This window comes from Gossypium hirsutum, chromosome A07 (genome assembly GCF_007990345.1).
Source record: "Gossypium hirsutum isolate 1008001.06 chromosome A07, Gossypium_hirsutum_v2.1, whole genome shotgun sequence".
Classification (NCBI taxonomy): Eukaryota; Viridiplantae; Streptophyta; class Magnoliopsida; order Malvales; family Malvaceae; genus Gossypium; species Gossypium hirsutum.
Genome location: NC_053430.1, coordinates 2,833,373 through 2,977,551, shown reverse-complemented (window position 1 = coordinate 2,977,551; position 144,179 = coordinate 2,833,373). Strand labels below are relative to the sequence as shown.

The 144,179-nt window shown below is 30.4% G+C and overlaps 8 protein-coding genes, 1 non-coding gene and 1 pseudogene across 14 annotated transcripts; 7 read left to right on the top strand and 3 right to left on the bottom strand.

Annotated features, from left to right (window-relative positions):
* The first annotated feature begins 5,435 nt into the window (after positions 1-5,435).
* LOC107900515 (protein EMBRYONIC FLOWER 1) lies at positions 5,436-13,113 on the top strand. 5 transcript variants are annotated; one of them, XM_016826132.2, is made up of 7 exons: positions 5,437-5,692; positions 6,843-7,014; positions 7,849-8,264; positions 8,342-8,449; positions 8,564-10,008; positions 10,642-12,386; positions 12,500-13,113. In XM_016826132.2, the coding sequence occupies exons 2-6, from the start codon at positions 6,854-6,856 to the stop codon at positions 12,361-12,363; spliced, it is 3,852 nt and encodes a 1,283-aa protein (XP_016681621.2). In that variant the 5' UTR covers positions 5,437-5,692; positions 6,843-6,853; the 3' UTR covers positions 12,364-12,386; positions 12,500-13,113. The 5 variants fall into 5 exon arrangements, with proteins under 5 accessions (XP_016681623.2, XP_016681624.2, XP_040973117.1 ...); XM_016826133.2 differs by having other exon boundaries at positions 5,437-5,710; XM_016826134.2 differs by lacking the exon at positions 6,843-7,014 and having other exon boundaries at positions 5,436-5,692.
* Positions 13,114-16,483: 3,370 nt separating this feature from the next.
* Positions 16,484-21,655, bottom strand: LOC107900518 (L-gulonolactone oxidase 3-like; annotated as a pseudogene).
* Positions 21,656-45,403: 23,748 nt separating this feature from the next.
* On the top strand, positions 45,404-46,194 carry LOC107900214 (16.9 kDa class I heat shock protein 2). Its single transcript, XM_016825906.2, has one exon. The coding sequence runs from the start codon at positions 45,505-45,507 to the stop codon at positions 45,979-45,981; it is 477 nt and encodes a 158-aa protein (XP_016681395.1). The 5' UTR covers positions 45,404-45,504; the 3' UTR covers positions 45,982-46,194.
* A 1,991-nt stretch (positions 46,195-48,185) lies between these two features.
* Positions 48,186-48,267, top strand: TRNAS-CGA (transfer RNA serine (anticodon CGA)). Its single transcript has one exon. It is a non-coding gene; the product is annotated as a tRNA-Ser (tRNA).
* A 3,806-nt stretch (positions 48,268-52,073) lies between these two features.
* Positions 52,074-57,290, top strand: LOC107900519 (tocopherol cyclase, chloroplastic). 2 transcript variants are annotated; one of them, XM_016826137.2, is made up of 10 exons: positions 52,074-52,604; positions 53,423-53,667; positions 54,097-54,176; positions 54,339-54,415; positions 54,763-54,932; positions 55,125-55,222; positions 55,373-55,480; positions 55,813-55,929; positions 56,148-56,297; positions 56,977-57,290. In XM_016826137.2, exons 1-10 carry the CDS (start codon positions 52,300-52,302, stop codon positions 57,151-57,153), a joined length of 1,527 nt encoding a protein of 508 aa, XP_016681626.2. In that variant the 5' UTR covers positions 52,074-52,299; the 3' UTR covers positions 57,154-57,290. The 2 variants fall into 2 exon arrangements, with proteins under 2 accessions (XP_016681626.2, XP_016681625.2); XM_016826136.2 differs by having other exon boundaries at positions 54,763-54,992.
* A 5,009-nt stretch (positions 57,291-62,299) lies between these two features.
* LOC107900520 (bark storage protein A) lies at positions 62,300-65,024 on the top strand. Its single transcript, XM_016826140.2, has 5 exons — positions 62,300-62,669; positions 63,220-63,287; positions 63,593-63,748; positions 64,249-64,500; positions 64,573-65,024. Exons 1-5 carry the CDS (start codon positions 62,438-62,440, stop codon positions 64,933-64,935), a joined length of 1,071 nt encoding a protein of 356 aa, XP_016681629.1. The 5' UTR covers positions 62,300-62,437; the 3' UTR covers positions 64,936-65,024.
* Positions 65,025-85,236: 20,212 nt separating this feature from the next.
* LOC107900521 (carotenoid cleavage dioxygenase 8 homolog B, chloroplastic) lies at positions 85,237-89,232 on the top strand. Its single transcript, XM_016826142.2, has 6 exons — positions 85,237-85,694; positions 86,575-87,318; positions 87,406-87,602; positions 88,218-88,407; positions 88,486-88,588; positions 88,700-89,232. The coding sequence occupies exons 1-6, from the start codon at positions 85,401-85,403 to the stop codon at positions 88,843-88,845; spliced, it is 1,674 nt and encodes a 557-aa protein (XP_016681631.1). The 5' UTR covers positions 85,237-85,400; the 3' UTR covers positions 88,846-89,232.
* On the bottom strand, positions 89,209-91,687 carry LOC107899831 (ultraviolet-B receptor UVR8). The gene is made up of 5 exons (XM_041117182.1): positions 91,474-91,687; positions 91,214-91,372; positions 91,084-91,119; positions 90,840-90,964; positions 89,209-90,759 (listed from the first exon to the last, which is right to left on the bottom strand). Exons 1-5 carry the CDS (start codon positions 91,568-91,570, stop codon positions 89,473-89,475), a joined length of 1,704 nt encoding a protein of 567 aa, XP_040973116.1. The 5' UTR covers positions 91,571-91,687; the 3' UTR covers positions 89,209-89,472.
* A 16,322-nt stretch (positions 91,688-108,009) lies between these two features.
* LOC107900522 (homeobox-leucine zipper protein ATHB-8) lies at positions 108,010-114,975 on the top strand. Its single transcript, XM_041117181.1, has 18 exons — positions 108,010-108,427; positions 108,531-108,753; positions 108,849-109,115; positions 109,222-109,312; positions 109,659-109,754; positions 110,742-110,855; positions 110,933-111,016; positions 111,119-111,274; positions 111,372-111,446; positions 111,538-111,644; positions 111,843-112,035; positions 112,141-112,326; positions 112,404-112,484; positions 112,573-112,707; positions 112,775-113,100; positions 113,193-113,292; positions 113,961-114,110; positions 114,542-114,975. The coding sequence occupies exons 2-18, from the start codon at positions 108,536-108,538 to the stop codon at positions 114,686-114,688; spliced, it is 2,526 nt and encodes an 841-aa protein (XP_040973115.1). The 5' UTR covers positions 108,010-108,427; positions 108,531-108,535; the 3' UTR covers positions 114,689-114,975.
* Positions 114,976-122,883: 7,908 nt separating this feature from the next.
* LOC107900523 (leucine-rich repeat receptor-like serine/threonine-protein kinase SKM1) lies at positions 122,884-126,599 on the bottom strand. Its single transcript, XM_016826145.2, has 3 exons — positions 126,375-126,599; positions 123,552-126,153; positions 122,884-123,467 (listed from the first exon to the last, which is right to left on the bottom strand). The coding sequence occupies exons 2-3, from the start codon at positions 126,109-126,111 to the stop codon at positions 123,100-123,102; spliced, it is 2,928 nt and encodes a 975-aa protein (XP_016681634.2). The 5' UTR covers positions 126,112-126,153; positions 126,375-126,599; the 3' UTR covers positions 122,884-123,099.
* Between the last annotated feature and the right edge of the window lie 17,580 nt (positions 126,600-144,179).

The window sequence follows — 144,179 nt, the reverse complement described above, 5'->3', positions numbered from 1 at the left end:
ATCACTAAAAATATTAATTTCCAATTGATTTAATTATTTTCAACCATTACTCAAATAATGTCCAGATAAAATATTATCTTTTAATTCGTATTACTAAATAAATTTTTAAACAAAATATTAATCCAAAGCTTATTTCAGATTAAAAAAGAAAAATACTAAAACAAAGTTTGGAGATTATTTGAGAATAAAATTCATCAACTTTTCATTTTCTCTTTACCAAACAGTGGTATGGATGAAATTATTCTTTATAATTAAATTTAAAACTGAATTAAATTAAACCTTTAACATTATTTTCTTCAGATTAAAATTTAATACCTTAATTAAAAGACATTAAACTTTTACCAATAAAACAGATATTCATTCAGTGCCATCATTCCTCTTTCACGTATAGCTTGCCGTCCCTTTCACAAACAAACTACAAAACTGGATGGCCCTAATTACATTTGTCTTTCCAAACAATTTAATGTCCACAAGGCATTAATTCATGGATAGGATTTAATGATAAAAATAAACTCATGCAATTTGGATTTGGTCCATAGTTATAAATATTTGGTTTCACGAATATGATTTCTAAAATTTTAAGTTTGCAAAAAAAAAAAATTAAATAAAAAAAAATCACAAAACCCACAATCATGCTATGTACCTAACCAACTCTCTCTAATAAAAATCTTACAATTAAAAATCCGACACTAACACTTAAATCAAATGTCCTATAATCTTTAATCATGACTACTGAATATTCTGAAGAATAAAGTCTTAGTTTGATTTTTATTTATTTATTAAAAACAAATATATATGCAGAAATATTTTCAAATACAATATTAAATAATCAAAGTTTTTACAAGAAATAAAAGACCTTGCAATATTATTATTAACAAAAGCAAAGATACGGACGCATGCATGCATCAAAGAAGACAAAATCACCGGAATTGGCAGAAAGCTATAAAACTGAGTTTTGTAGCTTAATCAAAACTATAATCAGAACTTAGCGCAGATGTATATGTATATATAAGAGATCTGGTAGGAAAATGAGTAGATATGTGTTTATATATATATATACACTACATAGTGACGTGTGTATATATACCATATACTTGTCTTTTCTCTTTTAATTCAGCTTTTAAACTGTTTTTTTTCTTTTTCTTAAAAAAAATGTTTATGTTATTTTAGAGAAAACAAACCTTTTTTAGCACAGAAAAAGTTCTGGGTTTTGTCCCAAAGCGTTTCAAAATAAAATCAATTTCCATTTTTCCAGCATAAAAGAAACTCATCATTGATAATATCTTTCCCTTTATATAATCAACTAACCTTTTTGCTGATGAGCTGACATCTTACCCAGATTATATATACAGGAAAATGAGTCCCTATATATATATTCCTTTAAATTGAGATAAATCGAGAACAAAGAGATATCCATGAAAATTATAACCAGGATAACATTTTTGCTGATGAGCTGACATCTTACCCAGATTATATATACAGGAAAATGAGTCCCTATATATATATATATTCCTTTAAATTGAGATAAATCGAGAACAAAGAGATATCCATGAAAATTATAACCAGGATTTTGTGAGATTTACAGCTTTTACGACAAGATTTTTGTTTTAAAGTTTATGCTTTCTTTCTTACCCAAAATCTGAGGTGAGATTTTCGAGTCATAATTAAGTACCCTAATCGTAATCCGGCTGATTAGGTGGCTTCTCATTGTCCAAGCGATTGGGCGACTGCCCCTCTTAAGGAGTTTTCGGATTTTCTTTCTTGTAATCTTGTGTCGCATGACACAAACTATCAGATCCACCAAATATAATACATCAGATAATTAACCCAAATATCTTTATACATATTCAAAGTCAAACTTAGTTTTTTGTATAAGAACTGCAAATAATGATGGAAGCCATTTCAGATATTTTCAGGAAGCGGTAGCTACGATTTTGGGAACTTAGGTCATCAAAAGAAATAATAATAATAATAAAGAAATTCCTTTTTACTATATAATTGTTTGTTGGTGTTGGGTCTATATGCCTATAATGGCAGAAACATTATAAAGGAGGGCCCTCTCCACAAGAAGAGTGATGTATCTTTCAGTCGTTAGACCCAACAAATCCTCAATATCTATGGCATATTTTTTTCCTTCTCAAATTCAACACAAATATCAATGGGTTCACTGACCCTGAGTTCAGACTGAGAAACTCCTCCACTATATATAAAGAGAGAGGATACTGTGTAATGTGTACTGGATCCATCTTAGCCACCCACTTTCAATCTAACACTATTTCTGTACTAAATATAAATAATAATAAAAATAAGAGAAGGGATTTTAGATTTTAAGATTCTGAATCTAAAACAATATACAGTTGTAAAACCCATTGGGAGAGAGCATTCATTTTCAATGGAAAACAACTGATGCCGGCCTTGTTTTTTTCTTTGACCTGAAAGTGAGTTTGTGTTTCTAAAATGATGTAGGAAGGAACATATGGTTGATATGATTTTGTCGATCCATATCATATGCATGGTTTCTTTTAAATAAGTGTTACACATTCTAGTTGGGAACATGTGCTAGCTAGCAGTGCCACCACGCCCTCGAAACCAACTAAACTAAGAACTCCAATGTCTTATTCATCTCACTGTTGTTTCAATATAAACTAACAAAAACATGAGATTGGAACTAGATGAAAATGGCCAATTCATGTGCATTCAATAAACCAATTAGTATCTGTAGCAAGTAGTTGAATATTTCTCAAGTAATATTTTAAATTTAAAACTTGTAGATAAAAAAGATAATATTAAAAAAATTTATTTCGAAATAAAATCTACTTACAATCGGTAAACATTGAGAAATCTAAAAAAAATTCAATTAGCTATGAACATATATGGGAAAAGATATTTACATACGTGTATATATATACTATATCATGCATGTTTTTGGACACTCTTTCCAAATGGATTCAATGATTTCTTTTAATTTGGAAAAAGATCAACAACCAAATTGAATTTAATATACTTAATCTATAAGTAAAGATCTCAACCTTTTTTTATTTTTCTCATTCAACACGTCATAATTAACAAAAGTGAGCACATATTTCACTTATTTTCGATAGGGGTGTTTTTTTCCCTCTCCTATTTACTACGTTAAACCCCAACCTACCCAATAGGGGATGAACTTCTCTCCCCTAATTTCTTTATATTTTTATGACTTTATTCAAGTTTTTCCCTATTCTTCAAGTAAAGAATCTATCACTTTGGTTTTGGAACATTATCAACTTATACATTTGGATAATGAAAGAATTTATGGTGAGGAGATTGTAAGTTTAAAGCATCAAAGTATGGTACAATTTAGGTGAAAGGTGGGGTGATTTCATGGGTGGAATAAAAGTAAAAGATGCTTTTTTTTACGAGAAATAATTTACAAATGACAAAAATCGTATATCATATATGATTATCATTCTCCGTTATTAAAAACTTCAAATTTTATAAATAAATCAACATAATTGTATATAATTTTCTATATATTTCACTATTAATGTATCAAAAGACGAACATATCATGAAGATTGAAATGTAAATGTCCCCAACCCAAATGTATGTGATCCACACCCTAAATGCCATACATTTAGTAACTAGTTTAGTAGGCCAGCCAAGGGTTCGGGGGTTAGGCATTTTTAACGTGAAAATGGGCTAGCTAGGGTTAAACACTTACCCATTACATTTACATCACGGAAATTAAAAAAAACGAAATTAATCCTTAGGGTTTTCATCTCAAACTAACTCCACGCTCTTTAATGGGTATTCCATTACACGCTCCAATGAAAGGGTGATTACGTGCGAAGGCATCTTTAAGACCGTAGAGACAACGAGTATTAAAAGGTTTTTAGGTCAATTTCTAAATAAAGTCCTTGTACTATGCATTTTTTTACGTATTTAGTTTTTCAACTATAATTTAATAATTTAGAGTAGATTTAAATATCTCAAAGGTCTTGTATTCTCCTAAAATTTAACATTTAGACTTTGAGTCCCTATACTTTTTTTAGTTAGAAATCTTGGTCTTGATGTGCCTGTTATAAAAAGGCAAAACAACTTTTTTATCCTTAACATTTACAATTTTTTGTCAAATTGGTCTTTACTCTTAAAATCACATAAACATTACAAAAATGTTTAAATTTTTTTTTCATATTTTCAATGGAAATATTTTTTTTTGAAATTAAAATCTCTTTGAAATTAATTTTTAAAAAAATAAATTTAAATATTTAATAAAATGAAAAATATAAAAAATTGTGTTATTTACTCCATAAATCGTAATAGAGTCTCTCCAAACTTTGAGCTATTTAGTCAGTCCATATTAAATCAAATTTGATCAAGATTATTTTTATTTTAAATCAAACTAATTATATATAAAAAATATTTGTATGTAAATTTAATTATGAAGTATATTAAATATTAGTATATAATAAATTTTAGGGTTAAATATAAAATTTACACATGAATTTTTGTCTAATGTGCAATTCGATACATGAATTTCGATTTGGTACAATTATACACATGAAATTTGAATTATGGTATATATGCATACTTGAAACTTTGATTTTCATTCAATTGTACACATTTAAAGAAATGAATACATATATTTATTTTCCTGTTCGATTAATATAATTATTTTTGTAAACAATATATCAACGTAAAATTGTACTAATTCAATAATGTTGTTAGTGATTGGGAAAATTGAACCAAATTAAAATTTCATGTAAAAAATTGCACAAGACCAAAGCTTATATATGACATTGCACATTGAATCAAAATTCATGTATAATTTTGATATTTATCTTAATTTTTAAATAATGATACAAATTCTAAATTGATTCAAGTTAAATTTAGAATAATTATATTAACAAAATTATATTATAATTATCTCAATATAATTATATTTAAAATTTATATTAAATTTAATATAAATTGATTTAGAGTTTGTATCATTACTTAAAATATATTTTATTTTAATAATTTGTATACTTTATAATTAAATTTACATAAAAATTATTCTTTATATATAATTAATTTGGTTAAAAAAACTTATTCATTTTGAAAAGGAGAGATATTAGAAATAATTAAATTATAATAGAGAGACTCAATCTAAAAAAAGTGCATAGTACAGGGACGTTATATGAAAATCTACTAATTTTTAATGCTCTGGGAACAGGAGCGTGTACCAACGCGTTCTAATAGTGCGCTTTTTTCATTATTCCAATCTAGGGCAACACCCATAATGGAATTGTGATAAGAACCGAACCTCACTTCCACGTGGGCCAAATCCATTGGTTCTTTTTCCTAGCATTGGTTTTCTCTCTTATACTTTCTAAATAAATAAAATAAAATAATATTTAATTATATAGAAATATTTTTTTTACAGATGATTTTTAATACAACAACAACAAAAGACCCTCCTTTCAAGGACAAAAGATAAAAACTCTTTTCTTGTCTACTCGTCTTTCTCTCTCTCTAAAAGAATCGAAAAACCTCTCCTTTGTTTAAGCTAGGGTTTCTCCAAACTTCGCACTCAAATTATACACGACGAGCTTCAGATCTCTTCAGAAGGACTCAATCTTCTACTTGGTCGATCAATGTTCTTCCTTTTGATACCATTTTCTCGACTGGCCGTGAAGAATCGAAGCTGGGTTGGTTTTAGATTGTCTTAAGAGGTACTAACTCAAATAAAGGTATTTTTTTTCTGATCTAATTACAATTTAAAGCTCTGGGTTTGTTTTGTTATTGATTTGTTTCCTTTTGATTAATACGAGTTTAAGCTGAGCTGGAGCTTTTTGTTTATTTCAGTTATCTTGGGTTAGTTTACTGTGTTTAGTACGTTAAGTTTAGACTTTTATTGACGTTTTGGCATCTGGGTTTTGCTTTATGAGTTAATATATTCACCTTTTTAATGGATATTTTATGTATTCTTTTATCGGTTTTGTGGTCGTAGAAATGATGTTCACTGTTCACTACCTTGTGAATTTTGATAGTTATAAAACCCTAGATAAAATTTTTCATTTTATGGATTATTGTAACATCAAACTCGAAGGCTTGGAGGTGAGTTTTAAAGCTTATTATTTTTGCTTTGATAACAAGACTATTATTCTCATCGAAAACTTTAGTTCGTATTATCTGATAAAACCCTAAATGTTTTTTTACCTTGTTGGTGTAATTTTATGATTTACTTTGTATTCTAAATGGATGGGTTTTGCTATATAATTTATTAGGATGTTATTGAAACATTAATGCTGTAACTGCAATCATATTTATGTTTGGTTTCATGGGAACTAGGGTTTCCAATTTTGTTCCCTTCGAATAGTATTCAGTCGTCTACTGATATAAGTTATTATTTTATGTAATAAATCACCATATATAGGGGCTTTCCAGCTTCTCATCTTTTCTATTGTATCCATCTTACTATATTGCTGTTATTTCATCTTGAATTCCTAGTAATCATTAAGTGCATGCTTAAGTTCTTGTGATATACTTAATATCTTAGAGCTTCTTGCATATTGGTTACATAGCTTATGGATATGGTCACACTGTTACCATGTATTGTTATCAATGCTCATGACAGCTTATGAATATAGTTACACTGTTACTATGTATTGTTATCAATGCTCATGGCAGCTTATGGATATAGTTACACTGTTACTATGTATTTTTATCAATGCTCATGGTAGCTTATGGATATAGTTACACTGTTACTATGTATTGTTATCAATGCTCATGGCAGCTTATGGATATAGTTACACTGTTACTATGTATTGTTATCAATGGTCATGGCATATCTAATTGTTGCACATTGGTGTTATCAATTAGTTACTCATAGCATGGAGACAACTACTGTGGTCAAGGAAACTCATCACAGTTGCAGTTCTAATCTTGTCGCCAAGTCCATGGAATCACCCATAAAGATTGACTCAATATCCATAGATCTTATCAATGCTAATGATGACATTGATACTAGGAAGTGTGAACATTTTTCTATTCGGTAAGCCATGATCCTTAATATTCAGTGCTCTTGTCTACTTGTTGAACTTCCTCAACCTCTCTATATACTACCATTGTTGTTGAAAATGGGTTTATGGTAGCTGAAGTTTGGGTGTGGGCTATATGCAGCGAGTGTACCTATGTGAGAGAGGTATCTTTCCTTAGTGGAATCAATTGATACGTGAGGGTATATCCTAAGAAATGCTTTTGAAATCATCTATCAAAATGAGAATTATTGAAAGAATTAATTAACTTATTTCTTTCCTTCAGTTGTTCATGCTTCCTCACTAACTTCATAGCTTTCTTGTTTGTGTGTGCACGATGACTTTTCTCCACATTTTAGGGAATGGATCAAAATATCTTGGATATTCTATTTATAAATTAGTGCATTAGCTAAGGTATTTTATTCTTTATCAACATATTGTTTGAGATAGAATGGAATGTTGAGATCATATCTCCAACAAATATGAAAGTATACTAAACATCTGATTTATGTAATGGCACCTAATAAAGGGATTACAGTTATAAATTGAGGTAAACTTATTGCAAGATTTGATATCTATAAATGGTTTCTGCTGATACATAGTTCTTTGAGCACTACTTTCAGACTTGCTAGTTGCTATATGCAGTGCATTAATGGTCATGTTGGAAGTCTAACTCATAAATTCCCTTTATAATTTGAGGGAAATTTATTTCAAGATTTGATATCTATAAATGGCTTCTGCAGATGTATAGTTCTTTGAGTACTCCCTTGAAACTTGCTAGTTGCTATTTGTGGTGCATTAATGGTCATGTTGGAAGTCTTCCTCATAAATTCCCTTTGATTTAAATGCAGTGGATATGCATCTGAGATGCGCAGGAAAGACTGGAAGAAAAGTTGGCCATTTGCATTAGATGGTGGCCAGAATATATTTAAAGAACAGAACTGTAAGCTTCCTCCTTTACTTGTTCCAAAGTTCAGATGGTGGTGTTGCCAGAACTGTCTGCGGGACGTTGGGGCTGAAGGCAGTATAAATGAAGAAAGAAACGTTACTACTGATAGTAGCAAATTGAAATCCTTTGGCTCTTGTCCCCTTGTGTCATCCCTTGGGGATTCTGTGGTGTCTTCATCAGGTTTGCTGCAGGCTGGAAAGAGTAATGTTGACACAAGAAAATGTGATGCTATTGCTTGTTTGAATGTTAATAGCAGTCATCCTTTCGTTAGTGGTAAAAGTGACAAGAGAGTGGAAAACACAGATGTACAGGTCATAGGTATATATCTATCCTAGCTCAGTCTTCATGTGGTTACCACTAAATTAGAACTTCAACTGTTTTGGTTGTTTTTCCAGGGCAAACAGATATCTTAGAAAATAACATTAATAAGGAGATTCCGAAATATGCTGGGATAGAAGTTATTGCTAGCCTTATGAAGCAAGCACTTTGTTTAGATGAAAAAGGTATGTTTGCCATGAGTAGAAGACCATATAAATAAACTTAAGCATTTTCCTGCATTGCAACTGAAACTGGAACAACAGTAGCTGCAATAACACTGTTTCTTATTTCTGCAACAGTGGCTTCTCTGCAACATCATAATCCCAATTTAGAAGATAATGAAGTTGCTGGTGTCAAGCTTCCTGAATCAAATGTGGAGCATGCAGTTAAGGATGCCACTGAAATAAGTCAGACAGGAAAATCTGCCTGTGATCAACAGATGGAGTTGGTAAAAGGTTGTGGATCCCATGGGATAGCAAGTACAGTTCATAGGGTTCCTGATGCTTTCAAGATTCATACAGATGGACATTCTTCTTTGGAATTAGATGATTGTGATTATGCATCATCTGATAGTGATGAGGTATTGCCTGGAACTGCATCTGGCAGCGTGCATCGAAGAAAAAACCGTAAGGTTCGTCTGCTGACCGAATTGTTGGGTAAAAACAAAGATGAAAAAACTAATCTCACGAGTACAGAGGATTCTCCTTCTAGTACCAATCCTGATGCGTCTGTACACATAGATTCAGTATCTGCTTCCCAAGGTCAGGTTACTTTCCATGGAAATGTTACGAGTAGTTTGGCTCGTAGAAGGAAAAGAAAGATGCCACAGGATGAAGAATGGATGTCTGGGGAATTGATGAGCTCTCCAAATAATGACCATAAAAACCTTAGGACCTTCAGCAGAGATGCAGAAACTGTTGATGGAATCACAAGTTCTGATTCAGAAGGTACAATTAACAGAAGCAGCTTACAGACTCCAGCAAAGAGCAATTTGGTTAACTTTAAAGTTGATAGAAGTCCTATTCTAGGAAAGAAGAAAAACAAAAAGACCCAGAGTATTGATCAATGTCCATCCTTGCGTCTGTCTCATGAAAATCTGCAGAAGGAAAGACAGAAAAAGCCTGGAGATGCCACTAAGAGTGATGCCACTGATATTGCTTTGTACAAATCAAATGATGTATCTGCAGGCAGTGGGTTCAATCCCTTAACTGTATCTGCCGCAAAGGCGGAAAAAAAGTCTAATTTGTTGAAGAAAAAGAGCAAGATGCATCTAGATCATGATCGGCAAGCTTCTCCAGTTCTTTGGAACAATGGCATTCTCAGAGAAGGTCTGACTTCAAGGGAAGATGTAGAAATAAGACAAATTGGGAATGTAGCTGTTCCTCTTGAAGTAACCCAGGATGCATCACCTGAAAAAGGAGTGCAATTTTCCCTTAGTAATTGCTTTCCTGCTAAAAGATATGATGAAAAATGTGGCACTCCAATAAGGGATGGGCTACAATCTTTATCATCTTGCCAAGGGTGTGTTCTCAGTGAATATGATACTAGGAGGAAAGATTTAAACATGAACCATGTTGGAGAGTCTACTTTTCCAACTAAATCTCAAGTTGATGCCTACCTTTGGAAGGGAATGCATGTTGATCTCAACAGTAATCAAATCACATACGGAATACCGTTCCTAAATGAGAAGCAGAAGCATAGATCTCCTGATGAAGTTGGGAGTTGTTCCACAATGCTGCAAATGGTATGAACTTTTCTTCTGTTGACCAAGTAGTGAACTGGCATTTATAATGAAAAAGAAAATAAATTCATAAGATATTTTTGCAGAATCATTTGTGTGATCTTTCCCCACATTTATTCTTCCTCTGTAACCAAGTTTGTTTTTACATTCAGTTTTGGCATACATGAATTATTCAAGTTATGATTAGCATTTAGAATAAAGTTTCTGGAATTTCCAGATCAACCATTTATATTTTTTTGAGCCAGAAACATTCCCTTTTCTTCAACCAGTTATAAAACTTCAAAGAGGTACATACATCTTTTTCTTTTGCTTTGAAACAACTTTTGCTTCCATCCTTGATCCTTACTCCAAAATACAGATCTCTTGGAATTTTTTAAAACACTAATGACCCTTCTGGTTCTGATATAAGCTCATATTATCTTACATATGAAAGCTTAGATACTAGCATTTTTGTTGATAACTTTGAAGATGGCATATATATGTAGCATTGAGTAACATAAGCAATCATGTGAACTTTATGGCAAACATTTCCAACGTAATGAGGAAAAGTTCTGCTAATTAATGCATCTGTTTTTCCATCATGTTGTTTCTGTGAAATTGAGAAGAGGTTTTCTTTCCATCTTATCTCTGTTGCAGGATTTCAGTGGTACAAGCAACAATGGGAGAACTGTGGAGTTTCCAGACCATGCAACAGTTGCTAGGGAGCACTATGATCAACGTGTTGAAATGGTTTCTGAGCAAGGAGCTGCAGATGACATAATGGAAATTGCTGAACTGATGGCAAAGAATCAGTATGAACGGTGTCTTCCTGATACTGAAATTGATAAACAGCTGCCAGAAACCAATAACACCAAAATTCATCAGCGGGTGGATCTTAATAAAGTATATGAAAATGAAGAGATGATCCTGTTTCAAGAGACCCCAGATAAACTGGAAGCTCAAGCTAAAAATGGAAGAATTGGCAAGTTTGTAAGAGGCGATAATGTGGGATCCAGCAAGCAAAAGTCAGTGGATTATTTCTCTCCTATAGACCGAAACCAGTACAAGATGAGCCAGTTGGAACAAAGTTACCCCCCTGCAGGCTTTAGACCTTTTCCTCTATGTGGAGAGAAGCCATTGAATGGAGTCCAATTTTCTGCCACCAATTCCATCAGGCAAAACAGTGCTCAAAATTGCCAGCAGGTAAGGAACATGACTGGGCAAAGGTCCTCTCATGCTAATGTGCAGGCATTGGGAGTTTGTAACGCATGCCAGAGTACTCCACAGCAGAATAAAGAAGTAGCTCACCCATGGTCATCCATGATACCGAGTAGCATGTCCTATGTGCACAGCATCCCTCAAAAGTGTGCAGATCAGGTTGCAAGGTTAGATGTGCTTTCACATTGCCCCAGCAGTCTACCTAAGGGAAATATGAGCCGAAATGATGACTGGAACTTCTTGAATCTGGCTTCAAACTATGAGAAGCATTGTAGGAAGTTTGATTCTGAAACGCTTAGAAGGACACATACAGATTACTCATTTTCTTGCAAGCATAATGGGACAGGGCCGTTAGATCTGTATTCGAATGAAACAATACCAGCCATGCATTTACTCAGTCTTATGGATGCAGGGTTACAGTCAGGGGCATCAGTTGATGTTGATGGAAACCAAAGATTTGTTAAGAAAACTTCTTTTGTTCCTGGTCATCGTCCTAAGGAGTTTTCAAGCATGCCATCAGGGGGATATAGAACCAATTCAATGAAACATCTATCATTTGATTGCTACAGTAAAAACCACCTACCTGAGAGTTTCTGTGAGTGTATGTCAGCCACTCCAGCAGTCAGTCCTTCTACTTCATTCCAGCATGGTAAAAGTTTCAAGAAAGCACCTGGTTTTGTGGGTCAAATTTCACTGAAGTCTCGAGAAAAAGAGAAAAACAAGTGCTCAGACTCGCAAAGGCAGAGTAAAAACCACAGATCACAAAAAACTTCATCTTCAAATAGTGGCTTAAACACAACTTGTGGATCTATTCCTGTTCATAGTCTGCCAAAATTGGCGCTTGGAACTACAGATTTTCCGATGTTCCCCATGACATTTCATCCAAAGGAGAGTGCAACAAAACAGAAGCATAAAGCTCATTCTATGAGCGGCACTCTCTTCCATCCAAAAAGTGGTTCAGAGACTGGTATCTGCCGCATTAATAGAAACCCTGCTGATTTTACTGTGCCTGAAGCTGGAAATAAGTACATGATTGGTGGTGAAGACCTTAAATTTGGAAGGGAAAAAGCTCCGTCATCTGGATTGGTAAAATTGGTTGGGCACAAGCGTGAGAGGAAGCATGCAGTTAGGAAAGAGCATTCACGAAATCGAGCTTCATGAGACTGTTACAATTATATTTACTGGTAGCATCTCAAATCCCCTTTCATCTTCATTCTGGTTTCAAACTGTTCCCTTCCGTTGCACTTCCTCTACCTGAATTCTTCAATTAGAAATTGACTTGTCTAATTTTCTGCAGGCAAAACCGAAGCACCCTCTTTGATGCCCAGGAACCCCCCCCCCCCCAAAAAAAAAAAAGCTTAAAAGCTTTATCAAATGTCTGACTTCAAACCGGTCATATTTACTACACAAGTTGAATTTTTTGGCCTTGAAAAAAGCTAGGTGCACGGTAAGGCCTGTAAATATTTGCATATGCCTCGACCCTGCACACCCGGCCTTACATTACATGTCAACTGAAATTATTCGATGTTGTATGCTGGCGTTGTCCTGAACAAGTGTTTGTAAAACCTAAATACTGCCCTTAATTTGTACTCAAAAGTGCTTGTTTGTCACTTAAATAAGTTGGTTTATGCTCCATTCTTGAGCCAGTTATTGGGAGTGGAAACAGAACAGGCAATTAGTCAATATAAGAGCCTTATAGGGATACTCTATACCTGTATTTTTAGTAATTATTCAGTTGTAATTTACAGTTCTTAAGGTTTGAGAAAAAGAGATAAACATGGATGGTATCCTATGAAGCCTGTAGGATATACATATATACCTTCCAAAGTCGTTTTGCTGTTTTATCGTGTATGTTGTGCTTTCCCTTTTTGATTACTAAACTAACTTTTATGGATAACATGATTTCTCTTATTATGAGAGTCCTGAGATGAAGATTATCCAAGTTCAAGTGAATTCTCCTTTTTAGCATGAGAAGCTATGTTATTCTGATTTGAAGTGAGTGTTGGAGTATCATGTGCAGAGGAATATATATTGCATATAAATATTAAAATTTTGTACCTATTGATACGGATTAATATGCATTGGTACAAGTTGGTATGGGTTGAAACGAGTTGAAACACATCGAAATCTTAATCATAACTGAACCTATATTATTTGGTATTGACTAAAGGGCAACTCAGCACATATTGACTAATACAGTATCAACTATCATGATCTCTATTGATTATATATAATTTATGTTTTTTTATAAATCGAATTTTAATGGTGCTAATAAATATAAAAATAAAGTGAATTATTACATCCAAAATTAAAATATTCATAAATTTAAAAAATTCAAAATTATTTGTATCTGTCATAATCGAGTTCCAAAAAATTCGAATAAAAAAGAGTTCAAATTCAAAAAAAAAATCGAACTGAGTTAAATATGAATTTATAAAAATTTGAATCCAGAATAAAAAAAAAATCTAAACACATTACCAAACCTGATAAAATTAGAATCTAAAATAAAACTCGATCCGAGCGTTCGAAGTTTCCACCTTCATACATATCTAACTTGACTATATTAAAGTAATAATTCATCTCCCTCATGGTCGTGTGACATAAGAGATGCCCACAGCCAGAGTTAGCCCTTCAATCTAGGGCTGAGAAAAACTTTTTAATTAATTTTTATGAAATAATCTACGTAAATGATGAATGGATTATTAATAAGTTTCTAATTAAATCATTCGTACAAAATTATAACTTAAATTATTAGTTTTATTTTTCTTTGATTCGGGTTTAAATATATATTAACTTGAAGAACATTCCTCAATTTTGTGTTTATATGCGGTGTTGGAATTGTGTTAATCGGAAAGTAATTCCGGAGACCAAGGGGCTAACACTCGAGGGCTACAGACATATCAATGTCTAAAATCTACAATAAAATTATAGTCAATTGAAAGTTGAAACTGATTTTAATAGATCTATTCGATTGACTTGGTGTAATTGAAAGTTGAAAGTTTCCATATAAAGCCCCGGCTTCTTTTTTTTCTCCAGCTTTGGCCCTCTTTACAATGCAAGTAACCTAAACTGGAGCTTTAGTTTTTTTAGGGTTTTAAGGCACCCAAAACGGTTAGTTTTGGGTTTTAATGATTTTATATTTTGTTTAACCTCTAAGTGATATGGATATTATGTAAAATGATTAAAATTTCTTGTCGTACGTGTGGAGCTGAAGTTTGGTGAGAGGTTTGATTTTCCCATCGAGTGGAGCTTGCCTCCCATTGAGCTTTGTAATTATAAGCCTCCATTAAAGGGTTACGATGGGGCTAAGGAGCAATTTAAGATGATGAATAGGAAGTATCTCCTCATAGTTCCCCGGGATATCACCCTTCATAAAATCTTCAAGTACTGCCTGTTTAATAAGGGCGCAAATGGTTATTTCGAGAGTAGTTTCCACATTGGTTTCATTAATGGCGGGAAATTTAAGCTATGGGACCAGTCGTGGCCTTTTGATTTAGAAGATATAGTGGCCTTAATCCTCCACAGGCTAATGGAGGAACCTTTGCAAGACATTGTAAATTACAAGAAATGTTTGGATAAAAAATGAAGGGTTCCAGATGGCATGCATCGTTCCTTACCCGTTATCCCCTCGAAGGGTGAGAAACCTCCTGTTGTTGTGGGGACCAACACAACCATTGTTGTTGGTGCAAGAACTAGCCAATCCATTGCTTCTTGTAGTCAAGCTCAAGCTCCAGGTGAGGAAACATCTTCCAAGCTCCAGGGGATGATGAAGAGGAGGAGGAGGAGGTCCCTTTAGATGTCCCTCTGGTGAACATGGTCATTAGCTTCGAGAGTTCGTTAAACAACGGATGGGGTGGCACAACAGGGTTGGAGGGTCGTCATGATGGGGCCTCCCATTTTCCGTCATACCTTTCCTTTAACCTTGTCAAATTTTTTCTAAGTGCTGATATTGTGGCTTATTTTTATTGATTTTGATAATGTTTTTCCTATGTGCAGTTACTTCAATTACCTAATTTCCTGCAACTAGACAGATAGATTCCAAATCTTGGATGTTGTCCTTGCTACTGCGATAGTCGCTCCTGCCAGGAAAAGACTAAGGAAGCAGTCTGAGAAGCCATCCAAGAGGTAAAAGAAAATAATCGTAGTTAAGGGACAGGGCTAACCAAAGCCTTGAGGGTTGACCATCTGGGAGCCTGCTGCTCCCTCAACAAGTGTTGTTTAAACTTCCACAATGATTAGTGGAAGGTAGTCCAGAGCCTCATCCGGTACCATTTCCCCAACATCAGCTCTAAGAGGGTCCCCTCGGGACTACGTCATAGGCCCCCCCTCTAGGTGTGATTTTTTTTCAATGTTGGCTCAACTTAGGTAAGCTATCTATTGCTCACTGAAATTCCTTCTTCAGGTGTGGTGTCTATGTTTTCTTCACGATTTTGTGAAGTCATTCATTTTTTTTTTATTGACGTCGGTTGTGCTTGTACTTCTAGGTCCTTCAAATACAACTACACCACCCACCCTTTTGGACCTTGTTACTAAAACTGAGTTCTCTGTCCTTGCTACACAGGACTCCATCCTTGTGACTGGTCGGCATATGCAAACAAATATAGACTATATACTTAATTATTATAAAGTCTTAAAAGCAAGTAGCACTGAAGTTTAATGATACATTGAAGAAGGTCAAAGATGAGTTGACCCAGTGATAGTGGGTGGTGGATGAGCTTCCGAAGGCCAAACTCGAGGCGTATACTTTAGCAGGCAGAGCAAAAGATAAGGCCAATCGCTTGCAAACTCAGGTGGGCTTCTTAGAAACTTCTAATGACACCCTGAAGAAGGAACAGGAGACATTGATTCTCTGTTGCGACCAACTTGTGGCTGAGCGTGATAGAGTTCGTGCCTAGGTTGTTGAGTTAGTGGAAGCCCTCCAAAGGAAAGAGGATATCAAGGAGGCCTTGGATGACCTAAAGAAGGATAAGGCCCAGATAGATGAATAAGGGTTGAAGGTCAAATTCAATTCGATTGAGGGTCAAATTTAGTTAAAATAAGAATAAGGATTAAATTGATAAAAAATATAAATGTTGAAGATTAAATTTAAAATTATGATTTTTTTAAATTAAATAGTTATAGGATTTGAAAGTTATTAGTAAAATATTTAAAATTTTATTTTAAATAACATTTATGCTGTTTAACTTTTTATGCTCTCGAAACTCAAAAGGAAAAAAAATGTATTTTCACTAATCAATTTTTGTATGGGAATTTGCAAATTGCACCATTAGAATCAAATATCTAAACCAACATTGTTCTTTTTCTTCTTTAAAAACAATGCTAATTATTATTGTCTCGCTTTGCAAATACTAAGTTGTTTCTTTGAATTTTTTTATTTATTTATTTTTTTAAGAAAAAGGAGAAAACCTGAAGACCAATCCGCTAAAAAATCAAAGATTGGAGGATGATGGTGAATGTCTGCAAACTCTAGCTTCACTGTAAACGAGCCCTGGTTTGCAAAAATACCCTTTACTTGGACTGCAATGTCTATCTTCTGAACATATGCAAAGCCCTTCTAAAGCACATCCATCACTTCCAACACCTTCTTTCCCAAATAATATCTCATCCGACCATTCACTCGACAACATATTTTCTGGGTCTAATTGCTTCTTCACTGCAATAAACTTATTAAAGTTTAGGTACTTACTTTGAACTTTCAAAAACGCCAAGTTCCTGTTTTTAGCCCAATGTGGGCGAGCCCCATACTTGAAAAACGCCATTTGCTCCACTTCTTCCATTACATCTTGGTTCAACCTCGGGGTGGAAGCTTCATCAGCTCGATAATAGTTGAAATCAACAACTATGGAGTCCTCGGATTGGCCTAGATATGCCTTTGAAGCCTTTATGTATCGAATCAAGAACCCATTATAGTGATCGATCCCACAAAAGTTTTCTGGTTTAAGGTCCCTCAATTTTTTAACATCTTTGATGAAGTCTCCAAACTTTGTAGCAGTAAATATTGCAGTTTATTCATAAAAGAATAGTCCTTTGATTCTTGGATCCCAAGCACAGGAGGCATCGATTCTTGTTTTAGGTGAATATAAGCATGAACCTGATGTCTGCCTTTTCCCTTGGCGACCCACTACTGGATAACCTGTGAAAATCTGCCCATTGTTCTTCAATCCATTGCCAATTTGCTTCTTGTACCATAATGTAGTATCCGCCAGCGTGCATTCTCCATTCACACTTTTGGTACTCTCGAATAGTTTTTCTGCAAAATTTTCTCATATTCAAAGACCAAAACGATGCAATGATATACATATTTTTTAAAATGACAATAACCAGAGTTTATACCCACAGGTCAATTGCAGTAAGCGTCCTTAAACTATGATTTAGATTTTAATTTGGTTTCTAAACTATAAGTAACCTAATTGAGTCTTAAGTATCCGTAATGTATTAATCAAGTCATTCTATTAAACTTTAAATGTCAACTCAAATATGATGTATATTTATATAAAAGACTGCTTGAATTAAACCTGATTAGAATAATAATCCCATTAAAATTTAGAACGCTTTTCACTCAACCTAAATAATTCATACCATATGTAAAGATATACTTAAAATTTGATTTACATATTTTAAATATTATATGTCAAATTCAAGTTAACATTTAATTCAAACTAACATATCAATTGGCAAAAAAAAATTAACTAAAATGACACTTATGTTTTTAAGAAACTACAGTTTAAACATTTTGAAGTTAGATAATTATACATTAAAATTTGCAACTATAAAAATTGACCCAAAAATAGAGATTTACTTGATCATGAAATCAATTAATTTGAAATATAGATTAAGAATGTGCAATTAACCCTAAAAAAATTTTACCTGATGCTCTGACCGATTTAGAGATGAGGATTTCATTGGATTGAAAGCCAAAAAAGTCGTTAATTCCATCGCTAGGGGTTTCCATGGGAACTCTACTGTCATATCTATACACTGCCGTATGTTTTGATGGATACCATGTGATGTCTCCGAACTCATATTTCTTTCCATGTTCCATGAAATTGTTTTCAATTGAAGAATCATTTGTGAAATTATATGTAATGCTTCTCTTGAATCCTCTCTTCAGAGACAACTTCACATGTATATATATGTTGTTCAATTTCAGACAACATAATTTTATTGCAAATAAATAAGCAAAAAAACCTCAAGTTGTAGCATGAGTTTATTTTTGCCAACAACCTCTTAATTTAGTGAGAAGAGTGTTATATTGTAGATATGAAAATTTAAATTTGATCCCCTAACAATTTCATTCTCTTCCCTCAACAATTAAAAAAAATTACTTTTGAAATTATAAATAGATAATTTATCTACTCAAATAAATAAATTTGAGGTTAAAAGTCCCTGTAATTGTATAGAATTTGAGATTTGATCTTCGTCTTCTTATTTTTTTCATTTTAAAATTCCTAGTTTAATCATTATCATCGTTTGAAGTTTTTTGTCAAATTTTATCAATTTAACATGTTTATTTTATGTTAATCATCAAATTTCTAATTTGACCGATTTTGATAAAAAAAAATACTTACAATTTTAATGACTGGACTAAGAATTTTAAATTTTAAAAATTAATTTTTAAAATTTTAACTTAAATTTAAATATGTGATTATAAAAATGTTTATACTGATTCCTAATGTAATTTATAGATTAAATTCATATAAAATAATAGGTGAACGTGAACATCATATCCAAAGTTGGGAATCTTTTTTTAATATAAAATTTCAGTTTTTTGATTGAGATAGACACCCTATGTTTCCTTTAGTGCAAAGTTTTCTAATGGCTATTCTTCTTTTTCTAAGAATAATAAAATGTTAATAAAAACAATTAGGAGCATAACATAATACAGACAACTGTAATTATTTAAGACTTACGCCATTGTTAGGTTCTTCGTACTTTTCCTGTCAAAGTTTCTCATTTTTTTAATGTCAAAATTTGCTATTAATGAGTGTATTTTGATAAAATTATAGATTTAGTTTTTCATATTTATTTATAAGTTAAAATAATTTTAATTAAAATTTTCAATTTTCTTTTTTGCGTTGACGCGATTTATGTTTCATATGAAAATTTTTGCATAATCTTAATTAACTGTTAACCATTAAATTAAATGAAAAGAAATTTAAGTTAACTCTTGAGCTAAAATATTACGACGAGGTTATTATAAGTTAAATTATATTTTATTTTTTATTTAAAAGATAAGAAATTAATTTGTATATTAAAGAATAAATTAATTTTTTTATGTTAGAAATTTTATTTATTTGTATTATTAAAAATTGATAAGGCTAATAGGTCACGTGTTTTTAATGTTAATGTACAATGATGGGTTTTTAACGATAAAAATAGATGAAATTTTTAAAAATATGATCTAACTCTTAGTATAATGATTTCTATGGTACTTTTACATATATTTTATTTTTTAAAAAAAATATGAGAATAAATTATATTAGGATCATCCTAAAAAATATAGTTTTTATATACCAATAAAATAGTAACACGTCATTAAATTTTAAAGATAATAAAGTATTATTATACACTCATCTATATCTAATATCTTCTCCAACTTAATTTAACTTTAATTAAATTACTTAAAATAATTAATTTTTTAAATTATAAACAAACATGTTTTATTCTTTTACAAATTCTAATTATTTTGTTTTTCATAAGTTCATTTTTTTGTGCAACCAATTTAAAAGAAATTAGTACTTTTTGTGCATTTTTTTCCATGCCATTGACACATGATTTTGGTAATTATTTTTTCTCCTAAACCCTAAATCTTGAACTCGAATCTTAAATTTTAAACCCTAAACCCCGAGATTTAGGATTTGGGTTTGAGATTTAAGGTTCAGGATTCGGGTTTGGGTTTGTGCTTTGGATTCAAGGATCAAGGTTTAGGTTAAGGGTTCGAAAGTTCGAGGTTACATGTTTTGGTTCAATGTTCAAGGGTTCAATGATATAGATTACGAGTTCGAGATTCAGGATTCAAGTTTAAGGTGCAAGAGTTTGGAGTTCTAAATTTTTAGTTTAGGATTCGAAATTCTAGATTTAAGTTTAGAGTAAAAAAACTATCAAAATTACGTGTGCATAGAAAAAATTGTTGAATATTATTAAATAATTGAAAATGGACCATCACTAATGTGGTGGAAATAGTCTATAAATTAATTTTCATATCTTTAAATTTGGATGATACAACAATTTTATTAATACCTAAAAAACTTAATTTTTAATATCATTCTAATTCTAAAAAAAAATATTCGCCATATTAAAACTTTTCGAAAATCACCCTATTAAGATGGAATTCACAGCAATTCAAACAAGGAAAGAGAAATAGTTACCTTGGAGATGACACCCAAAATTCCTAAAGAAACTTTTGCAGCATTAAGGAGTTGATCTTGTGCTCCAATTTGTTTTACTTTTGCATACCCTTCTGATTCATTACCTGGAACAATCATGCTGAGCCCAATAACATGATCATGAACAGCTCCTCCTTTGCCCACCACGAACTTCCATGTGCCCCGGTGCTTATCATCCCCGCCACGCTCACACCCTCCCAATACGGCGCCGCAGCCAGGCTCAACCCCGCCTCTTCAACCTTATCAATCACATCCCGTAGCGCCACTCCGGCATCGGCCGTCACCGCCAAATTGACCGAATCAATCTCGATACTGGAATCATATTTCGCCGTGCTTATCAACAACGAATCATGATGACCCAGTGATGAAGGGCAAGCTAGTTTGGGGATCGTGTGTGAAAACTGGCTGACTACTTTCACTTTGAGTTTGTTTTTATTGGCGTGAGCGACGGCAGAGCGAAGCTCTTCTTCAGTCGTTGGGTATACAACGCTTTTGACACTGCAGTCCTTTCGATCTCCCCATGCACCATAGGAATTGGAGAGGGTACAGATTGTTCGGTTGCATTGTACCGGATCTGGTGGTGGAATAGCATGGACCAGGATGATTGAGCCCCATACAAGTAGGTGAAGAAAACCTAGGAGCCACCTGAAGTAATACATTTTATTTCTGGATAATTCAATCACTGTTGGCAGATCTGAGCTTTATAGAATGGAGAGTGTTAATTTGGTAAAGAGAAACTGTTAAATTATGGGATTTTTGATAGAATAGAAAGTAATGCTTAGAAGAAACTTTTGAAGAAATAAATTATAAAAAGAGAAGATTTCTTGCATTGAAGCCCAAGATAGACTTTGGAGCATATATAGGATAGAGTAATATACATGGTAATATATGATTTGACACTAATATGACATATAAAATTCCCCACTTTGCACCAAAAAAGACTTTTACCTTCAAAAAGTGTTTGTTTAGGAGGAGATCGGTTTTCTTTTTTATTGTGGTATGAACAACAATAAGACGAAGTTGGATTGAGTTGGGTGCTGTTATAGGCATTTTCGTGCGACTGTGGAACTCTTTCTCATGCGGTTGACGCGTTTATTATTGGGCCAGATGTCTCTCACTCATAATATTTGGCTGAAAGGAAAGCAATAATGAGTCGTGGTCCTGCTGCGGCATGCCACAAAAACAGTTTGTGAGGAAATTGTTTAGTCATTAGTGATTCTTATGAAATTATTTTGGGAGTTAAATCTGTACTTGAGCTTTAATAGTTGTGTAAATGGAACCCTAAAATTTGTTAATCCATTTAATGCTTTTTACTTTTTTTTTGGCTACGTTGACATATAAATTACTAAATTTAACCATCACTAATTTGAGTTTTCTTCCAAAAAAAAAATACATACATGAAAATTAATTATATTACTAAATTAACAAGCTAATCAATTTTAAAATAAGGTAAGTCGATCCCTGTTTTTAATTAGTTTGAGTTTTTGCTTTTAAATTAATATTTTTAATAGTCGATTGAGTCTTAATTCGATTGGTATGAATATTATTGTCAATACAAGAAGACGTGGGTTTAAGTGCGTTGGAACCCATTATCCTTTTATTTATGGATTGAAAAGGAGTTATGAGTAATTTTAAGTATTGTATCAATAATAATAATATTCCTAATAAAAGTCCTATTGCAATTGTTTTTTCTTCTTTTTTTTTTTGTAAAATCATTCTCCATCGATGAGATAAAGATCCAAAAACTTTTGATGAATTCAATTTTTGAGCACTTAAAAAAAGAAAATTCGTAAATCTTAAATCTATGTGACAAGATTAGGACATCAATTTTTTTTATGAATAAAATAAAACACTTTACAAGAAGCTAGAAATAGTCAAAAGAAAAATCTAAGATATAACTGTAAATATTTCTCTCTATCAAAGGCCAACTTGGCAATGAGATCAACTTCAGCATTTTCTTCTCTAGGGACATCTTTAATAGATCATTTCTCTACACTCTGCAAAAGTTATTGAGTTATGCGCCTGAATATTATTGAATTTGACTACTTCGACAATGCTTCCCTCATAGCTCAAATAACTCCCATAGTATTTGTCTATCCCAATATCATGTCATGTTGTCTATCAATATCACACCATCAAGAATGCTCCATAATTAAACCCAAGGATCCAATTCCATGGCATAGGACATCAACTTTTAAGTCTAGCTTATTATATTTTTATTTAGTGAAAAGGACAGCCAAAGAAGAAGGTAATTTCATTTATGGAGGGGGTTTTATTGTAGAAGTCAACCGTTTTTTTTTTCTGTTTAAATTTATAAAGATATCCATAACCTAAATTAAAAGTTATCCCAATCAAGGGGAATGCACAATTTCAATTTTGGGTGCAATTAAGTTAAGCTTGGGCAGGGTTGAAGGAGTATTTAGGGTATTTATTTTTTTCATGAAAAGGAAATAAGAAAAGAAAAAAGAAACAGGGAATAAGAGAAAAGAGAACAAAAAATATTGGTGTCATTTTTTAAGGTAATTAAAATATTGTAATTTTATATTCATTTCATATATTTTTTTTACAGCTTCTTGTAACCATATTGTATTTTAATTATTTTTTTTGTGTGTTATATTTGTATCATGTTTCATTTTATCCAATATTCTGTTTAGGGGGTAAAAATTCTATGTTTATATTTTATCTAAATTTATTTTATATTTTACATAATTTTTTGGTTCAATTTAGAACAAAAATTATATGTTAATGTGTTTTTGTATAATTTTTATGTATTTCAAGTATATATATTACAAGTTTGTATAAAGTTTCAATTATTAATTATCATTGCTATTTATAATTTTTTGTCTTATTTATATTAATTTTTATGCCATTTCATGTTTTTATTCTTTTTCCATGTTATTTTTATATTACTTCTCTATTAGATATTCCAATGGTTTACTATAGTAATTCAAATTTGATTCTAAAATACATTTTAAAAAAAATAAATAATAGTAAAAATATACATTATTTTAAATATTATATTTAAAATTTTAACTTAATTTTTCGGAGTACAGCAATAATCAAAGCAAATTTAAGAGGTAGACAAAAACTTTGGCCCCTGAAAGGGAAAATTTTGTTATGCAATCTATTATGAAATAATTAAATTATAAATTAATATGATTAAATTACATTTCGACTCTTTAAAAAATAAATATAAATTTAAGTTTATTACAATGTTTTTTTTTGTTATATGACTACAGAATGAATATTTATATTTTTTAAAAATATTATGCTAACACATTTAACAAAAAAAATTTAACCGTAATACTTAAATTTTGAAATTTAAAAAAAAATTATTAAAAATAAAAGTTGAAGTGAATTAAAATACAAGAACTTTGGGTAGATTTTAACCTTGAAACATTCTTGGGTTTGAAAAAAATGGAAGGCAAGTGGATAGAGCCCGGTCTTTGTGATATCTTAGACTGTGTAAGGTAGTGAAACTTTAGCCGATAGTAAAAAGATTGTAATGAGAAGTAAGGCCAACTGTTTGTATCTGTATTTAAGCATATATGAATACTAGAACATCATTTAATGGTTCCATATTAAGAGGCTTAAGGCAGCAACTTTTCACTCTTCTATCCTCTAATTTTTTATGATTGATTCTGGAAAAACACCCTGGCTGATTGCAGAAATATGATTTGTCAGATAAGAACTTTGGTTGGAGGAGATTTTACACATTATGTCGCAGCATCTCCTGTCCGAAATAACAAATCAAAAAATTGTCTAGAAAATGCAGTTTGATGTTCTTTCATATGTGATGATTTGTGAAGATTAATTCGACAACAGGGGGCATTTTATGATTTGTGAAGCATTGACCCAAATAAACCCATGAATTACCCATTGAAGCAGTTGGAGATTTGCTTTGAATTTAGTGGAGAGGGACAGGGGGGAAGCAGAGGTGGCTGCAGCGAGAAGCTGCTGTTTCCAATCCAGTGAATTTTTATGTAACTACTTGCGGACATCTCCATTGGCAGCCGAGCTTGGTAACGTAAGCTTGTAACCTAGGTGGGGCACTCAGCGTGGTCTGATTCTGGTTTGTCTGTTCCAAAGCTAAGAGTTGAATTCTGGGTCTCTTGGTTTTTAGAGTTAACACCACATGCTCCACTTGGAACTGTGGAATTGTAGGGATAAAATAACCACGTTTGAATGAAATTACAAATTGAAATGATTTACCCGGGAGTTATTGTAAAGGCTTTTGCTTGATAGCAATGCACCAGTCGGCCATTAGATTCTTCTAGGAAGCCTGATGGCCCCAATGCCCCAGGCCTATATCCATCATTTACCTCTTTTTCAGAAACAACATTAGTTATACAATTAATTAAATACAGTATTTATCATTACCAAGAACACAAGCTCTTAGTCTCTTTATTTCTGTACTATAAAGACCATAGTTTCAGGCTTTCATCATATATGAACACTAGGTTCCATTTTTTAAGAGGCTAAAGGCAGGAAATTTTCAATCCTTCTACCCTCTAATATTGATCATTAATTCTAGAAAAATACTCCACCTGGTTATAGAATTATGATTTGTCAGATAAGAAGAATTTGACCTCTCACTTACTCAAATAACCAAAAGTTTGAAGTGTTTCATATTGGATGGTTTTGTGAAGATTCGATCCGACAACAGGCGGCATTTTTTGTATCATGGTGGGAAGAATTTTCAATTGAAACATAGACCCAATTAAACCCATATATGTCCATCTTTTATTAACAAAAGGAAGGAAAGGAAGTTACCCATTGAAGGAGATGGGGATTCACCATAGATGCGCTTTGAAGTTATCGAGGGGGAAAGAGGGAAGCAGAAGTTTAGGTTGAGCAAAGAGTTTTTGTTTCCAATCCCACATAGATAGAAAACAAGAAGCATTAGTTCTTTATATATCTACTTCCCCAGATGGGTGCTTGCCGAGCTTGGTAACGGAAGCTTGTAACCTGCGTGGGGGCATTAGGGTGATAGAACACGGGTTCGTTTCACTGAGTTGGATCCATCGTGGTCTGTTTCTGGCTGGCCCATTCCAAGCCGAGAAGTTGAGTCAAAGGGAATTGAGTGAAAGCTCGGGTTCTCGTGAGTCTTAGAGCGGAGAGTACTGCGTGAGGCTGGATTCACAGAGCAGCGAGTATCTCCCGCTGTCGGCAGTGGAAGGATAAGAAGTTGGTTCCACTCGGATCCATCATAGCTCAATGAGTTGACCCCTGACCTGAACCATCATTTTTTTTTTCTTTTTCCTCGTATTGTTGGCTTTTTTATAAAAGTAACTTAGAAAAAATAAATTAATTATCAAAATAACTTATTTTTTTAATTATGTACAAAAGTAACTCATTTTCTACAGTAAAAAGTAGTGGAGCCATATGATATGGCGCCACAACTTTGCCACGTCAGCCAGGGGTATTAAAAATTTACTTTTTGGTGGAGCCATGTTGAATGGCGCCACCAGTATAAAATATTAGAAAAATACTAAAAAATCTAAAAAAACGAGGGACTTAAAAAAAATTTCTATTTTTGGGTGGAGCCATTCTAAATGGCGCCACTACTTTTCTGATTTGTCAGGTTCTTATATTTTTTTTACTTTTTTTACTTTTTTTCTTATATTTTGTCTTTTCCTTAGATTTTTTTTCTTTTTTAAGTTTTATATTGTTTTCTTAATTTATTTTGCTTATTTAATTTATATTATTAATTTTAAAAATTTTGTAATATATATTTAAAATGTTTTATAATATTTTTTAAAAATTGTAATTATTATTTTTAAAAATATTTTTTAACTTTATATATATATTTGTGAATTTAATTTTTTATAAATTTTAAAAATGTATATTTCAAATTAGTTTTGAAATTATTAGTTTTATAATATTTGAAATGTATGTTTAATATTTTATTAATTTTACATACAATTTTAAATATTATTTTTAAATTCTTTTTTATATATATTTAAATTTTAAAGTTTAAATTAATATATATATTTATTATAACTAGTCACATGTCAGTGATGTGACTATTAATAAATTTAAATATAAATATAAATTTTAAAAAATATATATTTAATATATTTTTTTTTGACTCTTTATTGTTTTGTTTTTTTCTTTTATGTTTAATTATTATTATTAACTTTAAAAAATTTGAAATATTTTATTAATATATATATATTTGTAAATTTTAGATATGTATTTTGAGATTATTTTTTAAAATTTTAAATACAATTTTTAAATACATTTAAAAAATTATAATTTTTTAATAATATAAGAAATCATAATATTTTAGATATTTTTTTAAAACTTTGTCTTTTTCCTTTTTTTTACTTTTTTGAAATTTTTTTTCTTATTTTATTATTAATTTTAAAAATTTTGTAATGTATATTTAAAATGTTTTATAATATATTTTTTACAATTTTAAATATTATTTTTAAATTCTTTTTTTAACATTAGATATATGTATTTAAATTTTAAAGTTTAAATTAAAATATATATATTTATTATAACTTGTCACATCATGTCAGTGATGTGACCATTAATAAATTTAAATATAAATATAAATATAAATTTAAAAATATATATATATTAAATATATTTTTTTATTATTTTGACTCTTTTTATTGTTTTGTTTTTAAAAAAAATTGTTATATATATGGGTGGGGCTTGGTCCCCCCTTGTATAGATGGAGAAGTTGAGTGAGAGAAAAAAAAAAGGTACGTTTGTTAAAATTTTATTTTTTTGTTTTTATATTTTATAGTTAACGTAATATAAATTACAGATTTGAAGATGTCTTATGGAGCAATTACGAATCATACTTCATCGATGATAGACGAAACAGTAAAATTTATAATAAATTAAAAAAAATTCGGTTTAGTTTCCCAATTTTTTTTTGCTAATATCTACTCTGTTGAACATGTTTTGACTGCTTTAAAATACTTATCTCTAATTAGTTGTTATTTAGCTTCTGTTGAACATTTTAGATTATTAATTTGATTATACTTTGTAATACTTTATTTTTGTTATAATTGATTTAGATATACATTATTTGTAATTGTATTTGTATACTTTAAAAAAAAAAGTTAGTAGCACTCACCTCCAAACATCTAATTTAATCACACAAATTATAATAGAATAGATATATTATAAAAATAAATTAGGATATTTTCATTTTTTTTAAATAACTATCCCTTAAAATCGACTTACTTAAAACTTTACTCTATTTTTACTAATTTCATACTTAATTTATTAGACGGTGTGTAGGGATTAATACGCAAAACTATTACTTGACGAGATCGATTTATGAAAAAAAATTCTTTTAATTTTAATATATATATTATTAAAACAATAATAATAAAAGTGAATATATTTGATTATTTACTAGTTAATTTATAAATAACTAGAAAACATAAGTATTTGTTTAAAAAATACTTTATGTTTTTAAATTTTATCATATAAAAATATATTAGTATTCCTTGAAAAATAATTTTTCGCTATTACTCACTTTAAAATTTGAATAAGATATCATAAAATTTTAAAATTAGAAACATATACGTATTGTAGCCATTGGTGTCAAATTGAACTTGCTTAAACCAATCATCTTCTCTTGGGTTGCTTTCTGGTTTGGACTTATTTTTTACACTGGTGGAGTTTGAGTTGCTGCTTAATGAATTTCTCTTTTCTTGTAATTTTACTAGTCCCCAGTTCATATTCCTGTAATTTCTCCCTGTAACACCCCCATGCCTGAAACCGTCACTGGAGTCAAGCTTGAGGTGTTACTAAACTTATCTTACCTTTTAAACAACTCTAAACCACTTATTTTAATTTTCAGAATAAACTATTTTTCTGCGTCATGGTTGCTTAAAAATTCATTTCTCTAGTTTCAAAACTCAAAATTAAGATCCGTAAATTTTTACTGAAACTAGACTCATATATTTATCTACTAATTTTTTTCTAGAATTTTTTACTTGGCCAATTAGTACAGTTTATTAGTTAAAGTTTCCCCTATTTCAAAACTCGACTGCACTGACCTCTTCTTACTACGAACCATGTTTCTTCCTGTACAAAATTCATATGACTAAGCCGTTTGTTTCTCTTAAAACTAGATTCAACAAGGATTCTAACCATATAAAGTACACCTTCTAATTAGTTTTTTTTACAATTTATGGTGAATTTTCAAAGTTGAAACAGGGGATCCAGAAATCGCTCTGGCCCTGTTTCACTAAAACTCAGATATCTCATAAAATATAATACATTTACCCTTTTTTCTTATTCCATAAGAAAATATACACAATAAGCTTTAATTTCATATATTATTCATCTTCAAACTATGTTTCTACAATTTTTATTGATTTTTCAAAGTTACGTCATTTCTGTTACTTGAATCTGTTTTTAGGTTACTTTCACATTTTTTCATAATTTTCATGTGATAATCACCATTCAAACATACATGTTAATAAACATGTATATCATCGGCTATTTTATTAGCTAATCACTAGCAAGTATTTACACATCATTCATTGTTCATATTATACCAAAAGTAGCTAAGTTTCTATACATGCCATACCCAAAACAAAACGTCTAATTATACTGAGTTATTTCTTTGATAGTGTGATCGGCCTCCGACGTTTCCTTCGATCCCCGAGTGACTAGATAAGTACTATAAGAAGAAGAAAATAAAGAGATTAAGCACTAGGCTTAGTAAGCTTACAAGCAAATAAATCACAACATTCAACATAATGGATAATTATGCATAATATCATCTAACATCATAAATTTCTTTACTTCTCAATTTCTATCTTCTTCTTTATTCCCTTACCTTCTTTCTTACCTGACCTTTCCTTTTTCATAAGTATAATCTACTTTTCCTTTGCTGTTAATTCACTATAATTTAACTCGTATCCTGACCCGTTGAACCACTCAGAATACTAAGGATACTAGGGTCGTTCCTGTCTATCAATATCCTGCCAATGCCATGTCTTTGACATGGACTTACATGAATTATTCCTGTCTCCAATGCCATATATAATATGGACTTACATGGCTCAATCCTGTCTCCAAAGCCATATTTCTAATATGGACTTACATGGCTCATTTCTGTTCTGTCCTGTCAACCCTAATATCCTAACATTCCTAGGGTTCAACCGGGGCTTTCTAACACTTTTCCTTTGTCACTTCACCTTAAATTCGACTTTAAATATTTTCATAACATAAATATATAAATGCTGGAAGTTGAAAATAATAATGTAAAATAAAATAATATTGCATTTATTTACTGTAACTTACCTTGATACAAAATGTGACTAAACTTTACAATTTAGTCCTTTACTTTTTCTTTTCCCCGATCTACTCCCGAATTTCGTTCTTCTTGATCTATAATAGCAAATTTAACTTATTTAATATTCACATGTATTAAAACAGTCCTTGATCCAAACTTTGGCAAAATTATATTTTTACCCCTAAACTTTCACATATTTGCACTTTTGCCCCAAGGCTCGTAAATTAAACTTCATCCTATTTTCTTATATTTTATGACATGCTGATCATTTTTCTCTTCTATGGCAATATCAAAATCACACTCTAACATATACTTATGACTATTGGTATTTTTTTCCAATTTAAGCCCTTTTACTCGTTTTCACTTAAAACCGAGTAGCATAAGTTGTTTAACATAATTTAAAACCTTATATTCTATCATAAAACACCAAAATACACAAATTTCAGCCATGGGTATTTTTCCAAATATGAACCCTAGGTTGAATTATTGCTAGAATAAGCTTAATCAAGTTACTGGGACTCCAAAAACGTAAAGATCATTAAAAACGGGGCTTGGAATCACTTACTATGAAGCTTGAAAGTTGAAGAAAACCTAGCTATGGAGGAGAGCAAAAATCGGCAGAAACTAATTGAGAAGATGACCATTTTTGTGTTATTTTTCCCTTTTTAATTCATTTAATATCCAAATGACCAAATTACCCCTCTTTACTAAACTTTCAAAAATTCCTTCCATGTCCTAATTTTTGTCCATGAACTTAAAATTGGTCAAATTGTTATTTAAACCCTCCTAATTAGTATTCCAAAGTAATTTCATACTAAAAACTTCTAGAATGCAAGTTTTGCAAATTATTCGATTTAGTCCCTAACCTCAACTTAAGCACTTTATGCATAGAATTTCATCACGAAATTTTTACACAATCATGCAATCATACCATGAACCTCAAAATAATAATAAAATAAATTTTTCTACCTCGGATTTGTAGTTTCGCAACCACTATTCCGTTTAGGCCCTATTTCGGGATGTTACACTCCCATTCTTTTATTATTAATATATTTATTTTAATTAATTTAATGCTTAATTATGGTTAGGATATAATAATAACATTTGATTTCTACGTGTTATTATTAATATTTTATGACAAATTTTCATTCTATTATTAATATATTATTACTTATTTAATTTAACTTAACTTAAATAAAAAAAATACTTAGAATGGTTACGTTGGTATAATATAAGTGTGATGTTTTTGTTTTCTCAACCTTTCAATTTTACTCTTGAATATATTTTTTTATGTTTAAATTATATAGATAATTGATTTATCATATTTTTATAAAAAAAATTACCATACAGGATGGTTATCTAGTTTTGAGGTTGCGGTGTCATTTTTCCAAGTACGATCCGGACGAGCGGATCATGCCATACTTACGGTTGGCCGAATTTGGGGACGTCGCATTGATCCGGAGGTTTGACTTGAGGCCAAACTTACTATCCGCCTTGGTTGAGCGGTGGTGTACAGAGACCCACACCTTCATTATGTCGTGCGGGGAGTGCACTATCACATTAGAAGACGTCGCTATGCAACTTGGGTTACGAGTTGACGGTGTTGTGGTCACGGGTCGAAGCAAAGTGTTGGAACCTTCTGTAGTATGCCACAGACTGCCTGGACGGTCCTCTCGTGATGGGGAACAGAATTTCACATGCTTGACACTAGCATGGTTGAGAGTAAATTTTGAGCAGTTATCGAGCACTGCCTGTAATACGCCTAACCCGTATCCGCTGCCAGAACAGGGTTTCAGAGCATTACTACCATTTACAGATCACTAAAAAAAATTTAAATACTTACCGATTCAATGCATCATATAAATAAATATATTACCATTCAATCAACAGTTTGACACTTGTATAAGCATCAAAATGCAACATTGTTAGTATACTTGCACATATCTCATATAAATTCAACATTGATATATCTATTTTCTCGACATATCGCACTTGAGTTTAATAATAGTCTCAACTTACATAATTTCCTTGTATCAACATATCAAAGATAATCATATATGTACATGGCATAAAACATATCATGCTCTTACTGTTTCTTCATAAGCATATATCATTCATTTCATTATATCAATATTTCATGCTCCATCATTTCCATATATTTTATGTATATTTATTCCGGTAATAGCTTATATCAAACTTAACATAAATTATATTCCATGTACTTATACTTATTTCGTTTATCTATCTTCATAATTATTTCATATAACCATTCGTCATCTGATACATATTACCTGAATATCAATTGTTCAACAGATGTTAGAGCGTCTCCCATCCACGGTCTTATTTATCTTTGACATGATGCCATAGTGTCTTTCAACTATGGTCTTACTCATTTTCTGTCATGTTGCCATGGTATCTTTCAACCACGGTCTTGTTCATTTCATATCACGTTGCCATGGTATCTTTCAACCATGGTCTTACACATTTCATATTAGGTTGCCATGGTATCTTTCAACCACGATCTTACACATTTCATATCAGGCTGCCATGGTATCTTTCAACCACGGTCTTACACATTTCATATCAGGCTGCCATGGTATCTTTCAACCATTGTCTTACACATTTCATATCAAGTTGCCATGGTATCTTTCAACCATGGTCTTACACATTTCATATCAGGGACCACACTCCCGCGAACCTCATTCTTACAGTGGGATTACCAATCCAGGCTAAATCCCCTATAATATAAACTCATAGAGTATTGTCGGGATTACCAGTCGAGGCTAAATCCCCTACAACGACAATTACTCTAATGAGGTTGGATCTGAATTACCAGTCCAGGCTAAATTCAGACCCTAATTCGGATTACCCGTCCGGGCTAAATCCATTTTACACGTATTCTTCGGGAGGGCTATATCAGAATAGGATCACTCGTCCAGGCTAGATCCTTTTTACCGTCAATTCCTTTTCAGAGATCCATCGAATTTTCCTTTCATTCAACTGGAATTTATTTTCAATTTATATCGAGTATTATCAATATTTCATCAAATATCATGAATTGAACATTCAAATCATATTTTCATCACATAACCACATATTTCAAGTATTTAAAATACAATTCAAGTTACACAAACTTACCTCATTGCTTGTTTGTGTTTATAATTTCATTAATCCGATATCTTTTCTTTTCCACGATCAAGTCTCATATTTGAGTCGTCCGGATCTTTATAAATAAATTTGATCATCATTTCCATTCATTTCATCTTCTAATGCATTTAATTAATGCTCTAGGCAAAATTACCATTTTGCCCCTAAACTTTTAATTAATGACGATTTCGTCCTTAGGGTCAGGAAAATAAAATTCTTGCAATTTAATCCTTATTTCCAGCTATTATTCTCATATATATTGATAACAGTCCATGAATTCTATAAAATATCAGAATTTTCCATAATTTCAACACTTTTCAATTTAATCCCTAAAACATGTTTTTCCCCCCGATCTTGAACTAAATTAATAATTTCATTCAATTTTGTAATTTAAATAATAAACTAATCCATTTCATGCAATTTGGTCATTTCTGACATGTTTACAAAATTGCCCATAAAGTTTTACTTTTATTCAATTTAGTCCCTGAGCCTAAAATATACAAATTAGCCATGCTAGATGAATATTCATACATATTTTTCCTCCTTCTCCTCTCCATTCCACATGCTTAATGTAGATAACACACTTGTAAGTAACATTATCCATAATTTTTATTATTTACTTTTATGAATATTCAAATTGTCTATCTGCGTCATAGTCACTAAATTATTTATATCTGGGGCTATAGAACTCAAAATTAAGATCCACTAATTTTATCTGAAACTAGACTCATATATATTCTTACCATAAAATTTTCAGAATTTTTGGTTTAGCCAATAAGTACAGTTTATTTTTTAAAGTTACCCCTGTTCTGCTGTCTGACAGTTCTGGCCCTTCTTCACTAAAAATTTATTATCTCCTCGTACAGAATTCGAATGATGTTCCCGTTTATTTCTATTGAAAATATACTAATTAAGGATTTTAAAAATATAAATTTAATCCCATAATTATTTCTATCCAATTTTTTATGATTTTATAAAGTCAGAACAGGGGAACCCGAAGTCATTCTGACCTTGTCTCACAAAATTCATCATGTCTCATGATTTACAATTCCATTGCTTACATAATTTCTTCTATAAGAAACTATACTTAATAAGATTTAATTCCATATTTTTTTCATCTTCTAATTCGATTTCTACAATTTATGGTGATTTTTCAAAGTTAGTCTACTGCTGCTGTCCAAACTGTTTTTGTGCAAGCTATTAATTACCATGTTATAACACTCTTATTTTCTTTTTCTACACCATTTCTCATCACTTTCTCTTATTTTTTTTCTTCACTAACATATCAAGAACATAGGACCTTATGTAAGAAAACTCTACTATAACATTATTTCCATGCTTTATCAATAATAACAAACTTAAAAACATATTGAAATCTTGATGTACTTACCCTTTCTTATTGACTTCAATCTTTAACTTGATTTTTCTCTCTCCTCCAGCTTTGATTTCTTGAATCCAACTTGATATTCTTGCTCCCCATCATCTCCTTGCTATCTTTCTCTCTTGATGGCTATGGAAATTCTTTCAATTTTTAGGTGAAAATAATGAATTTTTGGTGGAACGACCAAATTGTAAAGAAAACAAAATTTCTTTCTTTTCCTTCTCTTCTAACGTTGGTTGCATGGGAAAGGAAATGTGTTGATAATTCTTCATCTTTCCTTCCTTTTATACTAAATAAATAATAATATAATAATAATAAACATCTCATAAAATATTAATAAAATAATATTTATCTAATTAATTAATTTAAAATATCATCAACATAATCATTACATTCTAGAATTCTCTCTCTTACTAATTGACCATTTTGCCCTTCATGATCTTTTAAATTCCATCATTGAGTCATCACTTAATTTGGTAAAATTACGATTTAGTCCCTCATAATTTTTTTACCTATTCAATTTGGTCCTAATTCATCAATTTTTCTTGGTTTCTAGATCATTCCACCCTTAAAATATTTGCACAATTAGTCCTTCAACTTTTTTAATTTACACTTAACCCCTTAAAATTTGAGTATTTACTCTTTGCAACAAGACTTTTCTCATCTTTGCAATTTAGTCCTTTCTTGAATTAATATATCATAATATACTTCTCAATATTGACAGCACTCAAAAATTCCCTTTTTGTTACTTTATTTCCTTATTTTACTATATCACGGATAATATTTTACTGTAAAAATTTTCGGGGTATTACACTGCCACTGAGCAGGAGGTGATGTATGCTACTCGAGCCTATATTATGCAGCTGATTGGGGGGGTACTTCTGCCGAACAAAACGTCTAATAGAGTCCACTTAAAGTACTTGCCTCTATTGGAGGATTTTTCTCGTGCCGGTAGTTACAGCTGGGGATCTGCAGTGTTGGCTGCATTATACTATGAGCTTTGTCGTGCAACAAAACATGGGGTTAGTAATATGGCTGGTTGTCTGGGTTTACTGCTGTCTTGGGCTCTATACAGGATGTCGTTTCTAGCGGATGTTAGGCACCAACCATATTCATGGCCACTTATAAATAGGTAAAAACAAAATTATACTTAACATTTAACGACTCATAAGTGTGGATAATATTTTTCAAAGTTTAACTGCCAACGTGTTTGTTTCGATTTCAGATGGGCGACGTCTCCGGGAATTGGTGCGAGCCAGACATTAATCATTTACAGTCAAATGATAGAGGCGTACGTCGGAGAGAAAGTAATATATATTAATATAATTTAAATAATGTTTATTTAACTTATCCACTTACAGTATGTGATGTGAGTTGACTCATTATGTTATATTGTGCAATTCTTGTAGATGTCGTATTCTGCAGTAAACATTGCAACCCTTATTCCTCAGAGGGTTCACACTGAAGCTCGTATGTGGTGCATTAACACACCGATGCTCAACTTCTCAACCGTTGAATGGTACAACGGTGATCGAGTTATGCGACAATTTGGGTGTAAACAATTTGTGTCGGTCGAGCCACAACAGTTTGCTGATGTCCACGGTAAGACCATGCAGGGGAGACATACATTAGATTGGAGCGTGGAACATCAATGTTATGTAGCACTATGGAATACCCGGTACGACAGGCGGCCTGAGATGCACTCCTGTATGTTTGACTTCAGTCCCTCGACTGAATATATGCAGTGGTACATGAATCGATGGCAAGTTTATTTATATGGTGGACAACTTATGATAGTACCAGGTCATGGCTACAGACGTGGAAATCAACCTACGGTGGAGGTAGAGGATCAACATATGGCGGAGCCCGACTCAGAGGACCAAGTTCTAAACACATCGGAGCAATGGGTTGACACTTTTTGTGATGAGTTCCAGAGCAGTTCATATAACCCGGACATAGGTGGTTCGAGTTCATATCACCCAGACATGGGTGGTTTGAGTTCATATCACCTGGATATAGGCGGTTCAAGTCCATTTGACCTAGAGCAACCACTGACATCAGTTGATATGTTTGGTAATAACATGTACTCCACCCCGCCTCAGGCCACGATCGACTCAGTTGCCAATCCTTCAAATGTGTACAATACACCTCAACGTCCACCCCGTCAACGAAGGCCCATAAACCGTTATACCCCGAACGATGATACCACTCGTGGTTCTTTCCAATTTTAAGTTATGTAAATTTCAAGTATTATGTGATGTTTGTTGTATTGGTTTAAGGTTTTACAACTTATATATTAGTGTTTTTTTATTTAATTTATTATAAAATCTTTTAAAGTATTAAAAGTTGCAACTATTAATTTTAAATATAATTTTAACACTAAATAATACAAACTTTATTTCTAAAAGATCATAATATAGACAGACCTCAGTTACAACATTTAATTTCTTTCAGACGGTGAAGATTGACCAGTGTAGACGTTTCTATGGGGACATTTGCTCCGATTGTGGCCAACTGTTTTACATATGGTGCAACGCTTTGGATCGACTTGTTCTCTTACATCCATGTCGTTTCGAATCCTCGTTATTGTCGGTCTACCTTTGACTCTCCTACGTAGTGACCGATCAGGCAACATCTCAAATGCAGGCGATTGCACTTCCCATGTCGATATATCCCTTAATACAAGGAACTCGTTACCCCAAATACGCAATGTACGTTCAAGTGTGTATACATCATCTATATATTGTTCGACATTCAAACTATAGGTAGCACAAGCTGCAACCACATGCGCACACGGGTTCCGTAGTGCTTGGAACATCCCGCACTCACACCACCTGTTTCGGAGATCAACTCCATAGGACCGTGGCGGGATCCCTGACCGACGACTGATATACTCTGTCACTCGAAAAGTTTCCAAATTTCGAGAATATAGTTCTACATTCATCAACCTAGCCCTTTGAGTGTTATCTTTCATGGCATCTCTGATTTTTTCGACGTACACGTGTCCTGCCTCTAACTGTTTTGCTTGTTTCAACCCCATTTTTGGCATTAAGGTTGCTAACCTGTAAAATGTGGCTGAAAAATAGCTGAAATTGGCAAGTGACGCGTACGCCTTAAGACGGAGTTAACGGCTTCAACAAGGTTAGTTGTCATATGGCCATAACGGTACCCCTCGTCAAAACATTGAGCCCATTGCCACGGCTCCATGCTACTCAACCACTGTGTAAGAGAAGGTTTGCAGCCCGCTATATCAGTTTCTAACCTCGCCAACTTATGTCTAAATCGATGTGGTTCCAGCTCGTGCCCTATGTATATATTCCGATAAAATGCGTTAAAATTAGGAAATGGACTAGAAATAATTACAAATACGAATTTAAATACGATATTTTTACCCATGTTGACAATTCGTTTGTGCCAGCCTTTGTTCTTATACTCATTGTGGAAGTTCACAGCAATGTGAAGAATACAATAGACAGACCTCCACAGAACCTCCGATTGCCGAATTGCAGCAACAAGACCCTTCGATCTGTCAGATATAATGCAAATGTTGTCTTGCCTAACAACATGTCTCCGTAAGTTTCGAATGAAATATGTCCATGATTCAGAGTGTAACAGCCAAATTTTTCAGTGGTATCGAAAAACAGTGATTCGAGATTACAAAATCCAATAAGTAAGTTTAGAAATTTTAATAAATAATAATTATGGGCCAAGCGCGAATTTAAAAGAATTAATCAGGTAAAATGGGTTGAAAACAAGGTATGAGACCTCAAATTCATAAACCGAGCCATAAATTTTTTATAAATATTTATGGAGTGTTAGTAAGTCAGTATTAAAGTTTCGTCAAGAAATTTTAAGGTTTTGGTAGTTAATTAGGTAAAAAGGACTAAATTGAATTAAGTGAAAAATTATGAAATGTGATTAAATAGCTCTAGTAATAATTAAAGGAGAACTAAATAGGCAATTAAACACCCATTATAGGGCTGGACGGCATGTGTGTGTAGCAAAAATAAAAATCAAGTGTGAACAAGGGGCAAAATTGGAAATTTTGCAAATTAAGCATATAAAACAAGACAAAATTGAAAAATCTAGAGATATCATCATTCTTCTTCATCAAAAACGCCATGGGAGGTCTGAAAGTTGCTGTTTTTCATAGTTTGACATATGTGAGTTCAATTCTTGCCCTTTTCTTTGAGATTTTTATGTTTTTGTGACTTGTACAAATAGGTCCAAGTGTTTAATTCATTAGTTTTTTATTTTATGGACAAAATTGAAAGCTACCATTGATAAGTGTTGGCTGTTTATGATGAACTAAAATAGATTTGAAGCTTTTACTTTGTTGTTTGATGATTTTATCAAGTAATTTCAATAGAATTTGATTTTAGAACCTAATTGTGAAAAAGTTGTGAATTAAGGTTTAGTGTTGAAATTATGATTTTTAAAGGTTGTGTAATAGTTGAAATTATGATTTTTAAAGGTTGTGTAATAGTTTAGAATGATGAAATAAAATGTTAATTGAGAAAAATTAGCTTAAGTGATGGGCTAATTGAGCAAGGACTGAATTGTATGACCAGTGAAATTTAGAGGAAAAATGGTAATAAACATCTTGAACTAAAACAGTTTTGGACAGCAGCAGTAGGTTAACTTTGAAAAATCACCATAAATTTTAGAAATTGAATCAGAGGATGAAAAAAATATTGAATTAAAGCTTATTGAGTCTAGTTTCTTATAGAAGAAACAGTGTAAGCAATTGAATTGTAAGTTATGAGATATAATAAATTTTGTGAGACAAGGTCAGAATGAATTTGGGTTCCCCTATTCTAACTTTGGAAAATCACAAAAATTTGGAGAAAAATAATTAGAGGCTCAAAATTATATTTTTAGAATCCTTAATGAGTCTATTTTCAAGATAAACCAATGAGAACATTATCCGAGTTCTGTACTGTGAGATAATTAATTTCAAGTGAAGAGAGGTCAGAACTGTCTGATAGTGAAACAGGGGAAACTTTAATGAATAAACTGTACTAATTGGCTAAACAAAAAATTATGAAAATTTTATGGTGGAAATATGTGTGAGTCAAGTTTCATGGAAAATTTACAGATCTTAATTTGGATCTCTTTAGCTCAAATTAAAAATAATTTAGTGACTATGACACAAATGGACAACTTTAAAAAAATTTATAAGTAAATAGTGAGATCATAGATAATGTTACTTATAAGAATGCTATATACATTTAGGATGTAGAATGGAGAGGAGGAGGAGGAAAATAAATATATAAATTTCCAGCTAGCAAGGGTTTTGTTGGGTTTTTCACACAGGAAGAAAAACATAACTAAGTTATCCGGATAAAATATGAAGCTCTTGTTAAAGCTAGAGCAACAAAGTAATTATTCCGGATGAAATATGAAGCTCTTGTTAAAGTTAGAGCAACAAGCTAATAATTCCGGATGAAGTATGAAGTAAGTTTGAGATTCAAAGACTTAGGAGTTGTAACCAAACGAACAGAAGCAAATGGGATGAAAAATTTAGAGAAGTATTTCATATTTCATCCGGGTAACATACATACTGTTGTTTGTTGCCACCCTTAATAGGTTTACATTTAAAATGGATAATTTGTATGTTTTAGACTCAGGGACTAAATTGAATAGAAGAAAAATTATAGGGGCAATTTTGTAAAAATGTCAAAAATGACCAAAATGAAGGAAATGAATTGTTTTATTATTTAAATTATAAAATTGAATGAAACTATTAATTTAGATCAAGATCGGGTGAAAACATGTTTTAGGAATTAAATTAAAAAGTGTTAAAATTGTAGAAAATTTTGTTATTTTATAGAATTTATGGGGTTTTATCAATATATATAAGAATAATTAGGTTCGAAACAAGGATTTAATTACAAGAACTTTATTTTTCTTTGTCTAAGGATGAAATCGTCATTAATCAAAAGTTTTGAAGTAAAATGATAATTTTGCCTAGAGATTAATTGAATGTATTAGAATATGAAATAAATAAAAATGATGATCAAATTTATTTATAAAGATCTGGGTGGCTCAAATATGAGACTTGAACGTGAAAAAGAAAAAGTTTTCGGATTAGTAAAACTATAAATACGAATAAGCAATGAAGTAAGTTCGTGCAACTTGAATTGAGTTATTGAATGTTTAAATTATACATTTATGTGACATGAATGTGAATTGAATGTTTAAATGTATGTTTTGGACTTTAAGGGCCCAATAGAGGGATATTATGATTATTTTCAGAATATGAATAATAAATTATTCAGAATTATCTGAAAATGCTCAGTAAACTCTGGTAATGCCTCGTACCCTATTCCGGCAACTGATACGGGTAGAAGGTGTTACACAGAGTTCTCTGACTCTACGATGGCAAAAGCGATTGGTAGTACATTTCCATTACCGTCTTGTGCAACCGCAATCAGAAGTATCTGTGTGTATTTTCCATAAAGCCATGTTCCATCAACTTGCACTACCGGTTTGCAGCGGGAGAAGGCCTAACACATGGATCGAAAGTCCAGAACAGTCGACGAAACACTCTTTTTCCCAGTTCCAATTCTCCATTAGGGCCTCTATAAGGCAACGTTTGCAAGTCCACGACAGTTCCTGGGACATACTCTACCATTGCTGAAATCCAACTCTGAATTTCATTGTATGACTCATCCCAGTCGCCGTACAATTGTTGCATGGCCATTTGTTTCGCCCACCACGCTTTCCTGTATGACACTCTCTACTAAAATCGAGCTTGCATGTTTGCAATCAATGTCGACACAAGAATGATTGAGCTATCTTTCACTAGTGACATGATGCAATTGCAAATACTTTTGGCATCCAATTTTCGGTGGTCTTGAGACATGCGTGCAAAAGTACATGTATGACGCCCTTCTAATTTTTGTATTTTCCACTGTTGAGTCCTTTGTATAAATGCAGCACGAACTCGCCAACCACACCCATCGTCAGCTCTCCAACATTCCCCAACGTATAATGTCAGTGTAGATTTGGCAACCTTGTAATCAATCGACAACTTCATGCTGTATTGTTTGATGGTAAACACACAATCCGCCTTGTTCTCGAACTGTTGCCCAACGAACAACTCGTCGAACTGTGAATTTGATGCCAATCTATGAGCAGGTACTATATCAGCGTACTCAGGGAACTCGAATGCATGCGCTGCATCTGGATCTACATTCAACATGTTGCCCCCAGGTTCATTTCGTAAAATAATACCATGACTCAGGTTACAGAATGAAGGGCCGTGAACATCTTCAACCTCCTCCGGGCCTTCATCATCGATATCGTCCGGAACCTCATCAACATCGGGGTCACTAAAATCTTGAACGTCTTGATCAGAATCTTCACCATTATTGGTCATTTCTCTGACATTTGTCTCAGTGCTTATTATCACCTCCGGATGTATTTGTAGACGGTGACCGAGGGTTGTGTTGATGTACGAACTCCCACCATAATTAGAAATTTTGGGTATCTGCGACGTTCCACCGCATTCTAATTGGCCTGTCCATCCAACATTAAGATCAAAATCTAATTCGCGATGTTAACTTATTGGGCTAACATTCTCAACAGGCTCTAAGTCTGCTAACTCAGCAAATAATTCAACTGGTTGGGGGTTCACACTCCCAGTGAACCACCATATTTCCATCATAGTGCCCAAGTCATCATCATCTAACAGTTGCATCGCACAAAATTTGAACGGATCTGTAGAGATTGGAAACTTGTAAAATAATTTGGACATCGCCTTCCACAACGAATAGCTATTTTTGCACTGATCTTCCTTTTCATTTTTGCTAGTTTCACATTTTTTTTGAATCGCAAACCTACTCTTTGTCGGCCTTGAAATACACAGCCAATATCACCTTCTACAATTTCACCATCAAAAACAACATACACCAAAAACACCTCATTATTCATTTTTAACAATTTTTTTAAACTTTTCCACTTAACACAACAACTACACCACTCTATATATAGAAGAGAACCAAGAGGTGGAGCCATAAAGAATGGCTCCACCAAAATACTGTGATTTTTTAGAGTATAGGGGGCCCTGTAGCAATTTTGCCATTTTTTGGTGGAGCCAAATAATTTGGCGCTACCAGTTTTCAAGTCTGACAGCCAACTTATTTGTTTCAACCTTTTTTTTTTATAGTTGTGACTTTCTTTTTTCTTTTTTTTTGGCTATACCAGTTTTCAAGTCTGACAGCCAACTTATTTGTTTCAGTCTTTTTTTTTTAAAGTTTGACTTTCTTTTTTCTTTTTTAAGTCCTTATTTATTTTATTTATTTCGAAAAACTTGAAATGTATTTTTTAAAAAAATTTATAATATATTTTTTATAAATATTAAAAACATAATTTCAAATTATTTTTTAAATATTAAATATATTTTTAATATTATAAAACATTTAAAATGATTTAAAATGATTTAAAATATTTTTTAATATTTTAAATGATTTTAAATATTTTTTAAATTTTACATAGAATTTTGAAATTTATAATTTTTATTTATTTTTAAAAATATTTAACATTTTTTAAATTTTTTATACAAATTTTATTTAAAATTTTAAATGTTTAAATGTTTTATATTATTAAAAAATAAAAACAAATAATAAATTTGAAAGATCATATCTTTAAATTATTTTAATATTTTATATTATTAAAAATATGGTTAATATTTAAAAAATAATATTTATAATTTTCAAAAATTAATTTGAGAAATATACATTTAAAATTTAAAAAAAATCTAAAAATGATATTTAAAATTTTAACTCCACTGAGTTGATCCCTGACTGAACCATCACTTTTTCCGCTCTTGAACAGAAAATTCCTAGAATCTTCATATTATGAATGACGTATGGCATAATTATTTGGAGTTACTGTTTGTTTAGATTAAATTTCGACAACTCTTCCTTAATTTATAAGTTATCTCAAGTAATATATTTTATATGATTTGTCTGAATAATGCTCATGCGTCCAATATATTATGAAATTATATAAAATTTTACATAATAATTTGTTTAATATATATTGACATATTCATGTATTCATGTTGTGTTTATATTATTTTAAAAATATATATCAAGATTATATATAAATTTAATTCTATATGCAATGTTATATATGAACTTTAATTTTATACATAAAATTTTAATTTAATTCGATTTTTAAAAATTATTAATAATATTATTTTACGTTAATATACTGCATATAAAAATAATTATATTAAATTCAATTCCGTCATATTTATGCATTTATATTATATTCATATTTTTTCCTTTTAGTGTTTAAAGGATAATAAATTTGTAAAACTTTTATCTTTTAATGTTCGTATTTATTTTTATTTTGAAGTTACTATCATTTGTATCCACAATTTAAATCAGAATAAAGTATAACATGCACTAAATTAAATAATTTAATTTTAATTAATTAATTAATTAACCTCAATTCAACTAATTAGCTAGCTCGCACGTGATTTTCACAAAATTTATTTCTTTTTTATATTTTATCGACTTCTAATTATTCTTTCTGTTATGTCTGAGTTTATAGTATATTTTGCTTAATTTGTTATTGTACTCTAATTTTATTTACTTAAAAATTTAATCGTTACATTTATCACTAAATATCATATTCAAAGCTCTTTAACAAAATTTTCGAATATTTCTAGTCTTTATATTTTTTAAACTTTTGAAATTAATTCTTCAATTTTTAATTTTAAAAATTTAGTCTGTCTTGCTTATTTGATTTGAAAAAAAATATAGTTAGTTGACTTTTGTTAAATTTAAATATTTTTTTATCATTTAGAGTTTACTTTTGGTTAAATTCTGTTTTTAGTCTTTATGCTTTAATTTGATTAAATTTAATGCTGTACTTTTTGAATTTTAAATTTTTTATCTTAACACAAATAATAGCAGTTAAATCCATTTGATTAAATTCAATTACGAGTTATGTACTATGCATACAATTGTAGATTTAGTCCATATTCTCCAATTAGATCATTCTATGTCCCTATATTTTTTGAATTTTGAAATTTCAATCTTGACGTAAATACATTAACTGGATTTTTTATGAGTACTATGTGAAAATAACAAGTGAACATGGCATTGCACATACGATTATATGTTTGTTGCATCAGATTTTGAAAATAACATAATTTAATTTAATGAATTTAATAATTATAATTTGGTGATGATTGAAATTTTAAAATTTAAAAAATATAAAGACTAAATTTACAACTTTCATAAAATACATAAACCAATAACATAATTTAACCTTTACTTTTTATTCATATCTTTGAATCTTAGAACACATATTCAAATTTAAATGGATTCTATTAATCGTGATATTAATTAAAATTTAATTTTTAAATTAGAAAAATAAAATAATTAAACTCTTGAATTTTAAAATAAAAAAATAAATTTCAAAATTTTAAAAATTATAGAGATTAAGAATAAAGTTAAACCAGTTTCATTTTCCAATCGGTGTTATTTAAATAGGATTTCAATAAATTAAAAAAAAATATTTCAATCACTATCGATTATTAGATAAAAGGGTCCAGCTTAACTCAGAAACTTCCTCGACGTATTAATTCAAAAAAAGGATGGTATGAAACAGGATATTATCCCTCTCCAATAGTTTAATATTATATCAATAATTTTATTCTAAATTTCAAAATTCTCATTTAAATTTGACTGGCATTATACTATTAAAAAATATATATAAATAACGTGGCGTCATTGTTCATACAATCATTTCCCTATTAATTCGTTGGTATAATTTTTATTTTCATTTTAATTTATTAAAATTTAATCTCGAAATTTAACATTTAAGCAAAAAATATCAAAATCAACTAGATTAACTTTGATAAAGCAAAACAGGGGAACTAATTTTTCCAAATTTAAAAATAAACCTAATTTATTTCACCTTATTTTAAGGTAATAATAATAAAGTGAATCGTTGACAAATAAAAATCTCTCCAACATTCTACAATGATCTCTTTATCTAACTCCAGAAATTTCAAGAACACTCTTTCCTATCAAAACCCTACAGTATATATAACATCTAAAGTAACATCATACAGCACAACATAGAAAATGTCTCTGCTTCAAGTCTTAAACCAAAGCAACATCTTTGATCCTTCCCAAGGTTTATTGTGGGCGCCTCCGATGGATTGGAAAGAAACTCCCGACTCCCATGTGTTCGAGATCGATCTTCCCGGGTTCAAAAAAGAGGACGTGAAGCTACAAATCCATCAAGGAAGTGTTGTTTGTATCAGTGCGGAAAGAAAAGAAGATGACGAGGAAGAGGAGAAAGGAGGGAAGTGGCGGTGGCATTGTAGAGAAAGATGGGGTGGTGGTGGCAACTTTTACAGGCAATTCCGTGTGCCCCCAAATGGGAAAGCTGATGAGATGAAGGCTTCAATGCGTGATGGTGTGCTTGTTCTCGTAATACCTAAAATCAATGATGAAGTAAACGTAAAGGGTAAAGAGGAGAGGAAGAAGATGGAGATTGAGATATCAGAAACTCAACCTTCTAAAGGACTTGGTCGTTTCTTATGCTGCAAAGCTTGAACAGGTTGGGAATATGTTCTATTGTACTGTGTGTTTGCCTTGTAAATTATTTTTTCAACAAATTAATTTGATTTAGTAATAATAATAATAAAGTAGTAGGTGTGTAATTAAAGACTATTAGAGTCTGTAAAAAGTAGGCTTGATTTTCAGCTCAATCGTAAGGTTTCAGGTTTCACTTCACATCTTGATGAAAATTTATTTTCATTTTTAGTTTAGTTTCAGATAATAAGCTATTTAGATTAAGCTTAATTAGAAAAAACTATATAATATAATTTTTTTTAAGTTTCATTTTTATTTTTTTGAATTATTTAATGTTTAATTTTTAATTTGTCAAAATGAGCCAAATCTTATTTTAAAGGAAAATACTAAAATAATAATTTTATGAAAATTATAAAGTATTGAAAAGTAAAAACTTTCAAATTCAAAAACTAATTTTAAGAAACTATAAAATAAATCTTATTAAAAAAATAATAATAAAAGCACATAAATATTGAAGGCATAATAATTTATTTAGCCTTTTAATTTTAGAGAAATAATTAATTTATTTTTTTATTTAATTTTTCGTCTCTTTTAACTCTTAAGTTTGCATTCAAAATGAATATAAAAGTTAATTGTTAATTTTATTGACATGATATACATATGGATTACCACCTGTCACGTGCAATTAATTAATTTTTTAAAAGTTTAAAATTTCAAAAAATATATATAAAAAATATTTTTAAAAAAATAAAATTATTAAATAAATATTTTTTTATTTTTGAAAAAATTAATTAATTGCTAACATGATATACATGTAGACTACCACATGGATGTTACGTCAATAAAATTAACAAACGTTAAATTTTTTATCTATTTTGGAGTGATTTATCAAATAATGTAAGTTTAAAGGTTAAAAGAGATGAAAAATTAAATAAAAGGTTAAATAAATTTTTGGTTTAATAATAAATTTAGTCACTAACATTTGCATGTTTTGTCAAAATGGTCTTAATTGTATTTTTGAATCTTTTTTACCATCAACTTTTGATTTTTCTTCAAACTACTTTTCCAACATATTTAATGAAAGTACTGCTAGAAAAGTTAATAAGAATGATGTGAAATTTTATATGTAGAATATTTTTAATGAGATGTAATTTATTATTTAAATAACCTTATAAGATAATTACATGTGAAAAATAATAAAATAAATTAATAATACATGAAATGAATAAAATAACTCTTAATTTAAAAAAAATAAACGTAATTATTTAAAAATATTAATTCAGTAGAAAAACCTCTCACTAAACAAAAATGATAATCGCCTTGAGAGCTCTTCCCAAAATGGACCCTTAACACTAGCGTCACTAAAGGGAATATCCATGTCCGACCTTATTTTCATGAGTGCCAAAATCTTCTGCATTTAAAAGAGCAGTCACCTTCATCAACTCTGCCTTTGTTGTCTTCACTTGAATCGTTACTATTGCCGTTGGAACCAAACATTTTGCTTGCAGTAGCAGCAGCTTCATTCCTTCCATTGCGACCTCCTTCGCTGCTAAATGTGCCTACAGCAGCAGTGACAACGATGTCGCCACCAGTTCCTTTGTCACTTCTGCTTCCAAGAACACTAGCACTTGTGCACCACCACCCAACAAGAGACAGCTATTTACTTACAGGTTTCAATGACAAAAGGGAAAAACAACCCTTATATATATATATTAAAAGAGAAAAGAGGTGATGAACATTTCTCTCTTCTTTCAAAAACCGTTTGTGTGCATATAGGTGATCAATTTGATAATTCATTATGGTGTGTACGACAATTATTTGTTGGATTCCTTCTGGTGGTGTTTGCAGCCGAAACTATATTAGGGGTCCACCGAACCCAGTTTCACCAAATAATCTGCTTCTCTATAAGCAAATTGAAAAAGGAAAATGAATTAGAAAGGAAAAAACGAGTAAGCTTGAAAGTGTTGAAAGGAGGAGGAAGCTGAATTGGAATGGAAATTAAAAGTGAGCATGTAAAATATTATTGTTAGGTGACATTTTATTATTGGATAGGACTTATCCAATAAATTTTGTCTGAGTACTTAAATATTACCAAATAAAATTAATTTATTGCTAATTCATTAGTAAAATATGTTAAAAAACTTATACTTTTATCAAATGTATCATGTGTGTTGAAAATAAACTATATTATTTAATAGTAAAATTTGAGAAGCAATATATCAAACGTCGATATGTCCGAGTGGTTAAGGAGACAGACTCGAAATCTGTTGGGCATTGCCTGCGCAGGTTCGAATCCTGCTGTCGACGATTCTTTTTCTTCGTTCTTTTCAAGAGCCAAGTAGTTTGCGTCCTGGCTTGCTGTTGCTGCTCTGCCGTAAGAAACCTTAAATTGCCTTCAAAGGCATGCCCATCAATCACATCCAAATTAGTATTTATATTATTATCCTTTTCGCGACTTGATACCTATTTTTCGCCCATACATCAATTATTTTTCTGTTATTCAATTTCCGTCAAAATTTTCTGTCCACTAATAATAAATTGTGACATCATATAATTTAAAAAAAATACTTTTTATTTTTTTTTTATTTTTTTTACATTATTTCTCCTTATCCTCATGAATAAGATAATACTATGTTATTTCCTATGCTTATATTTACTTTATTTGTTGGAGCTATAGCAATTTCTTTTAATAAAGAAGGAATGTATTTGGATATATTATCAAAATTATTAATTCCATCTGTAAATCTTTTACATTAAAATTTAAATGATTTTGAGGATTCATATCAATTTTCTTTTCCTTTTCCAATCTTTTTTTCTTCTTTTTTTATTTATAATGTTTTGTAATACTGACAATGCTTAAAATTTACTCTCCCGAAGTCGAGACACTAATGATTAATTCTATCTTGCTCACCCTGATGAGATTAGTAAAATTTTTTCATCGATCAAAACTAATGTTTTCAGAACCAGGCTAGATCGGCATGTCAAACCAGTTAGACTAGGAACTGGCTAGGAAACCGGTTTGAAGATGAATTGAATTGATTGACCCATAAACCGATTGAACCAAGCTAAAAAATTATCAAACCGATTGAACTAAATTTTCTCTTTTTTTAAAATAGTTTTCTATTTATTTTTATGATTTTTTTAATAATTTATTTGATCAAACTTATAACCAATGACTTGATTGGTTTGTTACCAGTTCTGAAAATCTTAATCAAAATCATAAAGCTTAAAATTCTCACATTTCTAATGTTAGAAATTAAAGTATAATAATTAAATTTAAGTATAATAGAAGAAACTAAAATTGAAGTTTGACCCTTTTTATAATGCAAAGACACCCACCATCATAACGGCTGATCATAACATCTAAATATAACTTATTTTAGTCTAAATTTAGTAATAAATTTAATTAATTGATTAATTAGATGCATGGACCTAATTGAATATTTAAAAGCTTCAAATAGGGGCTTAATTTTATAAACAAAAAATGTGAGGGACAAAATCTAGAACTATCTATTATTCATTTCCACCAATTGCTTAAGGCATTTTCCTCCATGGACAGATGTTAGCATGGAAATAGCATGGACACCAAGGTAGTCAGTGTCGTACAGGTAGATATACTTTTTTTTTATTAATATTAGTATGCATTAGTACTGGTCTATTTCGGTATAATATTTCAGATTTATCGCTATTTTTTAACAACATTTTATATACATATATTTAAAGTATTTACAAATATCAAATAGTGAGATTAAATTAATCTCAAATATAAAATACTTATCAAAAATAAAATAGATCCACTTACACAATAGTTTAATAAGTAGTTTTATACACTTTAGTAATATGATTAATAATTTTAATGATACAACCGTCGGATTTATCAATATAATTGTGCTTATCATGAATGTACATTTTTGAATTGATTTGATATCTCTATCATATCGATCTAAAATATTCTATATATTAATATATATATTCAATGGTTGAAATGTGTTTATATAAAACAAATAGTTAGAAGTTTTAAATTTATATCAAATTTGATGTGCATGATCTACATGAATAAATCATAAGATGTAACAGTTGGATGATTAAAATATTAATAATACAAATAGTTACGGAATTGTGTAAAACTAATTTAGTTTTTACACTGTGTAAGTGGATCCCTCCCCTTTTATCATATAGATGGGGTTGAGTTGGTTTTAAATCGACCGAACCAGTCAGACTGTGAATCGGTGGTTTAATCAGTTTGATCACTAGTCCAATTTTAAAAACTAAATCCAATCCCGAAAATATGTTTCTCTAAATGAAATAATCATTATAGATGAACTTAAATAATGTCACAATATTCGCATAACCCAAATATCTTAATTTAATAAATTGTTAATCCTTCAAATATATCAAATTATACTCTATTGCAATAATGATGAAAGTGAGCAATTTTATTGACACATAATTGCAACTTCAAATACTTGCTTCAAAAAGAGTATTTCTTTATTGACAAAGTGCTTTTTTGTTTTGTTTTGTGAATTATAATAATAGGGTAAAGCTCGAATAACAAATGTGATTAGTGCGACTCAAACTCAGATCACACTTGGGATAATAAACCCATACCACATGGGGTTCACATAAGTGCATTCTTCAAATCATAAAAAAAGTAAGTATATTTTATATCCAATATTGGTGTTAGTGTATTTTTTTCCAATAATTTTTAAAAAAATGTTTATTTGGGATCTCCAAATATGAAAATAATAAAAAAGAGATAAATATTAAATTTATATTTAAATTTTGATTTAATGTATAATTTGATACATGAATTTTAATTTGGTGTAATTATATATATAAAATTTTGATTTTGATTCAATTATACACATGTTAAAAAAATAAATACATACATTTATTTTCACATTGGATTAATATAATTATTTGTGTATATAACATATTAACGTAAAATGATACCAATTCAATAATGTCACTAATAATTTGTGAAAATTGTATAAAATTAAAATTTTATGTATAAAATCACACAAAATTAAACTATAATATAATATTAGATATTAAACTAAAATTTATATATAATTTTAATATTTATCCCTAATAAAAACGTTTAAAAATTCATCCTCACAACGTGGTTATAATTTAAACAAATGTTTATTTGGGATCTTCAAAGATGAAAACAATAAAAATGTTTAAAAAAATTATCATAGGTACAACGTGCTTATAAATAAATTCACATATACATATATATTATTATATACATCTTATACCGTGGAAAGCAATAAAGTTAATAAATTTTTATTTTAAAGATTGTATTAGTGAACTAGCCTTCAACTATACTTCGATTTCCAAATTAATAATTTAATTAATTGTGAAAAATACTTTGAGGATTAATATAAAAATTGGGTATAGTAATCAAGGACTTACTAATCAAGGCTATTTTATTTTATTGTTCGAAACCAAGGCTATTTTTTAAGGGATGAGAAGTTGGGTAATTTAATTAAGATATTTAAAAGTAATTTTTTTAAAGAAGTAAATATTTAAAATAAATTATAATATAGAAATTGTAATAACATTATTGGCTAAATTAGCCAAAAAGTCAAAAAAAAAAGTTGTTCAGGTCGATTTCTAATATATTTATTGGAATAGATTAATTTTGAAGAGAGAAATTAAAAACGCGTCTTGAAGAATGAATTTTTGCAAGAAAATGTGTTTTATTGAACACATTTTTCTACCTAATCTGAAGTATCGATACCTTTAAAAAAATATTGATAATTTATATTCTAATGAAAGTTTAAGGTGTCAATACTTTTAAATGATATTTTCTTAAGGATATTAATACTTCTAACTAGGCAAAAAAAGTATGTTTAGCAGAGCGTATTTAATTTCTTACAAAGTCAACTAAAAATGCACTCTCCTAAACATGTTTTCATCTTTTCCCTCTAAAATAATCTATTCTGATAAATATGTCAGAAATCGGCCTAAACAGCCAATTTTTTTCCGGCCTTTTTTTTTATTGCTAATTTAGCCCAACATTATTATCCTTATTTTTTTTCTTGTTTGAGTAATTGTAATAACAGTTGATTTTAGGTTGTTAGCCGTGCGGTCGTATTTTTTGTGAACATTATTTCCATCCCAATGTCTGTTACACGTGTTGCTCAAACTTACACTCCACTTGCTCAAACGTGCACTCAACTTCAGGTCGTTAATGGCACGTTTAATTTGTTACAAGAAAAAAAAGAAAAACGCTTTCAGTTTAAATTCCATTCTTCTCATTTCCATCAAGTTTCAAAATTTTCTCCTCCTCTTTTTTTTCTCTCCACTTATTTCAGATTTTAGAGATATTCCATGGACTCAAACATTTGCTCACTCAACCAGCTTCACCAATTTTCTTCTTGTTTTATTGGACTTCACTCTCAAAACTCCAAATCCACCCTTAAATTCTCTCAATCTTCAACTTTCAATGCATTCTCTCCAAGAGAACTCCGCCCTCTTAGGCTAGGGTTTCGATCGAACTCGCCGGTTGTCGCATGCCGCTCCGTCTCCGAGATTGAAACCGAAACTTCTTCTCCGGCAGCCAAGAGGTCTGTTTCCGTCAGTCCGGTTTATGTCCCCACGCCAGTTAATCGAGACACTCGCACTCCTCACAGCGGGTAATTCGACTCTTCTAAGTTGCCTTTAGTGAATTTGAATAGCTTAAGTTGAACTTGAGTAATTTTCATATTCAAGGTTTGACTTGGCTTTTCCTTTTTGAAACTTTTACCTTTTTTTTTCCTGAAAATGGTTAGACAGTAAAAATCTGAATTGCTATTACTTAAGCTAAATTTATAGTCTTTTCTACATTCGGTAATTTTTTTTGGAAATTATAATTTATAAAGGTTAGAGGTGATAAAATGGTGGATTGGAGAATATTTGATTATTTTGGTATAAGAATGTTAATATTTTTTTGGTTTGGTTTAGTTGGTTGAAATGTAAGATTCTTTTGAGTGGTTTAAAGAATATAAGATAATCTGATAGCATTTTTTACTAAATTGTTCTTAAGGATGAAAAAGCTATTAAATTATACTACAAAATGACAATTATAAATAAATAAAATTAAACTGTTACAAGGGATTCTGTCAAAAAATTGCAAATTTTGATTCATTGATTTTTAAGAAAAATGGACCAAAGTCATTGAAAATGGATGTAAAATTGTCAAAAATTTCTCAGTAATATAAAATGATGGTATTGGGATTACTCTTACATTACCAAAATTTTGACCATGTTCGTAATATCATATGAAAGTTGTTGAATCAAATATGTTAATCTGAGAAGGAATCTCACATTCCTATCAGTAACGTAAGATGACTCAATCCAAACGTTTCTTAAAGTGTTAATATCAGGTTCCTCAAGGCTATCATTCATGGTGATCAGCTAAGCAAAGGGTCAATTTTATATAATTCCAATGGTGAAAAGCTTTAGTTGGATATAGGTACCACTTTGATGGGACTACTCGACAATTTTTTGAGGGTTGGTACTTTAAGGTATCAATCCCAGAACGAAAACAGAGCTTTTGCTTCATGTACTCGGTGGAGAATCCTGCATTTAAGAGGACACTGACACCATTGGAAATGCTGCAGCACGGACCTAGATTTACAGGAGTTGGGGCACAAGTTCTTGGTGCTAAAGGCAAGTATATATGCCAATACAGCGAGGAATCTCAAAACTTTTGGGGAAGTAAGTTCTCTTCGGTACTGGCTTCATGAATTTTTAATCTAAGATCTTATCTCTGACTGGCCACTCGTTGTGCCTGAGTTTTTTTATCATGTAGTAATGGAAGTATGAAACTACATCTATTAGGTCTATATGCCACTTTTTTCTTTATATATATGCATATAGTTGCTGCGGCCCTTTGTTGACTTCAGTGTAAAAGTGTTCTATTTCCTCTATGCTTTTTTGCTAGTTATAACACAATATGAGTTCTTGGGTAGTTCAGCATCGCTGTACCCCTTTGTTATAAACCTTATAAAACTCAATCGTATGAATTTAGTTGTTAGGTAGAGTTGGTCTACTATTCTTGTCATTGTCTTTTGGTGTTTTTCCTTCTTATACCTTAATAGTACAGTGATAAAATATACATGCCTAATTGAAAATTTTAATGCATAGGCAGACATGAGCTAACATTGGGGAATACTTTTGTAGCCAACAAAGCCTCACGACCTCCAAGTAAGGTGGTTCCTCCCCAGGTTAGTCAGCAATATTTGGATTCTACTCTTTGAAGGAAAATGACTGCAAAGCAAACCTTAATGCTGCTGCTTTGATATATTTTATATATTTTTATATATTTTATATATTTTAATCTTGATTCTTTATTAACTTCAAATGTTTTGTATGGTTGTTTCTCGTAGGAATTCAATAGAAAAGTTTTGGAAGGCTTTCAAGTTAGCCCTCTTTGGAATCAGGGCTTTATTTGTGATGATGGCAGGTGCCTCCTCATATTGAACGCATAAGCATGATTTATCAAACATATGAAATAAATTATTTGGTTTTATCTACTGTCGTTTTTGCTTTTCATAGATAAACATAAAGCATTTAACTCTAGCTTTGTGAGAAGTATAAAAGAATTATTATTTTGATGGTTGATGTGCTTGTGCTCCCTTGTAGAATTCCTGCTGCATGGTTATAGTTCTTTCCCTTACAAACATGCCATCAGAACAGAATTGGTGTATCCATGAAGTTCTATTTCCTGTTTTTATTTGAAAGTCTATGCTGTGATAAAGTTACATTTTAGGGTTCATCATTCTTTTTACACGGTTTAGGTTCTAATTGCAGGACATATTATGCAAAAACTGTTAAAACTGCACGTTGGGAGTACAGTACACGCCCCATATATGGATGGGGTGATGTTGGGTCCAAGCAGAAGTCCACAGCTGGCTGGGCTGCAGCTCTTCCCATATTTGAACCCCATTGGCAAATTTGCATGGCCAGTGGACTTTCAACAGGCACTTGCTTTTCTCCTTCCTGTTTTGAAATACTTTGCATTGATTTCCTCTTGGGCTTTTGTAAGTTGTAGCCTGCATCTGTGCTCTGTCTGCTATGTTGTTTCCGATCATCTAGACTGAAATCTGTTCTCTTTAGAAATCCATGTTTTTTTTATTGAGAATATTATCTCGGGGTGTGACTTTGGACTGCAGGCTGGATAGAGTGGGATGGTGAAAGGTTTGAGTTTCAAGATGCCCCTTCATATTCAGAAAAGAATTGGGGTGGAGGCTTCCCTAGAAAATGGTTTTGGGTAATTCTTCATTCCTTCATACTCTTGCATGCTTAGCTAAACTAATTGATGATCTCAAGACATTTTTGTTGTGCTAGGTTTTCCACTGAATAAAACTCAACCATTTTCCCTTTTAACCATGGTGATTTCCTCATTGACATATTACTACAGGCTCAATGTAATGTCTTTGAAGGTGCTAGCGGAAAAATTTCTCTGACTGCTGCTGGTGGATTAAGGCAACTGCCTGGACTGACTGAGACCTTCGAAAATACTGCATTGGTACTTCAGTTCTAGCAACTTTCATGTCTTCTTTGCTTCTCTGATTCTGTTAATGATTCCTGTAGCCTGAAAAGAAGCTTGTATTATTATTATTATTATTATGATGATGATGATGATGTTTATGTTTCAAGAGAGTTGAAAGTTGAAACTGCATCCTCCTTTTTCATGTTTTACTTGTCATGTATAGTGGTTCTTTAATGTTTTAAGAACCAAAGCTGGGTATTGCCACATCATATATGCCTTGCAATCAGAGCAAACTAGATCTTTCGTTGTAAAGTAGTAGTTAATTTTGTACAGCTTGGCATATAAATTAATCTTTTATGGTTGTGCAGATTGGAGTGCACTATGATGGAATTTTCTATGAATTTGTGCCATGGAATGGTGTTGTAACTTGGGAAATTGCCCAGTGGGGTTACTGGAACATTGCTGCAGAAAACAAAACACATACGGTAATTTTTACTTCTCTTGGTGATGTTATCTTCCCTTCATTGTGCTATGTCAAGAGTTTTCATACCGAAAATCAAAATTCTGCAAAGTCTGATACCTATGGATATGTGGACCTGGTAGATTAGAACTTAGAAAGTTGATTTTGATAAGTTGTCTGATTGATTGTTAAACTCTTGAGTTTAATGTATTTATCCTCTTATCAAGTCCTGTTTATGAGCAGGTTGAGTTAGAGGCAACAACAACTGATTCGGGTACGACATTGCGTGCTCCAACAGTAGAGGCTGGTCTTACTCCAGCTTGTTTAGACACTTGTTTAGGTGATCTAACATTGAAGATCTGGGAAAAAAATGTTGGTGGCAGTAAAGGCAAGGTATGCTATTGTTACCTTCTTGACGGTTAAAATGAACACCTTATCATCAATTTAGAGATAGGAGAAACCATCTGAATCAGTTCTTGCCGACCAATTTTGGCTTTTTATACTATTGGAATAAGATCATATGAGAGGTCCCTGTATTATAGGGACTAGATCAAATTAGTCCCTTTGTTATTAAATAGATCAATTTAGTCCTTATACCATTAAAAAAATTAAATAAGTCCAAATTGTAAACAATAAATATTAAATTTTATTCCAATTTGGCCTTATTTGATTCTTTTTAATAGTACAGAAACTAAATTGGGCCCTATAATAAAGGGACATCCCAGGTACATCCACCTATTTTTTAGTATAACCTCAGAGAATTTTGCATCTCAGTCCTATCTATATGGAGGCTTGCTGCTTATCCAAAATTTCATCCAACTGAGATGAGAATCAAGGAACAGATAATCTTGGTGTAACAAAGCCATTATATGTGTAATTGTTACATGCTGTGGGTACACTGTACTCCTCAGGTTAATCCCTATTAGATTGAGCCCTTAACCTGTTATTCGACAAATAAAAATGCTATGGCCTCCCAAAGTTGGTTTTGGCAAATTCAATCAACTAAGATATTTCAAGTGTAGTCCTTACATAATTAATACATTACTTTCCGGTACATCTTTCCGAAATGCAGCTGATCTTGGATGTTAAAAGTGACATGGCGGCACTAGAAGTAGGAGGAGGGCCATGGTTTAACACTTGGAAAGGCAAGACTACAACACCAGAGGTGATTAAAAGTGCACTTCAAGTTCCAATTGATGTGGAAGGTATATTTGGTTTGGCTCCATTTTTAAAACCCCCTGGGCTATAATTAGATAAAAGATCATGGGCAGCATAGGTGTGGAATATACTCTTCAATCTTTATAGTTAAATGAGAAATCATAGGTGATGATCCATATGATTGTAAATGCAAATGCCTTTATATCAATTATTCATATTTTAAATTAATTAATATATTTTAAAAAATTTGATTTGTTTAAAAAAGAATAATTTTCGGTGCAATTGTTTTTATCTCGTTATCTTTTTTCTTAAATTAAAAAATTATTTAATTTATAAACAAAATAATAAATACATACTTTTAGATACATTTTAAAAAATTAAAAAATTAATTTTAATCTCATATGGATTAAAAAATACTCCAATAATTGACATTTACCACAACTAAAAATTTGCTTTAAAATGTACGCAAATTTATTTCAAACGTTTTAAATGGAACGATATATTTATGGAATATATTTAAAAATGTGTAATTTTTTTTATATATATGCATTAAATTTTATTATGCTTAAATATTTTATATATAAAAAATAAAAAATAATTAATTTTTTATATATGCACTAATTTCTATTATGGGTAAATATTTTATATATAAAAATAAAAATTAATTAAATGTATCTTTTAATTTAAATGCAATAAACCTGTACATCCATATATAAAAATTACTTTACACCATTATTAATTAAATGCATATGAATTGGTTTAGAATTATAATCAATATTATCATCTGCATACAATAAGCTTTTGTTCTACAATACAAGTTTTTGGGCCATGGTTTTTGAATAGCTTGGTCGGGTGGCAACTTGGCTTAGGTTGGGTAAACCCGCAAACCAAACTGACCTAAATTATATGAACTTACTCGGGTCGGGTCATGTCGGTAAGAGATAGTGGTCCATATCTGACTTGGATTTCAAATAATTGAGCCGACCTTCATTCATATTTCACCAAACATATTTATGTTTCACTGCCACCTCACGGCTTATCTTTTATTTAGCACCGGGCATTTTGTCATATTTAAAATAATATTTTAAAATATTTATATTATATTTACTGTAAATAATTTATTGATGATGTGTCTTAAACATAATTTATTAACAATATGTCAAATATAAATATGGTGAATTATATGAATATGTTACATGACCATAGTATGAAAAAATAATTAAAATATGATATAGAAACTATACTATGTAATTACCATTAGCATGCCAATTTGTATAATTATATAATTTTTAATTACAATTATAATAAAAATAATATGATGGTATATGACAGAATTTCGAGGGTTAACTTTTTTTAAAAGAGAAAATTTATTAATTCATTACATGAACGAGATTGTACAATATGAATAAAAGAAAAAACAACAAACGCTCGTTATCAACAGTGAAGGACAAGCTCTATCAATACGACAAAATCAATAGAACATTACATCATGTTGATATCCAACTTTGTCACAACTCAGGCACAATATATCTAGACTAATTGCAAGCAAGTTATCACAATAAGAAAATCATCAAAGCAACAGGTGGACAAAATCAATAAAAGAATCAAGTATCCACCAAACTGGAGGGGACGGTGACAAAATAATCCCCCAAATCACTTGCAAAATCAAAATTACATGCGTAAGTAAGACTAAAAAACATACAACAAGAGCAGCCAAAAAATTCTAAAAATGAAAATTATTAAGCAATAAAAGAATAAAAAAAATATAAAACTCAGTACAACACGGATCCAGATTAACTCGTGAAATCATTTATTATTCTAAAATATTCTCAAACAGAAATAGATTAAGAAGTCGACGAAGAGCCACCTACTTTCCAAGAGAAACTACTGGTGGTTGGTGGGTTTTAATGATGACAAACACCGTCATTTATCCATCACAACTTGTAAAGACAACAAAAATACCCACAGAAAATATTTGCAAACTAGAGAAGAGAAAAGACACATGGAGTAAATAAAGAGAAGAAAGAGAGAGAGGGTTGGTGGGATGGAGAAACAAGGTAGACGATAGCCAACCCAAAGACTAGTACCACCGTTAGGAAAAACAAGGGAAAAAAAAAACAAACGGCTTGAAGAAAAGAGGAATTTTTTTAAAGATTTTTCCTATTCAAATGCTATAAAAAAAATCAAATTGAGTTTAGTATTCAACTTACTTTTTTTAATCTATACAAAATTGATGCAGGTAAATGGTATTATTAGTATATTAAATAATAATGTTATTTTATAATACTTTATATCTGTTTTGTAGTAAGATCTCTTTCTATACTGCACTTTTTGTGTTTTTATTGTTTCATAATAAAAATAATATTGGTTTTAAATAAAAAATAATTTAAAGCAATAAAATAGTGTTTATTGATTAAATCTAATAGTCTAAATGTAATTGAAGATGAATTACTTTAACATTTATTATAAGTTTGAATAAAGGTAAAATAATAACTCTATTTTGAAAATTTACTTAAAGATTAAATTTCAAAATATAAAAAAAAAGTATTTTAAGAATTAAGATTAAATCTCGATTTAATTTGGATGTGTACTCTAATAATAGATAAAATTAACTATGATTTTATTGTATTAAAATTATCAAATTAACTATTAATTTTAAAATTAAATTTTAAAACATTAAATTTATTTTGTAATTTAAATATTAAAAAATATTTTTAACATTTTATATTTATTTTTTCTAATTTAAAACCAAGTAGAATATTATTAATTAAAAAGTAAATTCAATTTGAATCTAATATAATCTAATTAAACTTAATCTTGTTCAAAATAAATTACGATGAGATTATCACAATATATTTTCTAATTTTCTAATAATTTATTTTCGTAAGTGAAACAACTATATTATTAAATCATCTATTTGTGTTATAAATAAAATATGAAATAAATAAATAAAATTTAAACAATTTTAGCTTCCTAATTAAAATAAAAGTATATTTAAAGAAATTAAAAAAGTCCAACTTCCAAAAAAAAAATTAAAATAAAATCTAATTTAAAAATAATACTAATAATATTACAAATATAAAATCCATTAATCTCTTTTGTCCATTGCTTTGATCTGTTTTGTTTCCAAATTGTGTTGTAAAACTTGTCTTCCATTTTACTAATGTACCCCCTTATACCACACATTTTTACTAGTTGTATTGCTAAAATAAAATTTGCTCTTTTTCTTCCTTAAAAAAATAATATTACAAATATATAATTTTTTTATTTTAATCTATCATCTTTATTATCATCTTCGATCAATATTGAACTTTTGATATAATTTACTACTTTAAAGTTACAAATTACCTAAGTAATTATAAAATTATAGTAATAAATAAGATTTTATTGTTGTAAATTAGAGATTTTTATAACATTTAAATTAAAACTAAAATTAAAATTAATATCAACGTATAATTATAAAGTGAAACTTTCACATTAGACAATAAAAATAGCAAAAGAAAGTGAATAAGGGTGAATCTAAAATAAATTTACTACAATAAATATATTAAATTAAATAAATGTATGATGAAAGAATATCATAATTTTACCTCGTTATTGATTAAAATAATATTGTTTAAACTGGACGGATTGGCCTATTGGACCAGTTGGATTAGGAACCGATCCAGGGAGGGCTTTGCGGTCGACCTAGGAAACAATATGAGAACTGGTTGAATCAGACAAAAATACTGGTTAAACTAGGCAGTTGAATAGATTCTTTAATTTATCATTATTATTTTTAATTTTTAACTTGTAATCATTAATACATTGTAACTAAAATCAAGTGTGTTACTTGGTTTGCAGCAGGGAAAACTTAGAGGAGAGTGATCTAGATTTTTTAGTGCAAATGTTAGGTAATTAAATTAACGTATGTTAAAACTTAAATCACTTGTTATACGAGATTGAAAGATAATAAATTATTTCTTTGAATAAGTCACCACATACATAAAAAAAAATTAAAACTAGGTAAACAACTTGTTATGTTTCATATTTTTGTATACATATAAATCAATAATTTTGTTTTTTTTTTTAAATGAAAACCAACAACTTCCTCGTGATTTTACTGAAATAAATATTTTGGAAATACCAAGTGGGTGAGAATATGCATGAAAAACGTGCTAGTTCTTTGAAAAGGAAAGGAAAAATAAATGGGTGGTTGGATTTGAATATAAAATATTATAATTTTAAATTATTTTTTAAAGTGTTTAAGTTTTTATTACTTTTTAGTGCTTTTTGAATGTTTGAGGACGTGAGTTCAAATATATAGAGGTGTACTTGAGGATGAGAAATATTAAAGGTGTGTTTGATTAGATAGAAAAATAAAAGAATGAGAGGAGGGAGTTGAAAAGTAGAAGGAAAATAAATTTTAGGTGTACTTGATTGGGAAGAAACGTGAGAGGAAAGAAAGTAAGACGGATGACCGTTTTTCATCCTAATGCATAAAAACCAATGCTTCTAAATTGCAAAGATAAGAGGAGAGAAAATGAGAGAGATGTGTATCTTAGTTCAAAATTATATATTTTTCAAATGCTTTATTTTATTTTCTCCCATTTTTCAACTCTCCAAATAATAGATGGAAAGAAAAATTATGTTTTCCATCCTTTTAATTTTCTACCCCTTTAATTTTCCATCATTCTAATTAATTTTCTTTCTACTTTACCAAACAAAGCTTAAGGGACCTATGAGTGCCTATAAAAAAAAATTTTGGTTTATGTTCCCAAGATACGACCCAAGGGATGACAAAAGATGATTACATGGTATTCATTCTGCAGAGCACACTCCTTTATATTTAATAATGTAAAAGACACATTTAAATATAATAAAACTTTAAGAGATCTATGAATATTTAAAAAAAAAATTTATATATGTTTTCATGCCATGACCGTTGAATTGGATCGTGACAAAAAAATATTGCATGAATTAATAAATTAACTTGAGCATCATATTAAAAAATATAAAATTACACATTAATTTTTTTATCCTTTCTATCCCATTTTGATTTTATAAAAAATTTAAACATAAACTTTGATTATTTTAATTAATTACTTAAAAATTTTATTTTTATCAATAATAAATTTTATCACATTTAGGTACGGTACCTAATTGAATTAAAAAAAAATTTATATAGTCAAGTATCAAAATGTATATTTATCCCATAAAAAGCAACCTATGATTTTGCACCACATATGAATGGCTCTATAATTTGACTCTCTATCATTTCCATGTGGTTTGTGAGTTCCATTACATATATTGCCTCTATAAATAACCCCCTCTCCTCACATTAACTCTCCAACCACTTTATATTCTCTCTGTGTGTGCGCGCGTTCCTTAGAGAGATGGCAGCCGCCATGAAAGTTATATGCATGATGTTTCTTGTTGCCCTGATAACTTTGATATTTCATACACACCATGCCCATGGCGCAATATCAGCAGATACACAAAAACTTATCGATGAAGCCAACATGAATGGACCTTACTTAGGCTTGCTCATTCCAAACCTTTTCGAAATGAACCCTCTTCTTCAACATCCAAACTATACTTCCACCAACTTCACCATTGATATTGCTGGTATATATATATACATATAGTTTTGAATAGGGATAATATATAATTTAGTCCTTGAACTTCTCTATTTTTACCTAGTTGTTCCTTAAATTTTTTCTGGACCTAGTTGGTCCCTGAACTTGGATTCTGTTAATTCCAAGTTGGTCCTTCCACACTAGCACTATTAGTTTGTGCCGGCGTAACATTTTTAGCCAATCTGGTGATGTTATGTGGCAGCCTCTCAGAATGACACGTGGCAAACATAATTTATATATTTTTATTTTTATTCTTTTAATTTATTTTTGTCACGTGGTACATTGAGAGGCTACCATGTAGCACCATCAGATTGGTTAGTAGTGTCACGTTAGTACAACTAACAATGTTAGTGTGAAGGTACCAACTTGATTAATGAATATAAGTTCAAGGACCAATTAGGTAAAAAAAAAGTGACCAACTAAGTACAAATATACAAATTCAAAGGCCAAATTATACATTAACCTTTTGAATAAAACCAATCCTTTTTCTTATTCTTTTCTACATAGTTATATATATTTGTGTTTGTGGGTTTCTTTAGGAAGGAGATTTCGGTTCGGGAAAATTGTTGAGAAAAATGTTATATTAGTCATGACGGGACTGAGCATGGTATAATTACTAATCCATCATGTTGTTTTTCTATTTAGACTAAATTACATTCACTTAATTATGTCCCTTTTTTATTATTTAATTATAAAAATTTACAAAATTATTTTTTAATTATTTTATTTTATTTTTTTAGTCATTAACATATTAATATAAAAAGGAAAATACTCAAAAATTTAAGATAATTAAATGACAAAAAAATTAAACATTTTCATAATTGGGTGACAAAAAAAATAATCCAACGACTACTAATGTAATTTAGTAATTATTTATTGCTATATTTATATGTCTAACTTGTTATATAATAGATAAATGCAGGAATAACCAGTCAGCTACTGTTAACTCTATTCAAGATCGAAGGAGTTGTTCATTATGGAATAGCTGGAAATGCAAACCCCTCCTTGCACATTGGCTTTGTCACTATTCCTCAATATTGGTCACACTCTGCCCTTTGGAGTTGGCAGGTACACTACCTTTGGACCAATTTGAATTTTAAAAAATCTAAATTAAGCCTAATTGTTTCATATTATAACAAATTTTTTAAAAATGTTGACTAAATTCAAATCTATCGGAGTTAGACTCTTTTTCGATTCTATCACATTTTGATCTTTTAATGGAAAGAAAATTCCTTCGAAGAAGGTAGAATTGAATTAAAAAAATTGATTGAATTAATTTTTCTTTATTTTCTAATATTTTTATTTTAAATATTTTTAATAAATTATTTAATCAAATTAGATCAACCATTCAAATCAATCAAATTGCAAATCAGTGATCTAGTTTAACCACTAGTCCAGTTTTGAAAACCTTACATTTCAATTTAATTTTTTTTAATAATCAATTTTTATTCTCTTCTCTACTGCTACATTTGAATTCGAAGATATATTTCAACATAATTTTAAACTCTCTTAAATTTTAAATATACATAAAAACGTATACACGGTTTAAGATATGTAACATAGTGCAGCGATATGGATATGGACCCTCTGACGAGCTTCCCCTTGAAACAAATGGAGACTATACAAGAACCATCGGCTACATAAAATTTGCAGATTATGCCGAAAATGTGACTGCCTGTAACTCACACGACAACCTATTGAACAATGTTTGGTTCCAACCGGAGGAAGTCTTCCCTGTTGACGGTACTCCCGAGCAACGGCAACACGCCTTTTGGATCCCTGTCGATCCTCTTTATTTCAATATTTCTAAATCTCTTGAGGTATGAACATTCGGTACATTGATAAACACAACGCAATCGAAAATACAAATTAAAGTGTATATGTGTGAACAGGACATGGAACTAGAGAACTGCGTAAATGCAACGACATGTTTGGACGAGACACCAAGAGTAGTCCAAGTCCACGGAGGAACAAGCGCAGGCATTTACGTAGACAACGCTGCTTATCGAAGCTTCATTTACAATAAGTTCAACGTAAGCCCGGTCGACATGGAGAGTGCAGCAGTGGCACTGATATGTATGCAACAAAGGGTTCCTTTTATCATCATTAGGGCTCTCTCCGACTTGGCCGGTGGTGGCTCGGCTGAATCGAATGAGATCGATACTTTCATTTCCCTTGCTTCGAACAATTCGGTTAATGTTGTTGTGGAGTTTATCAAGCGCCTTGTTGCCGCACCTCTAGTCAGTGACCATTAATGTAGTATCCGTATGTGGCCTAAAAATTCTAAAAACTTAAATAAAAAGATTGTTCTGAAATGATCTCAAATCATTTTCAGAATTTCCCATTTCCATGCGTTTGATTTTGCTCGTGTAGTTATGCACTTAATTTGGTGAGTTGGGGGGTTTATTGTTATGGTCTCAATGGCACCACTAAAGTAGACAAACTACACAATGGAAGCCATGACATTAATGGAAGATCGTGGTTCGAGATGATGGAAAACTTATTTGCAAGACTCTAACATCATGATTCCAATAATCAATAGATTTAAGATTTAAAATAAACAAAAAGATAGTAATACTTTAATAATAATAATAATAATTTTTACTTGAAAAAAATTGCAAGTGATATTTGGATTATTCTATTGACATTATTCAAAGAGTTTTATTTAAAATACCACTTCGCCTGAACAAAATTAAATATATATATATTCTAGATATCAGGATTTTTAAGCTTTCTTATGTTGTTTCTATAATTCTTATTTCAGATGGGGCATACTGGAAAATTAATATGTAACTAATTAGGGTGAGCAAAATTCGATCCCATTCAAAAAATTAATAAAAAAAATTGAATTTCAAGTTAATCGAATTGAGTCATTCAATTTTTTCGAGTCAAATTGAATAAATAACTCGAGTTTCAAGTTCGAGTCGAGTTGAATTTCACAATTCGAATAACAAGTTTGTGTAAATACCCCTTTAACCCCTATCAATTTAAAAAAAAAAAAGCAATTTGGTCTCTCTCTCAAGAAAAATTACAAAAAAAATATTTATAAAAATTCCAAAATTTATATTTTTTTAAAAAAATCTAAAGAATATATAAAAAAGGTTAAATATTTAAATTTTTTCTAAAATAATAATTTTGGGACCTAAATAAGTTAATTAATGATTCAAGTTTATCATACTAAAGTTTCTCTTCTTCTTCTTTTTTTCTTACTTTGCTTTGAAAATATTTTGAAATATATATAGTTTCAAATTTACGTGCTCTGACATGGAATTAGTCATACTATAACAAAATTTTAATTTGGCATGTTTAATTTTTTAATTTAACTCGAACAATTTCATTCGATTCGACTTGACTCTCATTTCATTCGAATCAATTTAAAAAAAATTAAATAAATTTAGGATGGTAAAATAAGTCTCGTCAACTTAATTAACACAAAAAAAATTATTCAATTTGATCCGACGTTGTCAATTGTGTCTAACATAGAAATTATAACTCTGATGTAATTGGGCTAGCACTATATTTTATGGCCCAATCGGTCATAACTGAAAGGGAATGGGTTTCTACTTTTTAGTATATTGCCAGGCTATTTATTTCAAAGGTTTGATTTGGAATTTAGAAAGATTTAAATAAAAAATATTATGAAAAAAATAGACTTAAAAAAATCATTTAAAATATAGGTAGGAGTCAAGTATTTACTGTTTGAGTTTGATCGATTTTTTAAGTTTGTATTTGTATTATATAATGTTATTTCATACATCAAATAATTTTTAACACATAAAATTTCAATCTATATTAATAAATAATACTAATGTGTAAACATATTAAAAATTTTAAATTGCCTACATATAAAAATTTAATAAATAAAAAATATACATGTTTATTGAATATTAAATTTAAATACTATAGATATTTTTTTAAAAATAATATAGGCAAATTTAGAATGAATTTAGGTTAACTATGGTGAACATAAATAAAAACAGAATGGAGTTAATAAAAACAAAAATATTAATATTATTAATAAACCTGATGGATAAAAACCTCTAGTTTGTTCACATGTCGATGCCATTGACATCGGTGTCTGAAAAATCTAATTACAGAAATGGTGTTTGATGCTTGAATGGGCAAAACAGAGCAAATTTAATTGTTTGAAATTTGCTTTTTTCACATATTTTCTTTTGGTTTCTTCATCAGACTTGAGCTTCCTTGTTATTATTGCATGATAAGTTTTAACGAATTAAGCAAACCCTATGTTGAAACTTCAACATCACCAAAGTGACAAATTATAACATGAAGTTGAGCAACGAATCTATGTGGGCTTATCATCGCCATCTAGATACAGTACAAAAGCTTAAACTTCAGCATCTAGTTCCCATGAAAACCAGACAACTAGTTACATTGTTTCTCTTTCATCATATTCTATTCTTTCAAGGTATATAATTTGGATTTTCAGTACCAGACAAATTACAAACTTTTATATATGTCGATTACAAGAAAACCCAAACTATTTTTCCATTGCTTAGCTTATACATTCGTCATTAACGGTCAGATTTAGTTGAAATATGGAAACTTAGATTATTATATTTGTAAGAACTTTAACCACGATCATCCCTTTCATTTCATATGGTCCACGGATTTGTCCATATTCAATGCTGAAATCGATACAATTATTATTAATGTAGTTGGGGGGTTATGACATGGTGGAGGTTGAATATTTATACCATGGGTTTCATTGCCAACGAGATGTTGTAATTTTGTGTCGGCTAATGGGGCTGATTTATTTATGGTTTGAGCGCCCTAATATGCCCACTCATGATTGGGGATTTCTGTTTGGGTCCTGGGAAGGACGCAAGAAAATTTGGCTTCATTAATAAGTTGTGGTCAAGAATCGACATGATTGGCAGCTTAATTTTCAACACATCACTATCCAATTGTCAAACACTAATTTGCAAATTGCTAGGAAACAAAATGAAACTGACAAGATGTGTAATTATATTACAGGGCATCCATCTTGAACGGCTTAAACCTAGGCTATCATGTTTAATTATATTACAGCGAAAATAGATGTTGCTTCAGTTTATTCTATGTTAGCTCGGGAAGGAGAGGGCCATTGGAAGACATGGGCTGGAGCGGATTTGGTGCCTGTCTTGTCTGGAGCGGGTAAAAATTTTATTTGGTTAATGGCCGATAACCGGCTCAAAACAAATGAGATACGTCGAAGGACGAATATTGCAACTGACGCCGCATGCATGGTTTGTGGAGCGGCGAATAGATCTTATATTACGTCAGTGTATCTTTGCCAGGGGTGTGTGGGCGATTTTAAGGGTGGATTGGGATCATTGCGATTTCTTTGTGTTACCGTTTCGATAGTAGCTTGAGCAGCATTATCGACGGTGACTTGGTGCTGTTTGTTACCATGGGGCACTATATTCACTGTGATCCTCTGGGGCGAAACTCATCGTTGAACTCGATGCTTTGCGGGTTGTTCGGCTGCTGTCTCAGCCAATGAATGATGAACACCCGCTGTATACATATATAAGGGACTGCTCGACGCTGATCGACAGGGAGTGGATTGTGGAGCTGCCACATATCCTCCGGAAATTCAATGGTTTTAATTTATCCAAAAGAAAGCATCGGTCCGCTGCTTCAGGGTGATGCAGAGGGGCGTGGGATGTCGAGGCCGGTTCTCATGTTTCTGTATTTTGTCTATTGTACAGGAAAAAAGAATATAAGCTTTGGTGACCATGATAGCCTAGGATTAAGTCACATTATGGAAGTAGCTTTTTGAATTATTTTGGATTTAAATTAATTTTTATAGGTTTTATATAAAGATAAAAATAGCTAAAATGAAAGTTTTATATTTTAAGTCTCACCATTTCTTTTTTCAAAAAATTCACCAACTTATTAATACGTGAATTAGCTTCAATTTTTTTTTTAACAAAGCCATCAAAGTTGAATATATCATCCCGATGCTTTATTCAAAAATTAAAAAGAAAAACATTTGTCAACGAGGCTTCAGTATTATTAATAAATATTGAGGTTTTGAATTTAAAATATTCAGGTTCGAGTTTCATCATGCGTAATTATACATGTGTGAATCTCTAATCTCATCATCTACAATTGTGAATAAATAATTGTGAAAGTTCTTCCCTACATATTTTGACCGAGTTTGATTCTTGAAGTCTACATTGTTAAGATGATTTATTTGAATATCACCTTTGACTTAAACAAAAATTAAACTTAGTTTATACAAAAAAATTACATGATTTATTTATGATATATAAATTTATCATATTTACTACATATGAAATATATATTATATTTTTATTTAAATCATTATTTTTTTATACTTAAAAGTATTTATTTGTTATAATTTTTAGTATTAAAATGGAAAAAAGATAAGTATGAAAAAAAATGAATATACTCCAAAAAATCAAATCATAAATCATATACAATATTTTTAATCATCATACCAACATTAGGAGCTGCCAAAAAAAAAGTTGCAACAAATGTGAATAAGCACTGCTTGAAATGGATCCTCATTGCAATCATTAAAATTGGACCCTCCAGTCCCCACTAATTAACAAAAATTATTAACCCTTAATTAAAATATAATGGACTTGCTTTTGTTGTGGGGAAACCCTAATTTTGTCTGCCACAAAAAATGAATGAAATAAATACTATATTATAAATGTAGGAATCAGGAGAGACAAGAAGAGACCGTAGCAATTACGAGGGTGTTGATTTCTTAGTGCAATTGAAACAGTAATCCCTCTTATGCCAAACATGAGACCACCTTAATATATAAACTTAGGGCAAGTGGGTCGTCCATATTTTCTTTAACCAATTTCACCCATTGCGTTTTGTATAATCTTGTTCATAATTTTTCAAGTAAGGTCCCTATATTAGGTTGAAGTGCCCATTGCAGCAGCCTTTGCTATTAATCTTGTTGTTTTCAACAATAGGATGATTAATCACTTCTTTTCTGTTATTGATTCACACAACCACATCATTGAAAAGCTTCGAGCTGAGATTAAGCTGATTCAACATATTAGGGATTGAAGGATTAACTTTCTGACTTGTATGATTTTGTTAAAAAAATTTTGATAATTTTTTAAACAAAATCTTTGGACTATAATAGATGTTAATATTGTGAAAATAATTAAGTCTATCAATAAAGATCAATTCATTTGGAGGAACATATTTTAAGGATTGGATCGAATCGAATTTTACAAATCAAATCCCTCGGATTAAGAATGTTGAATTGAGATAAACTTTGAAAACTTATCTCCAACAGCCCACCTTATATTGGTCTTTATTATTATATTGCATTTGTGCTATTTTAGCTGGCGTTAATAAGGGATTGAATTGTAATCGGTCTCTAGTATACTAGCAAATCTCGAATTTTTATATATTTGAAAAACTTGTATAGGTTTTGTCGCTAAGCATTTAGAGCACTTACCTATTCATCAAGGAACATTTTTGTGAGAGTATATTTGATACAGTAAAACCAATTTGTTGTTTGGTTTAACAAAACTTAGAAGTGAGAGGTCTAGTCTTTAGATATAAAAGTGTGATAGAACTTAGATCACTTGTTGTATTGGGATTAAAGACAATGAATTCTTCTCATCGAGCTAAACTTTATAGACGTAGGGAATTGAATTGTCTAAACAATTTCTCATCTCCTATATATTTTTATTATGTTTTACACAGTGCCATTGGAAGTGCCCACTTCCATTGTCACTTTCATTCATATTCTATTTTACTCAACAAATTAACAAATGTTTGAATTTACAAAATTTATATCGAGTTTACTTGTAACGTTAACTCAACCAGTTATTTTATATTATATATATTTCATTAATTGTTTATAAATCAAATGCAAAATATTTTAAAAAATATTTTTTTGATATTAGTAGGGCTACATGTGTGTATACATATGCATGTATATTTGGACCAAAATCAGAAGGATCCTGAAAGCAAATTGATTTATGATTTTATGTATAATTAAGCATATGCATGGTCCCAAGTCTTTTCTTTACACAGAAGCAATAACTATAATTAAAAATTACATATTGAGACGACAAAAGTGAAATGCTTGCCATTTCGAGGCAGATTGAAAGTTTTTCAAAAATGTATTAATTTTTCAATTTTATGGGACTTTGGTACTGGCCAACACATGGACCCCCAATCACACTTGTAGTCAACCTTACTCGTACTCTCTAATTATTATAAAGTATGCAACTTGGGAGTGACTTGATATACCCACTTTCCCAAAGGGGTATGGACTATGAATTCATGATACACAAGGCAGAATCATCGAATTTTGGGGTTTTCCTTTAAGAAAATTTGTTCATGGAATAAATCATTGTGGCTTTGGAATTCAAAGGGAAGCTTTAATTTGTTTAATATTCCACTTTGGACGGTAACATATTCCAATTGGTGCTGCAATATCGATATTATTGACGTAAGAATTGCTAGGTCTGAGTTCATAATAAGGTATTAAATGTTTTTAGAAATTTAGAGATCCTATTTTTTTTTTCGTTTCTCATAAAACCCTCAATCATGCATTCATGATTTCAAATATACAAGATATGTCAACTAAAGTTTATTTTATTAGGAATATTTTAATTTTTATATATTTGAAAAGCTGACATTAACAGTGTTGTTAACGGGTATTAAATCAATTATTAAATCAAATTAAAAAAATTACGAGTCTTGGAAAAATTGAAATAACATGGTTTAATGGTAACTAAGGTAGACCAAGCTACAAATAATTTAAACGCAATAAAAAACAAATTGGGGTAAAAGAAAAATCAATTTTTTACTTTTAATCATTCTTTGAAAATGTTGTTTAGCCTTTTAATTTAATATTTGATGCCTCGTTAGTCATTGTTAAGTCATGTCATTCCATTAACAATAAAGTTAATGTGCAGGGAGTAAAATATTAATTTGTCAACGTACAAGGACAAAAATATTCCTTTTAATAGTAGAGGGATTAAAATGAACTTTATGATATGGTAAAGAGACTTGTGATAAACTTTAACCATTAGTTATTAGCATCTATATTATATCTAAATTTGCGATTGAGTTGGTATTGATATTGTAGTCTCCAAAGCTTTAAATTTACCATTTCAATTAAAGCTTTATTTTTTATATGATAACTCAATTGAAAAAAAACAAATAAACGAAATTTATAAAACAAAACTATTAAGGTAAATTTTTGAAGTGATTGTCTATGTGTCAATAGAAATGGCCACTATGATCATCACCGTGACAGACAACTTACTATATATGCTAATAGTGTGGGAGTATGCAAGCTTGTCTACAAAGATCAATCTATTTGAAGAAAATTATTTTGAAGATTGGATTGGATCTAATCATACAAATCGAATCCCTTAGATTATGGAAGTTGGATCAAGATAGACATTGAAGACTTATCTCCAACCATCCACCTTACTTTGGTCTTTATTATTATATCATATTTATGCTATTTTAGCTACTAAGAAGAGGGGATTGGATTGTAATTGATCTTTTAGTATGTTAGCAAGTCTCAACTATTATTTATATTGATAGACTTGTATAGATTTTGTAACAGGGTATTGAGAGCACTTATCTATTCATAGCGGAATGTATTTTGTGAATGCATTTGAAAGAGTAAACAAGTTTTATTTACTACCTAAGTTTTTAAGAGTAACCTAGATTTTTAAGTACAAAAGTAAGGTTACTATACTGGAGTGTGATAGAAGTTGAATCACTTTTTTTATTGGGATTAAAGATATCACTAAATTAAGTTACACAGATATCGAAAAATCGAACTACATAAACAACCCTATATGTTTTTTTCCTTTGTTTTATTACAATGACGATTAAAGTGACTATTACAATCAACACTTCCATTCAAACACTCTACTTTACTTAATAATTAATGGTGACTCATTAGTAGGGTTATATAAATAATTTAATTTTTAAAATAACATTAAAAATCAACTTAAAACGTGGATACTAAAAAACTTAAAAGGTCCCAATATTATCAACAAAACAAAAATATCATTTATAAAAATTATTTACAATTTTCATTATCTTATTAATGATTAAAATAATTATTTAAATATTTTTATATTATATCTATTACTTCCATCCATATAATATAAATAGACGTAGCATAGAATAATTATAAGTCTTTAGCTTTTTATGATTATGTATCTCTCTTTAACAAGTTTAATGTACTGGCCAAAGAAAAAAAAAACGAGTTGAATGTAAAGTATGTTAAAATCTTTTCTCCAAAGCAATCAATTGGAGCCAAAATACCCTAATTCCACTGTTGCTTCTTGTTAGAGATTGTGTGAATCGAATTTCGTCACTTATTGAATCTGTATAGTATTATTTTTCTTTTATTTGACTTTGATTAGATCAAGAATTTTTAACCTTTGAATAGATGTAGTTGAAACTCTTCTTGTATAATTCGTTTTTCAATATTAATAAATTTCTCTTCCTCTACCCATGATCTTTTTCTGATAAAGTTTTCACATAAAATGTGTGTGTTCTTGTTTTTCTTTTTTATTGTTTTACCGCCATTATCGACGTTTATTATAAGATCTCCTAATTACCTTCTTCCATTTCATGGCATTTGAACTTAAAATTTGAGAAAATACATATATTATTAAGAAGATACAAATTTATGTAAGCTGGTTTTACGGACGTAGCTCTTAGTTTAGCAGCACTAAGTGTATACCCTAAACACTTACATTAAGTATTCAAATTACAAAGCCCTATTTGTAGTGTATAGATTGACAGTAATTTACTCATCGTAAAAGAAGTGCAAAAAAAGATATTATCATGAAATTAATCAATGTCCCCTCATTGTATTGAAAATATGTAACTTGGTCATTGTTATTTTATGTTGGTAAATATGGAGACAGATAGAGGGTGTTGACTGGCAAACCCAAAGCCGCAATCGTAGTCTAGCTTTGACCTATATACCTTGTTGGTATTTGGTTAAAAGGCTACCAGGACTTGTAAAGTTACAATTCATTGGGTTAGCTCGAAATCACCATGAAAGACGACGATGTCGACACTACATCATGCATGCTTTTCCCTCTTTCAGTATCTTTTCCAATATTCATCTCCTTTCTTCAAATATGTTTGACTCATTACGGAATCTTCAGTCAATGTACATGTATGTGTATATATACATGCAAGATTTATAACACTGAAAGTATCGTAGAGATTTTTGTATTAAAAGTTTGATTATATTTTTTATTAAAAATGAGAAAAATAATCGTTGTAAGTTAAATCAAATATCAATATTAACACCTCTATTAAAGAAATTACTGAATTCAGTCATTCTTCACAAAATCCTATTCGTCTCATTACTTCTTTTATAAATTTAAGTTTAAAGAAATTAATGAAATTACATAGTTAAATAGTGTTAGAACTTCGATTTTTTCTCTGTTAAGTTCAATGCTCAAACAAATGTTTGAATAGAGGTTTGGACAAAACTACTTAAGCATATCAACGCAAGAAGCAAAGTAATGAGAGAAATAAATACAAATTCAAAACGTGAGTCAAAGAGATAAGTAAAAAAAAAGAATTAACACGGGATATTTGTTAATGCAATTCGGATTCACCAATTCTACTCTGCAAACCTTCGTTCGAAGAACGAATTTATTCAACAATTCATCCAGTACAACTATTGGTTTTACGGTAATATTGAATAAGGAAATGAAATATATTTCCTGTAATAGCCTAAATTTTCAGTGGTGTCGGAACAGTGATTCGAGATCACTAAATCCGACAAATGATTAGAAAAATATTAATAATTTAGTGAATATAAGTTAAATGTGAAGTTAGGAAAATTTTTGAAATAGCGAATAGTGTACTAGAAATAAATATTAAAAAAAATTAGAATCGAAAATGAGGTATCGAGAGTTTAAATTTTTTAAAACGAGCCATAAATATTTTTATAAATATTTATGGAGTGTTAATAAGTTAGTATTAAAGTTTCGTCAAGAAATTTTAAAGTTTCGATGGTTAATTGAATAAAAAAGACTAAACTGTAACAAATGTAAAATTATGAAGAATGATTAAATAGCTTAAATGATAAAAGAAAGAGGGTTTAAAAGGCAAATAGACCCAAGGTCTATTTCGGCTGGACGGCAAGGGGTTTGAAATCAGCAGGAGAATTGATGAATTAAGGGCAAAATTGGAATATTGCAAAATTAACTAAATAAACCTAGGACTAAATAGGAAATATTTAGATTTCTCTTCATTTCTCTTCAATTCAGCAGCTAAAAACGCCATAGGAGGGTTCTCTAAGCTAGTATTTCATAATTTTTGGACCAAGTGAGTTAATCCTTGCCTTTTTCTTGTAATTTTTGTGTTTCTAAGACTTTTACAACTAGGTCCTACTATTAAATTCATTAGTTTTTGATTTCATGGATGAAATTGAAAGTCACCATGGTTGAGTGCTGTAAGTTTATGATGAAATAGAATGAAATTAAAGCATTAATTTGTTTATGAGATGATTCTATTAGGTAATTTCAATGGAAATTGATTTTTAGGACCTAATTGTGAAAATGTTTTAAATTAAAGTATATTTCTGAAATTTTGATTCCTAAAGGTTGTAAACTAGTTAAAGGTGATAGAATAAAGTGTTAATTGAGAAAAATCAGCTCAATTGAGAGGCTAATTGAGTAGGGACGAAATTGTTATTTACTAAAAGCTTAGGGAAAAAATGGTAATAAACAGCTTGCACTAAAACAGTTTGGACAGCAGCAGTAGACTAACTTTTAAAAATCACCATAAATTGTAGGAATCGAATTAGAAGATGAACAAAATATGAAATTAAAGCTTATTGAGTCTAGTTTCTCATAGAAGAAACGGTGTAAGAAAAAGATTTGTAAATCATGAGATATAATTAATTTTGTGAGACAAGGTCATAATGAATTTGAGTTCCCCTGTTCTGACTTTGAAAAATCATAAAAAAATTGAATAAAAATAATTAGGGACTTAAATTTATATGTACAGAATTATGAATGAGTCTATTTTCAAAAGAAACAAACGGGAATATCATCCGAATTCTGTATGAAGAGATAATTAATTTTTAGTGAAGAAGGGTTAGAACTGTCAGACAGCAGAACAGGGGTGACTTTAAAGAATAAACTGTAATTATTGGCTAAACCAAAAATTCTGAAAATTTTATGATAAGAAGATATGTGAGTCTAGTTTCAGTGAAAATTAGCGGATCCTAATTTGAAGTTCTGTAGCTCAAGATAAAAATAATTTAGTGACTATACATGGATGGACAGCATTGAATATACATAGGTAAATAATAAAATTGCAGATAATGTTACTTGTAAGCGGGTTATAAACATTAAGGATGTGAAATAGAATGAATGTGAAGTTAATACTGATAAGTGAAAATTTTATATTATAGATAAAGAAATTGAGGATAAACGAGGAAAAGAGAAAATTCCGGAATAGTTCAAGAAATCTCTACAACTACTGCAAATTGTTCTGGGTAAGTTCGTACGGTTAAATTATTAAATTTCAATGTTATTTTATGAATGGTGATTAATATTTATGTATGTTAATTGTTGAAAATAATTAAATCATGTACAAAAGTTACGAAATTGAACTAAGTAATTCGGAGGAACGGAACGCAGGAAATGAGTACAATCGTTTGGTGAAAAAGATGAATTGACGGTAAATTACCCAAGTAAACCGAGATTCAGCATTTGTTGCGAACTCTCGTGTTTGCTTTCTGTTTAGCTCTTACGAGCTTCCGTTAACTCATATGAGTTTCAGTTAACCCTTTTGGGGTTTCAGTTCAGCTCTGATGAGCTTCAGTTAGCCTTCGGGCTTCCGTTTAGCACTTATGTGATTCAGTTAGCCTTCAGGCTTCCGTTTAGCACTTTTGTGCTTCAGTTAGATTTCGGGTTTCAGATCACGATGTACTCAAATCCGTAAGTCGTTTCTTAAACTGACAAGTCAGTAAGTCGTAATTGTAACGTGTGGAAAAAGAAATGTAAATAATGTTATCATTATTTTTGAGCTCAATTAAGTAAATTATTTTTAAAATGAGATTATGATTTACAGGATGAAAGTAACTTACTTGAAATGTCCATATGATTTGAATTTTTGAAACTAATATTGGTAAGGTTTATGGTTTAAGCCGACAAACTTACTAAGCTATAGTTAGCTTACCTGTAATGTTTATTGCTCTTTGTAGATTAACGGGAGGGTCAGAGGATCGGATCATCACACTTAAGTCACACTATCTCGATTTTCCGGTAGATTTTGTTATAAATACTTTAAATGGTTTATATGGCATGTATAGGAACTGATGTGACTATGTTTTGTATCAACTCATGAATATATTAGTTAAGTTAATATAAGTTGATATATGATATGAATGGAAATTAATTAAGATGTTTAAATACTACTTGAAAGTATGAATGGATATAATGTTAGATAAAATAAGGATTAGTGATATTGTTATAAGACAAATATGATTTGGATGAAGATTGTATTTGTTGAGTTGTTGTTGTGTTGAGTTAGTTGCAAATTTGAAATTGCAAGGAAGGTTATATGTTTCTAAAGGGGTTATATTGAATTTTTTTTAAAATAATTATTATTATATTACGAAAAATTTTCGGAGTACTTGAATAAGTACCTATTCATTTATAATACATGATTTAGGCCTCGAGGGTTCATAAAAGAGACTTAATGATTTAATTTTAATATATTTGTTGTTTATTCATAAATTTTTTTGTAAATTAACCAATATGTTCGGTAACGTCTCATAACCCTATTCCGACGATGGTTTGGGATTAAGGGGTGTTACATTTCCTCATATATTCTTTTACGTAAAGTTGTAATGATTTTAACGAAATTAAAATTGAGTTGAGAAAATTATTTAATTGAGAAATTAATTTAGTTAATTTAATTAGTTTAATTAATTAAATTAATTGAATAAATAATATTTATTTTGAAAATAGAAAACAAATATTAAGTTAGTTTAAATTATAAAGTGTTGGATCAGAAATCCAAGAAATACGAATAATTGGACCCAATACATGAGAGATCCAAAATCTTCTCCTTAACTAGAAAGGGGCAAACAACCCTATTATTGTTAAGTACGATGTGACACCCACCCTTTCCCTAATTAAACTAAGAAAGTGTTTTATATTAAATAAATATTATTTCTAAAAGATTTGTTCATCCAGGACTATTCTATCTCTCCCTATATAAATAGATTGCATCAGTTGGCCTAAAAAAAACATTTTTTGATGATTGAATTATATATCATTATTCTGCCAAAAATAGTGGAAGATTATTTACTTAGAATAAATTATATTTTCTAGGAATTACAATCATTATCAATTTTTATTGAGAGAAATACTTTTCTACTAAATGTAATAATATTATTTCTTGTTTTGTGTTCGGTTCGTGTTGCTTGAGCCCACACTCAACGCAATTTTTGGTACAAGAATAGCAAAGAAAATTGTTTAGTTGAAAGTCAAGATAAACTCGAATCTGTCTTGTACAAAGCATAGTTACTTTTAGGTAAAATTTTTTGTTATAATAAACACAAATAGCGGTAGAACGATCACAAAGCAATAAGAAAAGAAAAATAAGAACACAGATTTTACATGAAAACCCTTTCCGAAAAAAATCATGGGCAGAGGAGAAAAAATTCACTAATGTTGAAAAATGAATGATACAAGAGGAGTTTCGACTACATCAATTTAAGGGTTGAAAAATCATGTTCTAATCAAAGTCAAATTGTAGAAAGATAGATCTATATGGACTCAACTTGTGCAATATGGTTCGTATTGCAGGGGCTCTGCCTCAACCCTCGGTCACAACCCCAGTCCAATTTTGTCAAAAAGCCAATAAGAGGATGTGAATGATAATGGGGAGTTTGATTTTGCAATTACTATTTATATTTTTGTTACCACTTTAAAAGTTTTATTCCCTTGATATCTTTATTTTATGCATAAAAGGGGAGCTAAGTTGATTATTTGCTAATAAGTTGTGTCAAAAAAGCCAAAGCGAAGGATTCTTAGGATCTTATTTTGCCATTGTATTTATTTCTTCAACAAGGGACAAGATTCGGGCCACACAATCTCTAACAATTTTTATGGCTATAAATGTCATAAACTAGCTTGGTTTTGAAAATTTTTAAACTTCTACTATAATTGTAAATTGTATTCTTAACCAGATTTTTCCAACATGAACATGAGGAAAAACTTCATACACAGTACAAATAAAGTCCCAACAATCCTTTGCTTTGGCTTTTTTGACACAACTTAGCAGCAAATTGTAATGACCTGAAATTCACGGGCACCGAAAAAGTGAGTTATAGGGCCTCTGTCTTAGTGAAATAAGTTCGAAAATAATTATTAAAAATATTTATGAGCCTAGTGGTGTGTCTAATTAGGATCTAATTAAGTGAATTTAGCTTAATTTAGAGTAAGTAATAAAAAGGATTAAATTGAATAAAGGGTAAAAGTTTAATTATAAAGCAATAGAAAATAAAAAGGATTAAAATGGCAATTAAGCCATTGACTAAAAATGAGGTGGCATATTGGTGAAATAAAATCAAAGATTTTTTTTAGGTTTTATATATTATAATGATTATTATTATGGTTTTATATTAAATTGTTATGATTATTTAATTGATAATATATTATAAATAAATTAAATAGAAGATAATTGTATGGTAATAAAATATACATGTGTAAGAATTGTATGGGTACATTTGTAATTTAAATATTTAATTACTTATAATTTAAGTATAAAGATATTTGTTAATTAAATAATTAAATTATAAGATTTTTGGTATGAAAAACAAATTAAATAATGACATTTGTAATAATATGAATATATACATTTGTATTATAATTATGTATTTACTTAAATTTTAAGTTAAAGATATTTATTAATTAAATATTAATATTATAAGATTTTTATTTGTTAAATAAATAAAAGAAAGACAAATGGATGGTAATAATAGTGTACAAATGTACAAAGATACATGTATACAACTGTGTTAATTATATTGTTATTAAATTAATAATAATATATATTAGTTAAATGATAAAATAAATAAGTAAAATAAATGAAATAATAAAAGAATAAAAAGAAAGACAAAAGAAACAAAGAAGAAACAGAACAGAAGCATTTCGAAACAGGGAAAGAAAAAGAAAGAAAGAAAAGGGAAAGGAAAAACTAGGGTTTTAAGGTTTGAAGCTTTAAAAGGTAAGTCAATTAAGTCCTTTTTTCTTAATTTTGATGTTTTAGGAGCTTTGAAACAAGATTTTGATGAAATTAAGTTGATAGTTCAAAAGTTCATATGTTTCCAAGTAGGGTTCATGTTGGAAAAATTATGGAATTAGGGATTTAATTGAATGAATTCTAAGTTAGAATTGATTAAGGGATTAAATTGTAAACTAGGCTATAAATTTTATGTTGTAGGGACTAAATTGAAGAAATTTCGAAATTAGGGAAATATGCTGGAAATTTTATAGTTAAATATAAGTTTAGACAAAATTTAAATAGAAAAAGAGAGTGAATTGGATTAAGAAAAGAATTAAGTTTAGTTAGGATTAAATTGGGAATAAGGTAAGAGTTGTTTAGAAATTTAATTATTTATTATAATTAGTGCTGTAAATAATAATGTAAATTACTATTATTTTCGTAGCCAACAAAGAACCTGAAGCATCAGCATCGAAAGGAAAGGAGAAAGTCATCGAGGACTAAAACGGGAGAATTACGGTGTGTATTACTATAATTTAAATTTTAATTATTGTTGATTGCTGAAATTTTAATTGTTATGTATGGTAAGTAAGACTTGAGGTAAGTATGTGATTATTTGAAAAGTGTATTGATTGAAAAATAAATAAATGGTGACAATTGTATGGTGTTGATGGTATACACTTGTGTGAAAATTAATTTGTATATGAATTAAGATAATAGATATTTGAATTGAATGAGTATTGAAAATTTTTGTGTAAATTAAATTGAAATTAGAAAAAGTAAAATAATACCCTATTAACTTGTCAGACTAGATTCGATACAAATGGCATGCCATTGGATTTGTGATGTGATGAAGAGATTGTAGTTCGGCCGAGAGGATGTTTCTGTTATTATATACTTCGGTTTATCCGAATAGGCATTTAATGCCTTATTGGTGTGTTTGGGAGGATATATTATACCGGTGTGTTATGGAGGATATATAATATTCCGGGTGTGTTTGGGTTGGACATTCTGGTGTGTTTGGATGGAATCCGCGTATCTGTCATAGTCCGAGCTTTGTTAATAGGGTAAATAATTTAAATGAAATTTTGAAAATGAGATTATTTGTTTTAGTACTATTGAAAGGTACGAGAAAGAATGTATGAACTAAATTATGAATTGAGTTAGTATGAGAAAAATGAATTATGAATTTAAGATTTATGAAGTAAAATAATTATATATATAAGTAGTTTAAATAATTATAGAATTTATGGTTGATGTTTGTAATTTATTAATGTTAAATGGTCTTGATTTATAGTAAAACCACTGAGTATATCCATACTCAGCGTACGGTTATTTCCGTGCGCAGGTTAGTAGAGGTCAAGTGTCCCGGCTCAGCATCCAGAACAATCCCGACTCCAACACAAACTTGGTGATGTATATTTTTCTTTTAGGTAAAGGTGGCATGTACATAGGTGTTGTTTAGTCACTTAAATATGTATATTGTTTTGAGTAGTGAAGGATGAATTATAAGATTTAGATGGTTAAATGAAATGGTAAGAAAAGTACATGAACATTAAGTTGTTAAATGAATGAAGTTTTTAATCAATTTTGAATGATGCTATGATAGTTATTAAATTAAAATTTTGTTAATAATATAAATATTAGTATATGAATGTGAAATATTGGTGTTGGTTGTTTTGGTTTGAATTTGCAGGAGGTTTAGGTAAAAATAAGCAGAAATGCTGCCGAAATTTTTATAAAAAAAAAATTTGGAATACTCGAACAAGTCCCGTTCTACTTTTAATACGTGTTTGAACTTCGAGAGTTCAAGATAGGGACTTAATTATTATATTATACTATGAAAGTTATATTAATTGTAAATTATTCGTAAGTTGTCTGATATGTCCGGTAATGCCTCATAACCTCGTTCCGGCGACAGTTTGGGGTTAGAGGGTGTTACACAAATAATCAATTTAGCTTGCCCTTTCACCATGAATAAAACAAAGATATCAAAGGAGCAAGACTTTAAAGGAAACAAAAACATAAATAGTAACAACAAAACCAAACTCCTCATTATCATTCACCTCCACCCATTGGCTTTTTTACAAAACTTACAGTAAATGATAGCACTCACAACACGTATGAATGAAGTACAAACAAAGGGAACTAAATTAGAACTCCTCTTGACAAGATGCATCATGCTAAAAACTCCCTCTAAGAGGTAGAACCAAGCTCGAACATATATTCACCTATCAACATGTTTGTTCATCACATTTTCACCCAAGCATTAATCGACTTCATTATTGCAAACCAAACACAGGATCACCTTTAAACAATTCTTAAGCCTGCTTTGATACTAATTGTTAGAACCTCGGTTGGCTTTTTGTTCAATTCAATGTTCAAACAGAGGTTTGGACAGAACCGATTAAGCACATCAATGTAAGAAGCAAAGCAAGGAGAAAAATAAACACAAATCCAAAATGTGAGTCATAAATATAAGTAAAAAGAGAATCAGCACACGATATTTGTTAATGCAGCTTAGATGCACCAATTTTGTTATGTTAAGCCTTACTCAGAGAATGATTTTATTCATCAATTCATCTAGTACAACTATTGGCTAAAGCCTAATCTATCCTCTCCCAATGGATAATTTTAGCCCCAAAGTCGAACTCAAATTGTTACAAATCATGCTCTCCAAATACCTTACATTACATGTGATATCTCTCCATAAAGATCCCTAAGCATTGAGTGCCTAAATGCACTCCCAAATGACTCAATGAGGAAGTTGATCAATAGCATATTTATAGGCTAATACAAGAGTCCCTTTAGCATAGCTTTAATAGACTTTGAACTCTCATTTAAAACCTGCATAAATCACTTGAATTATCTTGAATATTTATCTCAAAAACTCTTTCATAAACAAGCTTCCCAACTGATATAAATACTTTGAAATGAATAAGGATAAGGATAATGCTTGAGATGAGATTTTTTATCCTTCTTCCTCCTACTCTTCCCAATTTCAATCAACAACATTTAAGATATAATAAAACATGGCTTATGGATCATTTGCTGATAGTGTACCACACTATGAAGATCAAAGTAAAAAAATGCCAACTTTTAGCTACAGTTAGTTGTCTTGAAGGCATGTCTAGATTATTGCCCAAATGTTTGTATATACAATTGTTCAAACAAAGGATAAAACATGGTGACAAAAAATACAGTTCAATGAGCTATTTGAACATAAGTAGAAACTTCATATAAGGTCCTAACAATCTCTCACTTTTGCTTTTTTGAAAAAAGAAAACTAATCAGCAAACAATTAATGTAGCTCCTTCTTTTATCATGCATTAAACAAAGATCTCAAAGAAATACGACTTAAAGCGGCAACAAAAATAGATATATCATCAACAAAACCAAACTCCTCTTTATCATCCATCTCCTTATTTGGTTTTTTGATAAAACTTGCAACAAATGGTAACACACTCACAGCACATATGATTGAAGTGCAAATAAAGGGAACTAACTTAGAACCCCCTCTGACAAGGTGCATCATGCTAAAGACTCCCTCCAAGATATAGAACCAAGCTCAAACATATAGTCCCCCTATCAACAGGTTTGCTCTTCACATTTTCACCCAAGCAGTAATCGGCTTCATTATTTCAAACCAAAGACAAGATCACCTTCAAAAAACTCTTAAAGCCCACTCTGATACTAATTGTTAGAATCTTGGTTTGCTCTCTGGTCAGTTCAAAGTTCAAACAAAAGTTTGGACAGAACCATTTAAGCACATCAATGCAAGAAGCAAAACAATGAGAGAAATAAACACAAATCCAAAACATGAGTTATAGAGATAAGTAAAGAGAGAATCAACACATGCTATTTGTTAATATAGTTCAAATGCACCAATCCTACCATGTGGGTCCTCGTTGAGAGAATAATTTTATTTAACAATTCATATCCAATACAACTATTGGTTAATGCCCAATCTACGCCCTCCCAATGGACAATTACGGCCCAAAAGTCGAACTCAAATTATTACATATTACTCCCCCCAAATATCTCACATTACATACAATATCTCTCCATAAAAACCTCTAAATAAGGAGTGTCTAAATACACTCCAAACAGTTCAATGAGGAAATCGATCAACAACTTATTTATAGGCTACTACAAGAGTTTCTTTAGTAGAGTTTTGGTAGACATTAAACTCTCATTGAAAAGTTGAATATATCACTTAAATTATCTTGAATATTTGTCTCAAAAAGTCCTTCATAAACAAACTCCCCAACAATTAGAAATTCTCTGAAAAGGATAAGGTTAAGGATAATGCATGCAATAAGATTGTCAATCATTGCTCCTACTCTTCCCAATTTCGATCTACGACATGCAAGATATAACAAAACATGGCTTAGGGACCATTTGCTGATAGTATAACATACCATAAAGATCAAGGTAAAAAATGTCAACTTCATACTATACTTAGTTGGCCTGAAGGCATGCCTAAACTAGTGTACAAAGATTTATCCAGATAGTTGTTCAAATAAGGGATAAAACATGATGACCAAACATGCAGTTCAAAGAGCTATTTGGACACGAGGAGAAACCTCAAATATAGAATAACTAAGTTCCCAACAAATAAAATAACCTCATTAATTTTAAAACATTTAAAAGAGTATTTATACTAATTATTTTTTATAGTTTTTTGAGAATTTTTTTTTTTTTGTTACTTGGAATTTAGAATATTAGAACCTATTAGATTTTAATTCGACTTAATAATAGTATAGATTGGGTTTTAATTGGACTTTGGTAAATAACCCTAACTTTGTTATTATGGTATGATCATTTGGGACATAAAATTACCTAAAACCAATTCCAACCCTCCACATTTTCATATATTCCAGTGATCAGATTGCACATATTTAATAATATGAGATTCCAAAAACTGCAGATCCCTAATGAAGCAGCACCACCAAAGCTTGGCAACATTAGCATCACCAAAACCAAAAATATTATTCTTTCTTGCTGAGCCATCAAGCACAAACAAAATGACAATATTTATGTGATGGCTACCTTTTATTTTCTTCCAAGAAAATGAAAACCCCCCATGTGCTGCACACTCATATGCTGCACTCTCCTTAAAACATCCCAACTATATTCAAATACACTACATAGTACATACCTAGATGAACCCTCTAAAATATATATTAATTTACCATGTAATTTTTATAGAATTTATATCTCATATAAATATAAAGAGATTAAACCCTGTGTCTTATAGTGCAAAGGAATTCCACCAATCAAGATTCCAAACATGTTGTCCCTTACCTTCTTAACTTTTTTCTTTCCCCAAGCATTTCTATAAATAGCATATGGCATTTTAGCTCTTAATTAACAATCCTAGCTGTTGTCCTTAATAGTTTCTTTTTTTCTTTCTTCAGCTGCATATACCTGAGCCTATTCTTTATCTCCCTCTCAGATGGATTCCCTATCACTTTCAGGTATTTGCAGGCACCAGTTTTCACCCATAACCATGTTGGATTTCAATCAATCCAATCATAGAATAGAAAAGGCTGGTTTTGTTAGGAAACCGGAGAAGGGAGGGTTAACAATCACTCAAGTGGCGAGTCCGTTGCGTCGGCCGGTGATTGTTCCATCGCTAGATAACGAAACCGTAGACCGTCGTGATCGGAACCACGTTGCATGGACGAGTGTGAGACAAGAACGGTGGGAAGGGGAGCTAGTTGTGCAAGGAGAAATACCTTTATGGCTGGTACGTATACTTAAGAAAATCATGAAAATTTACACATTTTATTCATTTAGAATGGAATTTAAATTTTTTTTATTTTTCAGATATAAAAATATAACTATAACAGTTAATATCTTTAAAATTTTTATATTAAATTTAAGTTTATAGTATTATTTTTCTATTGTATGGCTATTGAGTGGGTATTTTTTATCTAAAAATATCATATTAATGAATTTAATAAAAAATTGATATTATGCATGTTTATTTTACGACTCATATTTAGGATTTGTGATTGTCTCTTCCAACAATTTAACTTAAATTATAAAATATGAAAAATATAGTAACTAAATTTTTAAAAATAAAAAAATTTAAATATAAAATAAAAATAAAATACAAGGACACATTTTAACTTTTTTTTATGTGGATAAAAACATGTTTATTCACAACATGTTTACTTCTGCAGGTCCTTCTTTCCTTGAAAATGTCGAAGAAAATATTTAAATTTTGCTTCCAAATAGCTTAAAACACAAAGTATACATCAAATTAACTTTGTATATCTCGTCATAATTTAAAAAAAAATGTGTCCTAAGAGTCCCTTAGGCTGCCACTGAAAAGCACAGCTACTTTTTTTTATTTTCTTCTTTCAATAAAATTCTGTTTCTTACCAACACCTATGTTGGTCCACCGTCCACTTAAAAAAAAATTCAGATTATACGTGGAATCCATAATTCATCGTATTTTATATCACCTATGTATATAAACTATATCGTATAAATGGCATAAAATCTTGAAGACTTGATAATATTTTTATGAAAGGGTTTATATACTAGATTTATATAAACATAAAAATGTTTATCTTATATGGTGATTAAATCATTAATTAATTTACCGTAATGACATGCAGAAAGGGACGTACTTACGAAACGGCCCGGGTCTATGGCATATAGAAGATTACAACTTCCGTCACCTCTTTGACGGTTATGCAACACTAGTCAAGCTCCAATTCGAGAACGGCAGATTAATCGCCGGTCACCGACAAATCGAATCCGAGGCCTATAAGGCTGCAAGGAAAAACAAAAAGGTTTGCTTCAGAGAATTCTCGGAAGTACCTAAATATGAAAACTTCATGGCTTATGTTGGGGACATCGCAAAGCTTTTCTCCGGTGCTTCATTAACCGATAACGCCAACACCGGCGTCGTCAAGCTTGGAGACGGCCGAGTAGTTTGCCTGACGGAAACTCAAAAAGGGTCCTTAGTTATTGACCCTAACAGCTTGGAAACATTGGGGAGGTTGGAATATAGTGATAGTTTAGGGGGATTGATACACTCGGCTCATCCCATAGTGACTGATGCCGAGTTCTTGACCTTGTTGCCTGATTTGGTGAACCCTGGTTACTTGGTGGTGAGAATGGAACCAGGGACAAATGAAAGGAAAGTGATTGGGAGGGTTAACTGTAGGAACGGACCAGCTCCCGGTTGGGTTCATTCATTTCCAGTGACTGAACATTATGTTGTGGTGCCTGAAATGCCATTAAGGTACTGCGCTCAAAATTTACTCAGAGCTGAACCTACTCCATTGTATAAATTCGAGTGGCATCCTGAATCTAAAGCCTTCCTTCATGTTATGTGTAAAGCTAGTGGAAAAATCGTAAGTGATTCATTTTCTTTTTCATTGTGTTATGTTACTTATATGCTGAACTGAAAGGGTTTAAAATGTGGGGAAATCTTTTTGAAGGTGGCGAGTGTGGAAGTGCCATTATTCGTTACATTTCATTTCATCAATGCGTATGAAGAGGAAGATGAAGACGGTCGGGTGACTGCTATAATCGCCGATTGTTGTGAACATAACGCCGACGCCACCATTCTTGATCAGCTTAGGCTTCAAAATCTTCGCTCTTTCAACGGCAAGGACGACTTATTACCGGATGCAAGGTAATTTTCATCTTTAATGGTTTTATTTATATACATATGGTTGATGTCTCCCGGCTCTGTCGAGAGCTCTATGGGTTCATAGGCCAAGGGTACATCATAAAAGTTAAGGATCTTCTCTGATCAAAGTTTTATCTTTTAGCAGCACTGCGGAAAGCCCTGTCGGGTCCATAAGGTAGAGTGCCAAAACAAGAGAAATAGAGAAAAGAGATTAGGGTTTTATCTTTCAACTCTACAAAAAACACGTTTTGGCTCATAGAGTGCCTTGGAATTCTATAACAAGTGAAACCATGAAAACTGAAGATTTTTGTGCACAGTTATACTTAACCCTTAACCTATGATCTAAGTAGTAGCATTCTCACTTACAAATGACTTGTATGTCATGGATCATAGAGTCGAACTTTCGACAATAAAAGGGGTCATACGTATATATAGCTGAGATCAAAAGATGTAGGCCGGCATAAAATCACATCCTTAGGCGACTACTACATTTTAGGCTATTTATATGCTTAGATTTAGTGATCTTGATTTAATATAGCATAAAGGGACTTCCTAATTATGAGTTCAGAGATTAATACAGTGTGATAGAAATTAATAACGTTGTTAATTGATTAGCAGGGTGGGAAGATTCACAATTCCGTTGGATGGGAGTCCCTGTGGGAAGTTGGAGTCAGCTTTGGAGCCTGATGAACATGGCAGAGGCATGGATATGTGTAGCATCAACCCCACAAAGTTGGGTAAAAAATACAGATATGCTTATGCTTGTGGAGCCCAACGCCCATGTCATTTCCCCAATACCCTCACCAAGGTAAATTTTCAATTCTGATGATGATGGTGGCGGTGGTGGTGATGATGTGCTGAAGTTCATTTTTGTATGATATGGCAGCTTGATTTAGTAAAGAAGAAGGCAAAGAATTGGCATGAAGCAGGGGCTGTGCCGTCTGAACCATTCTTCGTGGCTCGGCCAGGGGCAACCGAGGAAGATGATGGTGAGCTATTGATTGTATTCTTTCAAATGGATTTTCAGCAAAACTATTGATAATCTAATATGATTGAATTAATCCTCCTTTCCCTTTTGGTTTTTTCATAAAATGTTGCAGGTGCTGTGATCTCCTTGATTAGTGAGAAAAATGGAAATGGGTATGCTTTATTGTTAGATGGATCAACATTTGAAGAGATTGCAAGAGCAAAGCTCCCTTATGGTTTACCATATGGACTACATGGATGTTGGGTACCCAAAGAATAAAAATCACTACTTCACCTTCCTCACAACCAGAATCTTCTCATGGTTCATATATAAATCATGACCAAATGCTGGTGATAGCCTTGTCATATGATAAATACATATGCATTTGACAAATTAATATGAAGAAATAGAAAGAAAAGAAAAAGCACTAAGAACAAAAGAAACTATATAATCAGCCATGAGAGAAGTTTTGAACTTCACAACCGAGATTATCGACTGATACGTACGTTTTTCCCCGCTTGTGAAGTTAAAAAAACTCCATTACCAATGTATGAAATAGAAACTCTAAGAGAAAAAAAAAATGTATAGTTAGTTTGTGCTGTGTAGGAGTGAAAGATATGTAAGCATTCTTGACCATATATGTAAGCAAAAGTAATAAACTATCAATCTTATTATAAATATAGCAAACCAATCAATGCCATAACCTTTACAATAATAAATATGTCTAAGAACAGTATGAGTGTGATTTATGACCAGAAACAACATGGTAAGTAATTCTTGACTGCACTAGATATATTATCCTTATTATAAAAAATGAGAAAGAGGAAATAGTGTTTTGTACCTGTAATAGGGGAAGCTTATCACAGTAAATAAAATGCTGAATGTACCAATGCTTCTGTTGTTTTATTATGATTTTACATCACTATTTCCTTCTGCTGAAGAAGGAAGGCACTCCTTTATTAACTCCTGGATCCGTTTCTTCAAAATCTTATCCTTAACACCTGTCAGCATGTTTCGGTAGAACAATTCCAACCTAACAAGCCCGCTACGATCTGATGACTCCAACATTTTTTCCCATTCCCTTGCAATATCAAAAGTGCCAGAGTTCTGCAACGAGATCGGAATATCTTGCACTTCAAAAGGTTTACCAAAGATTGAACCGTGAAGTATGCTTGCATAGCGTTCCATGGTGGAAAGTTTTGATTGGAGGAGCTTCATCTCTTCCATGGCCAAAGATAACTTCTTCTCCATCTCCAAGACTCCATCAGAACCCTTTTGATCTACAATTTTATCATCCTGATTCAGCTCTTCTTGCTTGAAATCCTCATTCAGTGGAGGCCACAGCACGACTGTTGGGCTGAAACAGTCGACAGTTTTACCATTTCCAAGAACTCCACTCCTTCCCCTGCCCCAGGACCATAGCTTGTATCCATCATGTGCAACAAGAACAGTATGTGCAGCTCCACAAGATACTTGAACCGGATCATTAAATTTAGGTCCGTGTATCCGTAGGGGAGAAATGGCGTCACCTGAATCTGTTCCTGTAAAACTAGCATCTGGGCATAGACCTAGACCCTTTTCCATTCCCCATGACCACACATCTCCGGCTGATGAAACAACACTAGTGTGAAACAATCCACAGTCAACAGAAACCAGATATACAGGCTTCGGTAACTCTTTCACTGGTTCAGGAACCAATGCACTTCGGGTGGTTCCATGCCCAAGTTGCCCCCTGTCCCCAAGGCCAAACGTCCAACACATACTCTCAAGTGTGTCACTTGGTCTCTTTTTACGAGTAAGCAAAGCAGTGTGGAAGGCACCACATGCTACCTCATAAACCGTCCATTGAATGTCCTGGCTAAACGTTCCAACAATTTCAGGACGAGCCCTGCTCTCTGTATCTCCTAGGCCTAATTGGCCATGGCCGTTGCCACCCCAAGAGTAGCATAGGAGATCATCACCTTTATGCCTTTCTCCAGCACTGACTAAGGCTACAACATGCTCATTTCCACATGCAACCTTAACAACAGTATGGCCGTGAAAATCCCAAACAGGAATTGGAGTAAAACAACTCACAAATGTCAAGCTTCCGTCACCATTGTTATTCTCCTGTGGACAATTGCCCCACATCCAAAGGGCTCCAAGATTATCAATAGCAAGCGAAGTCATTCCTCCAGCCTTGACTGCACAAATCTATGGTAGAACAAACAATGAGAAGAATATAGAACATAGCATTTGAAGTGAACCCCAACAGCAAATAACTTATGACATACCTTCAAGGGTGCTTTACTCTTCGTCTCTAACTCATCTTTTGATTGATCAGGGGAGCCCAATTCAAGAAACCGCTCCATCAATTGAGGTGCCAAAGAATTCTCCCCATGTAGACCAAGTTGGCCATCCATATGGCAGTCAAGGGATACACCAAAATATATAAATCAAGAAAACATATAAAATAGATGATAGCAATGCAGTTTCCAGGAACAAATTTTGCCATAAAACCCACTATAAAAAGGATACATACGTTATAACCCCAAGACCAAACTGATCCATCATCTGCCATAGATTCAGTGTAGCATTTTAACAAACATAAAAAGGACTGATTCAACAAAGAACAATTTGCATGGTACCTAAGAATATAATAATAAACCTGCAAGAGCAAGACTATGATAAGCGCCAGCAGCGACAGCTATAAGCTTAAGCTCTGAGTTCTGGATCTTGACCCGAACCGGGAAAATCTCGTCGGATTCTGAACCAGTCCCGAGTCTCCCAAACATTCCCCTGCCCCATGAATACACGTACCCATCCCCTGCAAATTCCATTCATTGCAAAAACACCTTAACTTTGATAATTCTTACCACCATATAGAGATTAGGGAAGAAGGAATTGAAGTAATAAACGAAAGCTTACCAGAGAGAGCCAAAGTATGAGCTTCACCAGCGGCAACAGCAACAACTTTGTGCGGCATGTTGCTGGAATCATCGGCTGTTCCGGCGGCGGATTCCATTTCTTTTCCAGAGAGTATGAAGCTTTAGTATTGATATAGTTGAGAGAGAGGTAAACACTAAAAAGCATATGAAACTGATATAAATCGCGCTGGTTAAGCATGAAATAGAGAGCTTGGTTGATGTCTGAAAATGATTTGACTGCTTGGTAATTATCTCTAAACATTGGGGACAAATTTGACAAAACTTGATCTTTAGTTTCTGTATTGGAAAGAGGATAAATTCTAGTGTTTTCTCATTTAAAATTTTTAATTAATGAAGTTTGTTTTTTAAAATTAAATGAAGTATTTTTATTTTTATCTATATATAGAGAAATTGTAAGAACTATATATTTGATAGCAGAATGAATAAAATTTATTAAATAATTTAATAAGTATTGATTTTTAGTTTAGATTTTTTTTTAGTATTAATTTACATGAAAACTCACATTTGATTGAGGATCCATGTTTGATCTACAAAACTTAGGGGTATTTATAGGGCTGGAAAAAATTTTTAGGAGTCTAAATTAAATTATAATTTTTACGATAATAAAAAATATAATTTTATAATTTTAATAGTTTATATCTTTATAATTTTAGGGGTATTTTTATCATTTGTAAGGGATAATGTGTAATTTTAACTTTACTAATTTAAAATTTTAAAAGGTTTAAATGAATTTTTTTTCATTTTAGGGGGGACTAGGGCCCTGCCAACTCAGAGCTACGCCCCTGAGTAATTTATATTACAAATCTGATTAGAACTGCACATTTTTTTATCAAAAGTTTGTGATTTAGCTTTTGATGCAATAAGTAAGAGAAATCGATTTTTAATTGTTGGCGTGAGCTGCAATAAGAGCTTGGTGTCATTGTGTTAATAAAAAAATAATATTATAGTATGTTAACAAAAACGAGGCTTCATAAATTCAAAGACTTGAGAACATACTAAAAGATAAAAAGACTCAATCATTTTTTGAGAAGAAATGTAACTATGTTAAAAAAGTAAATTCAAATATATAATCGGTCAGTTAATAGTCTACCGTTCTACTATTTAACTATTGAGGAACATTGGGACATTGAGGATGTTAGTATAATTATATATGTGTATGGATAACAAATTAATATATATATATAAATGTTATCAACAGATTAAAACTAAAAATAATAGTTTATCTTCATCCAAAATGCATAATAATAGTTGGACATACGATTTTTCTTCCCTATAATTGGAATTTACGTGTAAATTCGTTAATCATTTTTTTTTTCATCTCGCATTAAAAAAATGATTACATCCATTTTATAACTTAAAGGGAACTACGTGTTGGAATTCTAATGTCGGTCCAAAATGAATGAACCAATGAAATTATTATAAGGTTATGGAATAAAATATTTGGACTTAGCGTAAGTGTCCATATATGGTTGTCACCAAAATGAATTGAAATTTGAGGAGATAGAGACAATTTTAATTAAATAAACAAAAGCCCATTTTTTTTATTCCAAGGTTTTATCTATTAAGGTGTAAAAATGTTATAACTTAGCTATTAAGAAAATTAGGATAAGGGTAGCTAATCAACATATTTTACCATATAAAATCCAATTTCCTTTTCATTTGCTAAACTCATTGCATGCTCCAAGTGCATATAATATCGTTTCAATACACTGGCTCACCTAATAAGTGACATAATTTGATTATATATATACATATATATATATATTACCTTCTCATAAATTTTTTTTAAAAATATATCGCGAGAAATGATCGTATAAAACAGAGATGTTACATTATTTTATATTTCTTATCAATTATTTAATGTTATTGATACATTATTTTATAAAATTTTTAACCTAAATTTTAGATTCTAAATTTTAGACCTTAAATTTAGGATTAAAAATTTTGAAGTTTAAGATTTAAGATCTAAATTAAAAAAATTACTAAAATAATGTGTCAATGACATAAAAAAATATTAAATAATTAGATTTCTCTTTAGTAGAATCGTTTTCACTACTTATAATCAATTGTGTTGTTATTAAATTAATGAAAACTTTGAATTGTGTAAGGTGGTAGTTTCTTACACAATTCTGGGTTATGACAAAACGAAAAGTCAAATGCTCTCATCATAACATGTCTTTTTGTTTCTTTTCTTTCTAATCAGATATATTCTATTGCTATTCGTGTTACTACAGTAATATCAAAGTTAGGGTTTAAAGGTGTAATATCCTTAAAAGTTAAGGGTTTGAGGTAGTTTATATATAGTTCAGACATTGAATAAAAAATGTGCTGACTAAATTTTTCAGTAATGCTAAAATGTTAAATAAGGCTTCTGAAAAATATTTAAAAAATCAATTAAGTCCTTTCATTGTAAAGTGCATTCAATTTAGTCATTTGAATTATGCCTTGAATTCATTTTTCCACCAAAGCTCCTGATGATCATTAAGTGTTGAGATGGTAAGTTGACATGGAAAAATTAATAAGTGGAGAGTGTAATTGATATTTTATTATTTTACGAGAGTTTAATTGATTTTTTTTATTTTACAAGGGTTTAATCGATAATTTAATCTTATTTTTAAAAATTGTTAAAATATTATAAAAATATTGAAACATAATTAAATATTATAGATTATAAAAAAAAATTATCATAAAATTGTGAAATTGTTAAAAATTATAAAAACTAAAAATAAGTTATAGGTTTTTTTAAAAATTTATAGAAATTATTAAAAATTAATAAAAGATTATAAAGTAAGAAACTTCTTAAAATTTTATTTTAAATGTTAAAAAGTTATAAAATTAGAAAGAAAAAAATTATAGAAGAATTTTGTTATTTTGTTTGTTTGGTGTCTTTAGTTTTAGCAATAAGGAAACATTGTGTGGGTGTGGAGTAAGTGATTTGTGCTTGATAGTGTAAGGTAAGCAATGAGGAGAGGTGTTGATATGCAGATTCGATTTACTATTCAAAAAATAAAAAATATATAAATAATTTTATATTAATATTTTATGGTAAAATTAAATAAAATATTTTTATTACTTTTAAAATAGTGAAAGGAATCATTTTGGCAGGCCAAGTCTATTGGGTTGGGCTTGAAATTTTTTTAAATTTGGGCCTAAGCTCAGCCCGGCACAAATACTTCCACTTAATGTTTTTGTTGAGTAAGGATGATGTGAGAGAAATTGATAAGGATGGGTTGGAATATGATGTAAGATAGTGTTTGAGAGAAAACAAAAATGGTGTAGTAATTTTATTTTTAATAGATTTTCTTTAATTTTTTTATGATTTTATAATTTTTATAATATTTAAATAATTTAAATAAATTTATATATCTTTTAAATTTTTTATATAATTGTTTATAATAACTTATAAATTTCTAATATTTTTTTATGATTTTTATAATTTATACTTTTTTAATTATAATTTTAATAATTTTTTTACTTAAATAATCAATGAATCCCTCATAAAATAATTAAAAAAATCATAGCTATTGTAAGATAATAAAAAATTATTTAAGCCTTCACGTTGTCATTCTATATCCGTTGTCATGTCATTATTTTTCATGTCAATCAATACGTCATCACTTAACAATAGGTCAGGGGCTCCAACGAAAAAATGAATTTAAAGAGCTTAATTGAGTGCGAATCATGATTCAAATGGTTCAATCAAATACACTTGTCGACAAAAAATTTAATTATTTTTGGAGGAGTTATTTAGTATTTTAGCCTAAAATTAAATAATTCAAAGTTAAGTAGGGTTGTAAGCCTGCTGATAGGATGAATACCGCACATGAATCCTGAATCCAGACTGGGCGTTTGGGTTCTAACGTGGGCTTTACCGCCCATTCCATTCATTATTCTAATTCACTTATCACTCATATATTGGCTTCTTCTTTTTTTTTTACGTTTGTTTTAAGATTCGTAGTTTTCCTTTTAATAATACTGTCTTCAATATTTAAATCTATGTTCTATTTTTAAATCAATATTTATTAATTTTTATTTATTATTTTTAATTATAAATAAACATTTAGTTTACTATATTAGTATTTCACTGAATAATTAACTAAATATCAATAAATTACTATACGAGTTTCAATTTCATTAACACCATATTTAAACTCTTATGAATAAATTCATCTTTTTGAATGTGAAATTCATATGTTCACTTAAACCATATAACGTATACACAACTCAATGTAAATATAAAATTTACCATGATCAAATTTGAACGTAGACTTTCAAAATTTTAATTAGAGTTACATTTGATCTGTTTCGTTTTTTTATACTAAAAATTGAATAAAATGAATTATCTATGTAAATCGAATAAACTAATCGTTTCGATTTTTAAAATTTATTTTAAGATGTTTGAGTTAGACAAAAAAATTATTTTCTATAAAATTTCTTTCTTTCTTTTTTTCAATTTTAATTCTTTTAGTTTTTTTATGGTGCTACTTTTGATTTCATTTTAATTTCTTTTAGATTTTGTTATTGCATCACTTTTAATTTTTTTAGGTGAAAGGTGGATAGAATGGATGAAAATAAAAAAGCAAGATTTTATTTTTTTATATTTTGGAAACTTTAAAAAATATATATTTTAAGCCATTCACTCCATGTGTTTTCTCTCTTTTTAATTTATAGATTTATTTTGTGGGTATCTTTATTATTTTCATAAGTTGTGATGAATAAATTACGATGTTTGTCATTGTTGAAACTCCACCAGCCACCAGCATTTTCCGAGCGTTTGTAGGTAGATTTTTGTCAGCTTCTTAATTTATTTATATTTTGAGAGTATTTCAGAATAATAAATAATTTTACAAGCTGGTTTTGACCCATGTTGTATAAAGGTGTATTTTTTTTTTCTATTATTTAATAAGTCTTCATTTTTAGAAGTTTTTATCTGCTCTTGTAGCACTTTTTTTAGTTTTGCCTGTGCATGTAGTCTTACTTTTCCAAGTGATTTTAAGAATAGTTTTATCGTCATACTCTCCAGTTTGGTGGATGCTTGATTCTTTTTCCAATTTTTGCCTACCACTTTGGACCATTCAAGGTGAATTTCCTTAACATATTAAGTGCTTGCAATCACTCCAGATATATCGTGCTTGAGTTATGACAAGGTCAGTTGTCAACATATCATATTCTATTGATTCTAAGGCTGAAGCTTTTGTTGTATTGATGGAGCTTGTCCTTCACTGTTTATTACGTGTGTTTCATGTTTTTTTTTCTCAAATTGTATGATTTCATTCACGTAATGAATTTCCCTTTATATTTTTTTTATTTAGCTTATATACTAAATGATAAAATGAATATCTTTTCAATTTCATTTTTTTTTTACTTCATTTTAGGTTTTAAAGTTGAATGGGTATTGAGTCTTAAAATCTTGATAGATTTTGACTTTTACGAGCATTGAATTTTAATGGATTATTTAGGTTTAATATTTAAATTTAAATTTGAGTATGTAATGGGTTATGACCTTATAAGTTCAATAACTAAAATTTTAGACTTATATTAATTTAAATATTAAAACTGAAAATCGAGTATTTACAAATAAACAATTATATTACCATAAGTGAAAGGGTTTACAAATATTTATAAAATATTAATAAAATATCCAATACATTATTATGGAAGTTTTTACACTTCACTTCTGAAAAGTTTAAAAAGGAAAATTAAGCAAGCGGCAAGTATTTTAATTTAACTTTATAAAATTAAAAAGAATTAATTGCCATCATCATTGCATCTAAAATAAATTGGAAATGCATGAAACATGTAGTATTGGCAGTAGCAAAATCATAATGATGGGCCAGAAGTGGGCCAAATCTCTCTATTTCCCCGCCGTTAAGTGGGGCCCCTACTTCGTTAACGGCCCGCCCTAACATCTACTTTTTTTTTAAGACCCCCCATCCACCCGTAAAAATCTCATTTGACTGCGCGTGCTTCATCTTTGCTTCTTCACAAAGTTTAAAGCTATTACTATAGCTCATGCTACGTTACTCCAACATTTATACTATAATATATATATATACACATGAAAGTAGGTATATTGAAAATCATGTCCAAATTTGGGTGCAATCTCCATTCTTGTGCAATTCACATGACAAAATCCTATGAGACACCCTTCTTTTATTCACCCAAGACATTGCTATCTCAATTTTTTATTCTTTCTTATTTTTAAATTTGTGTATCTTAAACCATATATTTTAACATTAAATATATACAAAGCGTAGGAGAAAGTTTACACAATGTGTCGAGAGTCGTTGGTGATAATCTGAAAGTCCTTGAACAATTATGAGTAGAGTATCAGTGTAAAGTAGAAGCTTCGTAGTATTGAAATGAGATATTATATATCACCCGATCAAACTCTGAAAAGTTTTAGTAGTAAACTTACGAAGTCTTATCTTTGTTGCATGTGAAGTCAGATGTTATAAGATCAATCTTCGAGTAAATTTTAATGTGATCTAACGCCAGTCTATAAAATAGACTAGTAAAAAATTTTAATTAAATCAACTTTTCCGTGATCAAAGTGATTGATTTAACGAAATATTATCAACATATATTGAGCAACTTTTTTGCAATGATATATAGAAGATTAAAGAAACACAAGTGTATGATATACTTAAACTACACGCTTGTCTTGTTGTTAATTGCTCACCTACTTTTTATGATGTTCGTCGTTAACTACAATTTAATTTGCAAACATGATTAGAGTTATAAGATTCGAATCTTAATCCCATGATGATATGGGAATTTGGAGGGCCAAATCTTATAATTTGCCACTTAAGTTTTAAGTTTTCTTTTTTTTAATATATATTAAATATACAAATTTCAATCTATTGACGATATTAAAATATGGGTCACATCTTAATGTTCCTTGTTTTAGAACCAGGTTTTGAAGAGTTGGAACGAGGGCCAACGATAGCGGAGACCTATTTATAAGAAGGAGGTCAAATTTTTGTTTCGGTCTCTCTAATTTTGATATTTCATATAATTTGATCACTTTATTTTTATAATTTTTTAAATAGTTTATTTAATTTCTATAATTTTAAAAATTATTTCTTATCAAATTATCCTTTCTAAATATTCAAAAAAAATTATAAAATAATAATATTTTTATTTAATTAAATATATAAATAAAAGTATTATAAATAATGTGATAAATATGTGAATAAAAATTGGACAAACGGGATATATTTACTACAAAGCAAATACAATTTGAAATATAATATATTTTTAATAAATATATTATTTTTGAAATTATAATATTTAAATAAAAATTGGATGTCTAAACTAAAATTATTTTAATTATTGTTTATAATTATGCATTGCACTGGCATTAAATCAAATCACTAAAAAATTAATATTAACCGTAAATTGTTTAAAATTATATAAAAATTATAAAACAATTTAACATGATTAGGTTTAATGAATAATTTATTAATATCATAAAAATTATCAAATTTAAGTTATTAATAATATAATATTGATGTTTAATAATTATTAATAATTTGGTTTAAATATATTAATATATTAATAATGTCCATGTTTAATTAATAATTTATTCTAATAATTTTAATAATTTTTTAAAATTAAATCATAAACTTAACTTATTTTAATTATAAACAATAATTATATATTTTAACTAAAATTTAATATTATTTTTTTACAATCATAAATAATTTATTTAAAATTAACATATTTATTAAAAAACTATAAATGATCTAAATAATCTAAGTTGTTAATATATTATTAATAAATTTATCTGAATTATTATTTAAAATAAATCATTTAATTTATCTAAACATTTTTTTTAAATTATCATAAGATAACTATGCACTTTTTAAAATTAAAAATAAATTAATAAATTATATAAATAAATATTATAAAAACTATCTAAATAGTAAATCAAGCTAACATAGGAAGAGTTTCTAAAGTTTCTATTAAAAGTAGCATATGAGAAAAGTAAAAAGGATAGAGATAACTTTTTAGAAGAATACCAAATCCCCAAAAAGAATTCCAAGCAAAGTACCCATAAAAAATACCAATCAAATCTATCCCTCAAAATGCAGAACCCAAAACGCTAAAGAGATTCCTTAGAATTTCGATGGGTGTTCCTAGGCGAATACGGCTCTAAGATCAAGTACAAGAAAAATGGTGACGTCGACGATGATGGGCCGCATCAAGCTACGGTGAACTCCAAAGATGAGGATAATCTGAAGCGTTGTTAAAGCTCTCGAAGTCCATGACCCACATAAAAGTGACTACGAAATACATTGTTCTTTTGTTTTTTTGATTTAAATCATTAGACGTGTTTGTAGATACGACTCTATAAATATACACATATATATTAGCATATTATAATAATTGTAATTATTATTGAAATTATTTTTTAAAAAATATTTTTAATTATTTCATTAAATTAAAAATTAATTAAAATTTACATTTAAATTAAAATTTGGTGATTGATTGCAAGAATACCAATATGTTATTTTTAAATATTTATTGTTAAAAAATACGAAACTAGAAGTATTAAGAAAGTGCCCACTTTACTAGTATTGGAGTTGTTGAGTGACAATTTTCATATTTGAGTATCGTCAATTTATTGAATGGTTTGAATAGATCATATTATTCGGAAGACTCTTATTGAAAATAGATCGAATTAAATCACCCAAAAGAACATGACTATTTGAATTGGATTAAAACTCTATATGATTAACTGTCGATAGTCCACTATTAGTTTGTGGGGTGAACTTAGTTGTGAGAGTACTGTTCTTCAATGTTTGAAAGCGAGAAGAATCATTATGGGGTGTATTATAGGTTAGGTTCACTTGTTATAACTGGTGAATAAAGTGAATATTTCTCATTGAGCTAAGCTCCACAGACTTAAGGAAACTGAACTATGTAAACAATTCCTACGTGTTCTTTGTGTTTTTAGTTTCCAGATTTGGTGTTAAAGAAGTGTTCACTTTTCTATCACTTCTTTCAATCACTTAGTCTAATCACTAACAACGGTTTAATAATTTCATTTATCATACAACGTAATTTAAGAATTATAAAATACATAGTTAAATAAAAATCAATAGCCAGCTAAGCAAGAAAAATTGAAAACCGACTTGAATGCAAGTTAAAAATTGTCCCGAAACCGAAATGAATTCTATTGTTTTATTTAATTTATAATTAATTTTAATTTTGTGATATAAAATAAATTATTTTTTATTTAAAATAGTAAAAATAGCTTAAATTTTTATATAATTTAAAAAAATCTTATAAAAGTTATTGATTATTATTTATTTAAAAATATTTATGAAAAATACTTTAAACCTTTTCCAATTATTATGAAAAATCAAAAGCCTAATTAAACAAAAATGAATTATGAGGTATAGTTCGAAAAAAAAAATCAACCAAACCAAACCAAACCGATAATTACCACTAGATTTCGTTGCCATTTTTAGAAAATAAAAATTCACTTTCCGGTTTTTAGAATTTCAAAATATTTTAAAAAAATCTACAATATAACGTACCAGAAAGTGGATTGTTTTTCCACCTTTGTTTGTAGATTAATGTTTGGTCTTTATAAAACACTATTATACAAAATTAAAGTTATTGCCTTTTAAAAACTTACACAGGCCAGGAGGACATGGTCAGCTGGCGTCAACCTCACGTTACAACCTCTTGTGGGACACGCGTCAAACTATTATTCGTTGATCCATTTATTAAAACAAAAAGAGGAAATTTTTAAAAATTTGAGCGCAATCTTCTTAGTGGCACCGTTTTCAATGGAACAAGCGAGAGTGGCGGGGTATGTTAGCACTTTTAGCAGCCACCTTTTTTTTATTAACAGCCGTTGACATCTTGCAATAAAATTAATTAAAAACAAAATTACCACTAAACAACACCAATTTACTCTTCTTCTTTTTTTTTCCTTTTGTATTAAGCCATTGTTGTGTCCCATTCCACCTTATATCTTTTAAGCTTAAATCAAAGACTTGGTTAACCTAAAGTAGTATAAATTAAGGTTTGACATATTTGGTTAACCTTTATCCTGGGTTATTTGTTCGGGTTAGTTTTAAAGTCATTATGTGTATGGGTTTTTTTACCATCAAATTTTGATAAATGCGGCTACTGTATTTAATTGAGCTTGTCTTGAACAATTGCACTATTTTGTGGTTGTGGTCCTTCCCCCTTTTGAGATAACATATTCAAAATTTTAGTTATGTACCCTTGAGTCTCTGCGAATCTAGCCTCAATACTTTCTATTGTTCTTCAAATTTTGCATCTGTGCTTTCCTTTTGCAAGCTAGTTCCATCCAGTCCAACAATGGTAACTGTTTTCCTAGATTTTTTCCGGTTCAAAGTGAATTTTTGTCAGCTCTAATACTAATTTGTAACGATTTGAGTAAATTTGTAATTGAATTTTTGAGAAATTAAGGATATAGAATAGAAAGAATGAAGTTTTAGAAGAGAAATTTCTGCAATTTCATTCATGATTCCAGTAGTTGCTACAGATCTCCTTTTACAGGTGATTCTATTATAACAACCTGTAAATTTTTTTATCAACAATTGGCTTAACTTATTGTAGTCGTCCTTTGAACTCTAGGCTTGCTGGGCTCATGCTTTCACTAGCCCGGTTGCATTTGTCTCTTCTTTGGTTTGCTGGGTTTGTTCGAGTTCAGTGAATCAATTTAGGGTCTAAGATAAAATTAAGTTTCATTTCTCTCAATTCTCTTATACATATAACACAAATTTAAATCCGAATCGAAGAATGATAATTTTTTTATGACCAACCTATTTTAAAATATATTTTTTTGGGTAAAAAAATCCAACATTAAAATTGAAGCTAGAATGATTGAAACAAGAAATGAATAAAACGTAAGTACGTAAATGTAAAAGAAAAAGACGCGTAGTATAGCCATTGATAGCGGATAAAAAGTCTAATTAAGGATGCGGGTAACCCAAGAATCAAAGCATACCACTTAACTTGGTCTGCCATTCCTTTGCCCTTATTTTTTTACCCAATTGCTTAAAAAATTGGAAACCTTGGATTTTTCTTTTAATCCCTTAATAATAATTAAATTGATAGGAGGACCCAAGTGAAAAGGGTTTGAAATTGGGATTCTTGAGATGACCCTTCATTGACTTACCAAATATTTTTTTCCTTTAGTGGCATTGACTCGTTTTGTCTTAGAAAGAGATCCATAAAACAAAAAGGTGAATTCCTTTGACAATTCTATTTTAAGTGATTAACTCTCAAGATATATGTTATAATGAGTATTGGTAAAGCAAATCCGAATATAATTATTTTTAAAACTGAGTATTAATTAAGTTTGAGGATTTTGAATTTTAATTTACTTATTTCAAGATTAAAATATTGGCGTAATAATTTTTTTGGTTCTTCAACTTTATAAAATGAAAAATTTAGCCCTCCATTTAATTTTTATTATTATCTCTTTTAGTCATTGAACTTGTATTTTTTTTATCAAATCACCCCAAAATTGATGAAAAAAGTAATGTTTGTTAACTTTGCTAATATGACGAACATATGAATACCCACGCTGATGGCAATTCATATCTACATCATATTAGCAAAGTTAACAAATATTATTTTTTTTTTCATTCATTTTGAGGTGATTTGAGAAAAGTATTATTGTTTTATAATAATAATACTTTTCTCAAAGGTTAGTAATCCGTGATGATGTTGGATTGACCGGATCTAAAATTAGTTGAGGTATCGGTTTGAAGAACGACATTAAATCTGCTTAATTGGGAATTAGTATGAACTAGTTGAATTAGTTGAAAACTTGTTGAACATTTTTTTTTAAATATTTTTTTGATAATCTTTTAACTGAATTGGTTGGATTGACAAATCGATAGTTTAATTGGTTAGACCACAGACCCGGTTTCAAAAAAACAGTAGCATTTGGATTTGATTCTTATTCTTATTATCAAGATTAGGAGTTAAACTATAGGTTTGAATGATAAATTAATTAATTTGGGGTTAATGAATAAATTTACTGTTATAGTTTAGGTGTAAGTTAAAATTTGTGGTTATCACTATATTTTAACTTTATATTGAATCTTTCTATTTTACTTTTACTTGATTGAATTTTGTCACTGAAATTTGATCTTTGATTGAAATTTACAATTCAATTTTAAAAATGGTTACTTATAACAAGTAAACTTATTGTTTTGATTTTTTCAATTCTTTTTTTCAAATTAACTTATTAAGTAATAAAATAAAATATTTGAAATTATATATATATATTTTTGTTAAGTTTTGTATTCAAATGAAATCATAAAACATAATTAAAATCAAAATTACTAAAAAAATTACTAAAATTCGAATTTTAGTAACAAAATTCAATCACATGAAATTCGTTTGGTAAAATTAACCATATTCACAAAGTATAATGACAAATATCAATCAAAATAAAGTACGAGAAAATATTCGTACACTGTAGTAGAGTTTTTAAACTTCAAAAGTAGAGTTAGAAGATTTACAAGTATCATACAAGAATATAACAAAATATTAAAATTTAAGACATAATAATTTTTTAAATTTACCGATGAAATATAGTAACAATGTATCAAATATCAATCCATAAAAATATAGGGATAAACTTCAATGTTTTCTGTATTATGGTGATAAATTTATAGTTTAATCCAAGTTAATTTTGAACAAGGAAATGGTAAAATTTTAAACAGTGAATGTTGCAAAATATTTACAGTTAATATTTTTAATGTTTAATTAAGGTTAATGTTTAATAAGTGTTGAGAAAGTTAAGGTTTTGGGATTTTAATGACTCAAGTCACTGATGTAAATATTATGTGTGGATTCATTTGTAAATTATTTTTTTAATGTTACTTTTATGTATTTAAATTTAATTATTTTTTAAAAATAAAATTTTACCCATAATTTAGCGACTCATATTGTAGTTTATCTTTAATGCAAAGTATTATAATTTAAAATAATAACTGATTAATAATTAAGTGATAATTAATATGTTTTTATTCTTAGGGATGTATTAAAGTAATAACTCAATTTTAAAATCAGTACAACTTTTTAACTAATAATTGTAAATTAAAATTTACTTAATTTTAAATGTGTAATTTCCACAACTTCTATTAAATTATAATTATTTTTAAACGTATAACTATCACAACTTTTATTTTATTTCAAGTTTTTTAAAATAATAATTCTAAATTAAATGTTATAGTTATTTTTAAATGTGAATTTAATAATACGATGAAAAATAAAATGCATTCCACGCTAAAAGATCAAATCCAATATTAGTAAAATTTTATAAATAAGTCCTCACTTTTACTTTTTATATATTTATTTTTTCACCCACATCATAAATATAATTTGATATGATATATAAGTATAATTTACGTATTTCCGAAAAATATAAAATCTAAAATTATGGTGGAAATGGGTACGCTAATAGAATAGAATAGACGTTTTCAAACACTAGACCACTTGGGGGGTGGTGGGTGGGGGTTGGGGGGGGGGGGAGAGCCCATTCTTTGGAGTTATTGATAATGAAATTAGGCAAAGCATTAGCATTGTAATATAGAGATAGTAAGTATATAGGAGAAGAAATGTAGAGCGTTGGGGGTGGTGTAGCATAGCATCCTAGGAAAAAGAAAATACATGAAAGCATATATTTGATTATTATGTCACAATATAAGGGATTTAAGATGATGATGATTCATGATGGCGACGATGATGATGAGAGAGGAAAGGTGGTGTGATATGTTTTATGAGAAACCAAGGCCGCATGCATTCTCCATAATTCTTTTTGGGATAATGTAGTTTTTCCTTCATATTCACCTTTATTTTTTTTATCCATTTTGATTTCTAAATTTGTAATTTTTTATTCATTTAAATCCTTTTTGTTAATAATCGTGAAAAAGAAGAAGAAGATAATGTCAGTTTTAGCAATTGAACTTGATAAGTAGATTCACATTGGTCCTTATGGGTGAGCATTTGATCGAATCGAGTGAAAAAATTTTGAGTTAATCGAGTTGGCGAGTCCTATTTTAACATCCTAAATCGATTCGAGATTTTTTTTAAATTGAGTCGAGTAAAATGAAAATCGAGTCCAGTTGAATTGAGTGAAATTGTTGAGTTAACTTAAAAAATTAAACATGTCAAATTAAAATCTTGTTACAGTATAACTAATTACATGTTAAAGCACATAAATTTGAAACCATATATATTCGAAAACATTTTCAAAGCAAAATAATAAAACAAAATATACTTTAGTATGATAAAGTCGAATAATTAGTTAACTTGTTTAGGTCCCAAAATTATTATTTTAATTTTTTTAAAAATTTTAACTTTATTTATATATTCTTTAGATTTTTTAAAAAAATTAATACATTTTTTAAAAAATATAAATTTTGGAATTTTTATAAATATTTTGAATTTTTTTTAAATTTTTGTTGAGAGAGACCAATTTGTTCATTTTCAAAATTGATAGGGATCAAAGGGGTATTTACACCAATTTATTTTTCGAATTATTCAAATTATTTGAGTTATTCGAATTGTAAAGTCCAACTCGACTCGAACTCAAAACTTGAATTACTTATTCGAGTTGACTCAAATAACTCGAATAATTCAAATAACTCGGTTCGATTAACTTGATATTCAAATTTTTTTCGATTGAATCAAGTTTTGCTCACCCCTATACACCCCTGAACTTGACAACTAGGTTCATTTTGATACTTGTACTTTATTTGGTCCATTTTGAACTTAACAACTAAGTCCATTTTGATCATTGAACTTGAAAATTTTAAAAGGTTGATGATCCACTTGAAAAAAATTTTAGATGATGATGTAATACAATAACAGAGTGTCATATTCAATGTTTTAGTAATTGAATCGATGGTTGAACAAGTTATTAGACCATCAGTTCTTAATTCAACCAGTTCGACCGTCGAACCAACAAATAATAAAAATTTCATAAAAATCCAAGTAAAATTAATATTGTTGGTCTGATGGTCAAACCAATCGAATTGGTTGAATCGAGAGCTAGTAGTCTAACCTATTTAACCACGGATTCAATTATTAAAATACTAAACAACATTCTTAAATTGTACCACATCATTATTTAAATTTTTCTTTTTATTTTTCAAACTTAGAGCGTGATTAGATTAGAGAAACATGTTAAAGGGTAATTTCACTAAAGAAAAAGAGAAGGAAGCGCACGCGCGTAAGTTGAGAGTGGCGATCCTAGTAAGTCTATCATCCAATATGTAACAGTGTGTATACTATATACTACAGTTATTGAATATTTTAGTTCAACGGAGAACCTTCAAGAGCTATCCATTTATTGCAAAAATTTTAATATTTTTATTAGGGAAAAGTTTTTTCCTTCGTATGTATTTTACGTTGTATATTTGAGATTCGTATCTGTCTCTTTTAATTATATCGTCTCTAAAATTTAAAATTATATTTTTTTATTGATAGTACAATGTGATTTATAAAAACATTTAATTATCATTAAATTATAAATTATATCATATTTTAATATAATTATATATTAAACATAATGTATTTTTTAATTAATATATGTAAACTTTCTTTTAAATTATAATTATAGTTACATTGCGATTACAAAGAATACATTCGGATAACTACAATCAAAATACATAATTTTAAAATACATAATTATAAAAATACTTTTTTTATATACAAATTAAGTTATATTTTATAAGGGTGTGTTTTTATCTCTTTTTTATATAGAAAGTCAAAAAAAATTAATCATAATTATAAAAAATTAACTATCCTATTGTAACTAAAGCATCAATTAATTTTTATATGAAATTTTAATAAATATATTTATTACAAAAAAAAAATTCACCCACATCGTGAATGTGTCATTATCTAAGTTATCATTATTCTCTTAAAAATCTACTATTTTTTTAACATAATTAATTGAATGTCACAAAATTTAATTTTCTCTTAAAAATATATTTTTGGAATGTCACAAATTTTAATTCTATATATGAGTTACCTTTTATATTTTAAGATAATTATTTGATACACTACAAATTATAGTGTTTTTTTTAAGAAACTTGATAAATGGGTTAACAATGTAACAAATATCACGTTATTTATATATTTAATTTTTAAATTTTTTATTATAGACATTACTTACACTTTAAATTTATTTATAAGATATAAAAAAAAACACTTAAAAAACCTCCATATAGTATATAAGATAATATTCCTATATTTGATTTTAATTATTTTTTACGTAGTCGTTGTTGTTAGTATTTGAACGTGGTAAAACGTATTATTTTTTTATTTAAAAATTGAGTAAAAAATTATAAATAATTTTAAATATTATATAAAAAGTGAATATCATCCTAAATTAAAAAAAAAATCATTTTTGACGTAAAAGGTTGACAACAAAAATTAGGGAGTGAAACAAAAAAGGAAAAAGCAAGTAGTTAAATAGACGGTTTAAAAGAGAAGTAATTTTCCTTCCAACACTCCCAATCTTCCTCCTTTCAACCCTTCATATCAACTCCCTGACTCTACCCCCTCACTTTCATTTCCTTCAAACACCCATTTTCCTTATTTTAACACCGCCCCCCCCCCCCCCCAAAAAAAAAAGCCTGAAACTCTCTCACAAACCTCTCTTTTCTTTCTTTATCACCATCCACAAGCAAAACATTAACAAAAACACACCTCTTTATCATCTTCTCCAACATGTTCCTTCCTTTGCTCTCGCCGTACTAACACAAAACCATCTACAACAGCAACCCAAACCAAAGATTTTTTCTTTTCCTTTTTTTTTCTTTGATCGTTTTGAGAATTCGAATGGAGTTTTGAGGTCCCGCCGGTGATCCGATTGCATTTGTAAAAATTCCCAGAGAGAGAAAAAAGAAAAGAAAAGGGTATTTTTTGTTTTTCTCCTTTACTAGTACTATTATAGATGTATTCTTTTACGCATGCATTTGAAAAAAAAATTATTGTTTTTGTTTTTTTGATGGGGGAAAGACGTGATGATGGCGGTGACCTCATCCTGCAAAGAAGGGAACAAGATAGCAATGGATAATGGGAAATATGTGAGGTACACACCCGAGCAAGTCGAAGCTTTAGAACGTCTTTACTATGAATGTCCTAAGCCTAGCTCTATGCGTCGTCAACAGCTCATTCGTGAGTACCCTATCCTCTCCAACATCGAGCCTAAGCAGATCAAAGTTTGGTTCCAAAATCGCAGGTCATTACTCTTTATATATATGAATCCACAACCTTTTTTATATAGTAATTCACTCAGTTAAGTTGATGAGGATGATGGGTTTTCGTTTTCCACAGATGTAGAGAAAAACAAAGGAAAGAGGCATCTCGTCTCCAAGCTGTAAACAGGAAGTTGACAGCCATGAATAAACTGTTAATGGAAGAGAACGATAGGCTACAAAAACAAGTTTCCCAACTTGTTTATGAAAAAAGCTACTTTCGCCAACAGTCTCAACAGCAGGCGGGGTTAGCCACCACAGATACAAGCTGTGACTCAGTGGTGACAAGTGGTCATCAACACCATTTGACTCCTCAGCATCCTCCAAGAGATGCCAGTCCTGCAGGGTTAGTGGTGGAATTCTCTTTAATTTTCGTTATGTCACTTTCTATTCTCGCTTCTCAGAAAATTAAAACCATTGTTGGTGTCTTATATGGTTTGTATGGTTTCTAGACTTTTGTCTATTGCAGATGAAACTTTAACAGAGTTTTTATCAAAGGCCACTGGAACCGCTGTGGAGTGGGTCCAAATGCCTGGGATGAAGGTTTACTGCTTGCTCTCTGTCATTATTCTTTTTACTCATTAAACTATATACTCAATTATGGTTTGTCATTATCCAGATCAATATCTTTTCTGTAAAAAAAGTAGAAAAATGTTGCTAATCTTCTAAGCAACATCAAAACCCACAAATTTTGTTACGTCAATATCTAGGAGGATAACCCCACTATCCCACTTTCTCTATTGCTTCATGGGCTAAGGGTCTTCATTGTTTAATATAATAATGAAAATAAATGCTTCTTTTGAAACATTATATCTGTCCTAGGATAACATGCCTTTTTGTGAAGATGAACAACTCTTTCATTTCTAACATGTGATTCTTATACCTGCAGCCTGGTCCGGATTCTATTGGAATCGTTGCTATTTCTCATGGTTGCACTGGAGTGGCAGCACGTGCATGCGGACTTGTGGGACTTGATCCTACCAGGGTAACTTTTATTTCGAAAATTTAAAAAAGAAGAAGAAGAAATTATTCGAGTAATTAAGTTACTAAATTTGATATTTTACAACTCAAATATCCAAATTTTCAAATAACAAAACAATGTTTTGGAGTTTAGGCCTTTTTTTTTCTTTGGTGTAAATGCCTCTTTGATTGTATGTTAATTTTAAAATTAAACAAATTAATCCCTCAAATTTAAAAAAAAATCAACTAAACCTTTTTATAAAAATTATATACTATTAAAAATATTTAATTTTTTTTTAAAAAACTAAATAAAAATTTTTATAATTATAAAAAAAATAAAGACAAATCTTTAAAAAAAATCATTTAAAAATTGAAAATGATTACATAAAATTCCAAATAATCTTAAAAAATCCAAAAATTTATTAAATTAGAAAAATTATGAAAGAATAAAAATTATATAATATTAAAAAAACCTAAAAAGTTCTAAATTCTTTTATTTTTCTTTTATGTTAATGCCTGTTCTAACTTAGAATTTAGTCAAATTGTCATCAAGGTTGTAATTTAATTTGTCCATTTTTTTTTAACTCAAGAAAAATTTTTCGATATAAAATAGGACTTGTTTCAAATTCTCACTATAACTTTATGTTTAGATAAATAATTATAAAGTAAAGGAAATGATATACATGTATTTTAGTAAAGGAAAGTAATATATATGTTTACAATATTTATTTAATTAAACTTGAAAAGTAAAGGAAATTATCAATTATATAATTTTTTATAACATAACTTACAAAAAAAATAATAAGATAAAAAAATTTAATTTACATTTTAAAATAAACCCTGCTTTTTGTCCATAGCTTTTCCGGTAAATAAAAACTAAATCATTCAAGGAAAAGGAAGGCTTTCGAAGTTAATAAAAAAAAGAGTGTGATTTTCTCTTTCCTTGTGTTATTGTAATCCTAACGTAGCCAAGTGTGAGAACATATGATCTTATTGTATATATATCCTTCAGGTCGCTGAAATCCTTAAAGATCGGCCGTCATGGTTCCGTGATTGCCGAGCCGTGGATGTTATAAACGTGTTGTCCACTGGAAACGGTGGGACCATTGAACTGCTTTACATGCAGGTACACTCACTACCCCCATTTTCCTTTCCCTTTCAATTTCAACAAAAGTATCATAAAATTTCATCATCTTCTTTCAGCTCTATGCGCCAACAACATTGGCACCAGCTCGTGACTTCTGGTTGCTGCGCTACACATCTGTTTTAGAAGATGGTAGTCTTGTGGTATGCTACTAATTTACTTTGTACCTTTTGTTATTCCTTTACCGTAAAAAACTTGATCTGTTATAGTTTTGATTGTTATTGTGATAATATTGCTTCTTATAGGTATGTGAAAGATCACTTAACAATACTCAGAACGGTCCGAATATGCCGCCAGCAGCGAATTTCGTTAGAGCAGAAATGCTGCCTAGTGGTTACCTAATTAGACCTTGTGAAGGCGGTGGATCCATCATTCACATTGTTGATCACATGGATTTGGAGGTATACATACATACATACATACATACATATATGCAACTTACCTTGCTTCCTATTACTATTAACATGGACAACGTATCACATTGTTGCTTGTTCGTAGCCCTGGAGTGTTCCTGAAGTGTTGCGCCCCCTCTATGAGTCCTCAACATTACTTGCTCAGAAGACAACAATGGCGGTATGTAAGACTATTCCTAGAATCTATAACAATTAAATATTTTTCATGGTTTGGATATGACAAGTTTTATGACTTTTTGTCATTTATGCAGGCTTTGCGTCATTTAAGGCAGATTTCTCAAGAAATATCTCAGCCGAATGTTACTGGTTGGGGAAGAAGACCTGCAGCTCTACGTGCACTTAGTCAGAAATTGAGCAAGTATGTTCATCTCACTCTTTCATAATTCGATTAAACTACCTGACAGGTCCCGTACCTATATTATATGTCAATGAGTAAATTAGTCCCTTCAGTGTACATTGTTTGTGCAGCAGATCATTTTTCAATATACATATGTATACACACAGAAACACATACACACACACATATCTATGGCAATCTAACTCGTTCTATTTCCAGGGGCTTTAATGAGGCTGTTAATGGATTTACTGATGAAGGATGGTCTATGTTGGAAAGTGATGGTGCTGATGATATTACTCTCCTTGTGAACTCCTCTCCTGGCAAGATGATGGGTATAAATCTTTCTTACACTAATGGATTTCCTTCGGTAGGCACCGCGGTTCTATGTGCCAAAGCATCCATGTTATTGCAGGTCAGTTCTACATGTGTTGCAAGTATGTGAATTAAAGCAGAAGATCTAATTACTAGTTATGAAGGATAAGAAAACTCAAGAATGTTCTTTCTTTCCATTTGTTAGAATGTGCCTCCAGCAATACTTCTCAGATTCTTACGAGAACATCGATCGGAGTGGGCTGATAGTGGCATTGATGCTTACTCTGCTGCTGCTATCAAAGCTGGTCCCTGTAGTTTACCGATGTCTCGAGGTGGAAGTTTTGGTGGTCAGGTCATTCTTCCCTTGGCTCACACAATCGAGCATGAAGAGGTACAAATTTGTGTCGAATCCTCGCTATCAAATTGGCAATATATAGCCTAAAATTAGCTTTTATGTGTTTATTACAGTTCATGGAGGTGATTAAGCTGGAAAATATGGGTCACTATAGAGATGACATGATCATGCCTGGTGATATCTTCCTTTTACAGGTACTTAAAAGTCGCTAACAATCTTTCAATTGAAATTATTTTATGGCATGGACCAATATAATTATGATCACTTGAATGAATATTTCAGCTGTGTAGTGGAGTTGATGAGAATGCAGTTGGAAGCTGTGCGGAACTCATCTTTGCCCCCATTGATGCTTCATTCTCCGATGATGCACTTATTATTCCTTCCGGTTTCCGCATCATTCCCCTCGATTCCGGAACGGTAAGTGTCTATTCGTTTTCATTCACTATGTTAGTCCCTTACTAATCGAATTCGATTCTAATGTTAGGATGCATCAAGTCCAAGTCGTACACTTGATCTTGCCTCCACACTTGAAGTTGGAACTGCTGGAAATCGAACAACCGGTGATCGTTCTGGTCGATGTGGGAACTCAAAATCAGTGATGACAATAGCATTCCAATTTGTGTGTGAGATCCACCTTCAAGAAAATATAGCTGCTATGGCTCGACAGTACGTTCGTAGTATCATTGCCTCGGTTCAAAGGGTAGCATTGGCACTGTCTCCTTCCAACTTTGGCTCTCATGCTGGTTTTCAGTCACCTCCTGGTTCTCCTGAAGCACAGACACTAGCTCGTTGGATTTGTCAAAGCTATAGGTGTGTGTCAATCAAATCTCTTTTTTTTTTTTTTTTTTTTTTCTCTCTTCATTTTGAACCCAATTCTTAGTTATTAGTATATCTGTTTGAAGGTGCTTTCTAAGGATGGAACTGCTCAAACAGGAAGGAAATGAATCCATTCTAAAATCGCTTTGGCATCACACAGATGCAATTCTATGTTGCTCTATGAAGGTATTTACTTATCATGAGAGTATTTTATTTTATTTATTGTAATATTATATTATTTTTAAAAAATTTATATTTAAAATTTAATTTTATTTAGAAATAAACGAAATGTTTAAAAATTAAAAATAAAATGTTGAATAATTTTTTTCATAATTAAAATTTTATATTTATTATATAATCTAATCATATTTCGCACTTAATTTTAGTAATATATCAAACTTTCACTATTTATATTTTCTGCACTTTACTATGGAAATAATTCTTGATTGGAAAGTTGATGCTTGCTTGTTTGATGAAAGTATGTAATAGGTCTCATAGGGATATTATTAAATTAATACTTAAATAGATTAATGTAATCATTATATTATTTTTTTATTAAAATAAAAAGTTAATATCTTTTATTTAGAATTGAGTTATTAATAAAAAAATTATGTCATTTTTTAAATAATAATACTAATTTTATTAAAATTTAATTTAGTTTAATTTTTAGAAATTAAATTGATCCAGGGAATTACTATAACACCTTGTTTGCTTATCTTAAAACCTTAGATAAGAAATAATTGTTTTGTTGGAAAAAAATCCTTATAACATCAGTTTGCAGCATTAGTGTTTTTTTCTTTTTGCAAATTTTAGCGATATATATATATATAAAACATACATGGTAATATATGCAGGCACTGCCGATTTTTATGTTTGGCAATCAAGCAGGACTTGACATGCTTGAAACAACATTGGTAGCCCTTCAGGACATAAGCTTGGAAAAAATATTTGATGAAAATGGAAGAAAAGCCCTCTTTGCAGAGTTCCCACAAGTAATGCAGCAGGTCATATTTTCTTCTAAATCATTTCTCATTTTCCCATATATGAACACACACATATATATACTGTGGATAAATGGAAAAACTGAAAAACAAATACATAAAGGAGGAATATAATATCAAATCTTCATGTCCATAAATTATCCAGTCTTAACCACTTGGTACCAAACATAAATGGTGATTGAGTTGTTAGATAAAAAATCTATTTTTTAGCTATCAAAATTTCATCCCAAGCAATTGGATAAAAGTAACATAGAGACCTCTGTATTAGAATTCAGTTCAATTTCTATTATACATCAGCATGATGTTATTATCTGATTATTCCACCAGTTATGTTAATTTTTAATAACAGAAATAACTAATTTATGTAGAGGGATTAATTTATTTATTTAATATTGCTGTTGATTTGAGATACATGGTTTGTTTTGATTGAGCAGGGTTTTATGTGCCTACAAGGTGGCATTTGTTTATCAAGCATGGGAAGAGCAGTCTCTTATGAAAGAGCAGTGGCTTGGAAAGTGGTAAATGATGAAGAGAATGCTCACTGTATCTGCTTCATGTTCATAAACTGGTCTTTTGTATGAAAATTCTAAATATATAAAAATAGGGTCTAGATAGCAGCTTAGATTAGAAAAATCTCCCCCTTTCAACTGTTTTCTTTTAGTCTTTTTAAACCTTTTAAGTGATATGATACTGTTACAATGATGTTGAACCAAATGGTGTAATAGGGGCCTCCATTTTGGTTTACCCTCATTTTCTTTTGTATTTGTTTCATGCTGCATTGATTGATCACTATCGTTGCCCCGGTTTTCTTTTTTTTCTTCTTTATTTTTATTCAATTTCATCCTTTCTTTGCTTTTTTAAAAGTTAATCATGGTGTTCTCTTTGCTCTTTTAAATATTAACATGTCACATCACGGTTTGTATCTGTATTTCTATAAAGCTTAAATTTGGGCTTCCACTTGTCTCATTTCCTGCTTGGTTTATTGGATATTGAATTGTTGCATATAAAGTCAAAAAGCCTATAACACTATGTTATTCGAATTCTGTCACACATATATATATATATATATGAAGTTTAAGATTCTATTTGCAGTCATCTTCGATCAAAGTTGGTGAGGAAGTTGGAGAGAAAATGGCGAAAACATTTCTCTAGTTTTTCTTATAAAAATTAAAAGAAATTTAATCTCTATAAATTTTAAAAGTAAACAATTATGAATAATGAATTATGTGTTTATATCTTTCATCAATTATTTACAATTTTATTTGGTATAATAATAAATTTAATTATCGATGTTGACATATTTTATTAATTTGATCTTAATTCTAAGAAATTCAACAAATTTAGTCTTAACATTTACACATTCACAAAAATATTGCAAGCTAATTTGTTAAATTATGACCAGATTGATAGAATGTGTAAATTATGAGAGCTAAATTTGTTATTATACCAATCAAATTTATGTACAATTGACAAAAAAACATTAACGATGTGATTAATTATCCTTAATTGCCCACTCTTGAAATTGATAGGAAATAAATTACTCCAAGTTTTTTGAGAGGGATTAACTTGCTCAATATCGAATTTGATATTTTAGCAAGAGAAAACTTAAAATGACAATAAAGGTCAAAAGGGTGTTGATATTTTGACATTTTTATATTCAGTAATTATATTGGTCTCCTAAATTTGAAGTATAATCACATTCAATATTATTTTCTTTATTTACAAAACTTGAACTCGAAACATTATTTAAGAGATATCAAACTCCTTCCAATTGATTCAACAGACATTGATAGTAGCTAGGCAAAAGATTAGCATATATCTGCAACCCTTTCTGGCCTTTTCTTACCACTAACTAGTGCTTCTTTTGTATATATATATATAAGGGCTTGTTGAAGTGTGTAATGAAGATATGGAATTATATATGAAACCCCACCATGATGAATCTGTCCAACTTCTATTGATTCTTTTGGTTCAAGATTCAATAGCGTTGCATGACCCTTTCTTCTTACATTCCCATCCGTTTTCCCTGATGTTGAGGATCACCATGTTGTAGAATTGGAGGACAATAATTTACTTTGTTAAAGACTTCCACTAATAATAATAAAACATATTAATTATTATCAAATGTTCCATATCCTTCCAAATATTCCTCAGACTTGCGGCCAAGTACATTTTATCCTCGAGATTTTTTTTCCTTCCTTTTTTGACCATTTCACATTCCTTAATCTTTTCCACAAAACCCAAAGAATAAACCAAAGAATGCAGTCTTATCATCTGTTCATATTCTTTGCTTTATATTTGAATCATTGGTCTAATTTTTTTCCATTCACATCTTGAGTAGTCAATGTCAATCCAACATCCACTAATGATTATCAAAGGTTCAAACCCTCTCTCTTATACCTACCCCACCAAATTACAATCTTTAGAATTCCATCACTGGCCAATTTCTTGATATCAGGGAAAATAATAATAATAACATTAATGTTGTCATTTCATGCAATGTTCCACCATGTTATACTTCAATGCTCCTCCAATTGTCTTGTGTGGTTTTATACTCCTGGATTTGATTGTTGTTGATGTAAATACTGTAAATCCAATATAAATCCTAAATAGTTAAACCGATAAATCTAATGATTCCAATGCTTATAATTGTGGAGACAGTTAGGAGAGTAGTGATACCCAATAGTCCCAATTACATTTATTATTGTAAGTTTTATAATTTTGTTTTATTTAGAAATTGATAATCTTTTGAAATAAAATACGGGTGAAGAAACTCTGTTATTTTTTAAGATATGACTTGGGTCAATTTTGAAAATCGATCCATATAAAGAAAAAAAATTTTAAGATTGGATCGAATTAGATCCTCTTTTTCAAGTAAATTGAATTGAAAATTATTTGAAAACATATCTTGAAGATCTTTAATTTATCTTGGACTCTATGAGGATTGTCTCAATGCCATTTTTATTGCTACATTGACGAAGGTTGTGATTATAATTGATCTAGTATAATAGCAAGTCAAAAAAACATATATTCTCGTGACTTGCATAGGTAATATACTAAGAGTTTAGTACTCCTATTCTATTCATTCGGAATATTTTCTTGTAAGTACATTTTGTAAGTAAATAAGGGAGTCATTTGGTTTATAAATTAAGTTTTGAGGGGAGAAACTTGGTGGAGAGATATTTAAATCTTGGGTGCAAAAGTGAAATTGGTATAACGGTACGTGATAGAACTTAAATTATTAATTGTACAATATTAAAGATTACCGATTATCTCTTTAAAAATTAAAGATAATAAATTATCTTTTTAAATAAAATTTCGTAAATATAAAGAATTCGAATTACGTAAACGTTTTGTTGTTTCTTACTTACCCTGTATTGACAAATACCGACAGATTTTTCGAAAAAAAATCATATTGATGCTTCATTTATAAAGACTATTGTTGTGCTTCATTATGAATATGATTTATGTATAATAAAGGACAAATGCCCTTTATTTGTGGGAAACCATTCTGGCTTATAGTCTATAAATGGGAACGTTATTAATGGAAAAGTTTCTTTTAAGCAGCCCTGGAGGGAGCTAGCTTGGCTGATTTGATATGGTTGACAGTTTACACCCAATGTATGGGGAACAAGGGCTTGTGGAACCAAAGTTTTGAGACAAACTAACAGCTCATTATTTACTTTTGTGATGAATTATTTTGACATTATGACCGACAATTTTCAAATGATTCAGACTAAAACCAATGTTTATGACACTGTACGGAACACTAATTTTTCTCCATAAACAAACTTATGTTATGGGGTTTCACTCTTTTGGATATAAATTAATTTATCTCTTGAAATTTTCAGGGACTATGTACTATAGTACATTTTAGTACTCATTAAGGTTAAAATTTCATTGATGTGACGATAAAAATATTATAGAAGCTTTTATATTAAGAATTAAATTGTATTTTATCTCTCCTATTTAGAAAATAAATAAAATAAATTAGTCTTTGTACATTAGATTAAAGAGCAGATTAGTCTTTTTTTATATTGTTAAAAACTGACTTGGTGAATAGAATAACTAGACAATGATGCTTGACGTGTCATGTGTACCTCATGTTCATGTATAGGGATCGATTCAATTTTTAACTCTAGAGATAAATAGAATTTTTAACAAAAAGACCGGTTTTCTTTTTTATCTAGTGTAAAAAACCTAATTTATCTATTTTTTAGTAAAGAAATCAAAGAACAATCTAATTCCTAACATAAAAGCCTCTATTAGTTTTACCCAGAACTTACTATCAGCAAATTATGGAACAACACCAACATAATATAATTTAAAACAATTTTGTACTTAAAAAGATTCGTCAAACTGAAACTCCTCCATAGATAGTTTTAAGTAGGGACATGATAAGATAACCAATGGGATGCACGTGTATCCTATTATTTCATGTTTCTACATTAAAACTCGTAAAAAAAAAAGGAATCAGCTGTCTTAGAACAAAGAAACTAAATATGAAAAATGTTCTGTGATGTGCAAAAGATAGTTTCGATGGAGTGAGTTGGAAAAAAATTCAAAGACATCAAATTGAATGGAAGAAGAAATTAAATGTAAAAAACAAAAAGAAAAGAAAAGGAACTTTATTTTAATAGAAGAAAGTAGTGGAAGAAACCTTTCTCATGGTCTCCAAGAAAGCTATAATTGATATGTTGAGACTTTTAAGATGAAAAAAAAAAAAAAAACACATAATCTATGACAGCAAAACTGAGCTGGGTTTGGTTTTGGTTTGGTGTCCTTGAAATGTCAACCAGCTACTTCGTAGATATTATACATATTGAGCTATATAGTAATGGAATCTTCCAACAATGTGAGCTCTGGTTGTTGTTTTCAATTCCATTATTGCTTGGGAGAGAATGGAAGTGAAAAAAGAACAAAAGGGGGTCTCAACATAATGATGACCACATTGAAGGGCAAAAGTTGGTCACAAGAAAGGTGGTGAGCAGGTCCCTTGGTTAGAAAGATAACACCTACCATCTATTTTGCCTTCTTCTTTTGACAACCCCCCTAGTGGAGTGTGATAAACTATCAACTCATTCAGGTCTTTTGAATTTTTTTTATTGAAGACTTAAAATCAAATTTCTTTACTATCAAATATTAGTTTTCTGCTTGAACTAATTTATTTGATTATAATAATTAATTTGATTTCAGTTACGATATATTTAATCATTATAAGCACTGAACTGAATAATTAACTCGACAATTATTTAATTAACAAACTAATTATAATTAACTAAGAGAACCCACGTATTTTACATAAAAGTGGAACTTGAAACTACGAACTCAAGCCTTACATTGCCATATTGATATAGTTGTAACACATTACATAAAATTTGTAACTGTTTAATCTTAAATAGCTTAGTCCAGCTTTTAAGAGACTTGGGAACTCCAATGTCATAGTGTGAAGGGCAAAAAAGAAAAAGAAAAATGCACAAGTCTTGGAATGCGAGGTAAAAAAGGATACATGGCAGCATTTTTAACAGTTTGGGTGCCTCAATGCCTCATCTAGCTAGCAAAGCTTCTTTCATTTTACATTTTTTCAGGTATGTGATTGTCATATAGTACCTACCAAGTTTGCTAGATTCCAAAAGAGTGTGTTCCGACAGTAGGACAAACCATATCATCAACCCCCATCAGGATTTTATTACACAGTGTGGTCCCCTTTCGGCATGAACTATGTTCCTGTTTTCTAGCTCTTTGACTAAACCACCTGATCAGGACCTCTCATCTGTTACGGTCTTTTCTCTAATTCACTATTTTATAGCTACTGGGGCGTGAAACAGGCCTTCACTGCCCTTGTTTTCGATTAATTTATCTTATGATCGATTTTTTTTTGTTTTCTTTTGTCACAAGAATATCGGTTAAATTACGTATCAAGTCGAGTTGGGTTCTATTTTGTGGGGCAAGCTAGCTCAACATTATTATCTTTTATTTATAAAATTTAAACTCAAAATCTTATTTAAAGAATATTGAGAAGGAGTATTGAACTCTTTATCCCTTGCAACAAATATAATTGATATTTACATTATAGATTTACGGACAATTTATTCTCTCTCTCCGTAAAAGGGAGTAATTTAATTATAAACATTTTATTTTAAAGCAAAAAATTTAATTTTAAACAACAATAATTTTATTTTTTTTGAAAGAAACAACAATAATGTTAGTTAAAAAAAATACTTGTCATGTTTTAAGGTGACATAGTAAGTATGAACCAACAAGTAGAGGCACAAGCTCTTTTCCTCACTTTAAATTTTTGCCCAAATTTCAGCTCAGCTTTCTCAATTTCCATAAATATTATTAGTGGCTCTTGACACTGTCAATGAAAAATTAACGTGAAATTGTGATTTTATCACACAAAGATATCCTAAGAGAACATGAGAATGAAGCAAGCCGCAACTAACATCGTCAATATGAATAGATCCAATATACAACAAAAGAAACAATGATACTTGCACCATCCTACTCATAGCTAAAATGCTCGTCAAGGTGATTATGATGGTTATCCATACAACTACCTCACGCCGACAATATTATCAGTAAAACCCACTAGTAGAATTATTTCATGGTTTTGAAAAACTAGCACAAAAATTTGTGGGACACTTCTCAGCAAACAAGGTTGCACTAAGAAACCCACGGCCTTGTAGGTTGTGAGAGAAATGACAATGAACGCCTGTAAGATTATATACATCGATTAAACATAGCCATTATGAGCATCAAAGGCCTAACGAATGAATGGGTCATTCAAGCTTTCATAGCAAGGGTAGATCATAAGCATTTGAGGTATGCTTTTACGAAACACAAACCAGATAAGCTATATTACCTCTATGAAAGGGCACAGTGAAGCAGAAGAGTTGAATTCCTCAAGTTGAGAGATCAAGAGAATTGATGTGAGATCAAGAGTTTGTGATAAGAAGAATTGATGGACTATAGATAGGTCGCCAGCCAGATCAGGAAGGAAATCTCATATAGGGGTAAATACAGGGAGACAACTATCTAGGACTAAAGAGAGGTCGTCAGCCAGCTCTCTTCCTCTACTGAAACTCTGCCTAGAACCAACTCAGCTTCCCTAGTATTGGTAAACACCATTAGTGGCTCTCAGCAATACTACAATGTAAACCACCTGTAGCCTCCATTACCAAATCTTGTGTATAATAAATGATGAGATTCACACTGTGTTAATGGTAATTAGATAAATCTACCAAATTGGCTTATGAATTTTGAAATAAATTTTAACTTTTGCTATAGATATATTCATTGGTCAAATTAGATTGCAATTCCTGGATCTGACCTATTTTTCTGTTTAAAAAGTTTAATATTTTATTATTATTAGTAGATCATATTTTAGAATCGAATTAGTGTTGGAGATTAGAGAAGAATATTATTTAAATTTTAGTTTAGACAGTTATTTTATAAAAAATATTGAACTGTAAATAAAAAATAAAAAATTTTCGATTGATACAAATGATAAAAATAAAAATAGTCGTACAATAATAATTTAAACAATACATTAATTTAAATAAAAACTTTTAAACACATTTAATAATAAACTTATAACTTTTTAAAATTAAATAATTAAAACATAAAATTTAAAATAGATTAGGCAAATGAAAAACCGATTTGAGGATCAAGCTTATAGTCAACAATTGATAATGACAAACGTGGAAGTGAACAAATTTAAACTCGGTTTTTGTTGGGGTTGTTGCACCAAATCTGTCACATTCCGACAGCATGCAGAGATACTGTGCTGTGGAAAATAGAGCTCATCATGATGAGACAAGACGGATAGAGGAAAGATTAGAGGGAGTTGGCAGTGTAAATATTTGGGTTTTCATCCTAAGGGGACACAAAAAAATAAAGAAAAGTGAAGGAGTAGACCATGATGTTTTATACCAAATACACGTGAATTTTACTCATAATATATATATGTGCCATTTCCATGTTTAAAAACAAGCTGTGAAAGAACATATTGAATGAATATCAGCCATTCATTGGTGAAAAAAGGGGGATTGCAATCATTTTCTCCGCATGAGTGAGAGTTGGATCTTCCAATGGGATATTCACTTATCTCCTTTGATTTATATCATCCTAATATTTCCTAATATTTAATAGATTTAAAAATTAAATTTTAAGATACGAAATTTTATTCAAGTCAACAATTTTAATCAAAGAAAAAATAGGAAAATTTTATTTAATTTTCATAAACATCATCTTACTAGACACTGCATAATTACATCCTTCTAAAACACTTGTAATTTTCCCGTTTAACATGTGAGCAATATTTCTCATCACATTAGACTCAAGAGATACTTCCTAAGAGGCTAGGATCAACAACACTATCAAACTATTTAAAGAACCTTTATCTTTCTTTCATACTTACAAAATCACCTTACACAACTCTCATCACTTTCGTGTGAACTGTAATCAACCTTCATCACCAAATCTTCTTATTTTTACGAAATATAATATACTTAAAGAAAGAAAAAGTGTAATTATATGATTACTAAAATTGTACATTTTGCATGTTAAGTCACCTCACTTGTTTCGAAAATATTATTTATCAAAACAACTCGCTAAGTACTTATGAGTAACTTAAATAATATAACGAAATTATTAAAATAAATAACCATAAATTCTGAACAATAATCATAAAACTAACATAAAATATAAAAAGGAAAAAGCAACTTAGTGAATGAGTCACAATCATGAGTAATGCAATAATCGAAGAGATAGGTAAGTAAAACAAGATCTTTAAAGATTTACACCATCATATAATGGCATTTAATTAGTTAATCTACATTTTTTTTACACTCAGTAGTAAAAAGTATATTCATACCATCAAATAAAACATTTGAGTGACAAAAGAAAAACAGTAGAAACCCAGGTGCGTAGAACAAAAATAAAATAAAATTTCTGAACAAAATCATGCTATATTATTAGAAATTAAACCCTAAACAGGCGAACTAAAATTTAAGCTTGGGAGGCAAGAACTTGTTCTGAAAGCAGATTTTAAGGTTTCGAATACATCAGCCGCGCACGGCCGAGCAGTGGGGTCGCCGGCCGTACAATGGAGAGCTAAATTCATGGCGGCAACGATCTGGTTCTGGTTGTTGATGGATGCTTGGCTTTTAATAACAGGATCAACCCACATATCAAGATGACAATCTGAGTAGCAATAACGAGCCCACTCCACCATGCTTGAATATTGCACTTTAAAATCAGCATCTGCCGGAGTTTTTCCCGTTAATAATTCTATTAAAATCAGACCCATTCCATATATGTCACTCTTTTCATTCATTTTTTTATTCTCTCTAGCTTCTGCAAAAAAAAAAAAAACATTAGCAAAATGTTCACGTGATAATGTTGAGACTTTAACTCCACCAACGTGATACATGGTTTTACCTGGTGCAACATAGGAGGAAGGAAGGAAGTGCTTGTTGTCAACGAAAGGAAAGATGAACTGTAACCGAGGTTCATCTTTTGCATCGATTATAATTCTCTCCGGCGACATGTCTCCGACGAGTACACTCGGCGAACAACGAGAGTGCAAAAAACGTAGAGCTTTCGCAGTCCCGATAGCAATTTTCCACCGCCTCTTCCAGCATAAGTTGCCAAGGATTTCGCTTAAAAGTTTCCCTTCCACGTACTCGTAAACCAAATACGCACTCTTGTCTGACCGGCATTTTCCGATTAATTTCACGATATTCGGATGCTGAAGCTTGCCGAATTCTGTGATTTCAGACCAAAAACTCGCCGGAAGTGAACTGAAATGGTGCATTTCTTTGACGAAGAATTTCAAATAATCATTTGAAACGGACTTCACTTTAAATGAAACGCCTTCCTTGCATCTAGAAATAACGTTTGATTCTTTCAAAGAAAGTGTGATATCATCCATTGTTACAGATTTGGAAACCTTGGGATCAAAGAACTGTAATTCCCATATCGATCCGTCTCCATTTTCAACTCTTTTAGGCTCCAAATTTTTCCTTCCTCTCATGAACAAAAACCCAAACCCAGCAATGGCAAGCAACAGTAAACCGGCGAAAGAACAAGCCATAAAGGGCCACCAATCAGCTCGATTCTTAAGCTTCTTGCATGGCGGTAAACCGCTCGTGTTGCCTCCGCCGCAAAGATCATTACCGGCAACCGCACTTTCCTTTATAGCTAGAAAAGCCCCGGTGGGTGGTAAAGCACCAGTTAAATGGTTGTAAGAGATATTCACTTGAACCAATGATTCAATTTGTCCCAACTTTGCCGGTATTTCACCGGATAACCGGTTTTCCGACAAATCCAGATGACCAAGAACCGGCATGTCGGCTAAGCCAGATGGAATTTGACCACTGAGTTGATTATGGCTTAAATCTAAACGTACAAGCTTCTTGCATGAAGATAAATCCTCTGGGATTTCACCACTCAGCTTGTTTTCACTTAAGCTTAATTGCATTAACTCCGTTAAGGTCCCAAAACGTGGATTAATGGTGCCTGAAAATTCATTTACCGACAAATCCAAGAACTCAATCTTTGGTGCATTCAATAAATGAGGCAACAACTTGCCTGAAAACCTGTTTCCGGCCAAACTCAACATCTCAAGCGACGGCATATCCCAGTTTTGCTCTCCGATGTTGCCGGAAAGATTGTTGTTCGAGACATCCAAGAAGTACACTAATGGCAGCTTTGTAAAGGACAATTCACCTACAAGACGGTTGTTTTGGAGCCTAACCCGTTGCAAACTGGTGCAAGTGCTCAAATTCCTTGGAATCTCACCTTCAAGTGAATTCGAGAAAAGAATGAGCTTAAAAAGACGGCCGGAGTTGCAAAGTCCGTCCGGTATTCGACCGGAGAGATTGTTGGTGGAAAGATCAACAACGGTGAGATTATTATATCTTCCAAGACTTCGTGGAATTTGACCTGAAAATCTATTAGACCAAAGTTGAAGAACTTGAAGATTAGGTAATGATGTTAAAGCATTTGGGATTCGACCCGAAAATCGATTCCCGAAAAGATGAAGAATCTCCAAGTTTCGAAGTTGAGCTACGAGTTCCGGTATCTCACCGGATAATGAATTATCACTAAGATCAAGAGAAACAAGCTTTTTAAGGCCGAAAATGGAGCTTGGGATCGATCCCGTAAGCTTATTTTGGTAAAGGAAAAGATAGTTAAGATCTTTAAGGTTACCAATGGAAGCTGGGATTTGACCTGTGAGGTTATTGTAAACAAGATCAAGATGATTCAAGCATGTTAAAACACCTATTTCTTTTGGAATTTCACCACTGAGATTGTTGTACCCCAAGTATATCCATTTCAAACTCTTCATTTTGCCTATTTCATGTGGAATTGAACCGACCAATTCATTCGAAGCCAAAGTCAAGTACTTCAAAGTGGTAATGTTGGATATCGAGATCGGAATTTTCCCAAGTAAAACATTCCCACCAAGGTCAAGAAACTTTAAACCGGAAAATAATCCGATTTCCCTCGGGATTTTCCCGGAAAACATATTGTTTGAAAGATCCAAAATCAAAAGACCCGAAATGAAACCATTTGGGATATGGCCACTGAAATTATTATTACTAAGGTTAAGGTACCGAAGTGAAGAGTTGGCAAAAAAGATGTCTGGTGGGATTTCACCATACAAGTGATTGTTTGAGAGATTTAAGGTTTTAACGAAAGGTAAATTGAAAACAGACGAAGAAACTAAAATCCCAGACAAGTTTTTAGCTGAAAGATCGAGTGTTTCAACATGGGACAGGTTATTACAAGTGATGCCATGCCATTGACAAAAGGTGGTGGCTGAAGGATCCCAGTTTGATAAAAAACCAGAAGGGTCGTGGACTATTGAAGACTTGAAAGACAAAAGAAGTTCAAGTTCTCTACCATTTTCGGATTCAGACACAACAAAATTGATCAAGAACATAAACACGAACAACACGACTGCATTAGCTCCTTTCTTGTTGGCCATTTCCATTATGTTTTCAGGGTTTTGAAACTGCCTCTACGAGATCCCAAGCTGCTCGACAAAGGCAAAAAATTAAAGAAATAATTAATACATACATACATATATATATAAAATAAGTGTGCATGAACCTATACTCATAACCAACAATCATTTTAACGGTATAAATAATTTGTAGGTACAACTGGAAAACGATATGATTGTGAATGAATGAAGAACATGCATCACATGAAAGCAGTACATTTTTTTTTCTTTGCTCCAAAATAGCATCTTACCTAAAGATAACCATTAGATTAAAGTATAAATCTCAGAGATTTAATGGATTTATAAGAGAAGAGGAGGAGGAAAATTATTGGGTATAAAAGTAGGGAAGTGAAGATGGTAAGGAGGGTGTGGGAAAATGAGTGTATAAATAGATGGTTGATTGAATTGGGGGATAATTAGGAGAATGCAACTGGTTGAATAATGTCTGAACCCCAACAGGTTGAAACAGGGACAGATGTTGGAAAAGCCTCTGCTTTTGTCGGGTATTACCAAAATCATCTTTTTTGACTGATTTCAGAGTTAGATATATAGATGATCATACTCTTTGTGATTAGGATTTTGTATCCCTTGAAAAGCTTTCATCAAATTTTTCTTTTTTCTTTTGCCCTTATTTTATGAGCTCGTGTTTAATGATATCGTTTTTTTGTTTTTTTTTTTAAATTTGATAATTAATTCTTCAAAAAAATAATCACAATATAACATGACAAATCATATGAAAGTTTTGACATGATATTATTTTAGTTTTTTTTTGAAATAATATGGAAAACATATTATTTACCCAAATAATATGAATTGTGTATGAGAATCTCAAATCGGCATAACGATTAATAATTTGACGTGACAACAATATATTTATTATGTCAGAATCAATTAAGATATCTTTGTAAACTCAAATCAACAGTTGACATATCGACTTAGAATTCTCTAAATATTATTGTCGAAAAAAAGTGTACAAGGATTGAATTGAAAATTTCCCCTTTCTTTTAGCTTTTTCTTTCTTATTAATATATTATTTTATTGGTGAAAGTAGCCTACCAGTTCCTATGCTATTATAAGGAGAGCAAAGAAGTCCCTCCACTAAAATACAGAGCAATTAGATCCCTATACTTCTTAAATGTAAGCAAATTGTTGAATTTGTTAACATTTGTAACGAAAATCATCCCAAATCATCAGCCACCATGCGGATTTGGGGTTCTTATGCACCGTCCATATTATTCATGTAATTAAAAAAATTTTATATTATTTTGATAAAAAATTCATATTATTCTAAAAAAACTATTATTTATTTTATATGTCATATCAACAAATAATTTAAGTTATATAAAAATATAAAATAATAATTCAAATTTAAAATATATATATATAAAGTTCATAGAAATTTTAAAAAACAACATAAAGTACACGTAAATTGTCATATAAGTTGTCTTGTTTAAAAAATTAATATTTTACTCATTATTTTTTTTAAAAAATAATAATTTAATACTTTTTAGAAGGTTGATGATTAAATCTAACTCTTTTTAAAAGATTTGAGCTAAATTTAATTAAAAATAATAATGATCAAATTAAGAAAACACGTAAATATTAAGAGTTAAATTTATTATTATATTATAATTTTTTATAAAATATAATTTAATTAGGATAACAATTTACATATTTTAATGACTCAAATCAAGTGTTGTGTTTTTTTAATATAGAAGATGTGGATAGAGGGAAATATGTTGAGAAGGGTAAAGAAACAAAAGCTTAAGTAACTTAAATCATTTACTTCTTTGATTATCAAGTAATTATTTTTATCTAATACTGTAAAAGTTTAAAGTTATGGATAAGATAGGATAAACCAGCTGAATATATCGAAAAAAAAACATTTATTGATAAAATAGGTTGATTTTTTTTAATTGAGAAAATATGTTATTTTTAAAGAGTGTGTGTAAAAGCACGTCCAATTAGGTGAGCTTTCCTGCTGACATGTTAGGGAAAACGCGTTTAACTGGACATGTTTTTTGATAATTACAAAGAAAATGCGTTTAGTTAGGCGTGTTTTCCCTAGCATATTAGCAAGAAAGCGCATCCAACTAACATGCAGAGAGCGAGCCCAGCTAGGTGCACTTTCTCACACTCCCTTAAAAAACAATTTATTTCTTTAAATTTCAAAAAAATCGACCTATTTTATCAATTAATATTTTTTCCAGCATATTTGGCTATATCTATTAGTAACTTAATTAATTTACTCAATAAGTATTGAAATATTAAATTTTCACTTCAATTATCTTAAATGTTTTAAGTAATTATTTTTTATAATATATATTTTTTAAATTTTTGTTGTTAATAAATTTTAAATTACAAAATGTGGCTTTTTTACTTCAATAATATAAAAATAAAATTAATAATTGAAATGGTATGCTCATAAGATTATTTACCAAAATGGTATGGTTTTATTGGTGCCGCCGGTTAAATTGGCGGTCCTGGACTGAAATGTAATGATCTAAAGTATTTAGGGACCTAATATGCAATTTTTTCATTTTGAGTGGCTGCCGGGAAAGGAAGTAAAAGGGTGTGGCACCAAACCTTAAATGTGGCTAATTACCTTGTATGCCCTTCTTATTTATTATTTTTTTTATTCCCTTTCAACTCACTATATTGTGTTTAAACAAACATTTAACTTAATTTTGTAGTTAAATAAGTTATTAATTTATAATTTTTACTCATAAAATCCATTTATTTTAATATTAAAGTAAATATAATAATTTGGTAAATAATCTAATAGACATGACACTTCAGTTATTAATTTTATTTTTTTGTATTATTTAAATAAAAAGCCGCAAAATGTAAAAGCACGATAAGTTTAGTGGAACGAAAAAATAAACAATTAGAACGTTGTATTAAAAAATTTTAAAAAAATCATGAAATATTAAGTATGGTTAAAGTAACATTTAATTCTTAAATTTCGTATTTTTTTTATTTTTATCTCTAAACTTTTTATCTACATTAGTTAAAATCATGATTATTTTTTAAGTTAATCTTTAAATTTAAATTCCATTAAAATATAATCATCTAGTATTTTAAGATGGTGTCATTTCATAGATTAATTTTTTTTTTAAATTTTATATATTTTTCTTTCCTTGGTTATTTGTAAGACTCTTTTGTCACAAACAATTTATTAATTCATTTATATCATTCCCTTCTTCACTCATTTTTTCTTAAAAAAATTAAATAAAAAAGATAATTAAATTATTCAAAAAAAAAAAGAGAGAGAGAGGACATTGAAAGCAAAGAATAAAAGGGAAAAAGTTTAATGTCTTTACATAAGGTATGGCTAGACAAAAATGGTGGTGCGATCCATCTTCAAAACTGTGGCATTTTGGCTTTTAAGGGAGACCCCATCGGCGACAATCTTTTTACTGAAAGGAATATACAGTGTGTGGTCATTGTCACACCCCGGCAGGCATGCTTTATATCTTCCATTTTCTAGGGTTTTACAACCTCGTCCTTTTCTTTCCCTATTTTTATTTTTCATTTCATATCGATATCTCGGTTTTTATTAATTACATTATATCCCGATTAAATTAAAAATAAATCCGGTCAAATTTTTAAATATAAATAAAATTCTTTTAATGTTATTATCCACAATAGTCGAATTTAAAATTTTATTTTAAAAATATAAAACTCTTAACTCACACAGTAAATATTATTTCTCTCCTTATTTATTAGTCACTCATTTACAATACCTCTTCTACCTTTCTTCGTCTTTAATTTATTTGATTTATTTTTATATAAATATATATTCTATTTAAATAATATATATTTATTTTGATATAGGGTTAGTTTAATTGGTATCTTATTTTTATAGTAATTGGGAGATGAAGAACATGGGTTTAAGCGTGTTTATGCGCATTTCTCCTTCAATTTAAGGACGGAAAAGGAGCAGAAGTAGGCATTACATAAAAAATGTTATATATAATTTTATTATCTTAATAACTTATGATATATAAAATTTTTAAATATATTTATATATTTATATTGTATTTTTGTTATTTTTTGTATCATATTATATTTTTTTAATATCATATTTTAAGTTAAATTCTACTATTACTTCTTGTATTATACATAAGTTGTGAATTTAATCTGTATACTTCAATTTGGTCAATTTTAATCTTTGTACATTTCAAATCTGACATGACAAACTTATTGTCACATGTATAATGCCATGTGACCATGCTATTTCCATATATTACTCACAAAAATACTAGTTGATAAATTTAATGGTTGCCATTTGCATCAATATTGAAATTTCAAATTTTGGAAAGTATGAGGACTAAGAATTATCCAAATTGAGAATATAGACTAAATGGTCAGTTTCTCATTGCTTTTGAAAAGTATCGTAAAAAGTACTTATGAAAAATACTTTTAAAAATTTTGATTTAAAATTTAAGTATTTACTGTTGTTGTTATAAAGTGCTTTTGAGAAATAAAATTTTCATTTTAGACTTAATGTTGGGAAATAAAAATATGCATTTAAAAATATTTAAATTTATTACTATTATAATATTTTAATAAGAATATAAAAAATAATATATTTTAACTCATTAATATATAAAATATAAATATTGAATATTTATAAACAATTAATATTAATTGTTTGTAAAATTTAATTTGAATATATAATATATATTTCGAGTTTAGCTAACAAAATACAAATACATAACTATCAAATTAAGAATATAATTATTACTTTTTACCATTTCGTATAATTAATTGTCCCATTATACTTTCTTTATGGATAGTATACAAATATATAAGTTTGAACTGCCACTCACAATTCTGTAATTGAAACTAGGAGGTGGGTTATGGGATAATTGGTCAGTGTGATGAATGCCACTACATGAATAAGAATTGAGGGCATCAGGAATTCATGATTCTTGTTGATGTTAAGGTCAAACAAGGTTGAGGTTACCACGGTGATCGACAGCGATAAGGTGAGGTGAAGAGCCGTTGGAATGGTTCGATCGATTGTGAGAGAGGGGTTTCTTTTCTTATGTCGGAGTTATGATTTATATACTTCAAGTTAGGATCTTGAGATGTCATATGTCGTAATGCTATAGGCAATTATAGGTGTATAAGGCAATCGATCTGTCATGGTAGATGTAAATGGGATAATTAGGGTGACAATTGAACATACTGTCAATCATTTTAGATGGGATGTGATAATTGGTGTCATAAATAATGTTTAGATAAGCCCTCATATAACTTAGAATCCGAGAAATTCTTTTAAGGGATATTTTTGAGGAGCTGCCTTAAAAGGTCAAACACAATGAATAAGAATTTGAGGAGTTTGTTCGAGGTGTAGGGAAATAACAATTTTAATTTTAGAGGTGTTGAATTTTTATTACTTTTAATTATAAATTTTAATAATTCACTGATATTTTTTAATTTTCTTAATTTTAAATTTTAAAAATTAGAAAGTTTTTTGGTAAAAAGAAAAATAAAAAGAAAGAGGTTGCAATGCCTATACAGACACCATTCTAGTCACCTTGTGCCCTTCTAAGTCAGGAAGCTTAGAAAGTTAATTTGTGCTTAATCTGTGAAGAACATTAATAACATTGAGCCAAAACTAGGCTTAGTGCTCTAATTTTGTACTTATACTAATTAATATCATCACTTTTTACCTTATACTTTTTTCATTAAAAATCTATCTATCCAGATATTTAATATTTTTACCCAACTCAATGAAAATTTTATTAAAGAATAAATATTATTTTGAGAGTAATTTTATTTTCAAGTTTAGAAAAATATCTGCATATGTTAGAATTTGAACTCAGAACATTACAATTTTTAATAACTCAACTTTTTTTTTTGTATTTTTCATATTTGTTTTACAATCCATATTCGAAATTTCGTGATTATTCCTCCCAATAATAACTAATTTTACTATTTCAACTAAAGTCATGTTTTATTATTATATCAAATTTTTAAAAAAAAATTGTCACATCAATTTTTTAACCATTTCATAATAAAACTTTTAAATAAGTGTGACGTTCAGTCAGTTGATTAAGATTAATTCAATTAAAAAATATATATCAAACTCAAATAATACAATAATCAATAAATATTTATAAGGTTGCATAAGTAATTTATTTTTTATTTTTAAAATATAACTATATCTCTTATTAACTTGTTATTCCTATTTATACTTATAAAAAATAGATTTTTTTTATATAATTCCACTCACATAGTAAGTATGTGTAACTGACAAAAAAATGTATTTGAATTCGTATTATCTAAATATTTAATAATAATTTTAGTTATTATTCTAAATAAATATTAATTTTTTTTTATAATAGTTGATCTAAATGAGGCATTCATGATGTGAATCGACCCATATCCCTAGAACAAGGGTCTAAATCCTCTTTAAAAACAAAATTATATTGTTGTAGGGTTTCATGTTCTTAAACAGTGGTCCAGAAAATTATCACCAAGCTTTAAACTTTAACATTACTTTGGCTAAAATAAGAAGAGCAATAGTAGAGAAGTTGGATATTCTACTTTCCCTTTTCACAAAGTTATTTATTTTATTGCATTGTGATCGATAAATGTTGGGCGTAAAGGTCCACTCACCAACATTATTAATTTATTATAAGTTGGATTATTAGTCAGAGATGGATGAACAAAAATGAGGGTCACATGGCAGCTGATCAAACAACCCATCAATGAAACCTTTCCCCTTTGGTGATTTGAGTTGAGAGTTGGCCTGGAATGACAATGAAGCTACCTAGCTTTCACCAAGAACATGCATGCACCATTCCTATGTGTATATGCACAGAAAGAGACCAAATTCTGAACTTGATTTTCATTATGCAATTTCAATATAACATGCTCAATTATACAAGTCATGTACAAATTTGAGAGAGCAATGTGTCATTCATTAGAAGAATAACTTATTTTGAGTGTGTATTATTTTGTAAATAAACTGAATCGATCAGTTTATAAATCTATATAATTATATAGGAATAAGATTGCAACATGAAGAATGAGAAAATATTAAATCGCATATTATATTATTAAATTATGATAGATTATTCTCTAAATAAAACACGTAAATGTAAGAAAAAATTTTAAATTGCATAATCATTATTTTTTGGACAAGACTCGATAGACATATAAAATAAATATGAATTACGTAATCAATTCATTTATTTATTTTATTATTTTCTTAATTTTACTTATATCTTTGATTGTGGGTTTTATTCGTATAACTATAAATTCACTTAGGGTTACTATTAGTAAGCTTAATTGTTATTTAATCTTAGCTTAGCTTAATCAATGTCATTTTCATGGTGGACACTCAAATTTGAATATTTAGAGGAATGGTCCAATCAAATGACTAAAAGCTTTCAACTGTTTATAGAAAGGTCAGTCCATGATTAAGGCTTTTAAACCCTAAAGTTGATATCTATCTCACGTGTGCTCCTCATGTTGGATGTGAGATTTTGCAATCAACCTAATCCTTTGCTTAATTTTTCACCTTAATTTGGGGATTTGAGAATTTGGGGACCATCAAGCAATTATGAATATGAACCCCCCCCCCCCATTTATTCTACACTTTGTTCACTAATCCCTATGTATCCTTTTGGATGGGACAAATTAAGTAGTCGAGTTTAGGGTCGAATGATAAAAAATTCAATACATTTTAAGTAAAATTTTAGATCTGAATTTCGCATATAAAAAATTAATATTTAAATAAATTATTCTTCATTTAAGAATTATCTCGCTTTTAAATTTAATTCAAACTTAATATAACTCGTAAATATGAGAGATTTTTTGTCAAAAGGGAAGAAGGGAAAATTGTCATCCTCAATACAAAAGCCCATCATCATTCTAATCAAGACCCAAGTATCTTTGTGGACAGTTGAAATGTTTTATTCCAAAACCCAAAATAAGAAAAACAAAGTCTGCTATAGTGTAACATGCGTAACATAAGTTGTGTTTAAAGGAATTTTGATTTTCGTTTAATTAAATAAATTATTAAAGTTTAATTTAATCACTCCATAAAAGTTTTTAAGTCAATTAATTCAATGTCTTTTTTTAAAATAATACCACAACCAATTTTCTATCCAATCAGCCAGTCCGATCTTATTCAAACAACCTTAATAAAAGATGAAAAAGAATATTAGGTGAAAATATAATGGGTGTTGGTCAATTTTTTATATTAATGAACAAAAATATATAAAAAAATTAATGAAATTTTGGGTGAAAATGATAAAATTGAACTTTCAAGGACTTTAGTGTCTTTGGATTTATTATCGTTTATGTAAAGGTACAAAAATACAAAAACACCCTCATGTAATATTTATTACTTATTAAAATAAATAAAATTTAAGTATTTTTCTAATTAAGTTAATGCTCAATTTACTTGTGATATTAACTTAATCAAAGACTTAATAATAATTAGATTCTAGCACACTCTCGTTGTAGATGAAAAATTTGTATAAAAATATATTTATTAAAAGTTTATGTAATAATTAAATAAATTTTTGATTGAAATGGTAAACTTAAAAGTTTAAAATTTGTAGCGTCTTTGGGGTTCAAGTTTTACCTTGTAAATTTTTATTGATTTTATGTAACAATAAGAAGACAAAAAAATATCATCATAATAATATAATTTACTTTGCAAAAAATATTCTTCTAATCATTTCACAACTAAGTTGGGTCTCGTTTGATTGACGAAATTAACTTTATCAGGGACTTTAAGTAATAATTAGACCAGATGAAAAAAATAAAAAATAAATATATTTATTAAAAATTTATGCAAGGACCAAACAAAAATTTGGCTGAAACAGTAATGTTGAAAAGTTAAAACTCATAGTCTCTTCGGTCCGCAACTCTCTTCGTGTGGGTTTTTAATAGTTTTATATAAAATAATAATAATAATAATAATTTCATAATAATAATATAATTTATTTTGTAAAAAATAATTTTTTAATCATTTCTTAATTGAGTTAATACGTCATTCACTCGAACCATTAATTTAATTTAGGGTCTTAAATATAGTATAGAATAATATAATATAATATAGCATGGTATGATGATTGATTATATTTAACTTAATTACATGTATTTAGTTTATGAAATGTAAAAAGTATTTTGGGTTTTTTTTTTGCTTTTTTTATCCTTAGAATCTTTCTTAAATATTGTTTCATTTAAATTCATACTTGTTTTTTATTTTAATATATTATTAGGTATTACATTATTTTAAATATTATTTTATTTGTATTTTGAAAATTAAAACATATATTTAGCAAGGTACTAATTTTGTGCATTGTAAGAGTGTTAAAATCTTCTTCGCTCTGTAACTAATTTTCAAATCTAATTTTTTTCTCTAAATTTTAACGTAGACCTAAATTTACCTTTTTCTAATTTCATTTTTTAAAATAATTTTATAATTTTCCAATTACACTTAACTAAAAAAAATGGAAACTCCAATTTTTTTAATAAAATCTAGTGTATCCTCAAAATCAATTTTTTCATATTTTTAATAAATTCGTGAAGCACAGAAAAAGGACCGCTACAATGACATTACAAATAGTGCCAACGTTATATGGAGTAACCTCAATACTAATGTTACATTTTAGACAATTTACCCTATTTTCTAAACAAGTTTTATTCATTTTATGCTTAAATGTAAAAAAAAGTTTTCATAAAATAATTTAAAATAGTCAAATTAATACCTAATAAAAACATTCAATTGAACAATTTGAATTATGAATTGTACTCAATTAAGCCGTTGAACGTATTTTTTTGTCAAATCTCTTAATAGGTCATTAAGTAGTGACGTGGTAACTGGCATGGAGGTTAACATAAAAAAATGATTATGTGATGATTAACGTAGACAAAAATCTTTAAAAATTAGTAAAAATTATAAATATATAATTTATAGAAAATTAATAAATAATATTAAAATATTATGTTTTGGCTAAAAATACCAAGAGGGGATAAAAAATGAGAAATAGAACAATTTGAGACCTTTCTCTTGATTTATATGTTCGGATGTTCATGTTTTGTATATTGAAGTGTTCTTGATACGTTTATAACTGTTGGGGATAATTTCTAGCCGTTAGAAGTATTATAGATAGACTTGTATCGATATAACTCACAAGATGTATGGGTAAAAGTAGACTTGTATCGATACATTTCGGATTGACTCAAAAGCATTTAGATAAATTAAAATTCATTTAAAAAATATTTTTGAGTACTTTTACAAGTCTTTGAAATGTTTAACAAAACTCCCAATAATTATTTTCACCAAATGACTTGAAAAATATAAATAAAATTTTATCTTAAATGTTGTTATATCAAAATCTTGGGACATCAAAGTTACCATATGTTGACTCCTCTTTTTTGATAAAACGGGGTCGACTTGGGTTTTGAAAAAAATGAAACAGGAGTCGCCACCAATCCTTTTTATAAGGTGTGATTGGATCACCTCGAAAAGCGGTCGTTTTTAATAAACTTAGAAGAATAAAAAAAATACGATCCTTGTATTAAAACGTTAAAAATTTTCAGGAAAATGGGCATATTTCACATTATTCGAGAAAGAGAATCATATCCAGTAAGTTAGAATACAATGTCTCAAATTCCCAATACGTGAATGAATGCCAGAATTTTACTTATTTGAAAGATATTTTATTATCTCGGGTTTAGGAAAGGGATCATGCCCAGTAAGTTAGGACACGATCTTTTCTTAATTCCCGAGATCGTTTCAAAACTTGAGTTTGAAAAGATTAGTGTGTTTAGATTTATTGTGGAAATCGAAACCCAGTAAGTTAGGGTACGATCCTCTCGAATCTAAACAAAAAATATCATTTTTTTAAACAAATTTTATTATCGAGTGAAATAAAAACATGAAGTCATAGTAAAAAATGTGAAAGCAAATTACATTATTATTCATGACAAAATCATAATGAATACGAAAGTGTAAAAATGATACGAGCGATAGCAACAATATAAAATAAATAAAAGTCAAACCTACAATCATATAAAATAACAATATATATAAACAAATAAATTAAACATTCGTTCAAAATAATAATGAAAATGAAATAAATAAATAGTGAATACAATCAAAATTTAAAGGGATATATATATATTTATATGTATAGACAAAAAAAATAAAATATGTGTGTATTCATAAATTACAATATATATGTAAAGTATACTTTAAAATAAAAAAAAATATGCATATAGATAAAAATATGTACACATATATATATAGGTGTATAAAATTATGGAATATGAAAATAATGAAATGCATATATAAAGTAGGCGCATGAAAATATGTATGTACAAATTAAAGTTTAAAAATAATGAAAATATACCTACGTATACAAATAAATACGTTAATTTATATATATATGTTTAAAATATATTGAAAATATGTATGTATATGTCTATGCAAATTAAGATATACAAAAACATATAAATACATACATATAAATATATATACTTATAAAATAAAAATATGTATATGTATATAGATATATATAAAAAGAAATATGAGTATACGTATATATATTAAACAAATTATATGTAAAATATGTACATGTACATATACAAGCACTTATATGATAATAATAAGACATATATATTTAAAAATACATAAGTATATATGAATAGAGATATAAAAGTAACAACAATAATACCAATACTAATAATAGTAAAGATGATAATAATAATAATAATAATAATAATAATAAAGTTAACAAAAATTGACTAAATAATAAAATATGCTAAAAAAGGGGCCTTAAATCGAAATGAAATAAAACATATAGGGCCAATTCGAAATAAAGGAAAACGAAAGGGATCCAATTGCGACGCGCGTAAAAAAGGGAAGGACCGAAACAGAAAATAAACCCAAAATCCCAAAACGCAGCACCTCAATGGACTAAAATAAAACAAAAGTAAAATGTTAGGGCTAAATCAAAATAAAATAAAACAACAAAATAGGACCAAATTGAAACACGCCGCGAATCAGAGGGACTGCGCACATAAATTGCCCAAAAAACTAAAACACGCGGATCCTTCGGGTCGGGTCGGGTCGACGCGCGGATCCCCCTTTGCTAAAACGGCGCCGTTTTGTGTTTAGTATAAATAATAAGAAAAACCAAAAAAAATCAAATCAGTTTCATCTTTTAAAAAAAACAGAGAGAGAGAGCTCTCTCCTTCTCTCTCAGGCCCAAGTCCGGCCATGGGTTCCGGCGATCTTCCGACATTGACGGCGTCGCGCCGGCCACCGTACACGGTGGCCGGAAAACTTCAAAAAGGTATATATTTTTTTTACATTTTTCTCTTTATATTATATATGTATATAAGTAAATAAACAAAAAGAAAAAAAATATATATCTAAGAAAAAAAAATCGAAAATAAAAGAGAACCCTGGTTATCACCTTTAAACTTTTTGCTTTTTATTTCTGTAAATGCTACCAAAAGGAAAAGAAAAGCCCACTGTTCCCGAAAAAAAAACCCTCCCCACTTTTCTCTTTATGTTCGGCTTTTATAGCGAAAGAACAAAAAGAAAGAAAAAGATTTAATATTTTCTTGTTTTGTGTTGTCTGCTTCTTTTTTCCCCTTGTTGCGTGTTTGTTTCTCTCCTTGCAGGTGATTGACTTGGAGCAGGTGGCGCAGTGGAGTGGGTGGTGACGGCTGTGAACAGAGGGCAGGTGAGGCGGCCAGGAGCAGGTGCGGCACAACAGGGGGCTAGGGTTTCTGCCCTAGTCTGACTGGGTTTGGGGCCAGTTGGGCTTATTGGGCCGATTGGGTTAGGCTAGTGGGCTGTCTTGTAATGGGTTTGGGAAGGGTTCAGATTGGGCTTGTACAGCTGCCCCTCTTTGCTCGTTGTCGTGTAACGATAACAGAGCAAAGACTAAGAAAGCCCAATTTCGCCCGGTCTCGTCGAGTCTCGACTTCTTGGTGCTTTTCTTCTTCAGGTAGCTTCATTTCAATCCACTTTGTCTTGTTGCGTCGATCCTCTCCTCTGCAATTTCAAGAAGAGATATGACTTGTGGCTTCAATCCATTCTGTTGTAACTTCAGGGGGTAAGGTCCATCATTTGACCCGCTCCACTGCAACTTCAGGGAGATCGGACTCATATCTTCAACTTGCCCCACTACAACTTCAGGGGGATAAGTTTCGTGACTCCAACCTGCTTTACTGCAACTTCAGAGAGACAAGGTTTGTGACTTCGCTTCCATCTATTCCACTACAACTTTAGGGGAATAAGATTAGACATGATAAGGATCACTATCTTCTGTCCGCTCCGCCACAACTTTAGGGAGACACGCCTTATTGTTTTCAGTCTGTTCCACTGCATCTTCAGGGAAATAAGACTTGATGCGATCTACTCTGCTGTAACCTCAGAGAGATAAGATCCTTTAATCCGCTCCACTGTAACTTCGGGAAGATAAGATAGTTTCTTCGATCTGCTCCGCTGTAATCTCAGGGAGATAAGATCTCTTATTTTAATCCGCTCCACTGTAACTTCAGGGAGATAGGATAGTGTCTTCGATCTGCTCCGCTGTAATCTCAGGGAGATAAGATCTGAAATTCTTTGGTCTGTTCCACTGTAATCTCAGGGAGATAAGACCTGATGTGATCTTCTCTACTGTAACTTCAGAGAGATAAGATCCTTTAATCCGCTCCATTGTAATCTCAAGGAGATAGGATTACTATCTTTGATCTGCTCCGCTGTAATCTCAGGGAGATAAGATCTCTGGCTTCAATCTGCTCCGCTGTAACCTCAGGGAGATAAGATCTGAAATTCTTTGGTCTGTTCCACTGTAATCTCAGGGAGATAAGACCTGATGTGATCTTCTCTACTGTAACTTCAGAGAGATAAGATCCTTTAATCCGCTCCATTGTAATCTCAAGGAGATAGGATTACTATCTTTGATCTGCTCCGCTGTAATCTCAGGGAGATAAGATCTCTGGCTTCAATCTGCTCCGCTGTAACCTCAGGGAGATAAGATCTGAAATTCTTTGGTCTGTTCCACTGTAATCTCAGGGAGATAAGACCTGTATAATAAACCTAATTATGCCTAATGATTAGGATGACATGATCAAAATGAAACAAATGCTCCTAACTAGACATATGTGAATGGTGTTTGCATGAATGCAGAATTTTATTTTTCCGAGAATGATCTCGCTTAGGTTATCACTACTCAAGGTTTTGTGACTGACGTGCTACAACGCCTTCTCGCTTGACTGATTTTTCTGAAGGAACATTTAGCCAGACTGTCCCCATTGTAAACCTCAAAGTTATATCCACTGGGACGCCAAAATTTGTACCATCATTCTCTCACAGTAATCTAAGGGTAGAAATGTGTGGCTTTTCCTCTGTCCTCTTTTATCACAATTCGGGATATAGAATCTGAACCGTTCTGGTTTCCTACACCATTCTCAATGTGTTGTACCAAAGTCTTATGAGCAAGTGAAGGCTCTCTTCTCCGAGGTAACCTCTTCCTATTGCCTGATGATCATTGCTTGCTTGTTCATTTAAGCTTTGTAATTAACACGACAGCTTGTCATTTTGTTCAATCAATGTTTAGACGACAAAATCTGAAAGGATAGTCTTTAACTTAGACTCTTCCTTCTTAGATTTCCAACCTTTAAAATTGGCGTGTTCTAAACATTAGTCATGTTTCAGGTCCCTATATTATTTAGAAATTTTCCAGAGTAATGTGCAAAACTTCTTTCCTGAAAGTTTTATTAGTTCGTTAATCATTATTCCTATGCAACATGTTTGCAAAAAGATCATAACAATGGATAAGAATAAAGCTAGTTCTGATTATAACTCAAATAAAACATCAAAGATGGCGAAAGAAAGGTAACAAAGAAGTGGATTGAGAATGTACGTTTTCACAAAAGGAAAGGAAGAAAGAAAGAAAATAAAAATGTATTTTCAAGAATACACCTAAGAACTAGGTGCCCCAGTTATCGCCGCTTGAGTTTCTCTGTACAAACTTTCCGAAGACCCTTCTAAGTTTGACATGTGTTCAGGAGATCTGCAATACTCTGTCAATGTTCCAAGATGTTGCATATCCTTTCTTATTGGTAAAGCAAGACCATCATATGCCCCTGATCAAAATTTGATCCGCTCAAGTCCTGATGCTCCAATCCTGCCCAATACTTGAGTCGTCCTTTTCGGGTTTTCGACTCAAGCCCTCTTTGGTCTCAAAGTGCCCTTTACGGGTTTTCACCTTAGCCTCTCCAAAGTTTTTTTTTTTTTTTTTTAGGAAGCAAAGCGCCCTTTACGGGTTTTCACTTTGGTTCCCCTTTCTTTCATGTGAAGTATTTCTTGACGGAGTCTGCGTTTACCGGATTTGGTAAACTTTTGCCATCCATCTCACATAGGATCAAAGCTCCACCAGAAAAGGCTTTCTTTACAACATAAGGGCCTTCCCAATTTGGCATCCATTTTCCTCTAAAATCTTTTTGCATAGGAAGAATCTTTTTTAGTACCAAGTCCCCTTCACGAAATTCTCGGGGGCGAACCTTTTTATTATAGGCTCGCATCATTCGTTTCTGGTACATTTGCCCATGGTGAATAGCTCTTAGCCTCTTTTCTTCTATTAGGTTCAACTGATCGTACCGAGATTGGATCCAATCGGCTTCATCCAATTGTAGCTCAGATAACACCCGTAGAGAAGGGATTTCAACTTCAATGGGTAATACTGCCTCCATTCCATAAACCAGAGAAAAAGGCGTTGCCCCAGTAGAAGTTCTAACAGATGTTCGATAGGCAAGGAGAGCAAATGATAACTTCTCATGCCAATCCTTGTAAGTTTCAGTCATTTTCCCCACAATCCTTTTAATGTTTTTATTGGCCGCCTCCACTGCACCATTCATTTTGGGACGATACGGCGATGAGTTATGATGCTTAATTTTAAATTTGCTACAAACTTCAGCTATTGTGCTATTATTCAAGTTCGTCGCATTGTCGGATATGATCCTCTCAGGCATTCCATATCGACAAATGATCTCCTTCTTCAAGAATTTGCTGACTACTGCTTTCGTGACATTTGCATATGAAGCAGCCTCCACCCACTTGGTAAAGTAATCAATTACTACGAAGATGAAGCGATGCCCATTAGAAGCCTTTGGTGATATTGGCCCAATAACATCCATACCCCACATGGAAAACGGCCAAGGAGAGGTCATGACGTGAAGAGGTGAAGGAGGCGCGTGTATTTTGTCTCCGTAAATTTGGCATTTGTGGCACTTCCTGGCATGATCAATACAATCTCCTTCCATGGTGGGCCAATAGTACCCAAATCTCATGATCTGTCTGGCCATCGTGAAACCACTGGCGTGCGTCCCACAAATACCCTCATGGACTTCTTCCAAAATTTTCTTGACTTCCACAGCATCCACACATCTTAACAATACTTGATCCTTCCTTCTTTTATATAACACTTCTCCATCTACGACATATTCAATGGCTATCTTTCTCAGAGTTCTTTTGTCATTCTCTGTCGCTTGATCAGGGTATTCCCGATTCTTCACATATTGTAAGATACTCCGATACCAAGGACAATCATCTTTTCCCTCATCCTCAATATTGCAACAATTAGCCGGGGTCTCAGAGATACTCATCTGAACAGGCCTCATTGCCTCAAGTCTATTCACCTGAATCATCGAAGCTAGAGTAGCTAATGCATCAGCCATTTGGTTTTCCTCCCGTGGGAGGTAATAGAAGGTGATATCGTCAAACTCCTCAGCCAATTCAAGAACTAGTTTTCTATAGCCGATTAGCTTAGGATCTCTAGTCTCCCACTCCCCTTTGAGTTGGTATATCACCAACGCTGAATCCCCGTATACTCTCAGTACTTTGATGTTCCGTTCAATGGCTGCACGAATGCCCATAATACATGCTTCATATTCTGCCATGTTATTTGTACAATTGAAGTCCAACTTGCTAGCAACAGGATAATGATCTCCACTTGGGGATACCAAGACTGCCCCAACTCCATTACCCGTAGCATTTGAAGCTCCATCAAAATTTAACTTCCATACGTGATCCATTTGAGGATTTTCTTCAGTATTCGCCACATACATCAAGTCCTCGTTTGGAAAATCGAAATTCAAAGATTCATAGTCCTCCAAGGCTCTACTAGCTAGGAAATCGGCTATGGCACTTCCCTTTATGGCCTTCTGACTGACATATACTATATCAAATTCTGAGAGCAAGATCTGCCATCTAGCCATTCTCCCGTTCAAAGCAGTCGATTCCATCATATATTTTAAAGGATCTAACTTTGAAATCAACCAAGTCGTGTGATACAACATATACTGCCTCAGTCTTCGGGTTGCCCAGATTAGAGCACAACACAACTTCTCAATTGAAGAGTACCTCATTTCGCAATCGGTAATTTCTTACTGAGATAGTATATTGCCTTTCTTTCTTTCCCGTCTCATCATGTTGGCCCAATACGCATCCCATGGAATTCTCCAACACTGTCAGATACAATATCAATGGCCTATCTGGACTTGGAGGTGATAAGACTGGAGTATTAGCCAAGTACTGCTTTATCCTATCGAAAGCCCTCTGACACTCTTCATCCCATTCACCCGGATTATATTTCTTTAAGAGCCGGAATACTGGATCACATTTCTCTGTCAGTTGTGAGATGAACCGAGCAATGTAATTCAGCCTCCCTAGGAAACCTCGAACCTCCTTCTGAGTGCGCGGGGGAGGTAAATCTCGTATTGCCTTTACTTTGTCTGGGTCAACCTCGATCCCCTTTTTGCTAACTATGAAGCCTAATAACTTCCCTGATCTGGCTCCAAACGTGCATTTGGCCGGGTTGAGCTTGAGCTGAAATTTCTTTAATCTCAAAAATAACCTTTTCAAGACCTGAACATGCTCTTCTTCCGTTCTAGACTTCGCGATCATATCGTCAACATAGACTTCGATCTCCTTGTGCATCATGTCCTGAAACAAAGTCACCATAGCTCTTTGATACGTGGCTCCCGCATTCTTCAACCCG

What these genes read in the sequence shown, in the direction of transcription:
- LOC107900515 (XM_016826132.2), top strand. Translation starts at nt 6,854, where the DNA reads ATGGAGACAACTACTGTGGTCAAGGAAACTCATCACAGTTGCAGTTCT. An exon ending in CACAGATGTACAGGTCATAG is followed by an intron (nt 8,265 to 8,341) that starts GTATATATCTAT and finishes TTGTTTTTCCAG; the next exon opens with GGCAAACAGATATCTTAGAA. An exon ending in GTTCCACAATGCTGCAAATG is followed by an intron (nt 10,009 to 10,641) that starts GTATGAACTTTT and finishes TCTCTGTTGCAG; the next exon opens with GATTTCAGTGGTACAAGCAA.
- LOC107900214 (XM_016825906.2), top strand. Translation starts at nt 45,505, where the DNA reads ATGTCTCTGCTTCAAGTCTTAAACCAAAGCAACATCTTTGATCCTTCC.
- LOC107900519 (XM_016826136.2), top strand. Translation starts at nt 52,300, where the DNA reads ATGGACTCAAACATTTGCTCACTCAACCAGCTTCACCAATTTTCTTCT. An exon ending in ATCTCAAAACTTTTGGGGAA is followed by an intron (nt 53,668 to 54,096) that starts GTAAGTTCTCTT and finishes TTTAATGCATAG; the next exon opens with GCAGACATGAGCTAACATTG. An exon ending in TCCCTAGAAAATGGTTTTGG is followed by an intron (nt 55,223 to 55,372) that starts GTAATTCTTCAT and finishes ATATTACTACAG; the next exon opens with GCTCAATGTAATGTCTTTGA.
- LOC107900520 (XM_016826140.2), top strand. Translation starts at nt 62,438, where the DNA reads ATGGCAGCCGCCATGAAAGTTATATGCATGATGTTTCTTGTTGCCCTG. An exon ending in TCATGACGGGACTGAGCATG is followed by an intron (nt 63,288 to 63,592) that starts GTATAATTACTA and finishes GTTATATAATAG; the next exon opens with ATAAATGCAGGAATAACCAG. An exon ending in CTGCCCTTTGGAGTTGGCAG is followed by an intron (nt 63,749 to 64,248) that starts GTACACTACCTT and finishes AACATAGTGCAG; the next exon opens with CGATATGGATATGGACCCTC.
- LOC107900521 (XM_016826142.2), top strand. Translation starts at nt 85,401, where the DNA reads ATGGATTCCCTATCACTTTCAGGTATTTGCAGGCACCAGTTTTCACCC. An exon ending in GAGAAATACCTTTATGGCTG is followed by an intron (nt 85,695 to 86,574) that starts GTACGTATACTT and finishes AATGACATGCAG; the next exon opens with AAAGGGACGTACTTACGAAA. An exon ending in GACTTATTACCGGATGCAAG is followed by an intron (nt 87,603 to 88,217) that starts GTAATTTTCATC and finishes ATTGATTAGCAG; the next exon opens with GGTGGGAAGATTCACAATTC.
- LOC107899831 (XM_041117182.1), bottom strand. Translation starts at nt 91,570, where the DNA reads ATGGAATCCGCCGCCGGAACAGCCGATGATTCCAGCAACATGCCGCAC. An exon ending in TCATACTTTGGCTCTCTCTG is followed by an intron (nt 91,373 to 91,473) that starts GTAAGCTTTCGT and finishes TGGAATTTGCAG; the next exon opens with GGGATGGGTACGTGTATTCA. An exon ending in GTCTTGGGGTTATAACGTAT is followed by an intron (nt 90,965 to 91,083) that starts GTATCCTTTTTA and finishes ACTGCCATATGG; the next exon opens with ATGGCCAACTTGGTCTACAT.
- LOC107900522 (XM_041117181.1), top strand. Translation starts at nt 108,536, where the DNA reads ATGATGGCGGTGACCTCATCCTGCAAAGAAGGGAACAAGATAGCAATG. An exon ending in TGGGACTTGATCCTACCAGG is followed by an intron (nt 109,755 to 110,741) that starts GTAACTTTTATT and finishes TATATCCTTCAG; the next exon opens with GTCGCTGAAATCCTTAAAGA. An exon ending in TAGAAGATGGTAGTCTTGTG is followed by an intron (nt 111,017 to 111,118) that starts GTATGCTACTAA and finishes TGCTTCTTATAG; the next exon opens with GTATGTGAAAGATCACTTAA.
- LOC107900523 (XM_016826145.2), bottom strand. Translation starts at nt 126,111, where the DNA reads ATGGAAATGGCCAACAAGAAAGGAGCTAATGCAGTCGTGTTGTTCGTG. An exon ending in TTCCTCCTATGTTGCACCAG is followed by an intron (nt 123,468 to 123,551) that starts GTAAAACCATGT and finishes TTTTTTTTGCAG; the next exon opens with AAGCTAGAGAGAATAAAAAA.